At 35.4% G+C, this 118,739-nt stretch overlaps 4 protein-coding genes and 1 long non-coding RNA gene across 9 annotated transcripts; 2 read left to right on the top strand and 3 right to left on the bottom strand.

The window, feature by feature from the left end:
- Positions 1-3,171: 3,171 nt before the first annotated feature.
- Positions 3,172-30,844, bottom strand: Vps53 (vacuolar protein sorting 53). The gene is made up of 12 exons (XM_090117707.1): positions 30,627-30,844; positions 30,310-30,516; positions 29,176-29,394; positions 16,039-16,162; positions 11,668-11,786; positions 10,710-10,877; positions 9,555-9,678; positions 8,710-8,783; positions 8,047-8,187; positions 6,713-6,857; positions 4,387-4,543; positions 3,172-4,032 (listed from the first exon to the last, which is right to left on the bottom strand). Exons 1-12 carry the CDS (start codon positions 30,747-30,749, stop codon positions 3,243-3,245), a joined length of 2,391 nt encoding a protein of 796 aa, XP_089973833.1. The 5' UTR covers positions 30,750-30,844; the 3' UTR covers positions 3,172-3,242.
- A 333-nt stretch (positions 30,845-31,177) lies between these two features.
- LOC149896397 (uncharacterized) lies at positions 31,178-89,739 on the top strand. Of its 4 annotated transcripts, none has more exons than XM_090117442.1 (13): positions 31,178-31,384; positions 64,940-65,005; positions 76,319-76,486; positions 77,138-77,210; positions 79,570-79,635; positions 80,005-80,100; positions 81,268-81,330; positions 81,811-81,894; positions 82,397-82,462; positions 82,849-82,922; positions 85,615-85,783; positions 86,208-86,290; positions 86,623-89,739. In XM_090117442.1, exons 1-13 carry the CDS (start codon positions 31,305-31,307, stop codon positions 86,654-86,656), a joined length of 1,122 nt encoding a protein of 373 aa, XP_089973568.1. In that variant the 5' UTR covers positions 31,178-31,304; the 3' UTR covers positions 86,657-89,739. The 4 variants fall into 4 exon arrangements, with proteins under 4 accessions (XP_089973568.1, XP_089973567.1, XP_089973565.1 ...); XM_090117441.1 differs by having other exon boundaries at positions 85,603-85,783; XM_090117439.1 differs by having other exon boundaries at positions 85,594-85,783.
- A 2,241-nt stretch (positions 89,740-91,980) lies between these two features.
- Positions 91,981-101,770, top strand: LOC149896396 (uncharacterized). Its single transcript, XM_090117415.1, has 11 exons — positions 91,981-92,093; positions 92,839-93,009; positions 93,338-93,517; positions 97,067-97,154; positions 97,379-97,456; positions 97,667-97,789; positions 98,139-98,242; positions 98,435-98,516; positions 99,392-99,548; positions 100,866-100,939; positions 101,639-101,770. Exons 1-11 carry the CDS (start codon positions 91,981-91,983, stop codon positions 101,768-101,770), a joined length of 1,302 nt encoding a protein of 433 aa, XP_089973541.1.
- Positions 101,771-102,418: 648 nt separating this feature from the next.
- Positions 102,419-112,198, bottom strand: RpS21 (ribosomal protein S21). 2 transcript variants are annotated; one of them, XM_090117386.1, is made up of 4 exons: positions 112,119-112,198; positions 111,978-112,036; positions 103,583-103,774; positions 102,419-102,510 (listed from the first exon to the last, which is right to left on the bottom strand). In XM_090117386.1, exons 2-4 carry the CDS (start codon positions 112,025-112,027, stop codon positions 102,501-102,503), a joined length of 252 nt encoding a protein of 83 aa, XP_089973512.1. In that variant the 5' UTR covers positions 112,028-112,036; positions 112,119-112,198; the 3' UTR covers positions 102,419-102,500. The 2 variants fall into 2 exon arrangements, with proteins under 2 accessions (XP_089973512.1, XP_089973513.1); XM_090117387.1 differs by lacking the exon at positions 102,419-102,510 and having other exon boundaries at positions 103,579-103,774.
- A 1,027-nt stretch (positions 112,199-113,225) lies between these two features.
- LOC149896394 (uncharacterized) lies at positions 113,226-113,902 on the bottom strand. The gene is made up of 2 exons (XR_016458318.1): positions 113,720-113,902; positions 113,226-113,466 (listed from the first exon to the last, which is right to left on the bottom strand). It is a non-coding gene; the product is annotated as an uncharacterized LOC149896394 (long non-coding RNA).
- Between the last annotated feature and the right edge of the window lie 4,837 nt (positions 113,903-118,739).

The following is a 118,739-nucleotide window of genomic DNA, read 5'->3' as shown; positions in this document are numbered from 1 at the left end:
CGTCTGTGTGTGTAAACGACCCTGTATGCAATGACAGATGTTAAAACGCATAATTTTACCGAATTGGGTGGATTTTAAGGCAATGATATAACATATTTCAATAAAATATAATATTCAGTAACCGCCATGACTATTCCTAGGTTTGATGACTATTCCAATTACGCAAAAACTCAAATAAACTAGAAATGTAGAATTCAGCGCCATCTAGCGGGATATTGGCTGGGAACAGATCGTTGCAATCACCTTAACTAAAAAGAACTTAAATTATTATGTTCATGTATTATAATGGAGAAATACAACTTATACTCATATTTTCTGTTTGTCTATACAACTTAATAATTAGTTATTATTATTCAACTAATGTTGTCTATATCTTATTTAATTTAGCATTCTAATAAATGAGAAAATTTAAAAGAATAAAATTGGCAATAAAAGCCCCGGCAAGGCAAAAGACGTGGGTTCGAATCCCGCCTCGTGAATTTTTCAATTCTTTAAAAATTTCCCTTTTATTAGGTGGCTTTTTTTTCAGTATTATTTAACGTAATCGTATCCGTCCTATAAATATTAAATAGTAATTCTTATACTCTAATATAATACTTAGATAATAATCATGTATAGGTACCATAGAAAACGTGTGTTTTTTTTACATAATTATTACGTAAAAATTTAAATTTGAGGCCCTTAATACATACATAATTTAGACAACTCAATAAAAACTTACATATCTAAAACGGCTTAACATAATATCAAAAAACAAATTAAAATTATAGTTACAATAAAACTTTTTATCAAAAACTTTTTTGATTTTGTTTTAGATTTTACGAATATGGGATTGAAGACACGCTTTTTGAGCTATAACACTTCCTTTTTACGTAATATTTTATTACTAAAGAAACGATTTTTGCATAATATGACAAAAATGTGATATACTTAATGTTATTATTATAAAAATAAATCATTGTAACTTTCTTACATTTGTCTGCACATAATGTGTGTAATTAATGTGAAAATTAAACACGTGAATATATTTTGCTTGTAGTTATATTAGTGCTAAAAATAATGTATTTTTATGGCTATAAAAGCTCGTGTATTTCTATAAATCGAATCTGTATTTATATTGAAATGTATTTAAATGTATTTATATTGTTGTTTGTTTTTATATATTTTGTGTGAAATTTTCTAATTCATTAGTAAATGTTAATAAATGTATGAAGACTGATTTTGACTTTTATTTTGATACCTTCCTCTCATTACCTAGTACATATTTAAATACCTTTTTCTTTTTGGTTTTCTACAACTGAGTTTGGTTACTTATTAATATGATTAGCTGTACCGCGCGGTTTCAACCGCGGACAGAACCGCGTGCAAGATCAAGTATTGCTATTGCTATAGCTCATGTGTTATTCTGATTTATAACCTATACTCATGTAAAGTTTTATCCAAATCCGTCCACCAGTAAAAGAGAAACAAACATCCATCCATACTTACAAATTTTCACGTTTAAAATATTAGTACTAGTGTAGATATTATTATCTGTGATATTAGTATTATAATTTTGGGTAAACTAAACTGATTAAGTACCAAAATTCAACCCAAAATCTTCAGTTTTTCATTAATAAGGAAAAAGTATAAATAGTTTTAAAAATGGAATATTCATAACAAAACCACGATGATGTTTCTTGTCTGGGCGTCTGGCTGAATAAATAAATATATAGTAACTTAGGTTTACAGATAGTGATGACATGATTTCCAACTCGTATTCTGTTTGACATTATGACCGTCCAACGTAATGACGGTGGCCGTTATTATGCAGATTTATCTTTAAACAAAACTAACTACCAATATTTCCACTATGGGGTACTCAGCTACGGTCAAAATAAATTAGATGTGAGAGCGCCATCTACCGAAATTTATAAAAAATAAAAATATTTTCACAAATTGTCTCATTTGCCTTGTATCTTGTTGGATTTTAGAAGAATGATTTTTTTCCCCGCAGTAAACAATAGCATTTATATTATATCACAGTTATATCTTAAATATCAATTTATCTAAAAAAAAGCGCTCAAGTATAGAAGTAAACTTCTTTGGCAAACTTATACTCAAACATTTATTTATTCAATTAGACTACTTTTAGAAGTACTTTTGAATCGTCATAATACCATATTTTTAACATTTACCACCACCACCTTTAACACTTACTGCATGACGTGACGGTATTGCCATGACGCGAAAATCATACAAACACGTATTTGGCTGCACCATGTTTTAGTTAAAGTTAAAATTAATGTCAAATTCAACATTAACAATAACGATGACTTTTAAAGTGACTGCGAAATGTTATGCTGTACTATGCTTGGTACTATGTGACTTCTGACAGTTTATATTTAACGTTAACGTTAACCGGTGAAACGCGCGGTTATAGTTAGTGTTAAAATTATGACGTGCTCTATAAAATTGTTAAATGGCGCAACTTATAATTTCCTTAACTTGTTTGTTATTGCTAAAGTAACATGGTGCAACCCAAAGCAAACACACATTTATTAAGTTTCTGTCAATCATTTAAACGACAACCACGAACTGAAATTATGTTTGCATTCTTTATGTGAAATACATAAACCTACATCTATCGGCATTTGGTACCAAATGTTCAATGAAATGGCTTCAAAATTTTTCATTAAATTTTTTATCTAAGTAGCTTAACTTAATATGTGTTGTAACATAACGTGGTAATAGGAATTCCACAAAACCCTAATAATTATTACGATAGCTCTTAGTACTCTTTTTTGCAAAATAAATATTATATTCAGCTTGCTCGGCTTCATATTAAAATACCGACACGATACATATTGCCATTTAGTAAACTGCTTTAAAACTCTCTAAAGTGTCCTATTCTTATTTTATACGTATTCTTATCTATTTACCTTAAAATTATAAAAGTTAACTTAGAAAAGAACCTTGTGGGATACCTATTTGCATAACGGTGCCCGGTGAGGTTTGAAAATAATTGAGAGACTATCAAATCTTGACCATTATTTTTGATAAAAAAAAGTTTTCTCAATAATTAATTATGTTCGAACAGTCAAAAGCTTTTTTAAAGATCACATAAAATACTTATAGCATTTTATACTCATGTTTGAAAGGCAAAAAAAGTGTTAAATAAAACGAATAAAATAATATAATAAACTGATTTATTTCATAATTAATACAACAATACATAAATAAGTCTTTTTGCTTATATACAACTATTTACTAATCTCATTATTCGATTTCGAGGTTTCTTTAAACAGTGCGTCCAACGCACTTAATTGTGTTTTTGATAATTTCGCTCCCTTCATATCCAGAACTTTGTGAAATTCTGCGATCGTACTCTCCGGCAATAATTGTAGAAACTGTCCCACAAAGCCTTCCAAATTATTGTCTAGAGGCGCCATTACTAGTTTTAAAATCATTTCAGCTTTCGTCATCAGTTTTATAACAACTTTTGTGTACGTGGTCGGCGCTTGTCTCTTAACTTCCGAGCCAATAGACGGCAGTTCTAACAACGCAGTTTTCAACATATGCGTATCTAATAACAACTGTTCAGACCCAACCGTAGAAATCGGCTTACACTTGTAGATATTCTGAATAAATTTGGGGATAAAGGAATTCGCGAATCGTATACAGAATTGCGTGAAATACTTTCTGGAGGACGCCAAATTGTCTCGTAATACTGGGACTGTGTTTTTTAGGTGCATGATTATTTGTGTTATGTATGAGCTTTGATCTCCGACAGTGTCGAAGTGAAGCCAGGATATTTTGGTCATAGCTTGTAGCGCGGGCTCACAGGCCATCTCTAGATCTTGAACAAGAAGCTGGATACACGTGCTGATCATCTTGTGGAATAGATCCTGTTCTGGGCCGAGATCTATTTTATTAGCAAGTGCGGGGGAAACTTTCTCTTTGAGTTTTTCCTCCAAATGTACTGTTGTCTCGAGACAGTACTCCGATGTTGTGATCACGCTCGTGATTTTGGCGATCTCCTGTTTTGTGTACCTGCGGATGAGAAATTTTATTAGGATACTTAAAAAATATATTTTTTTAAATTTTGGTTTGTAGTAGACGATGTATTGTCATAGAAAAGTTAGTCACACAACTCACAAGTATAATCCTAATTCCTAGAATGGCTAGTCTAGAAAATTTTTAATGATTTTAATTGTGAATTTTATATACTACATATTATGTTTGTTTCTTTATATTAAACTTTGTCATTAAAATAAATGTTTTTGACGTAAAACTTTGCATTGAGAGTAAGTTCAAGGTCGCATCATGGCAATACCGTCACGTCATAGATTTTGATAGGGTTTTTTGAATCTAGCCAAAGAAGTTTCACTTCTGACACATATGTACCTGTGCGCCGCGTCGTTCAGGAAGGTGTGCAGGTTGGTGACCAATGCGGGCACGGTGAGCGTGTGTGTGTGCGTGTGCGCGTGTGTGTGCGGCACACAACTGTGCAGCACACTGCGGGCGTATTCACGCAGGTACTTCTGGAACACGCCGGCGAGCTCTAAGGAATAGATAATACATTGTTAGGTACATAGAAATTTAGATGGTGTCCGATTGTAGGCATAGATACATTTTATACGCAAATAATAACGATGTTATAGACAAATTTGAACTTCCGAAATTAGATAGTATAAGGTTTAGCGACGAAATGTTGGTTTATCTAGGTGGTTGGGTGATCAAAGATTTTTCGTCATAAAATTGACAAATTTGATTTATTTATTTATATTTATATTTGGGAAACAAACAATACAATATATCATATAAACAAGAGATAACAAACCATACACATATCAGCAAAGTTTCCACTAAAAATTTAAATTCTTAAAAACAAATACACATTCAGTCACAAACAGTCTACTTGTGGATACAAACAAATATAGAAATAACAAGCATGAATACAATTTATATATCTCAGTTAGTTACTATTGCATTTATTTTGAACTTTGGTTTTGTACGATTTGAATTTTTCGTTAAATAAATCAAGGTCCCTAAAGTTATTATTATAATTATGACAAACACGGTATAAATATGTATTTCTAGCAAATTTGGATTTAAATTTAGGTAATGCAAATAGGGCTTTGTCACGAGATCATAAACGGGGACATCGTAAAAGTAAATCGTTCAAAAGAAAGGAAGAATCTACGTCATTATTAAATATCTTGTATAAGTATACCTGATCTCGTTCATGTCGACAGTTTATTAAAGGAATAATCTCGGGAGTGGAACCTCTCTGATTAGCACTTTTATAATTTAAATGTTTGATAAATTTATTTTGGACATATTCAATATTATTTATATATTGTATTGCGGATTCCAGACTGTAGATGCATACTCCAATATAGACCAGAGGCGGCTCGTGACAAAATTTTATGGGTGTTCACTTGAAATAAAACACTGAAAATACATGGTGTAAATCAGTACAATTTATTAAAAAAAATATATATAGATTCCGGGATTCAGGGATTCCGAAGACTCATCATGCCCCCATAAAGCAATTTGAAATGCACCACAAAATACGACACAATCTATTAACCTTCGTAAAATATGTCTGTTTTCATCGACACGGTCATTGAACTCGCGTATTGACTTTCGGTACGCGGAATCTAGTGCTTTACGAATGTCTTGTCGTCCGATAGACGCCAATTGCAGTTCATTCAACAAATGGTACCGAGATTGTGAATGTTTTTTCATCTTGATTGAAAGATGAGCTAAGTCGTCAACGCCCGTTTCAGTCCAAGCACTCTCACCTCCGCCGGCCGCGCCCGCTTTAAATAAAAGACACGGAAAACAAAATAGTTTGTTGCTTTCATCACAACCACACAACCACGGTGTTTTCACATATTGTTCAGATTTAAACACACGCGTATATGTTTTCGTTTTTGTCGTACATTTTTGCGTAAGATCAAGTTCAGGCCGTGGCGGTCCCTTATTAGCTTTACATTCAAGCCGAATTTGTAACGTTTTAACACACTTTTTAATGAACGCCACATTATAATTATTGTACATTTTAACACTCACAAGTAATACTGATAACTACAGGCTATTTCAACACGTATTTTATAATTTTAATTAGAAAATTGCATGAATCGCGCGCGTGCATTGAAGTTGACTCGAGTGTTTGTTTATATTATAGAAGTGGTAACTGGCAACGTCGCGCGCAATCGCTGTCCTGCCTGGCGGTAAAAACGAACCGGCAACGTTTGCGGGTGCGGCACTCTGAATTTTGCTACTTTTCCATAGAAAATCTTTTGTTTCACGCGCAGGGCTCTGGCAAAACCCTCTCTTTCACTCCTATTGGATTTCGTATTAGGAAATGTACTAAATCTTTTTTCATTGGAGCGCAATCGTGAGCGCACCGCTTCGCGCGTTACATAATACAGTAGGTATTATACAGGTGTATGGGATGATGGAATGATGGATATATTCATTGGTATTAACAGTAGTTTTAAAGATTACGATTGATTTTAAATAGTGATAATTAATGTTAATAATTAAATTAAGGAGTGTGATTTTATTATAATTATTTATGGGAGTTCACTGCACCAGCGCTCCTTAGGGCGAGCCGCCTCTGATATAGACTTGATCATCAGAAAATGCAAGAATTGTCATCTTCAAATAAAACAAATAATAAAACGCTTCACTTCACACCCCCCCCCCCCCCCCCACTCACCAATCATGGGCTCCCCAGTGGACAACCTGGCACACTGCGCCAGGCACTTCTTATAGAACAGGAACAGATCAGCACAACTGGCGAGCACTCCGCCCGCTCCGCTACCGGTCTCCGATACTTCGCTCAGTTCCATCGTCTTTGCTTCCTTTATTCAATAAATATTACATTACTTTTGGATTATGTAATAAAAATACGTTTGAATTTAATTATAAACGACATTTTTTTAAAGAATAAAAAAAATTCTAGGGAAGCGCGTACCATCTTAGACCACATCTCAGCTCAACATCAGGCGAGATTGTGGTCAAACGCTTCCCTATTCGCAATAATAAAACAATTCTATCACGATGCGGGATTCGATCCCGTGTCCTTTTTTGTGTGAATTTTTCAAACGAGCATTTATTGATAAAAAAATTACGTTGATTTAATTTTTCTAAAGCATGTTTTAAAGCATATTATGCAAAATCTCATCTAATAATTTCACAGGCATCTATTTGAGGACTTCCAAACATACGAATTGCACATTTTAGTGAAGAACTCATCTTTAGAAGTAAGGAATAGCATAGGACCAAAAGAAGCTCCCTGGGACACTCCATTTTGTATATAACAATGCGAAAACTGTTATTTTGCACGCCTTATAAGCGAAGCGTTGAGGTGGGTACTACTGTCACTTCGCGCAAAACATCTGATTTTTCAAACTTAAAATGTCTTTATGTATCATACATTGCACTTGTAAGATAATACATACACACACATATTAAGAAAAAACACTATTTTTAACGTTCATGATATTTTTGATGTCATTTTTGTTATTTAAACTAGTTAAAAAACAGTTTAAAAAAGTTCTGTCTTGGACGTCCGTGTGTCTGTATGTGCGGATCCTTTTTCTTGTTAACACGATAGCGACCGAAATACTTTACTAATCGAGTCTTTTTTTTCTCTTACGCTTGAGTATGCTCAGGAATAGAACCCTTTCATTTTTCAGGGTCTGATTCGATGTGGTTTAATTGTTATTAAATAAACAAAAATAATAATTAATAAATATTTATTAAAAAAAAATTATGAGGCGTGCACTTTTGGATTTTCCAAATTATTTTTATTATTCAAGTTATTTAAATAATATTCACATACTTTCTATCAATACATTTCGAATTCTGCAAGTTTTTATATATATGTATATAGATATGGGAACCTTATCAAAGGCTTCAGCAAGATAATTGAATTTTTCCAATCCATACGAATATCAAGTTTATCCCAGATTTCTTATAACAAATTACCAGTATTCAACAGAAATATATTTTAAATAGATAAAACTCCACAGATAATAAACAACTTACCTGTATAAACCTATCCATGAGAGATCGCAGGTTAGTATCGAGACTCTGTATGTAGAGAGAGAGGTGCGGCTCGAAGCAGCTGCCGATTAGTCCGAGCCACGGGGAGCTGTTCGTGTTTTGTCCTTCTGTTGGTTCTGGTGTCTGTTTGTTTGTTTATTTATTGCATTATGTTACAAATTAAAAATACAATGACATTACATCTATAAAACGTAAGGCCATGGCAATATATCTTACATTTTGACAGATTTTAGGACACACAAATAACAATATTTTGATAACAATTTAATTTGGACCGATAGATAGAAGTCATATTTTATTTCAATACAAATTGGTATGTAGATTACTAATGATACATTATAATATCTTCAAAATTTGCTAAGAGTTGTAATGCTTGCATCAAATTAAATATTCGTGTTCGTCAAGTAACTTTTATTCTTAAAAGAGATGGTAAATGTTGAAGTCTTTGTTAAAGTCTGTGTAAAACACCGACAACAATTTAGAATATAGAAAACCAGGATTGAGAGATAGTTAAGAAAGGTTTTATTTATTAGTTTTATAGACTATTCTTATGGTCATTAAGATTGTTAAAATCCTTATAGAAATTTGAAAAAAAAATATAAATAGTAGTATAGGATGGAAACTAAATAGCATTTACGAACTTACGTCGTTTTCATCATCAAACGATATTTCTTTAACACCACCACTCGCTTCCAGAGTTTCAGTGTTCGGCTCTGTACCTGTAATATTTTGTTATTATCCAATGATTATTAAAAAAAAAAATCATATCTAAGGGTGTTTTTAAACCAAAAATGTACAAGGATGTGAAGCTAGGAATGCGTTTGTAGATGACCAATAGTATCGCTTCAAACTAAATGAAGCGATATGATTGGTTATTCGCAAACACATTCCTCGCAACACATCCTCGCACATTATTGTGTAGAAAAGCACCCTAATGCAAAGCATTTTGGAACGAAGTTCCTTATCGTGCATGATGAAAGCAGGCTAGACGGAAAAAATTAAGACGAACTATGACACTTTTTTCTATAGTTGTGAGCCGTGACGCGCGCAGTGTTTGTCTGTCTATCCCTATCATAGAAAGAAAGCTAGTTATTTTAGTAACTCCGTTCCATATGGATATACTCCTTGAACTTGAACCGCAAGCCAATGTGGCAAATTAATGTATGAATTCAAATAAAAATTTTATTTATTTATTAATTATTATACTCACCGAGGAAGCGCTTGTGCAGCAGCAGCTCGAAGTTGTGCGTCTGCTGTATGGCGTACAGCAGCAGCTTGCAGTCCAGCTCGCTGCGTCGAGCCGCCATCAGTGACGTCAGACTGTCGCCATACTATGTAGTGTTTACTCACCGAGGAAGCGCTTGTGCAGCAGCAGCTCGAAGTTGTGCGTCTGCTGTATGGCGTACAGCAGCAGCTTGCAGTCCAGCTCGCTGCGTCGAGCCGCCATCAGTGACGTCAGACTGTCGCCATACTATGTAGTGTTTACTCACCGAGGAAGCGCTTGTGCAGCAGCAGCTCGAAGTTGTGCGTCTGCTGTATGGCGTACAGCAGCAGCTTGCAGTCCAGCTCGCTGCGTCGAGCCGCCATCAGTGACGTCAGACTGTCGCGGGTCACCTGCAGTTATGGGTACCGGCTTGTATTATTGAAGTGAAACTTCTTTATCGGGGTTGGACAAAAATTTAGTGTAACATTTTTGCGTTACGCCGTACGCGTGACATTTTTGCGTTACGCCATACTCGTGACATTTTTAAGGTCATAAAGAAGTTTCACTTCTTACGTGTGTACTCTAGTTCACGCATACATTTTTTTATTTATTTACTCTTTATTGTACTTACAACATACTAAAATAAAAGTACATAAAACAAAACCATTTTAAATGTACAAATGGCGGCCTTATGGCTCAAAACCATCTCTGCCAGGCAACCTTCAGTTAAATGAAACACAACCGTTCTATTATAGCTTGTATTCGAGACTGCAGTACTACGAACATTACATTTCAATCTTAATGTATATGTAATATAACACAATAATATAAAAATATAAAAATTAAAATTACTTGTATTGGTCATTATTATTATAAATATGTAATTGTATAGTATAGTAATTGAAAAAAGTTAAGCAAATGTGCAGTTCTAACAAAACGAAATATCATGTTATTCTATGTCGTCGTTACTAGGTTACGTTTTTGAATTTTGTTGAACTGTCAAATGTTGCCTATTAAAATGGCTCTACTATAATAAAAATAATATTTTATTTTGTTTCAAATAATTGCATAAGTTGGTAAAATTTAATTCTAATTATGTTACTAGACTTTGTATAATTTTATCACAAAATTTGATTCATTCTATTCGTTTCAGCTGACTCACTTAAATGATAATATCAAGTTCTTAAAATATTCTGAAAGTTTTAAATATTTGATATGATCTGGCCAAATGTGGATGACAAAATCGTGAAACATTGACGATTTAACAATCTGGTCAAACTAAGTTTGCCACATTATGAGATGCGACCAAGAAGTGAGCAAATCTACGGTATGGCCACGACACATACATACACTAGAAAAACAACGATATTATGTAATAATAATAAATAAATAAATAAATTATAGAGTATATTAACCATCACTACTTTTCCCCACCACTAACCTTACAAAACTGATACGCGATCCTCTCACTCAGCCTCCAATGCGGTGGGAACACATTAGCCAGCGTCTGTTCGAACGAAAGCAAGTGTTTCTTGAGCCACGCGTAACGACGTGACACGTGCGATAACCACGCTTGTTCTTGTTCCGCGGAGAACAGGTGCTCGTACTCCTGGGATAAGAGATATTCTTCAAGAGCTTGAAGCTTTTCAAAAAAAGACTGACGAACTGGTTAATGGTGAAACAATTTTATGATATTTAAGAATTTATGACTTTGAAGCATTAATGTAAACTGAATTGTGTGTGATATAATCATGTAAATTGTAGTGTTGTGTGTTGAAAATTGAATAAATGGAAATTTATTAATGGAAAATTATGCCCATAAAATTATTGCCCATATTACTTTTAAAGAAAATGCTTCAAATTTGACGAAAACATGTTCATTTAACAAAAAGTGTGTCATTTCACACCAGTAATATAACAACTTTAATTTATATGGCGTGAGTTTTCTTTCTATTTGACGCAAATCGGGTCTGTATGGCATTTGGAACTGTTGAAGTAAATTTATTTATTATATTTGTTTATTTTAAATTGCGTGCCTTTCATTTGCTGTGTATAATTTATGGTCTCTACCCTGTGGAACATCGAAGTGATTATAATAAATTAATATTATAGGGCATTATTACACAAATCGAGCTAGTCCCACAGTAAGTTCAATTAAGGCTTGTGTTGTGGGTACTAGGCGACGATAAATATAATATTTAATAAATACATATATAGATAATAACACTCAGACCCAAGAACAAATAATTGAGTTCATCACACAAATATTTGCCCTGACCGGGGTTCAAACCCGGGACCGTCGGCTCAGTAGGCAGTTACTTTACCACTGCGCCAACCGCGTCGTCAAACAAAGAATTTTATGTGCCACTCTGCAAGGAACCTATGATATTGTCACGCACCTGCAGCTGCAGCCGCACGAGCCAGGCGAGCAGGTCGGTGCGCGCACGCGGCTGCAGCGCGTCCAGCGCGCAACACGCGTCACCCAGCGTGCGCGCCGACACTGTGCCCTTGTTTGTGCCTGCCCACAACAATACAACAAAAAAAAATTAAAAAAAAATACCAATACTGTTGTAAAAACTATAGAGTTTTATAAAATACATACTAATATTATAAATGCGAAAGTAACTCTGTCTGTCTGTCTGTTACTCAATCACGCCTAAACTACTGAACTAATTTTCATGAAATTTGGTATGGAGATATTTTGATACCCGAGAAAGGACATAGGCTACCTTTTATTGCGAAATATGTACCACGGGCGAAGCCGGGGCGGACCTCTAGTAGTATATAAACGCTCAAACTTGTAAGCCCTTCTGGGTAACATTGAGAAACACCACACAAAAAAAAAAATCAAACTTGTAAGAATGATTAGCAAAAACAGCCAAAATGACAACAAACACGACAAAAGACTATGTATACGTCGTGGCCATGTCGTAGATTCGCATGTCGTAAGACGCATTTCGAAGTGGTCGCATTTAATGAAATGGTCGCATTTCATAAAATGTTTGAACGTCTATTGGCCACATCATGATGTGGTTTGAGCATATCAAAGATAAGAAATCGTTTCTTGATATGGGCAACTAAACGCGCGAATTTTTCATGAAATGGTCAAAATTATTTGATCATATCGTAAAGTAGTTACAGTAATTATTGATAGAGGCGCTGCAAGCGCTGTGTTTATGTGTGAAGATGGCGGCCGCAGGCGAAAATTTTATTTTCCGTAATTTTTTTTTTCAAAAAACAGGTCTTCATACGGCATACCGCAGTAAGACATTGGTATTAGATTTTAAGTAAGAAGAACCGATATTCTTGGAAAAATAATGCAAATATAAAATTAGATTTTCGAAAAATATTTTTATTTTGCATTAAAGACCATAAAATCACTACATAGTATAAAACAAAGTCGCATTCTCTGTCCCTATTTCCCTATGTCCCTATGTCCCTTTGTACGCTTAAATCTTTGAAACTACGCAACGGATTTTGATGCGGTTTTTTTTAATACATAGAGTGATTCAAGAGGATGGTTTATATGTATAATAACATCCATTAAATAGTGGAGAAGTACTGTTATTTTTGAGGTTTCTAATGTGATGTCGTAAATAATTACATTTTATCCGCTTACATTGCAAACGTAGGCTGAACCCTACGAGTTTTATCAAAATAATGTACTAAGTATTGTACACGTTGAAAAGGTCTACAGAAAAGTCCGCGATGGCATATGTCTATCTCTTATGGATAACCCACAATAACTTTTTTTTGTCATTTACTTTTTACGACAAATAATGGCTAATTTTCGAAGCGATTTTAACCAATACAGCATTAATCCTTAACCAATTAAATACCTTGAATACATTGTTCATTTAATATAGATCTATATGGCTCTTTACACCGTATGATTTAAGTGAATATTTTCGAAGATATTACAGATTTAAAAATTGCGGGGCGTACCGTTTGCGGCGGTACCGGCCGGCCGGGCCGCTATGTTTTTATATACAACGTTAAAAGTTATTCTGTAGTGTATTTAGTATCAGCATTGCACCCGTGCGAAGCCGGGGCGGGTCGCTAGTTATCTATAATTCTTCCATTTACAATACGACAAAATTCTTCATAGATTCGTACGAATATCTAAAAATATATACTCGTAATCATTGAGTTACATGTATGTACTACGTACTAGAGAGGACATCGCTACTACACTATTTGTAACACGAGTTAGAGTCAATCGTCTCAAACTCAATTTTTTTTTGTTACGTTAATTGGTTTTAATTGATAAGTTTATTCATATTTTTTTAATAAGATAAACAATATTTATTTGTTACATTGATTGGTTTTAATTTATAAGTATGTAATAAGAGGCAGAATATCTACAAAGTAGTAGCCTAGTACTAGCCGCCCCGTGCCGCCGCGGCCGCGCTTGTTGCACAGATTTTGTTCTTGGTGCCCTCTCTAGTAATAATACCTCAATGACTCGTAATACATAATATTAGACTTTGTTGATGTGTGTATTCCGGACGAGGTTGATTAAACTAGCTAATTACAAAGCAATTTTTTTTTCATAAAATAGATGACGTGTAACTTGATCTGGTCAAACTATGTTGGCCACATCATGAAGTGCGACCATTTCATGAAATGATCAAATCTACGATATTGCCACGACATATACATGAAATATAGAAATAAAACACATATCGGTGAAGTTATACATACAGTGGTGGACGTATAATTAGAAACACCTAACATGATTAATTACTCATCATAACATTTGATACCTAATTACCAACTCTAAATACACTCTAAATGATTTGCAATTTTCCTGTAACTCCAGTTTTTGTCAAAATAATGTAAACTTAAAATTATTTTTCTTGTTGATGGGTCACAACTCTTACTTTTATCCGTTTTTACTGCGAAGTTAATTAATTTTCAAAAACTGTTGATAGAACGTTTAAAAAACGGTGCAAATATTTGTAGAAGAAAAAAATATTGGCGGCATTTCAACAGGTTTTGACTTTAGAACACTCGAACCATGCTGTTTCTAATTTGTTGTCCAGACTGACAACACTCGGAAATCAAACTTCACTTAAAGTTGATTAATTTTATTAATTTAAGCTTACGTTTGATTAAAATTAAGCAATTTCTTATGAAACTCGAAAAACAGGTGTTCTATTACATATGAAATAATGCTTAATCTTCGATATGTTCTTACACAAATGTTTAATAAAGATGACTAATCCATCGTGTTAGGAGTTTCTAATTATTCGTCCACCACTGTATACTTTGTATAATCTTATTACAAAAACTTGATTAATTCTTTTTGTTTCAGCCGACTGATTTAAATGACAATAAACATGTTTTTAAAATATTCTGAAATATTTTAATATTTTATGGCCTCCCTATATTTTATACGATCTGGACAAATGTGGATTACAAAATCGTGAAACATTGACAATCTAATGATCTGGTCAAACTATGTTGGCCACATCATGAAATGCGATCATTTTTATTTATTTATTTATTTATTTATTTATTAAAAAGGTTCATCACCAGTTGTTACATATGTATCATTCACTTAAAACAGTAACATAGGATTTACACGTTATTATGCACAACTATTACAGATGAACACTACATTCACAGAAAATAATAATAAATTAGGCGATATCTATACACAATATATCTATACAATTAAACAAAAAAGAAATGTGTGTGCTCTTATCATTATAGAGTTCTGATCAACTACAACAGACAATATTAAAAAAAGTTATTACATTAAATATTTCATCTATATATTACGGACATAAGGACAATAATATGTGAATTTGAAAAAGAATTAAGTATTAAGCATTGCTTTCCGAAACTTATAGAGGGAGTCTGAGAAAATATCCACTGAGTTGCTATATTTATTGTGTAAGGAGCATAGTCTAGGAATGGGGGAGTTGCGACCCAGAACAGTTCTGTTTTGACGTGCAAATAGCAAGTTCGTAATTTGTTTCCTTGGATAATGCTTAGGGATATTGAATTTAAATTGACTAAGTAGCTTCTCACAGTCAATTGCATTATGAAAGACTTTGTACAGGAAAACCATATCCAACAGATCTCTGCGTTGTTCCAACGATGTCATATTAAACTTTTTCAGTCGGCTTTCATACGATTTCAGCTTTTTTGATTCGCCTGCGCAGAACACTAAATGGTTTGTAAACCTGCGTTGAATACGCTCTAATCTGAGGATATGTGTTGCATAGTGTGGGCGCCAGACAACAGAACCGTATTCTACTATACTTCTTACTATAGAGTTGTATAAGATAATTTTTGTTTGGGCATTTTTAAACATTTTTGTATTGCGAGTAACAAAGCCTAAAGTTTTTGAAGCTCTTTTTACAATGTCATCTATCTGCGGTAAAAAAGTTAACTTTTTGTCCACCAATATACCCAAATCTCTTATAGTGTCGACTTCATTAATAGCGGTGTTGTTAATAACATAGTCGTGCGAGATAAGACCACTGACCATTCATCATTTCATGAAATGATCAATCATTTCATATAATGAGCTAATCTACGATATGGCCACGACATATACAGGCTATTTAGAAAAAGACCACATATCGGTGAAGTTATACATACAGTGGTGGACGTATAATTAGAAACACCTATTTCTTTTTATACGTCCTATTCTAATTATACGTCCAGCACTGTATATTAAAGACACAGAACTCGTACCATAAAATATAGAAATAGAACACAATATGTAAGTAATATATTAACTAAACGACACATACCGGTGAAGGCCTGCTTGAAGTCGTGCAGTATCTGCGCGGCGAGGTCGGCGCGTATCGCGTGCACCTCCTCGCGCAGCGCGTTCAGCTCGCGGATCTCGCGGTAGCACTCCAGGTGCTCCAACACCTGGGTATTGTTTATCTTAATATACAGGGTGTAATCGTTAAGTGTGCACAGGCGATTTTTCCGTAAGTATTACAGATAACAAGAAACTTTAAACTGATATCGAAAGTACTTAACCTAATGAGTAAAATGGCCGTAATAAATTTTTAAAAATAAATCGAGAAATATCAAAAAAATTATCTTTAAACCCTCCCATACATAAAGTATGAAAATATATGAATATCCCATATACATTTAATATGAAAGATTTTAGCTTTCTTTTTCTTTTTGGGTATCATTTAAACTATCACCAATTTAATTAGTTTTGTGTTTCTTAAATAATAGGGTTTGTCCTCAAAATAGTAGATCTGTCACCAAAATGTAGTCACCAAACAATGCAAAATCTGTTCCACAATAAATCACCTAAAATCCTGAGATATAAGGTCTAGAACCAAATAAATGTTTTTGTATGTAATATAATAGGTGTGTCGTAATAAGTATTTAAGCAAACTAATTTAAAGAGATCACCAATAAATCATATTATGTTACTAGAAAATTGCATTAAGTTCAAATAAAAAATTAGGGTTGTCATCATCGTTTCAACGAAAAGATTCTGCTACTTAACTAGACTCCCAAGGTTCTAAATTTCCACTGGTAGTATAAATTATGTATATTTAAATAAAATTTTTAGCAGAGTAGTAAATAAAACAATTAAAGTCAAAATAATCGATATTTGAAAGAAAGAAAGAAAGAAAGAAAAGTTTATTCAACACCACACACATAATAAAAAGAAAAAAAAAATATACAAACTAAACAAAAGCAAAAAAATAAAAATAGTGACTTATTCCTAATCAGTGTGGTGCTAAAAAGGGTCGCTACTCAGCATGTGCTGCACTTGTTGTGAAGCGCTGATTTTCAGTAGCCCCTTGTTGGAGTGCCAGTCAATAGACTCAAGTTATAAAATATACATATTATAATTTCTTATGTATCTATATATTACATATAATAAAATCGTAGGAAAGTCAAAACTGTACATTGAATATTTTTTTAAAAGAATACATAATCCATGATCTATAATCGATATAGAAGCCAAAAACATAGTTTTTAGAATTTTTGTCTGTTTGTCTGTTTGTCTGTTTGTCTGTTTGTCTGTATGTTTGTCCAGGCTAATCTCGAAAAGTACTGCATAGATTGACTTCAAATTTTGCATGAATATTACTAACAGGTCGGGTGAGGCTTTTTTAAACATATTATCATGCTATCACCTCCGGGGGAGGAGCTGTGAACCTTTTTTTTTCTTACGTATTCCGTGTATTACGACAGCGTACAATCTAAAGACTCATGTTTAAATGTTGGTTTCGGGTAAGCCATGCTATTATCTAGCTTTACACAATAAAAACTATGTCATTTACGTAATTTGGGCAGAGAATCAGTTTAATGAATTTATTAGTATACAAATTTGAAACAGCGCCATCTATGAGATTTCGTAAAAATCAAATCAATTTACATGTTAACACTACTGAACACAATGTTAAAAATTAATAATTTAAATATAATTATGTTATTTATTTATTTAACTCTTTAACCCATATCTTCCCTTCCCTATAAGGTGCGCTTATAATTCGTAAATTGTGAATATACTACATTTTTAAAAGTGAGGGTAGATGTTTATTATTTTAAGTCAAACTAGACACCATTACAGTTAATCTAATATTGATTGTGTTCATTGGTTACATTTTTAAAAATCTTCGTGTTTTAAAAATTCGATAACGAGGCGGGACTCGAACCAGCATTCTTTAGTGGTCGAATTTTTTCTATTCTTTATAAATGTATTGTTTATGAATTTATATTTATAAACAATAATACAAAAAGGAGAGAGGGCGCTACTTTGACAGCGTAAACATTAGCTCCGTAAACAAAGTGTAATTATATTATTTAAAAGTAAAAATAAAGTGAAATCACAGTGTATTAGTGCTAAAAACTTTTAAATTCAGTGTTTCAAATAAAAGTTTGAACGATTATAAACACGAACAAAGTGATATAATTATCAATAACAACAAAGGAACTTTTTTGGTGCTATCATAATATTGTGCCGATCTTTACTTTTTGTGGTCTACGCGATTCCCCCCTGCATAGAAAAAACGGCTAATCGTATGAGACTGAGTTCAAATAGAGAAATTATAAACTTAATAACCTAAAATTATATCCATTGCTTAGTCATCTCCGAGCGAAAGAATTTATCATAAGCGCCATCTATCGGCTTGGTTTAATTGCCATCTATTAGAACTTTGAAGAACTACGTCGTAGGTCGTTATTGGCCTTCTCGAATAATTCGGCCATACACCAACAGAGGGCGTTAAAATAAAAATGGACGAAATTAAAGAGATGTTGCGAACTATGCAAGAGGAAATGAGACAACAAAAAGTCGATATGCTAGCCATGAAAGAAGACATCAAAGACACCATCAATAATAACATAAATGAGAAATTTAAGCATTTAGAAACCAAAAATGAACAACTCGAACAAAAATTAGAATCACAAAAACAGAAAATTGACAATTTTGAGAAATCATTGAGGAAAAAAAATATATTAATATTCGGAGTCGAAGAGCGAGAAACAAGCTATCAAGAGTTGGAGAAAAAAGTTTTAGATATCATAAACAACACACTTAACATCAAATGCGAAAAACACTACATTGAATCCGTGAGAAGACTTGGAATTAAAAGCGATAAAGTCAGACCCATTGTAATTACGTTACTTACTATGGGGATGAAAATACAAATCCTAAAAAATAAAAAGATGTTAGAAAACTCATCCTACTACATAAAAGAAGACTTTCCATTAGATGTGCTCAATAAACGAAAAGAATTACAAAGAGAAATAGCGATGTTAAGGGAACAAGGCAAAAATGCTATAATAAAATATGACAAAGTTGTTATATTAAAAAATAAAAATCAACATTCAGAATTTCACAAAACCCAAAATAAAAAAAGGAGCTTATCTGAATCCCCTGAAATGGCAACTTGCTCTAACAATTCAAATAAAATAACTCAAAAACAGCCTACAAAGATAAACAAGACTAATAATAATTTAAATAACTATATTTTAAAAAAGCCTACGCTTACAGTTGTAGAAAAAATCCCTTCACAAACATCTGGTTCAAAACAAAGTACAGAATAGCAATTAGTAACGCCGCCCCCTCTCGATCTCCCAACACGGCTTGTCACCGCGAGAGATCTAGACTATAACCCTCCAACATGTCACAAACTCTATATCTGCACATATAATGTGAAATCCCTAGTATCACCACAAAAAATGATACTGTTAAAATACTCCCTAGAAAAAATAAAATATGACATCATTGGTCTTGCTGAAGTCAGGAGAAATGGCAATAGCATTATTGAGGATGAAGACCATATATTTTGCTACACCGGAGAATCTAAAGGACTCCATGGAGTTGGCTTCTTAATTAAGAAAAAATACAAAAATAATATAGATAATTACATAGGCATATCTGAAAGAGTCTGTTTGCTAAATCTACGCTTTACGGCAATGAAAATCTCTATTATACAAATCTACGCACCCACCTCTGATGCAAACGAAGAAGAGATTGATGCCTTCTATGATGATATAGAAAAAGCCAGGAGTTTCACATCGGAAAAAGTTATCCTATTGGGAGACTTAAACGCGAAGATAGGACAAAGAAAGCCGGAAGAGAGTACAATACTAGGCCCATACTGCTACGGTAAAAGAAATTCCAGAGGCGAAAAACTTATTCAATACGCTCTAAAAAATAAATTTACAATAATTAATTCAATATTTAAAAAAAATACAAAACACCTTTGGACATGGATTACGCCAGATAAAAAGACAAGAAACCAAATAGACTATATTTTGAGTAATCATCCAAAACTATTTACCAACATAGAAATCATCAATAAACTCTCGTTTCCGAGCGACCACAGACTCTTAAGAGGAACAATATCTCTAGATATACAAAAGAAAAGCAGAGCTAACTTTGACTCAACCCCAACAATCACCCTATCAAATGAGAAATCACAAGAAACATATCTCTCTGCATTAAGAAATCAAGTAGAAAAAATCAACTGGGAAATTAACGATAACATTGAATCATACTACCAAAAAATAGAGTCATCCATACAAGAAAGTTTAAAAACCATTACATCAATAAAAAATAAGAAAGAAATAATATCAGAAGAAACTAAAAAACTAATTAAAAAACGCATAGAACTACAACACAAACCTTCAAAAACTAAGAAAGATAAAAAGGAACTTTCATCACTCTACAAAATTACAAATAAACTACTTAAAAAAGATTATGAAAATTACAGACTGGATATTATCGAAAGCCACCTACTAGCCTCAGGAAGCCAAAAGAAAGCATACAAACAGTTAAACTCAGAAAAAAATTGGATCCCGACATTAAATACGCAAAAAGCCACAAAGAAACTGCAAACTAGACAGGACCTTGTAAAAATTGCCTCCGACTTCTACACAAACCTATACGATGATAAATCTGTCACAAACAACAGCTACGAAAAGTGTCTAGAAACAAAGGAAAAAATATCATCAATACAACCATTCAATGAAGAAGAAATAATGTCTAAAATCAAAAAATTAAAAAAAGATAAAAGCCCGGGTGTTGACAATATCCCGAACGAAGCCCTGCTACTTGGAAAACATCTGTTGATAGGTCCACTCGTTATTCTCTTCACAAAAATACTGGAACAACAAGAAATTCCTACCAAATGGGCAAAATCAAGGATAATCCTTATATACAAAAAGGGAGACCCAGCTAATATAAATAACTACAGACCTATTAGCCTACTACCAACACTGTATAAGCTATTTGCAATGTGCCTGGTGAAAAGAATAGAGCCAACTATAGAAGAGCACCAACCAATCGAACAAGCAGGTTTTCGTCAAGGATACTCAACGACTGACCACATACACACCTTAGAACAAGTGATAGAAAAATATATTGAATTTAAACAAAACCTATATATAGCATATGTCGATTACGCAAAAGCGTTCGATTCCATTTCGCATATGAGTATCTGGGACGCATTAGAGCATCAGAACCTCCCACACGTATACATTAACATCCTCAAAGATATATACAGAAAAAGTACAAGCCGCGTCAAATTAGATCGGTTAGGCGCTGAATTTAATATCCGCAGAGGTGTGAAGCAAGGGGACCCGCTATCACCAAAAATCTTCATAGCTGTCTTGCAAAACCTAATGAAAGACCTAGACTGGAACAAAAAAGGAAAAGGAATAAGCATAGAAGGAAAAAACCTCAGCAACCTTAGATTTGCGGACGATATAGTTCTTTTCGCTAAAACATCAAACCAACTAGAGGAAATGCTAACAGAACTAAGTGCTGCTAGTGCAAGTGTAGGCCTACAACTGAATACCTCAAAAACAAAAGTAGCAACCAATGGCATAAGGAAACCTATACGGATAAACAAAACACCTATAGAATACGTAGAGAGCTATATTTACCTTGGAAAACAAATATCATTTAAACGGACAAGACATCAAGATGAAATAGACCGGAGAATAAAGTTGACGTGGAATAAATACTGGAGTAACAAGGAAATATTAAAATCAAAACTCTCAATGAAGCTAAAGAAAAAAGTAATGGATTCAAGCCTGTTGCCCTGTCTATCATACGGTGCCCAAACCTGGATCTTTAACAAAAATACCATGTCGAAAATACGCACGTGTCAACGGGCAATGGAGAGGAGTATCCTTGGCATCAAGACCATAGACAAAGTAAACAGCAAAATAATCAGGAAAAAAACCAGAGTATTAGACGCTTTACAACATGCACAGCGCCTAAAATGGAAATGGGCTGGACATATCGCCCGTTACTCTGATGAAAGATGGCCAAAAAGGGTCACGAAGTGGATAGGTCCAGGAGCCAAGCGGAAGAAAGGCAGACCAAAGGCTCGCTGGGTCGATGATATCCTGAAATTGACGGGAAGAGACTGGATGAAGGTAGCTGGCAACAGGAAGAAATGGGGACAATTGGAGGAGGCCTATACCCGAAAGGGGCCAGGACATTAATCCAAATTACATGATAAATATTAATATTATCTTCTTAAGTGTACTTTGCTGTAATTTGTGTTGAAATGTCATGGATTTATAAAGGCTAAATAAAAAAAAAAAATACAAAAAGGTTAGTTCGTTGATAATTATTATTCCTTCATCATTTACATGTTGTAAGTAAAAATATACTTTGACTGTTAATACTTTTGTTCAGTATTTACCTGTATGATTATTGCTTGGTAATTAATATATTTTCATGTCGTATACCTAATTAAAAACATAAGTTTGATGTGAAACTAGCTGGATTTATTTTTACACACTCACAGTCTTATATTTTGTGTTAATGTTAAAATAGTATTAATAGTGTAAATCATAATATTTTTTCACAATTAAAAATATTTCCTTTTTTCTGATGGTATTGGCATCGAATTAAACCGCGCTGTCGTTTCGTTCACAAAAAGTGAAGTTATGAGGACCGAATATGTAGCCGCCTCAACTTACGGAAACGAGAGTAACCTGCGTTGTCTGTTAGTTATTGTATAGTCGAATTTAACGTTACATGGAAATTGGCATCTAATTATATGAATAATACTTATATTAAATCTGTAGAGGTCAATTCTGTACATGAAATATATTTCCTAAATAACTATCACGAGGTGATTAGGGATCGACACTGACGCCAAAAATTTTTGTCCGTCTGTCTGTCTGTATAACCGTTATAGAAACAAAAACTACTCGACGGATTTAAACGAAACTTGGTACAATTATTAGTATGAAAGAAATGTTCTCCATATTATATAAAAAATATCTCCCGACATCATAATTAATGTCTATCTTTTATGGTTGAGCTTAGGAGTTCAAAGCTTTCTGATTATATTTGTCTACTAGCTGTGCCCGCGACTTCGTCCGCGTGGAATAGTGACTATGGGACCTATGACCATGGGCTCAGGGTGGGGCAACAATAATTGTTTTTATTTTCATGCTTCCACTCCCACGCCCCCTCCCAGGCCCACGCCAACGCCCACGCCCACTCCCCTTCACAATTGGTACCTACCAGATCAAAGCCAGGGTAAGCGCCCCACCCAGCCCCACCGTAGCTACGCCCATGCTGAATTACTACTTAACATACAATTATTGAGTAAATACGTACTACCATAAATAATTAAAAGAATTGTTATTAAAATTTCTTACTAAACTGAGCTAAAAAACTTACGTACCAACTTATTAAAGAAAATCAAGAAATGAAATGCCTAACCTATACCAAATAGTTACTACATAATATTGTAATTAAAAATTATGATTAGTATATAATATCGAAAATCAAAAAAGAAATGCCTAACTAATTCTACGTAAAATTTCTTTTAAATTATGTTATATTATTTTTTAGGAACCAGGGGGGGGGAGGAGCAAATTCTATTTCCTTCCTTTCTTAAATGGATGTTTTTAATAATGTATGGTGTAGCCACTGATCAGCTTAATCGATACTCAATTTTTATCAAATCCAGCAACAAATCCAAATTAGATGTTTCCTGTCTCACGCACGTAACTAAAGGCTGAAGAGAGAGAGAGGGAGCACGTAACTTAACCGTTTAGACGAAGAAAAGTGTATAGAAAAAGGAATAAATAATTTCATAAACTTCCCAAAATAAATTATTATATCATTTTTTTCATTCCCACTTTTACCCCTATGTAGGTATAATAAGTGGATGAACCGATTTCGATACAATTTATCTAAGAACCAGCGCGGCGTCGGAAAATATGCTGCCTAACAAAAAAAAGCCGCATCTAATTCGGTTTACCTGTTAGCCAGCTACGGTGCCATAGACAGACACACACACACACACACAGAAATACATAGCAGTCAAACACATAACACCCGTCTTTTTGCGTCGGGGGTTAAAAATATAATACGACATAATTTAAAGGACATTTTGTGTGGAAAATTTACCTATTAGAAGTAGCCATAATGTTAATTTGACCCCGCCCCCCCTACTACCTCAGCTTACCCCCAAACCCTTGGGGAATTTTGATATGATCATCTGGACATGTAAAGGAATAACTGTAGCGTATAACAGATAAATTACGTTTTATCGTACACTGTACACTGTACAGTGTACAATAGAATGCCTTAGCAAATGTTCGCCGTGATTACTTATAAATTGTCATAACTTTTTTATTTATGAACCGATTGACATGAAATAAACACTAACTGTTAAATGAAGATTACCACAATACATTAGTGAAAACCGCATTTAAATCGGATAAGCCGTTTCTGAGATTAGCGTGCACAAACATACAGACAAACAGACAAAAAATTTTTTAACTACAGTTTTGGGTTCAAGATCGATTTAATAATAACACCTGCTAATTTTTTTCTACATATTTTCATTGTACAGACATCGCTTTTCCACAATTTTATTATATGTATTGATGATGATGATGATTGATGATTATAACACTCTCAGTCCGTTTTAACTTAATTTTTATTTACTCGCATCAGTGCCACCTAAAAAATCTTTATATCTAAGAAAATGAGAGATAAGAGTTATCAAGGATCGTTAGAGGTAAGAGGCTTACTATTGACCGAAAACAACGAGAATTGCGGCTCACAACGACTCACAACGGCTCACAGCAGCTGACCGCGAACGGCATGTACTATCCTGTGAGACCGAAACCTTCACTGAGAGGGTATAACGTCTCACAGCTGATCGCAAATGGCATATTTTATCTCGATAATCTGAAACTTTTACTCAATATGAAGACCGATTGACAAATGATAGGGTGCACCATAATATTATTCGATCTCTTGAAGATGAACATGAGCATAAGCAATGACTAGAGTAGGGACGCGAATATTACCATTATTTGAGACAAGATTATTTGAGACAAGTACGATTAATAAGTTTGTTTAATGAAAGATTAAGAATTGAAACTATTTGGTCTCTTGAAACGGACGAATAGCGAGAGGCCCGTCTTACTGTAGACAGATTTCGACAGTCTTAATGACTTAAGAGGTAAACATAGAAGATCAATCTACGAATTCGGTGGTGTGGTCCGACAAATATAAAAGTGGGTTTGCTTATAACCTCACAATTGATTACAGATCATCTTCCGTATAGGCGATATTAACGTAGTATGTTCTTTTTGTAATGCTTTAAAGAGGAGTAAGGAGTCGGCTTTCGTTTGAAGATACACCAGAACCTTTGAAATCACTACTTTTAGAGGAACATGTGCAATCTAAACAGTTCTTAGACAATATTCGCTCTTATAGTAGTGCGTTTTAAATGATCCTTTGGTGCTCAACAATTATCAGAGGATCCTTTCATGCTTACTTTTAAGATACAAGTTCAAGTTTATCATTTGATAGGATCCCTTTTGCCTGAAGGCCAACCTAAGTTTCTTCAAATATATTTTGTATTCGACTACAACGAATAGTCGAATACAAGAAATCAATATTTCTCGAATTTAAAATATTACAATTTTTCCTACAGTAGGGCGACGAATGTATTTTCGCATAGTAACGGAGGGGAACTCGCGGGGGGTCAAGTGACGCGGGCCACGTACCACAAACATGCTTAGTTTGTTGTACCGAGCGCGAAAGAAAGTCATCGTGTTTTTAGTAAAATTACTATGTAAACTAACGTAATTTAATACTTAGGTACATATCATATAATGATGCGCTCAAACGGTTAATCTACATTTAATTTAGATTATTATTTGAATTACTAAGTAATGTAGAATTTAAATCAAATTCATGTTTTCCTCAGATTTTCTATGTCCTCCGATTTTAAGATTTTCTTATCAGAGTATTCAATTTTAATGTAGTTTATTTTTATAAGAGACAATTAAGAACATTCAAAAATAAAGTGTCACGTATTTTTTTTAAACGACGAATGACGAAAAACGACGTAATCGCGGACGAAGTCGCGGGCAACAGCTAGTACTTAAATATAGATAATAATATATAAATATATAACAATTAATAAAATACACAACACAAGTACAAATTAATAATAATAGTAATATAAACAAAACACAATAACATAATTTTTCACATATAATATAGATATGAAATATAGCACAATAAACAATGAACACAATTATTGTTTAAAATAATTACCACTGAACAATCAGCGCTGGTTTAAAATAGCTGGCTTATGGCTAGCAGAATAGTAGATAAAACACTTAATTAAAGATAGAAATTAGATAATTAGAAAGACAGAATAGTAAATTGATCATTTTTTCATTAAAATTATAAATTGATGTATTAAATTGGTAACGAATACTATTAATTTAAAATCTGAACGAAATAAAATGTTACTACTGTATTGGTGACAAAATATCAAATAAAAAGGAGTCGCAGTCAGGGATCGATAATCGATTTATTTGGTGACAGATCTACCATTCTGAGCACAGAGCTATTATTTAAGTAACAAAACTGTTATTATAAGAACGAAGTTTATATTCATGTAATGCAATATAATTTCATTGGTTATCGATCTCTTATTTTACACATATATTAACATTAATTTGATAATTGATACCTGGGAACAATTTTTGTTTATCTGAGAACGAAAATATTTCGTGGTGATAGATCTATTTATTAGGTGATACAACTTGATGACAAATATAAATTTTGGTGATAGAAAATATAGTTCCCTTTCTTTTTTTGGTTTTCTGCTTTAATTACTTCGCAAATTTGAAGTGGCATTTTCCACGCTTTTCCCGGACATTTTCACGCATTTTCCGGATATTTTCCGGGATTTTTCCGGGCATTTTCCAGGCATTTTCCACGCTTTTTCCGGACATTTTCACGCATTTTCCGGATATTTTCCAGGCATTTTCCACGCTTTTTCCGGACATTTTCACACATTTTCCGGACATTTTCCCGCATTTTCCGGATATTTTCCGGGAATTTTCCGGGCATTTCTCAAATATTTTCCGGGAATTTCCCAGGCATTTTCCGGGGATTTTCCAAGCATTTCCCAGGCATTTCCCGAATATTTTCCACGCATTTCCCAGACATTTTCCGGGGTTTTCCAGACATTTTCCGGGGATTTTCCAGACATTTTCCACGCTTGTCCCGGACATTTTCACGCAATTTCCGGATATTTTCCGGGACTTTTCCGGGCATTTCCCAGGCTTTTCCGGGGATTTTCTGAATATTTTACAGGCATTTTCCGGATATCCCCGGAAAATGCCCCGGATTTCCGGAAAATAGCCGGGAAATGCGTGAAAATGTCCGGGAAAAGCATGGGGAAATGCCCGGAAAATTCCCGGAAAATGCTTGGGGAATGCCTGGGAAATGCTTGGGAAATGCCCGGGAGAAAACCCGGAAAATATCCGGAAAATGTCTTGAAAACACCTGGAAAATTCCCGAATAATGCCAGGAATTTTCCTGGCATTATTCGGAAAATGTCTGGGAATTGCCTGGAAAATATCCGGAAATGTCTTGGAAATGCTTGGAAAATCCCCGGAAAATGCCTGGGAAATTCCCGGAAAATGTCAGGAAAATGCCTGGAAAATGCCTGGTAAATGTCTGGAAAATATCCGGAAAATGTCCGGAAAATGCCTGGAAAATATCTGGAAAATGCGTGAAAATGTCCGGAAAAAGCGTGGAAAATGTCAGGAAAATGCCTGGAAAATGCCTGGTAAATGTCTGGAAAATATCCGGAAAATGCGTGGAACTGTCCGGAAAAAGCATAGAAAATGCCTGGAAAATCCCCGGGAAATGTCCGGAAAATGCCTGGAAAATATCTGGAAAATGCGTGAAAATGTCCGGAAAAAGCGTGGAAAATGTCTGGAAAATCCCCGGAAAATGCCTGGGAAATGCCCGGAAAATTCCCGGAAAATATCCGGAAAATGTCCGGAAAAAGCGTGGAAAATGCCATTTCAAATTTGCGAAGTAATTAAAGCAGAAAACCATAAAAAGAAAAAGAAAGCTAAAATCTTTCATATTAAATGTATATGGGATATTCATATTTCATACTTAATGTATGGGAGGGTTTAAAGATAATTTTTTTGATATTTCTCGATTTATTTTTTAAAATTTATTACGGCCATTTTACTCATTAGGTTAAGTACTTTCGATATCAGTTTAAAGTTTTTTGTTATCTGTAATACTTACGGAAAAATCGCCTGTGCACACTTAACGATTACACCCTGTATATAAACCTCGTGTCACAACTCACAATGTTTGTCCTCAATTGACTCCTAAACCCAATTACATATAAAAAATGTTGTGTGGTTTTATGAAACCACGGTAAAAGTGAAACTGTTCAAACGGTTCCGAACACTGCTTTGTGTAGGGCATGTCGCGTGTCGGTCGGCTGCCGAGTAGGTATACCTACTCGGCAGCCGCGATACACGCGACATGCGCTACACAGACCAAAAAGTTTGAGACGATGTAATAAAAGTTTCACTTTAATAAAATTCGCACACCATGTGCAGTTCGATCCAACTTGAGAGATAGGATAGTTTAAACATGTAGGTACCACGGGCGAAGCCAGAGCGGACCACTAGTTATTTAATAATATTCGAAATAAAAAATGTGTGCGTGTACTAGTGTACACACGTAAGAAGTGAAACTTCTTTATGACCTTATTTTTCAAAAAATAATTTACTATATACAACTTTACAGAAATACGTCGAATCACGCGTGGTAGGGATAAGAAAAAGATGGCGCGTAACAGAAAAATGTCCGAAACAATGTTACACTAAATTTTTTTTCAAACCCCGATAAAGAAGTTTCACTTCAATAAAAAGGAATGATTTTTTTTAAGGAATAGAAAAAAAAACAATCTCGAGGCGGGATTGCAACGTGTTTCACATGCTTGGGAAGTTCGAATCCGGTGTTATCGATTTTTTTCCGATTTATGATGATGATGAATTTGAAGAAAGTTTAGTTTTTTGTTATTTTTTTATATTATCTCTGCATATCAGTAACTATATTCTCCCCCTACCTCCATGATAGCCTGCAGCGGCAACACCAGCTCCTTATACTGCCTGCTGGTAGCGAGCGCCCGCAGCGAGGCAGCTCCCCCCGCCAGCATGTGCAGGTGGTTGAGCGCCGTGATGGCCGCCGTGAGGTTCCACTTGGCACAGTCCAGCTGCTTGATCTCGGAGGTTATCTCGCGGACCATGCTCTCGCTGCGTTCCGCTTTCTTGTTAATGTCTGTTACCTGCGTGGAAATAAAATAATTGCATACTATTCAGTGTAATCCATTTATACGACACCAAAGAGTTATCAAGCATGTCATACGTCATACAAAGCATTTTGTAGAAAAAAAACAATCTCTTGTTTTTGTTAGTTTTCAATACAGAGAAAAAAAGATACCTACACATTGAGACACAAATCACACAAAACAAACGAAAAAGGCGTATGCGCCGTACATCGTCGGATATCACATAATTCTCCCAAGCACAGTCAAAAATATTAGAAATCATTTCGGTCAGTATAACCATACAAGTTATTAAAAATTGGTCACTAATAATAACATTTCACTATAAACAGTCATTTTATTGGACTTTTTATTAAGGATTTTTTATGAAAACCAAACCTTGCCATGTAATATGTCAAAATAAGCAGTTGGTCAATATAACCGGAGTCATAATAAAATTATTTTACTGTATTTATTTCGTTTTAATCTTGCTGCAGAGAGACTTTCTTAAATTATTTTACACATGAACATAGAACATAGAACACATTATCGTTACTGATATAGGTTCATTTGCAGGTTAACGCACAACTCAGCTTGGATGTCACTATTTTCCTGTAAGATTAATACTATAATCCTATTGGGCCCTGATTTCTGTTATTGACATGCAAAAAATTGGAATGAAAATTTAAAACTAATACCAATAAGCAGTAGCGTAGCGTGCCTTGGCGGGGCCCCGTATAAAAATTTGTTTGGGGGCCCTTAGGAAGGGTAAAGATTTCTCACAAAAGCACACGTTGGGGGCCCCCTTGGCGCGGGGGCCCCGTATAATTGATACGGCAGATACGGCGGTAGCTACGCCCCTGCCAATAAGACTAACCTACATGGTTATAAATTTCGAATATCTTACAATCTGTATTTATTTAAAAAAAAACCTACTTGTAAAGCCAATTCAGCGATACACTTCTGCGCTTCCAGCAGCGCCTCATGGCCGGCTATCCTCTGGTCGTGCTGCGCTCTCACCAGCCGCCGTATGTCATGCTGCACCGCTGCGAGTCGGAACTCGCATCGCGCCGCCGCCGTCTCTACTCCCGATAGCGATTGCTCCGTTGGGAACACTCTGTTTATGTAGGACACTGCATCAAACTGAAAGTAAGGGTATAAAACTAGTAAATAAGTCGTACAGATGTGTATAAACGTATCTATTTGTCGAGAATAAGCTCGTTTGTAAGGAAAAAAAGCAAAAACAGGCTTACTTCATCACTATCGAACTGTTCAGTGCCTCCCATTAACTCTTCGATTCTACTCATCACAGAGGCCGGGAAGTTCAATTGAACTTCAGGACCGCTGTCCTTGTCGTCAACGTCGTTTGAATCCATGTTTAGATTAAATTCATTTGATTTTATTCAAGTAATAAAATAGAACACAACAAATCAACAAAACGAGTGACAAATTCACAATTACATTTTTTTTAATGACAATTGACATTTGACAAATGACAATGTCACTACTCAATTGAAAACTAGATCTGTGATTGAAAAATTGCCACACAACAACACCAATATATATTTTTTACTTCTTTTAATTACATATATAAGATTTATTACGAATATATCCTTTTCTTACATTTTTTTAAATGCAAAAGTTGTAATCTCCGATCTAGGAAATATTTTTTACCTGTGCCAAAGTATTTGACAAATGACACTTGATCAAAGTGAAGTGATCGTTCTATTGTTTTTCGTGTAGGATTCTTTGTTCTGAGGTGATTCCTCATTATTTCCGTCACTTCACTTTGACTTCAGACTTCAGTTTTTTCTAGGATTTTGTAATGTATTGATGTGTTTACGCTATGATGAGCGGCCGCAACCTCTCTCCGATTTGAACAAGTGTTTTATTGTTTGTATATAACAAAGTGCTGTGTTGTGTAGTGCAGAATGGCGAGGTTAACGGAGGAGATGGTGATCGCTAGATCAAAGCAGTCGGACTTATCTGCTATTAAGAAATTGAATTGTTGGTAAGTACGGAAGACTGAGTCAGGGTAGGAGATAGGGCCTGCGTGGTTTCGTTCCGCATCTGACCTCGCGTTCGTTCACCCTTCTTTTCTGTGAGAATCAGAACCTAAGAATCAGATTTCCAAGTTCGAACAGCTGATTTCCATTGTTGTATTTCCTAACTGTAAACTTTGTCTCAAGTTTAGTAATTTAATTATCGCATTATCTTTTATCAAGACTATGTCGAAATATGGATTATATACGTTATATTGCGTGGAATTAGGTAAATAATAATCTGTAAAGTTGATTCTTATAAGCATTTGATTGCAAGGTAAGTAAATTATAGACAATAATTGTTTTAATTGGATATGGATGTTATATTTGCTTATTATATTAATTACACGATTGATAGACCTTCCACTGGTACAAACAATTGTTTATTACTTTACTCCAATCAGATATGCTATTCAAAGTTGAATTTATTTATAAATCTCAGTAAATTATATAATTTTATAGCACTGAAGATAAATATTTTTTATTTTATATGATTGTTGGGAACTAGAGAAAACAATCAAGATCTATTAAAAAGTAATTTTATGATTATTTATTTTGTTTTTTAGAAAGCCATTTCAACATTTTATATAAACAAGGCTATTAAAATTGTTTCTACTTTAAGCCACATAATGTTTGGTCACCCTACCCATTATTATCAATACCATTGATAAAGTTGCATTTAAAAGCAGGTATTTAAATAAGAAACAAATTTTAAATGAACACAATCCCATATACAGTAACATCAAAACCATATAAGCTGGATTTACGGCACAAGTACCAAATATGGAGACACAAAGCCTTCCCACTCAGGGTACGGAGTGAATAACAAGTTTTGACTTAACAATGTTACATTCTACTATTGATTATACTATATATTTATATAATATAGTCATTAAATCCAATATTGTCATTCAATGAACACGCTAGTCATTTAATCAAATAGCAGATTAAATTAGATTACTACAACTTATACATTATATTTATAAAGATGTTTGTTTGTTTGAGCATAATTTGAGGTTAGATTTGAAAAATTATGTTTTTGTTAATTATAGGTCATTTATCAAGGAAGGCTAAATGTTATATACCATTATACTTAGACCAAAAGAGTGTTTCTCCACTTGCTAATAAAATCACTGATTGAATTATTGAAACATAACATATCCAGAAGTTGTGTATCTGATGATTAGAATAAACAAATTTATAATAAAAGAGACAATAATATTTTAACGTGATGTCCACGATGATGTGCCGTCATCGACGCATTTTACGTATGACTGCATTTTGTATGAAAATGACTCAATATAAACTTCGTATAATTTTGTAAAAATAGACGTTAATATATGATGACCTTATAATATGCTCATATATTTATTATTGGTATAAGCACACACAATTGTATACTCTTGTCACCTCATACTTAAATATTCCCACAATAGAATGAACATACAGAATGATGGCTGTACATATTACTCTGATCAATTTCCTTTACAATGTTGCGACTAGCGTTTACATGATAACCTTGTTCTTTGTTAATTCATTTATCAATGCACATGCTTATCAGTTACTAAATAAATCAGGAGGTCAGTTTTCTTAGCTAAATCGACAGTACCTTGAGAGAGATATTTACATGAGTTTTCTTATTATTAACATTAAAATTAAAGTTTCCCTGTGTCCCGGCAATTTTCTTCTGCCAGGATAATATTTATACGACAATGTAAAGCATAATATATGACCAATTTTTCGGAAAAATGTCCATCAAAATTTGTCAATTTGTTTTGGAGTTTGGTTACAAAAACTATGACACAAAATTTAATATAACTACCTATAGATTGATTATGGTTAAGTTTCCATACAATGCAACCTTCGCATTCTTTATACAGTTATCATAATGTGTGGGAAGGAACAACCTCTGTGAAATGGGGCTTTGATGTGAACGCTTTTTGTAATTAACTTTTAATTCTTTATTCATTAATTAGGTGCGGTTGGTGGTTTGTGTGGATGTATGGGATTAGAAAATATGTGCATTTCGTAAAATTAACTTTTTTGTGACAATTTTTATGAGAATATTCTGCTGAAAAAGCATTTAAATATAAATATTTTTTTATTAAATAGATTAAGGTTCATTTCTATTTTAGATTTACATGATCTTGACCTTGCATTTTATATCAATACTAGCGGTCCGCCCCGGCTTCGCCCGTGGTACATGTTTACGTTTTCTCTACATAAGAACCATCCTCGTACTTCAAGGAATATAATGAGTATGGCCGCCAAATATTGTACAATAACAGTCGTGAAATCGTAACACACCGTAACATACGTGACTGATAGTAACATACGTGATTTTGTTAAGCCTAGTGTACATTACAACTAATAATGCAGGAGATTTTTTTTACATTTCTGTTTTATATTGTTAATTAAATTATTTGATTAAATTACTTTAAAACTCTATAAAACAAATTTAAATATTAAAGAAAAAGTTTTATTTCTCAAATTTTGTATTTCTATAATACTTACAAATGCAAGAATCATTCACAACTTATGATATTAATTACGAATACGAATTATTATAGTAAAAAAGTTACTAACTTCCGAAACATGATAGTTTTTGAAGTGGGTTCTCTTTATGTAAAAAAGTAAATTTTTAACTTTAGATTCTCTAGTGAGTACTCCCCATAAGAGCCGCTCACGGATGTTACGTAACACAATAGTAACACATGGTATCATTCGTGAATAAAAATATGGTTGGACATAACCTAAAAAGCCTTTATTCGCCAAAGTATTGTAGTAATAAGACGCCGCATAGTTTGATTTGTTACTAGAACACTAAAGCTACACAGTACACACATAATTTAAATAATATAGTAAATTTGTATTCTTACCTTGCATAATTCTCACTCAAAATTATTAAAATGTTCTGGGACAAAAATGCCGACTACCTTTCGATCAACTTTTACAGTAACAAAATGGCGATTTTTTTTTCTAAAGGTAGGCCAACATGTAAATCGGTGTTGCCCCTACTTAAAAATATTTTTGTGGCTTGGATATCTAGTTATTTAGGGTGTTATTTTATGGTAACCGTGCGTGAAGTATCATTCGTGAAAAAAAGTGAGACATAGTTTTAAGTGAGTTTTATATTAATTTCTTTTATGTTATTTTTATTAGAACTTGTTAAAACTATCCACAAGTTTACAGAATAATTTAGAAATACCAAAATTTTACAGGTATCAATAGATTTTTGCATAATTTTGTGACTTCAAAGTGTGAGATGACTAAGTGGGACACATGATTTTAGTATGGAAAGGAAAATAAGCATTTCAAAAAAAAAAAATATTGAGCTTGTTAAAGGCACTCAAAATTAATTTAAATTATTAATATAATGATAAATATAACATAGTGAAGCTGAAACTATTTAAAAACTACCATAATTACTATATAAAAAAATCTGGTGCTATATAAAATGACAAGGACATTTTTTTTTTCTTGAATGTACAATTTTTGGCGGCCATACTCTAATAAAAAAAGAATTATCGAAATCGGTTCAGCCGTTCTCGAGTTATGCGCTTACCAACACATTTTGCGATTCATTTTTATATATAACTAGCGGTCCGCCCCGGCTTCGCCCGTGGTACATAATATTAACGTTTTCTCTACATAAGAACCATCCTCGTTCTTTAAGGAATATAATAAAAAAAGAATTATCGAAATCGGTTCAGCCGTTCTCGAGTTATGCGCTTACCAACACATTTTGCGATTCATTTTTATATATAAGAAGAAGATCCTATGGTACGCTATGGTATGCTATGGTATAGACCTATGGTATATGTTTTATCACATATTTATTTTAATAAAGCATATCTTATCTTATTATCTTTTACCTTTTTATGAATTTATAATGAATCTGACAGAAGATTCATTATAAACCTTCCACTCCATATACAATAGTAAACTTGCACCCCATTCAGTAGATTTCGCTATGACACCCTTCACTAACAATGGATCTCTCGGCTCTTGCAACATCTCTGAAACTGAAATCTACAAATCACTTCAAGGAATAGACATTAACAAGGGACCAGGCCCAGACGGAATCGCTCCCCTGTTCTTAAAAACTTGTTCTGCGCAACTCACAAAGCCTCTGTACCACATCTACAATAAATCTATGTCCCTCGGCCATTTTCCGACTAAATGGAAAATTGCCCACATCACTCCAATACACAAAAAAGGTGATCAGAGTGATGTTAAGAATTATAGGCCGATATCAATACTGTCAGCCATGGGTAAACTTTTCGAATCCATAATTTACAACAGATTTTATTTTCATCTGAAACCTCTGTTTGACCCCTGTCAACACGGTTTTCTTCCGGGGCGTTCAACCATGTCTAATCTTTTGGAATACGTCAGCGACATCAATGAAGAGCTCGAAAAACAAAATGAAATTCATGCTATCTACACCGATTTCTCCAAGGCATTTGACATGGTTGATCATAGCCTTCTTGTCCAAAAATTGTACCACGCAGGTATTTGCGGCTCTCTGCTCAGATGGTGCGAATCATATCTTCGTAATAGGTCCCAATTAGTTGTACTCAGAGGTTACAAGTCAGTCGCTCGACCAGTACCCTCAGGTGTACCTCAAGGCTCTCACCTCGGTCCACTCTTTTTTCTACTATACGTTAACGACCTAGGTGCCAACATTACGTCTAAGTACCAAATGTTCGCCGACGATCTCAAATTGTATAGGGTAATAAAAAACCATGAAGATACTTTAGCATTACAAAATGATATCAACAGCATTACATTATGGTGCGCAAAAAATAACATGTTCCTTAACGTATCTAAGTGTTATCATATGAAATTCACAAGGAAACGTAATCCACTTCATGTAACTTACTCTATTGATAACATTCAAATCGGTGAAGTCACGAACATTCGCGATCTCGGTGTTGTGGTGGACACAAAAGTCGACTTTCGCGAGCACATAGACTCGGTAGCAACAAGGGCCGCACGCCTTTCTGGATTCATCATTAGACAGAGCAAATTCTTTAATGACTCTGAAGTACCAGTATTGCTTTTTAATTGCTACGTACGATCTCTCCTCGAATACTGTAGCCCTGTGTGGAATCCTACTTATGCCGTACACATACAGCGGTTGGAACGGATACAGAAACAATTCCTGTACCACCTAACTTTCACTCACAATCTTTGCCGTAACCTAACTAGGGAATGCAATCCCGACTCGAGATTGCAAATTCGGGATCCCGCGGGATTAGAAATATCAATCCCGCGGGATCCCGGAATTTTCGGGATCCCGGCTAATTAAAAAAAAAAGTTGAATTCAGATGACTGAAAAAGCTAATAACTGCTTGTTTGTGATAGGGGGCCATCCATAAATTACGTCACGCGAATTTTAGAACTTTTCAACCCCTCCTTGTCACAGGTTGTCACATTTTTAGTACCCCGTCCCCCATTTTTCAATCTTATGCATGTATCTAAAAAATGTTGTGTGGTTTTATGAAACCACGGTAAAAGTGAAACTGTTCGAACGGTTCCGAACCGAGTAGATACCTACTCGGCAGCCGCGATACGTACGCGACATGCGCTACACAGACCAAAAAGTTTGAGACGATGTAATAAAAGTTTCACTTTAAAAATAATCAAAAGAAAACAGTTATTTTCATTTTTTTACTTATTTTTACTTATTAAATAATCTTAAATATCGAATATTTAAAAAATCGAAAAATTTTAGTTTCCCACTTGCATTACAACATGACTCTAGGAATTAAATGTTTTTGCGTAAAAGATAATCTTATAGCGAGAGCGCGAAATTATTAATAAATACATATGGGTAGGTAGATTAAAAATTTTCTGTTCAAAGTTTTTTGCTCACGTACAAATTTCGTTTCGTTTTATTATGTCACGTACTCACGTCACAAAGCTTTTGACCCCCCCCCCCTGCCCCTTGTCACATGTCACATAAAGATGATACCCTCCCCCCTATTAATGTGTGACGTAATTTATGGATGGCCTCTAGTGAGGTTAACTAAAATAACATATTACTCGAAGAAAATAAAAACCTTTATTCTTTAATCTTACCAACTAAATAATAATCAGGTTGTAAGGAAATTAACGTACCTAGGTAAATTAGGTATTCAAAACAATAAGCTTATTTATAATAGCTTTTTAGCTCTTAAATTTTTTCTTTTTTTTTTTTTATCCCTGTTTATTTTCTATAGTCTTTAAGAGTGCTCTTGTTATTGTTTTTTTATGTGGTGGTGGTACTTTGGAGATCCTAATAAATGTATTTTATTCTTCTTCTTCTTATTCTTATTTCAAGGGAATTAGGAAAAATTGAAAAGCTTGCGCCCCGAGTGGTTGTGTGTTGCGTCGCTGACCACTGCCGCCCAATCCCGTCAATCTCGAACGGGATCTCGTCATATGATGCGTCGGGATTGATCCCGAAAAATTACACGAGATCTCGCGAGATCGGGATCCCGCGGGATCGGGATTGCATTCCCTAAACCTAACGTCTTATTCTTCTAGACTTATGCACTTTAAAATGAAATCGCTTGAAAGCAGACGGACCCTTTCTGATATCGTGTTTCTATACAAAATTATAAATGGTAAAATAGATAACTCTCAATTATTAGGAAAAATTAGCATACATGTACCAAGGCCATTCAGCCGTCCCACTAACATGAAAACGTTTAGTCTTCCCTTTTGTCGTACAAACTACGCTCAACACTCGTCATTGCACCGCATGTGTTCAGCTTACAACGAAAAAGTATGTAATAACGTCGATATATTTAGCGCATCCCTAAATTCATTTAAAAAATTAGTTTCCAAAATTGCATAAATATTGTATTTAAATTGATCCATAATGTTATTTTTCTAAATTATGTTAATATTGTAATAATGTAAATATGTATTCGCGTACTTATTATTGCAGGCTGTGTTCACCTCTAGAAGGTCTAGCACCTATTACTTGTGATGTATCATAGAATAACCATATCTATTTTTGTAGTGCTATGTCCAGTTTGGTGAACCTAATAAAAAAAAAAAAAAAAAAAAAAAAACATTGACCAACGAACATAATGTTTTATACTGAAACCAAATAAAGGTTTTTTTTTTATTCTTTGCAGTATTTTACATATTTTTAGCCAATTCAAAACCTTCAACAAGTAGGTATTTGTACGAAAGATAATGTACTTAATCTTTAAATCTTTAAAAATGAATAATATTTTAATAGACCAAGAATAGATGCACATATTTTTTAGACGAAATTTTATGTAGAATGTCTGATATGAAATATTTTCTTATATAAGTAAATGGCTTTTTGAATAGAAATGCAAGATTTGAATTTTGAATTTTAATCCGTACTGGGTGTTTCGTCCAAATGGCGCGACTAAATTAGCTCTAATAATAAAACGAAAGGCGATTAACGTCCGAGCCATTTTGAGTTAGAAAGTCTGTGAATGTACATAATTATATAATTTTTATTACTTGCTGATTAGTGATTCTCGAGCATAATGCATTTAATTTTTTATTAGAATCATTTTTATTGCTGTTTTGTAGCGAATTTTGTGCGTCGTTTTTGCACTAACTAGTACTGAAAATTTTTACGTTCTTAAAAAGTTGTAAGTAACTCAATTGACAACGGATTTGATGTAAATGTAGGATTGTAAACAAACAAGTGCTTGTTACACGTTTACTTCTTTCATTATTTAGCTCTGTGCGAGGAAAAATTGTCGATGAAATTTTCTGAAAAATTAAGCAATTAGGTACATACTACATTACTTTCATAAAGACTTTCAGTAACGTATCAAATGTTTTTTTGTCTAGTTTCGTTTTTTACTTATCTATATGCGCACGCGTCATTTCTTACATGTTATGATGTTAGTGAACTTAGCAGATCATTTTTAGCAGATCAAAAAAAAAAATGTGAGTTCTTATCGCGTGCAGTTGAGTTCTACAGTTCCTGATACTTTTTAGAAATAGTTCTGGCGTTTTTACCTTAAAAAACGACATTTGAAAAAATGATCTGCCAACTTCCCGTAGCAGATCATTTTTAGCAGATCAAAAAAAAAAATGTGAGTTCTTATCGCGTGCAGTTGAGTTCTACAGTTCCTGATACTTTTTAGAAATAGTTCTGGCGTTTTTACCTTAACAAACGACATTTGAAAAAACCCGACCTGGACCCGGCTTAACGTGATGCTAAGACATAATGCTACGACGTGATGCTACGACGTGATGCTACGGCGTGATGCTACGCTGTGATGCTACGGCGTGATGCTACGGCGTAATGCTACGGCATGTGTTACGGCGTGATGCTACGGCGTGATGCTACGGTGTGATGCTACGGCATGATGCTACGGCGTGATGCTACGGCATGATGCTACGGCATGATGCTACGGCATGATGCTACGGCGTGATGCTACGGCATGATGCTACGGCATGATGCTACGGCATGATGCTACGGCATGATACTACGGCGTGATGCTACGGCATGATGCTACGGCATGGTGCTACGGCGTGATGAAATATGACATAAATAAATTTTCTAGTATTTCATTTTACGCGAGTATTTCTAAAAAGTATCAGGAACTGTAGAACTCAACTGCACGCGATAAGAACTCACATTTTTTTTTTGATCTGCTAAAAATGATCTGCTACGGGAAGTTGGCAGATTATTTTTTCAAATATCGTTTTTTAAGGTAAAAACGCCAGAACTATTTCTAAAAAGTATCAGGAACTGTAGAACTCAACTGCACGCGATAAGAACTCACATTTTTTTTTTGATCTGCTAAAAATGATCTGCTAAGAACACTAACATCATGTTATGGTTGTTATGTTATGGTGAATATCGTTAATCAATGTTATAAATAATTATGATTCATATATGTATAATATCTTCCATGCATTTAGAGCAAACAGAACTAATATCCTACAATCGTAAGCTACTAAGACATGATGTAACCGCAAGATTCGGAATTTTAAAGCCTCTAATATAATTAGTGCACATATTCGGTAAAATTCCATATTATTGTGCATCGGCCATTACATAATAGTTATGTAAACATACGATGCGACGTATCGCACATACTAATTGGGTCTCTGTATGGTGTTGTTGGTGACTCATTTATCAGCAAACGATGATAGATTTATGGGCTAGTTGATGGCGCTAGTTGTTTGGTTTTGAAATAGGAATGTTTACATTTGGTGGAGTAGCTAGCCTGCGGCGTGCGGGCTTGAATTTCATGTTTGAAGTGAAACTTCTTTAGTAGTAACTAGTTGAGGGTAAAATTTCAAGGTATTCGCGTCATGGCAAAACCGTCACGTGCGTCATGGAGTAAGGCGACGATTTTGATATTCTGTGAATCTTGCGAAAGAAGTTTTACTTTTTTATTTTTCATACATATTTTCATCCATTATTGTTTGTTTTTCTTTGTCTTTTGCAATCGACAGATATAGTTCCTTCGCCTGTATGTATAACCACGATGACCTACCAGAAAATTTCATTCCACTAAGTTTGGGAATCAAGTTTGGAAGACAATCTAACTTATGCCACCCTATGATCTCAGATGAGGCTATTCTATCCGAAATATTATAAAGAGGAATGATTAGGTAACATATTTGTTTCTTTGTCAATTTTGCCTAGACCACAATAGACTGATTGTAAAAACTATTTTTTCACGTAGGCTATATATTCTTTAAGCTAAGCCATGTCCGCCGCAAAGCCGAGATGAACAGCTAATATTATAGAAGCTGGAAACTATAAAATATTCTCTCGTTTCTATTCTTCAGTTTATACAGGGTGTCCCACTGTTGGTATACTAAGCTCAAAGGAGGTTATAGTTTTGCATACGCGGAGTACGTAAAAAATAATTAAAAAATTCCAGATTCATTTTTTCTTCAAATAGATGAATTCTTAAAACTCTATGTGTATACCCATAACAAGCGAGCCGCCCAACTTTGCCACCAGCACGTGAGCTATCGTTTAAGATTATGTTTTCATAGATAAAATGCTCATATAAGAGAAGCGGTATATGCCGGCTGCGCGAAGCTAGAGAAGAAAACATGGATTTTCAGGAAAAATTTAGCAAAAAAATTTGGACGTAATTTTTTTTTTAAGTGTTTTTTACGTGATCAGTGTATGCAAAACTACAAGTTCCTTCGCGCTTAGTATACCAATAGTGGGACACCCTGTATAACTGCAAGCCTAACATACTTCACTCTGGTCGATAAGTTTGCTCAGCACCGCTAGTTGTAACCGAGATCACTTGATGTTGGAATGGTGCTCTTGTTAGCATTGCAAATAAATTGGGAGAAATGCACTTCTTGGAAAGGTACAAAAGATGGATATTATTTATAGATGAATTATTAGTGAAGAAATTGATTTGATTGTAGAAATGGATATTAGATACAATTTAAGACAAAACTTGAAGGGGGAGAAAAAAGTGCGATTATATAAAATAGAGAACGACTAAATTACGATTTCTTCAAAACCGGTAAAGTAGTTTTTGAGATATCTCTTACAAACACGAATTTTTCTTTTTTTGTAATATTAATGCAATAACGTGCAGATTACGCATAATTCAGTACGTAAATGTACGTTTGTCGCATTGCAATCTGATTGTAGATTCTAAGATAAAAATTGAATGCCCATAAAGGGACTACCGTCTGAGTTCTGACGTCATACGTCTTGATAATATACCTTTATATGGGTTTCATACGTTCAAACGATTTCATGGTTGATACAATTAAATAATACGGACAAAGAACATGCATAAATTAGGTATATGTACCTAGTTACTTATAAATTTTACTCTAATAGTGCCTTGCGGTTTTTCCCGCATTGCTCTGCAGTCCGCTTCTATTGGTCTAAGCGTGATGATAAAACCTTCCCAAAAAAATGGACTAGGTATGAAACAGTGAAATAATTCATAAAATCGAACCCGTGGTTCCTGAGATTAGCGCGTTCAACCAAAATAACAAACTCTTCAGCTTTATAATATCAATATAGATTATATGAATGTATGTATGTTATTTATTTAGCCAGTTTAGCCTTTCCAAAGATAAACAAATTCAAAAATAAAGGCAATAAACGTGCCTTGCAGAATTAACATCTAAATAGTTGGTCGTTGACTATGTAACCACAAACATACAGATAATTAAATGCTAAATAGCAATACCGTGTAGTTGTAATGGAATAATCAGATACCTATCGTTTATGTGAGCGAAATAATTATCCTTTAATACCTATACTAGCTGACCCTGCCAGATTAAGAGACTGCCAGAACAGACTCAATATTTATTAGGGCTATAAAACTTAGATGAATTGTTTTAGATCTAGCGAATACACAAAAAAATGAATTCTGGCGTTTCAGAACAGTTTGGTTGAAAACACTGACACGAGAATTTTAATACGTATCCCAATATTATAAAGCTGAATAGTTTTATCGTTTCTTAGTTTGGTTAAACCCGCTAATCTCAGGAACTATGTGTCATATCTGAACAATCATGGAAGGCTATAGGCTATATATCATCACGCTAAGACCAACAGGAGCGGAGAGATCAGTGAAACTGCGGAACACAGCTAGTAAGTAATATAATATTATGTACGCATATGTATTTAAAATATATGTACGTTATTATGTAGGTACTGCGCTTTGTGGCAGTATGGAATCCAGTAACTAAACAAAGCCGGCCTTCAGACTTCACGACGCGTTAGCGATGTAAATTCTTGGGGATTGGTGTGGGTATTTCATTTTATTATTTCTACCGTAGTATATGCTTTTTTTCTCGACAAAATTATGCGCCTAACGTTGACAATGAATATCTGATAATAGAAGCTGATTTGCATTTTTCTTCGTTAAGTTTTGTTTAAAGAGTATGATCTGTTTTTTTTTGGTTTTGACGTCCGTGGTGTGTCATTAATCGTAATTTATCCATCTTAAATTGTTTGACTCACTCAGCAAACTTCTATAATTAACACAATAAAGAAACGACACTGATACTAATCACAGATACTAATGATACTATTGATTAGTACATTCCAATTAAATTGGGATGCAATGAAAATTAACGTCGAGCACGCTTCGGCAGGAATTGGGCCAGCTCGCACCGGGGAAGGTACCACACCCCCACAGAAAACCGGCGTGAAATAGTAGCTACTACTGTGTTTCGTACGGTGAGTGGGGGGGCCGGAGGCCCGTATCCCTTCCTTATCCCTCTCCCCATCCTTCTTACTCCTCTCCTTTCTTCCCGTCAATATTCCCTTCTTTATCCCTCCCATCCCAATAATTCCACCCCATCCCTACCCCCTTCAAACAAACAAAATGGCAGCGGGATTAAATATAGAACTACCCCAGGAGGGTACTAGCATCACCGATGCTGGAGAATCCCTCTCTGAGTGTCATCGCTCAGGCTGCCCCGCGTACTCTGGGGGGGGCAAAATTCCGCTTTTCAATACAGCCACAGGCATAAAAGGTAAGCCTTTATCGGCGACCCCTTCCACATTACTATCTGTGGACTTCTGCAACATTAGGGGACTTCATTCAAATCTAAATGCCGTTCATCAACATCTCGAGACGGCTAAGCCGGCTTTACTCTTTTTGACGGAAACGCAGATTTCCTCTCCTGCTGATACATCTTACTTAAACTACCCGGGCTACACGCTGGAACATTTATTTTTACCGCGTGCCGGAGTTTGCGTCTACGCTCGAGAGGATATCTGTTGCCGTCGCCTTGGCATTCTTGGAGACAACCTGTCTATACTATGGCTTCGCGTAGACTGCGGCGATCACCCCCGTATTTACGCATGCCTTTACAGGAGTCATAGCGGAAATGCCGAAACCGATCGCCTCACCGAACACATGCAAGATACGATCGATGATATACTGCAGAAGTTTCCCTCCGCTGAAATAGTGGTCCTCGGCGATTTCAATGCCCACCATTCCGATTGGTTAAGATCAAGAACCACAGATCATGCGGGTAGAACTTTCCATGACTTTGTGTTGTCCTACGGCCTATCTCAGCTCGTATCTGTACCCACGAGGATTCCCGACGTGGAGGACCAAACACCATCTCCTTTAGACCTTTTACTCACCTCTCATCCAGACGACTACCATGTCTCAGTTGAAGCTCCACTTGGGTCTTCCGATCACTGCCTGGTGCGGTGTACCGTGCCTGTCATACGCAAATCTCGGTCAAGACCAGCAAGTTTCCGTCGTGTCTGGCACTATAGATCTGCAGATTGGGACAGCATGCGTACATTCTTTGCGTCCTACCCATGGTGTCAGATTTGCTTTGTGTCCGAGGATGCTGACGCTTGCGCTGACTCTGTCGCTGATGTGGTCACACAGGGTATGGAACTCTATATTCCTTACTCTGTGGTACCCGTTGGCGGCAGGTCTCAGCCCTGGTTTGGACAGCCCTGTAAAACGGCATCCCGTTTTAAACAGGAATGTTTTCAGGCCTGGGCAGAAGCCATAGCAAAAAAGGACCACAACGCAAAGGATTTAAAAAAAAGGTTTAATGCTGCCTCCCGACAATACAAGAAGAGCATTCAAAAGGCCAAGGCAGAGTTCATCAAGAGAACTGGCGAGAGACTAGCACGCTACCCTTCAGGTACACGTGCCTTTTGGTCACTTGCCAAGGCTATCCAGGGGAACTTTTGCAACTCATCCTTCCCATCTTTACGTAGGGATGACGATACCCTGGCCCACACCGCAAACGAGAAAGCCGATACGTTGGCCTCACTCTTTGCGTCGAATTCGACTTTGGATGATGAAGGAAAATCACCACCTACCATCCCATACTGCAGCACCAAGATGGCTGACGTGAAGTTCACGCAACGTGCTGTGCGTAGAGCCCTTCTATCACTTGACATTCATAAGTCGAATGGGCCAGACGGAATCCCTGCAATAGTTCTGAAAACCTGTGCTCCAGAATTGGCTCCAGTTCTTACGCGTTTGTTTCGATGCTCGTACAACTCCAGTATAGTCCCAAGCACTTGGAAAACCGCCCTGGTACACCCTATACCCAAGAAAGGTACGCGCTCAGACCCCAAAAACTATAGGCCGATCGCGGTTACCTCCTTGCTCTCAAAAGTGATGGAATCCATCATAAATTCCCAGGTGTTACGGTATCTAGAGGATCACCAGTTGTTAAGTGACCATCAGTACGGTTTCCGTCACAGTCGTTCGGCTGGTGATCTTCTGGTGTATCTGACCCATCGATGGGCATCAGCAATTGAGAGTAAGGGGGAAGCCATGGCAGTTAGTTTAGACGTGGCCAAAGCTTTTGACCGGGTGTGGCACAAGGGGCTCCTCTCCAAATTGCCTTCATACGGACTCCCTGAGAGACTTTGCACATGGATCGCCAGCTTTCTCAAGGCACGAAGCATTAAGGTCGTTGTCGACGGATCATGCTCAGAGCCCTTGCCTGTGAATGCTGGTGTTCCACAGGGCTGCGTGCTGTCGCCTACGCTATTCCTTTTACATATCAATGATATGTTACAAATACGTGACATTCATTGTTATGCCGACGATAGCACGGGCGACGCCGCATATACCGGTCTTGCAAATCTCTCTCAGGAGCAAGTGGACGAGCATCGAAAAAAACTTGTGTCTAAAATTGAGAAATCCCTTGAAGAAGTCTCAATATGGGGCCAAAACAATCTTGTACAGTTTAACCCCTCAAAGACACAAGTTTGCGCATTTTCAGCTAAGAAGAAGCCTTTTGCAGTGTTCCCTAAGTTCCAGAATACTCCGCTCAAAGCCACGCCTAGCATCGGAATTCTCGGTGTCGACATTGCGAGCGACGTACAATTTCGCGGTCATTTGGAAGACAAGGCTAAATTAGCCTCAAAGAAACTCGGGGTGCTCGCAAGAGCGAGACAGTACTTCACGCCAGCTCATCGCCTGCTACTTTACAAGGCACAAGTTCGGCCACACATGGAGTACTGTTCTCACTTGTGGGCTGGAGCACCCGAGTATCAATTACTTCCTTTTGACCGCCTTCAGCGTCGTGCCTGCCGCATTGTCGACCTTCCTGAGCTCACCGATCGGCTCGATCCACTGGCTTTGAGGCGTAATGTTGCGTCTCTATGTGTGTTTTATCGCATTTACAACGGTGAGTGTTCTGAAGAACTATTTGCACTGATGCCACCTGCAGAGTTCCATCACCGCACTGCTCGGCACAAACAAAAATATCATCGTCACCATCTCGATGCATGGCGTTCGACAACTGTGCGTTTTGCACGGCATTTCCTGCCTAGAACCACACTCTTGTGGAACAAACTACCACCTTCCGTGTTCCCCAACCAATATGACATGGGAAGCTTCAAGAAAAAAGCCTACACCCACCTTAAAAGCCTTCTTCCACCTCAAAACCGGCAATACGTTCCCTAATGCTGTGAAACGTCATGGGCGGCGACTATCACCTACCATCAAGTGGGTCGCCTGCTCCATTGCCGGGGTTGCAATAAAAAAAAAAAAAAAAAAAAAAAACAAAGTCGTTCAGGATTCAAAAATAATGTAGACTTCTGCGGATGAAACAATTCCAAATCGGTCAAGTAGTTTCGGAGCTTATTTTATTTTTATACAAACAAATATTTCTTCTTCATACTGGTAGTTGGTACCTAGTACAGAAGAAAAAAGTTTCTGCGTTTACGATCTTAAAACGTACCATCCTTATCACATCGTATGAACTTCAGGCCTCTTTATTAAATGATCAGTCATAACACAATGGGTGGAAGACAATGACCGTATCGGCAAATGGGCCGTGCGGGACCTCGCGACTGTCACGGTCAAGGGATCATTGTGTTCCTGGTTATGTGTTGAACTGTATTTATGTATGTATGGGATGGATTCTGCTTAACAATTATTTAATAATCCTTGGTTTTAGGTAGCAAATGATTAATATAAATAAATTTTAGGTAGCAAAGGTGGATAGAGGCCATAGAGGAACTTAATCCCCGAATATGAAACCTAAAATTAGTCGCGTGTGAGCTTGCATATTGTCTCTTTTTCTGTGTAAGAAAAGATGGTTTTAGGAATTTAGATGAAATTCGGTAAGAATACAGCTCATAGCGTAATTCAATATTAAGACTTGTCACAAAAATACGGTATTCTGATGTAAATAAATTGAAACAAAATTTAAGCATAAGAAAATTCAAATTTCTAAAACAACTTAGTTATTAGAAGTAAATGCGTCTGCGTCTGGATTAAGTCTGAACGGGATTATAATTTAACGTCTACACTTGCTAAATGACGGAGTATGACAATAGCTGTCCTGTAACCTCAATCCCAGTATCAAATTTCACAGGAAGTTGTGAATTACATGCGTCGTCAAGTTGTTCACAAATCACGAGACGAGCGCAATGAGGTCAGCTGCTGCTGACTCGATTACTGTGATGATGTTCCGTTAGATATTGTTAACTGTCTTGGGTTTGTAATAATGGTGATAGGGGTTATGAATGTATATTTTATGTTTAGATACAATATCGATGTATTTATAGAATTTAACGAAATTTGATTTTTAAGAAAAAATTTTGAAGCTGTCGATTTTCTTTGTTTATATTTCCTATTGTAGATTGTTAATTTATTTTCAATAGAATCTAACATTTTTTTATTGCCATACATTTTCAATGTAAGTTCATACCATAAAAATGCATAGAAAAAAAATACCGTGATCTACATAAACAATGGTAACTCTTTATTGAAATGTATTATCTCTATTCGACACAGATGAAGCCTTACATTAGCGGCGCCTTACTGACCCGTATCCACTTCGGTGGGCGCCAAACAATATTTTATTGATTTAGCTTCGAAACCTATTGCAGAATCATCCCCTCGTTTACGAAAATTAGCAAGCAGCAAGGTATGTTAGCAAGTTAGTTCTTTTTGAAGTGAAAACTTATTTAGTCGCCTAGAGCAAGTTTTGATAGGAAAAAATCTTGTGATCACGTTAATGATATGCTTATGTTTAAAATTTGAATACACTTTAAGTTATAATTTTTCACTTCTATCGACTGTCCCTATGGCAGCTGCAATTGCACAAAAAGACGGGTGTTGAGTGTGTTTCGTGGGTTTGTTTGTTTTGTGGGTTTCCATTTTCGTAGTTCTCAAACTGATGGACCGATTTCGATGCATTTTTTTCATTTAAATGCCAGTTTCTTTGGTTTGGTTATCTCTCAATTTTAAGTTATACATTTTTGTTATCTTTAGATACATAAAAGCAAATAACGCACTAAGGTCACACACACACACACACACGTGTAAACGGGTATCGAGTGACATAGCGGAAAGGCTGCGCCTGCGCGCGTGAGGCGCTTGCACAAAAACAAACAATGCTGTGTGATTGTATTGTACCTCTATATTGTCTAATTATTATGTTGACGAGGGGAGATGGAAAAAGGTTTTTGTTTGTAATTGGTTAAAGTTTTGTAAATTGATTTTAAATATGTGTTGTGATGTAAATTCGACTTACCTATTTTAAGTGGTTTTGTACGTAAAGTAGTTGCTATTTCAAAAAAAGATTTGTTAACTTCATAAAAATTATTGCCATTGTTATTTTGTTAACCCTAAACTAATTAAAAATTATATATAAAATTTATTTATTGCAATGTTGACGAAAAACATTTTTTCTTTTAAGTCGGTTGGCATGAGATCGTGAATTTTCAATAGTCATTTATTACGTTTCTTAAGTACATTAATTTTTCTTTTTTTCTTTCATGAATGCTTTCATATTAACTCGACAGTATCAAGGGCTCTTAACTTGACCTCTAAGGATCGATCAGAGCCATGGAATGAAGACTAAGCTGTTCTTTATTCTGTGTATTGAGTTATTAATTATCTATACTTAATATTAGAAAGCTGAAGAGTTTGTTTGTTTGAACTCGCTTATCTCAGGAACTACTGGTCTGATTTGAAAAATTCTTAGATAGCCCGGTGTTAGATACATCGAGTAAGGATATAGGCTATATATCATCACGTTAGGACCAACAAGTGTTGGGTTGTGGAATAAAACGCCTTCTTCACAATTGATATTTTAATATTCCTCCTTGTTACATTCACTTTTTACTATAATATTCGCAATCTTTCACAATCTTAAATAATAGATTTAAATAACCCTAAAACAAGCATGAGGCACGGCTAAGGCACTGACTTGTTGACCGCACTGGTCGGCTGTTCAGGATCAATTGCTAGCTGATCGTTTCTTCAAAAAATGTGAGCGATCGACTGACAACTAACCGACTGGAGGGGAGGTTAAGTTGTCAGGCGGTAGATTATAAATAACAGAAAACCTTGTCTATGGAAAATAATGTACTATGTATGATTTTAAGATTTGTAACAGCTCGGCCATCCGATCTTCAACGAGTGCCTTCGTTGGCTTAAATTAAATTTAAACAAAAATAAAATGTTAAAATATGGAAAACAAAATGCAACCATACTTACATGAAATTGAAACAAATACTTATAATAATATGTATTTACAACTAGTTCCCGAAGTTTGAATTGGTATGATTAGCTTTTACAAATAATCAAAATTACACAAGGAAACAAGCCTAGAATAAGATTTACAAATTTCGAAAAAAAAAAAAAAAGAAAATAAATAAATATATATATCTCTATTGGAACTACTTCGACAATCGCTACAAACATTTGTATAACAAAAACTCACTTCTCTATCCGTTTGATTAGGACTAATTCAAATTCAAATAATTTATTGCTCACCAATACATTTTTACATATTAGTGACCTTATGAAGGTATTGCAATACAATCATAATGTTATATTTAAATTACATAATACTATCTCATACATTTAAATTTGACAATAATTAGATCACAAAAATAACAATGTACAATAATAATTGTTGCTTTCTTATGGGCGGCACACCATTGTACCCAGCATGCCCTCAACAGTAATCAAAATCACTCAGAACTCACTGCTTGCACATAGACTGCATATTATTACTCTTTGGGCGGCACATCATTGTACCCAGCATGCCCTCAACAGTAATAAAAATCACTCAGTACTCATTGCTTGCACATAGACTGCATATTGTTACTCTTTGGGCGGCACATCATGCCCGGCATGCCCACAGTATGTAAGCTATTCGTTTTGGGCGGCACATCATTGTGCCCGGCATACCCATAATAATCATACAAAATCACTCGGTACTCACTGTTCACACATATACTGCATTTTGGTTCTCGTTGGGCGGCATATTGTGCCCGGCATGCCCACAATATGCAAGCTATTTCAAATTCCATGTGTTTGTTATAAACGTCGATCATTCTTCGTTCATAACAAACACGTAGACTTGACTCGTCATTTATAGAAGGATGTGTATTACAACATACATAAAGAACTTTAAACTACCTAATGTGTATGTATAAAATTTAATTATTTTGATTCTCAATGGCATCAGAACAACTATCATCACCGTCATTATCGCTATCAGACATCGATTTAAAATTTAACCAAGGGTGCATTTTGTCGGCTGCCACGACAGCTTCGTACCGCCTACCTTTTCGAGATAAAGGGGTATCCTCTACCACATAACGGTCGTTTGGTAAAACTTTAATTACGCGGTACGGTCCCTGTAGTTTGGGTTCCAACTTTTTAGACTGCCCGCTACCAGATGCAACTGCTCTCAAAATTCGCACTAGATCACCTACTTTATATACTTTTGCCGCTTTTCTTTTTCTATTATACCGTTCTTCACTGACCTTCGCTTGCTGTTGCATCAGGCAGCGTGCATCTAATCTAATATCGTCAATCTTACCGTCTACTATTCCATGTCCTACATCCGAAATTACTTCACTTAATATACCTTGCGAGCAAGTCCTTCACCATTTGTTTTTCTAATTCGCTAAGATTATCCCCTATAACAGGCTCAGATATATCATTCCTGTCAGTGAAATTAACGTTATTTACATATTTACAATCATTACTCATTACCATACTGCGTATCAGCAACTGTTCACGTTCTAGAATTAAACCCTTAGTTCTAGGATTTAAGATAAGAAGACAGCCTAATCCATCTTTTAATTCATATTCTCCCGGAAACAAATAGAATTCAGAACCATTTTGTCCCCGCATACCACCTCTAACATATACAGTACAAGAAAGTTCAGGTTTTGCTAATACTGCGACAGTTTGTATTGCCTCAGGGTTAATATAAGTTTGCTCCCTACATAACAAGTGTATTTTAGCGTTTTGGGTCTTACAAATCTCCAGTTTATCTACGGTTTTAGTAATTTTAATACCCGGCCGTTCTGAAAATGAATGCCCTAGAAGCACTGGATAGTTAATGAGGTTATCATTAATAACTAATATTTCTATATCCTTTTCAGTAATTCCTTGTACCTCAATATTAACTAACGACTTACCGATAGGCTGGTACGGTATATTGCCTAGGCCTTTTAGTAAGGGTAAATCATTTGTGGTCCAATTGAACCCTAGATTTAGGGCGTCCGTCAACCGAATTAGAGTACATTCGCTTCCTAAATCTAAATGACATTGGACATTTACCCCGTTAATACGTATAGGAAAAGTGTAAATACTCGCCGATTGTTGACTAGAGATTTTCAACACGGTTTTTTCCTTATCTAGCTTTTGAGCGGGTTCCATTTTAGAACACGCATTAGACAAATGACCTAATAAATTACAACGACTACACTTTAATAACGGTTTATTGCATTTATAGCTGGGGTGACCTACTTCGTTACAATTGAAACAAGTTATCCGACCCGGTTCGAATCTATTCGGCTTATTCAAGACCCTATTTGAATTATTTGGTACCGGCCGTTTATCCCTATCTCGAATTGATCTTTCGGTATCCCTAGAAACGCCTGGTTTAACAGTTTTAAAAAATTTGAGTAACTGTTCAGGTTCAGAAAATTGTGCCGCTTGAGCTCCTAGTCTAATACCCCTATCTTCAATTCCATAAATTAGACAATCAACTGCATTTTTGCCATATATGTTGCAACGGTTTAGTAAGTTAATTTTAGTGTAATAATATAATTCGGGAGATTCACTAAACCGTAGTTTTTTTATTCAACATTTCAGTTAATAATTCACCATAATTCTGGGTAGATGGAAAAGTTTCAATTAATTTAACTTTCCATTCCTCCCAAGAATACAGCAAAGTGGGGAGACTTTGGTACCACGTTTTAGCTATTCCCGAGAGTTTAGGCAGAGCGTAGTGCACGACTTGTTTTTCTGACCATTCGTAAATTAATTTACATTCCTCAACCTTCGATAACCACGCATTAACAGTCTGTTCTTTTGCCATTGGATCAAAATCAGGTATTACATTGTGAATAGACGAAAATTTATCACTAGAACTAGATTTCATCGATTTAATCGCATCAACAAATGAATCTATTAAAGTACTAGTTACATCGCTTTTATCACCTTTTTGGGGTCTTGTAATAGAACAGTCCTTACTACGTTTCCTACTTCTACGGTCCCGATCAATATTCATAATTCTGCTATCGTGGCGATTTCGTAGCTGACTGCGGCTACGACTTCGATGTTCACCTGATCGTTGGCTGCGACGTTCAATACTACGCCTAGAACGTCGCTCACCGGGACTCCTTTGGTGGTGCTCAGTGTTAGGGCGGCTCCGGTGACTGGCACTTCGGTTCGGGCTTGGGCGCTGACTGCGGCGGTCTGAGCGCTTTTCACTGCGGCGCTCTCTACTACGCCGGCTTCGCTGTTCATTGCCCTCACGACTGCCGTCTCGGCTGCGTGAAGGAGTCCTTGACCAATCACGGCCCATCACCAATCTTGTTATCGTTATCCCACTTCTGAAGCTGTTGGGTTGTGGAATAAAACGCCTTCTTCACAATTGATATTTTAATATTCCTCCTTGTTACATTCACTTTTTACTATAATATTCGCAATCTTTCACAATCTTAAATAATAGATTTAAATAACCCTAAAACAAGCATGAGGCACGGCTAAGGCACTGACTTGTTGACCGCACTGGTCGGCTGTTCAGGATCAATTGCTAGCTGATCGTTTCTTCAAAAAATGTGAGCGATCGACTGACAACTAACCGACTGGAGGGGAGGTTAAGTTGTCAGGCGGTAGATTATAAATAACAGAAAACCTTGTCTATGGAAAATAATGTACTATGTATGATTTTAAGATTTGTAACACAAGAGCGGAGCAATGCGGGTGACACAGCTAGTTTTTACACAAACAATTGTTGACAAACAATACTCTGGGATTTACTCTTATAAGGATCAATTCGCAAAACAAATATCACCAAATTATTCTCGCCTTATGTAACTGCAATCCTTTACGGTTATACCAACCGTCATTATTATACAACAATAAGCTAACTTTAGTTAACTTGTGAGTCGAATAGATTGAATATATTTTCGCTTGGCTCGCTTCCAGGCCAGCCCGCTTGGCGCCGTGTACTCGTCAATCATTGATAGAATATAGGGCAAGATTGATCATCTATATTTAGTGGAGATTATCGTGAAGGTTATAAAGTGGTGTTAATGACCTTTTGAGGGCCTTGTTATCAATGTTGGTGATGGGTATGGGTAGTTGCTACGTGTGTGTGGTAGTAATGTAATAATTAATACAAATATGTATAGTAAACTAGCTGCAGTGCCCTGGTTTTACCTGCACTGCTCCGCTCCTGTTGATCTAAGCGTGATATTATTGTATTGCCTTCTTTGATAAATGTGCCATCCAACTCTGAAAGATTCAGCTTTATAATGTTGGTATAGATGAGAAAGTCAAAAGAAGGTCTGTTCTCTGCTCTGCTCTCTATTCGCACCGACGCGGGTTTCTTTTGAGTTTAAAATGAATCAATAATAACGTGGCATTAATATTTTATGAATAATGAAAATAAAAAATCATTTCATAATCAGAAAGTTGTTAGCTAACTAAAATTTGAAAACTGACAAGTGTGGATTGGTGTTACATGAAAGAATTATTAAGTCGTTATATTAGTTTTTGCATTTTGGTATAATAGCTTGAATCTTCACGCAATTTTTTTGTCCAATATGCAATTGACTAGTCACTAGTATATTTTTTCCATTTGTTTCTTTTTGTAGCATTTTTCTGTCTTATTAAATACTAGGTAGTAAATCCGCATTGTAAAGACCTAATTTGTATCTCGGTGACGCAGCGCAGGTCACAAACGGCTCTGGCGCATGTCCAGAGGGAATGCGGAGGTGTGTGTATAAATAGGTCGTCTAAATCCTGTCTAAGTGACTCACTTCACTACTACAGTAATAATGTGTGTATATGAATATATTTTGTTGCTAAACATGTAAATAAGAATACTACCTTCTCTATAAAACATGATTCGGAACGCGTCAAAAATTGTATAAGTTTATTTATTTGTAGATAGATGTGTAATCAAATGAAATAATATATAAATACCGTCATTTATTAACATTTTCTTCCACAAAAATCTTACGGGAACAACGAAAAATAACAATTTGATCAAAAATTAAATTCCGATAAATAAAATTTTCTTAGACATTTTTCATAATCTTAGCAATTATTTAAAAGATAAATCATGAGATCAATTTAAACTGTTTACTTTTATCGATGAGTCAGAATCAGCTAAATTTATAAAATTTTAAACTGACATTGTAGACTGTATAATCTTCTAACCATCCCACACACACAACACCACACAAATTATTCATACAAGTAACTAAATTTTCCAGCTAAATAACATTGTTATTATCAGCCATAATAGGGTTGCCACCTTCTTTGAAGATAAAATAGTATTTTTACTTGTTTGTTATAAGATTTAGCTTCATTTATCAAAGCCTTCTTCTCTATATCTATTGAAAAAACCTCATCAAGATCCGTTAAGATTTAAGATTTAAGCATACATAGAGACGGACGAACTCAAAACTTCATTTACTCAAGTATACTTCGTTTAGAAGCGCTTTTGAATCGTCAAAAATGCTTCGCCGACTGACAGGTAGCGGCATCGACTTTATTTTATACTAGCTGTGCTCCGCGGTTTTACCTGTTGCTTCGCTCCTGTTGGTCTAAGCGAGATGATATATAGCCTATAGCCTTCATCGATAAATGGGCTATCTAACACCGAAATATTTTTTTCAAATCGGACCAGTAGTTCCCGAGATTAGAGCGTTCAAACAAACAAACAAAAGCTTTATAATATTAGTATAGATTATAAATAATAAGTATTATAGTACAGGTGGCAACCCTATCTTTTGTTAGGGTGACCTTGTTAATATTGGTGAGTCGCTTGTAAAACTTGCAAGTGGATGACCACACTGGGGCATCGATTTTGTTTGCTAATACATAGGTCCAACCTGAGTCACGACTCACGGCTAGCTCTGCATGTGTTTGGTTGAATTGTCTTTTTAAATATTTTGAATTTTATTTTCTTTTCAAGAGACATCAAGACTTGAGACGTTCTCAACTCTGTATTTTTTTGGGTTTGTTATCACAGAACGGCTGGTTCGATTTTGATGATGTTTTTTTATTTGTCTGATTCTGAAAAGAGAGTTTAGTGTTTTTAGGTAAAAGATAATAATCATTAGGTCTATTGGAATTGTTCTTTATCTATCAAATGTTTTATTTGAATTGTCTTTTCTTTTTCCACTGTTTCAATGGGCTTTGTCACGCTTTGTTAGAAGCGGTACATAGAAATGAAATTGGATTTTTTGTTGGCAGGTTGTTTGTAGGTTAACCTAATTTATAATTTTAGACGGTGTTGTGTATTCATCAGTGGCGTGCATTCCATAAAGACATAAAGACACTGCCTACCCTACCATTTACATCAATATACCAATATGATCAATATTTAATAATTAATATCCATAAATGAAATTCACAGCGTTATTATATTTTATTAATTACCTACGCCATGTAGTATGAAACAAAATATTTCAAATATATTTCAGATCCATCTATCGGTATTTTGGTGGCATTATTATGAATTATCTAATTTCTATAACACCGCTCGCTCGCTCAAGTCACTATGCATGCGCTGCACTAGCGCCGCCACAGGACTCAGTACGTCACGGGACGGCAAAGACACAAACTATTCATGTCTAAGTTTTTATATGTGTGCTTTGCGTGTCTACGCATATTTTATATGTGTGCGTGCCTATAAACACGGCACACTGACGCTTTAAAACAACGCACACAAACATACAAGGTAGGCAGTGTCTTTTTACGAAGATACACGAACCGAATCCGAATCTAACGTCTAAACTGAAGTTGAATATACGATGTTGGTTATGCGACCAAATTATAAAGCGTGATAATTCGTATAAATTTTTATAGTGCCTAAAGGTTTACGTAAATAGTAGTATTATCTTGTCGTATTTAGCCGCGTAAAATTTTTTTCATATCGAGTTTCGAAGTGCAATTATTCGTTTGTTTTGTTTTGATTTTTGTAAGTGAATATCAATAAAACAATGAATAGTTTTAATTGTGAAACTTGTGAAGTGTGTTTGGAGAAATTGAAAGCTGGTGTGTTTTCGAAATTATCGTTCAACGAAAAACGAGATTTGATTGAAAAAGGCCGTCCTACACCAGAATTAATTAATTTGGTGCAAAAAGGTAAAGTCAGTCGTAAATTTAATTCTAAACAGTATATTTCCTATCCTTGGCTTACAGGCTGCATACACAGCAATCGTTTATTTTGTTTCCCTTGTTTTTTGTTTTCGAGTGGAAAATCTGTATGGAACAATGCCGGCTACATTGATCTTCACAATTTTCCTACGGCGGCAAAAAAACACCAAGAATCTGAAAAACATTTAGAATCCTGTCTTAAATATCACACATTTGGTAAAAACCGAATAGAGACCTGTATTAATTCACAAATGAAAATAGATATTGATAGGCATAATGCAAAGGTTGATAGAAATAGAAATATATTCCAACGGTTAATTGATGTTGTTTGTTTTTTGGGAAAACAAGAGCTCCCTTTTCGTGGGCACGACGAATGTGCGTCCTCTTTGAATAAGGGTAATTATTTAGAGATGGTTGATTTGCTCGCAAAATATGACGGAGTGTTAGACAATCATTTACAGAATTGCACAAGCTCTTTCACAGGTTTATCCAATAGAATACAAAATGATTTGATTTCCAGTGTAGGTTCTGCTATTACTGAACAAATAAAACGACAACTAGATGCCTCCGATTTTGTTGCTGTTATGGTCGACGAAACACCAGACGCAAGTGGAAAAGAGCAGCTTGTGTTAATGTTGCGCTATTTTCATGAGTCGGAAGTGTGTGATAGATTCATTAAATACATTGACGTAAGTGCCGATCGTAGCGCTAAAACAATAAGTACAATTATATTGCAAAATTTATCGGACTTTAACTGTATGTCGAAATTGGTTGCTCAGACATATGATGGTGCTGCTGTGTTGTCATCTGAACTGAACGGCGTACAGTCTTTAGTACGCCAGCAATGTCCTCTTGCTACCTATGTGTGGTGCTCCGCTCATGTTTTAAATTTAGTTCTTTCTAAGTCCTGTGAACGTATTCCGGAAACTAAACGCTTTTTCCATCTCATCAAAACATTAGCAAACTTTTTTCACAATAGTACAAAGAGACAAAATCACTATAATCAAATAGCTGATATGAAAAAATTACCTCGCGTTGCTGACACTCGTTGGACTTACAATTCACGAACTGTGAATGTAATTTTCAATTCTTTTTCTCAATTAGTTCTTTTGTTTGAGGATATGGCAGAAAACGAAAGCTCATGGGATGGTGAGACGTTAACTCAAGTTTCTTATCTTTTAAATAATTTAAAAGAATTTGACTTTCAGTTCTTACTGACAATTTTTAACGAAATATTTACACAAACCGATGTTCTTTATGAGATAATGCAAAAAAAGACATCGGATGTGACATATTGCGTAAAAAAAATTAACGAATTTGAAAAATTTTTGCAATCTTATAGATCTAGGTTTGATTCCATCTTTGAAGGGGTTAAAAGAATTGCGGGTCCACCAAAGAGGAAGCGTAATGTGATGGACCCGAAACTGCATTTTAAGCGAATTTTTATTGAAATTATAGATAACATATCCCAGGAATGCCGCGACCGTTTTAAAAATTTAAAAGAACTAAAATATTTTTCTCTTTTATCATGCGAGAATTTTAATAACTTCAGTAATAATTTTCCGTTAGAGTTAGTAGCGCAATTTGTACAAATTTACAAAATATATAATTTTCAAATAGACCGTCTTGTTAATGAGTTAAAATGTATTTATAAATCAGCAGATTTTCAAACTCTCAGCATTTACAAAATAATAGAACATCTCTACAATAATAATTTGAATACCGTTTTTCCAGAAGTACTACGATTAGCTAAATTAATAGTTACAGTTCCTGCAAGCAGTGCCTCGACCGAAAGATCTTTCTCTTCATTAAAACGCATACACACGTATTTAAGAAATACCCAAGGTCAGGATCGCCTCACTAATTTATCGATGATTTCTATAGAAAAAGACCTTCTCACTGAAATGAAACGCCTTCCCAATTTCTATGATTCCATACTACAAACATTTTTACAGAAAGATAGACGAGTAGATTTAATATATAAATAGTTCTGTCGAATTAAGAACCTTCTTCATTCTAATGTCGGCTGAATAAATAATTAAATATATTTTAAGGTAAATATGTTCATGTTTTTCTTTGTCAAATGATATTACATATGTAATTTGTAAAATTGTAAAACTGACATGATTAAAAAGAGCAACTATGGAGTTTCTTGTCGATTCTTCTCCGTAGATACTGCTTTCCGAATCGGTGGTAAATGTTAAAAATATGTACCTAATGACGTTTCAAAAGTGCTTCTAGAAGAAGTCTAATTGAATAAATAAATGTTTGAGTTTGAGTTTGAGTTTGACACTCGACAGGCGACAGCCTCTGTAGCGCAGTGGATGTACGCTGTTTGCGTTGCGGGTTCAATTCCCATATTTTCTTTACAATCTCTGTGGGATTAATTGACTTTTCTTTGTTTGATTTTTCATGCATTATTTAATAGTATTTAGTGTTAAGCAACTAAAATCATGATTTGAGAAAATCTATAAAGTTAGGTATAATATTAAAAAAAACTGCGATAGAGGTGAATTCATTTCCTATTTTAAAAGTGTCGGGTCTTCGGTCTAGCGTGTGTTTGTTTCTCTGTGAATGAACGGTGAACCGATATTCATTCAATATTCATATAGCAAAACGTAATAAACACAGCAGGTTTTATTATTGTGAAAATTTTGTAATGGTTCAACCATTACAAAATTTTTGCCTACCCTGTCGAAAAACTCTGTGCACGCCCCTGGTATTCATAGGTATATTTTAAGTAGGTCGGAAGTATATTTGGAATCTTGTAGTATGTAGTAGTGTATCTAGTTTTAATTTATGACCAAGCTGTTCAAATTAATAAATAATGTATTTTAAATATTCTTAGAATTTTAATAAACATATTTTAAATGAAGTTGCAGCAATTACTCAAGATTTCCTTACTGTATGAACTAGTATAATGCTCAACCGCGTAAAGTAAACCAAGAAATGTCGTACGCTTTTCCCAGTATTTGATTAATGAATCCGTATTAATATTAAATGTGTTTTACCGCGAACTAAGCGAAATTGCATTAGCAAAGGTCAATCCGGGCTCCGCTAACAAGATGTGAGCGTGTCAAGGTGACTGCACCAGCGAGTACTGCGGGTTCGCCACGTGGCGGGAAAGAGTTCGTGACGTCACTGGCTCATGTAACTTGACGTCTAGTGGAGTAGCTAAGGATGCTTTTCCACCAAGATGTGCTATGCAGCTATGTGACTGTTTCCACTGATACTAAGCTTTATAGTGGGTATAAGATGTGCTACGACATGTAATAGCTATGCTGTGAAACCTGTACCTTTCTGTATCACATGAGTATTGAGTACATTCAAACGCAGCGTCAAATCTGAAACCGGCACTGTAAAGGAGAAGAACTTACTATGTGTCCGTACAGAAATAGTCAAATGTTGCCAGTATACCTAAACATAATCGCTCCTCTTTCTGTTTCTATTTTTTTGCCCAAAAATTATGTATTTTTTTCTGTCATTAAGTTACGCTCGTATATTATCTGAAATATAACTCAAACGCATTCATTGAGCAACTTTGAACAGAGAGCACGTGCGTGTAGCCTAGGCGAGGATATTTGATATAGATAGGTAATTTGTCTATTTAACATGTTCACGATGACCCTGATTCAAAGTATTCGTTATATCTTGTCTTAATTTCTTTCTTTCGGAAGGATTGATTTTATTTTTCTGAAAGCAATGCTATTTCTTTGATGTTGATATAAATGGATAGATTCACTGCGAACGTAGACAATATGGAATCACTGATCAGTACAAATGATTAATACAGGCAATAGTAAACAATATTTGTCAGAATTAATCATCAAGTACCAAATTCATAAGCACAGTGGTCTAGTCTGTATTCTGTAATTGGTCACATTCAGTTAAAAGAATGTGTCGATGAATCACGTTTGAATGTTGCGTGCGGCGCCCACGTGCTCGCTTATTGTGTACCATTAACCGTGGTGTGGTCCTTAGGAATTATACGGAATAAATAGGGATAGATACGAAGCAATTGGTACGTATTGTAGAAATAACGTTATTGAGATGGTTGGTGGATTGTAAAAGTCGTGTGGAGAGTAGACTGGAAGGATAGTAGGAAGGATTTGCCAGGTTACAAAGGTTAGAAATATCATCAAAACATCGTCATCATAATATTTGTTAGCTACAAAGACCTTGATCAGTATATTGCTGATCCTTTGCCGATTCCAGAAATAGTCTGTGTATATGCCAATTTGCCCTTTTCTTTGTGCGTTCCTCTTCTGTCTTATATTCCTTCGCCGTCGCAATTTTTTATTTAAAACGAAATCGTTGATTTACAGAGTCTCATGTGAATAACGATTTAATACAAAATTTGAGAAATTGCATTTATAGTAAGTTATTTTTTATATTTATTGTTTCCTCTTGCTGTTCTCCGTGAGTTTCCTTCCAATAAAATTAGAATGGACGCTGCAATCTTAAATATCAGAGTTGAACGAACTCACTTGGCATTATACTTCGTTAATTATATTATTAGATTGATATATGCAATTCTAGTGATGTGTTTGCTGCATCTAATTATAATATTCTTCACAGCCAAGTTATTGATGCTTATAAGTGAGAAAACTATGCCTATAAGAAGCTTATTAGAAGCTCAATCGATCATACTAGTGATAGTTTTTTCACTATGATGGTTATTGTTACCTAGAACTGTAATTGCTGCAAAACTGTCCTTTTTATTAATTCTCCCGTGTTTTATAGGTATTGAAGGCTGTACTGATTGTATATTCGCGACCGTCCCAGCTTTTTACGCATGCAATGCACGTTATATGCCTATAATTCTTCATTTTACATCACTCCATCATTAAAAAGCACATAGGAAAGGCATCGCAAGCCACTCTGTACTAACTATATGTTTCTCTTTATGCTATGTAGTGATTATTTTCAATAGACGCCACAAGCATAATTACCTATAGGCATACTTAAGCCACAAAACTAACTTTCATCCAAATGACAAACAGTGCCACAGGTCACGATGTCGTCACGCTCGTTAGACGAATCTCGTCAATTCGGCTGGACCGGTTCGCAGAAATGGAAAGTGATTGGCGGATCTAACTGATTCGTTGCGTCAGATGGTGGCTCTGTTCAGATTAGGCGTGAATATGTAAATATTGTTGAAGGTATGGATTGCTTGATAGGTGCGGAAATGGTGTCGCAACTTCGCTTGGGTTTGGGACAATTTTGTTGAGCATGGCCTAGTTTCTAAAGGTATTTTTTGTCCAAATAAAGATAAGATTTCCTGTTTGGAGAAGGTAAGGCATAATGATTAACCCAATGCCTTTTTTAATGTTGAAATAATTTTAACCAAAGACGTTTAGGTGTTGCTAATTTCATTAAATCAGGAAATCATCGTCATCCCGTGATTGAATTTTTTCTATTCTTTATAAATTTACATTTATAAAGCATTTAAATGCCATAAAACAAAAAATATCAAATTCAACAGGAAGACATCTTTAGAAATTTGAATATTTTGAAAATATTTATTTTTAAAATTGGAATTAAATACGCTTCTAGGGAGCAAAACAAGCACCTAGAAAAATAAAAGGTGGGGTGCACGTTTCATTAGGTACAATTGCTTTTACTAAACGATGGTAATGTGGTAAGGCGTGTCACGCGGTGCCGTCACCGACTTTTGAAGTACTATAGCGGCTACGTAATTATCATGAGTGCATTGAGGGTGGGTTCTGTTTGAAGTAACTTCTTTGGGTGTGAAGTTTCTTGGGTTGGGTTAAAATGTTTATGGTTATTGAAGTATGCGGTCTTTTGGTTGTTGTTTATCGACACTATGATTACCTTTTGGTGCAGCATGGTAGAAAATTGTTTGTTTTAACTTTACGAGAGATATCTCGTGATTTAATATACAAGTGAGTTGGTTAAGTGGATATATAAATAATTAAATACAAATATGGGATGTTCTCTTGATGTCTCTTGCAAATTTATGTTTCAAATCTATTTTAATATGCATTGCTGATTGCTGTTGTTTGCCATACAAGAATTACCTACAGAGATTCCCATAGGAAAATATTTTTTAAGGTCTTTCTTTTTGATTATACATATTGATTTAAACTATTTTCAGATGTATTATAGTAATACAGTTATTGCTATAACAATGTACACCTCTTAAAACATCAAATGTTCAAATTATCATTCCAGAAGTGCACCTTAGAACCAGCTTTATGACGCATATCATACGAAATATTTTCCTTTGAGTTTATGAAGGTGCGTTGTTTGGATCGTAACAATTATTTTTAGCAAATTCCAGTGTTATCGAATACTCTTGTTTTCAAATACAAGATGACGTCTCATCACGCGATTCTGAGTGTTTTGATACAATAACAGAGAATTATATCGAATCGTGGTAGGGCTGCCATTATGAAATTTTAAAATTGGTAATTTTTGGAAGTAGTATATTTAAATGATGATGATGTAATAATATTTGCCTTTCACACTACTAGAATATATCCTAGTAGATTATATAGATTCTATTATAGTTGTAAATTTCATAACGTTAAAAACTTGAGGTATTAGATCTACATGTACCAGTGAGCTGGCATCCTTCTGTATCCTATTTAAATTACTTAACTATTTATTGGACCAAAAGTGATCAAATTTATTTTAGTAAGCATATTCACTCAAACATTACGCCACAGCCGATCACAATATGACAATTGACAATACACATTTATTTCCTCGTGGAATTATTTATCATGCGACATTGCTTTGCGTGCGAGTTGGACAATTCGTTATACTTTGCGTTTGTATACTTTTGTTTGAGTGAAATGTCCAAAGTATCGGCTATATAGCTACGTAACTCGAAAGATCAGTCATCGTCACGCGATACTCAAGTGTAGTTCAGTTGATATAATAATAATGAATTGTATAGTTTTGTGTTAGGGTTACCATTCATGAGTTATTTTTTGTTGATAGTAGTAGACTGTAGGAAATAATATTTCCTAATTTTTTGAAATATTTTTCAGGCAAGGTAATTTTTCAGTCATCAACTTTCAAATCTAACATTTACCTGTAATGTAATTTTAATAGTATATTCTAAAACTTTAGTTTTATTGATCAATATGAATATATACTTAATATATTGTAATAATTATGTATGTACTTTTGATCAGTCGGATTCTTCTATTTAAATTTGCATGTTTTTGTATTTGTAGACGTGGCTATTAGTTCTTTAGTTTAAAATGATCATATCTGGTTGAGCGCTTATATTCAGTTATTCTCTTTATTATTATTTATTTAATCAATAAAATTGTAAAGTAACAACCCTACACAGTAAGAGTCGCGTGCGCGCGTTATGTCGTCGCACGTAACTCGTGAGGAGTCGTCTTGTTTGTTTGTTTGTTTTAGCGCTACTCGATACGAATACGTAATAGCTTCTATCTGATGTTTGTGTGAACGCGATCGTGTAGTTAAAATTTTTTGTTATTGATTAGTTTTCTTATTGGAAACGAATTTTCGTGTGTGCTTGTGTCTTAAGCACGAGAGTATATGAATGTGTTGTTTGTGTTTTAGAAGGTAATCGATCAACCGTATATTGAGGTATTATTGAAACTTTTGAACATTTAATACACACTTATACACTGCACTTGCGCAATCCTAATTAATAAAAAATGCGAAAGTTGTTGCTGTTTGTCTGTCTCTTCTTCAAATCTCAACCGCTGAACCGCTTTGGATGAAATTTAGTGCAAAAACAACTTAGACCTGAGAAAGAACATAGGATAAGTTTTATCCCTAGGTAAAACTAGTAGGAACTGTATAATAAATCCCTTTAACTGTTGTAAATTAAGTTCTAATGCTTCATGGAACATCTTATTGCAAAATTCTAGGAGATTATAAGTTTTGATATTAAAATGTTATGAATTGTTCCAGGGGTGCAGAGCTCGGCGACGTCAGTCTGCTGAGGAGGATGCCCAACGTGGAGGTGCTTGCATTTAGGTACGTATCATAATTTGCTAATTAAGTTCAGTCTGTCCTAGAACTTATGGAAATTGTTAAAAGTGATACTGGTACTGTAGTTCCTACTTATGAGTTGGGCTCGATGTTAGGTTATAGAATTTTGCTCAAATAACTGAGAGTTATTTGGAAATTTAAATAAGGTATGCATAGTTATATTTTGTGTCCTCATATCTGACGGCACTGCACAATACACGATACCTTTATCAGTAAAGGGTTCTTTATTCTTAGTTCAACGACTAGCCAAAGATTTTTTTCGATTAAGACGCCAACGATGCATTTACTGACGTCTTTTATATATTTTCTGCTTTCCATCGATCAACATACAGACAGTCTCGAATCTCGATACATACCTTCAAGTGCCCGTAACGTTCGGCAGGTGGATACATATCTTCAAATGTGTACAACGGTATAACGGTGCAAGGGTACGGTCGCGACCCGTCTGCCGTCTAGACGATATAGACTTGATGCACCGAGTCTATGTAGCTGTAATCTTTGATGCTATTGATTTTGGAACCGGCGTGGTGTATGCTAATAAGTATAGTTTGTATAAGCAATTATTTCATGTAAAACGGAATTTCAATACAAATAAATATTTCAATCCGGCTGTTGCGTTGCGTTGACTCAATAAATGCCAGAATTAAGTTTCTTCAAAAAGTGTCACAGAGTTTTGTTAGCAGGTCATAGTTATTTTAAAAAATGTGTATAATTAGTAAATAATCTTTGTGTAAATAATGAAAAATAAAACATTTCTTTAGTTCAGCACTTTCAGCAGTACACAATGGTACACAGTTAAATAAACATATAATCAACGTCAAATTAAATACATGTTTCATAATGTTTTGTTGTTTTAAAGTAAACAAATTAAGGCTTTCTTCCGAATAGGGAATGCAAATCCGTTTACTTTACAAAATCCGGATTTTGAAAAACGGATTTATACAATAATCCGGAGAATCCGGATTTAGCGGATTTTTAATGAAAAATTTAACTTTTCCGTTTGAAACGTTTATTATTATGTAAAATCAATAAAAAACATGAATCTTAGTTAAATCAAATGTATTTATATTTTTCAATACCTAGAAATTAACTAGACAAACTCTAAAATTCTAATAAAATAAAAACTTTTACACTTTGGTAATGAAAAAACATAAAGCAGACTCCTTGTCACATCCATCAGACATAAACATTATAACAAAACATTTAATATTTTCTTAGATAATAGAAACAACATAAATTGCAAACAGAGTTTTCATCATATACAAACATATAAAACGAAACAGCTTCAATTTTCTAAATCAGTAAGCAAAATCCTATTTTGCTTTTTCATTCTTTATTAGTAATGATGACAGTCTTTCCATCAGAGATCTTATTTTTATCAAAATCAGTAATAACAAAATTCAAATTTTCATGAACACAACGAGCAAACAGATTATTACTAAGAGCTAGCGCGCACGAGCAACTTTGTCTCCGCAACTATTTTGTCTCTCCCAACAATTGTATGGGGAGTTGCGTTCCTACGTGCGCGCACTTTCATACTAGCCCATGGGTGGAGAGACAATATAGTTGCGGAGACAAAATAGTTGCGGAGACAAAGTTGCTCGTGCGCGCTAGCTCTAAAATATAATCTAAAATTACTTTTGTTTTTGAGACATAAAATGAGACCTCAAAAATGACAATGCGTCTAATGTAGTGTCATTTAACCGGCTGCGAATTCGGTTACAGATGATTCCTGCTGCGGAAAAAGCTCGCTCTGATTCAACGCTTGTTGGTGGGATGCATAAAAGATGTTTGTAGGCGGCCTCCAAGTATCGGCCTCGCGAACCACTTTCCTCAAATAATGCCATTTCTACCCGCACTAAGCTGAGTATGTCAGTTTCTGGCTGCCTTCTGGGCACATTTTCTTCCCCAACTCCAATCATTTTTATTTTTGTTAATTCCAGATCCAATTTGTCTCTATAACTAAGATGCTGAGATTCAGTCAATTCGCGTTGTCTCGATGTTGTTGTCGACGATTCGACTGTATTAGCCTCAGACTCAGACACTTGAAGATTATTTCGGCTTTCCAAGTCCACAGTTTTACAAATTACTTCTTCTATTTCTCAGCGTAAGCTGAAATACGTTCCAGTCGACGCTTCAAATGGTGATAAATTGTTGTAAACAAAAGTCAACAGTATTGCAATGTGATAAGATCTAAATTCAAACGTATTATTTCTAGGCCCGCTTCGCGACGTGTCGCGATTCGCGCCAAATTCGACTGCTTGCGCGGGAACGGGATGCACTTACAGTGCCATCTATCGTCTAACGCAAGAAACATTAGAACCTATAAATATTGTAATACTGTGCTAATATGTTCGAAAAATCCGGATTCCATTCTTTAAATCCGGATTTAAAAGCCTATTTAAATTCGAGCAAAATCCGGATTTATCGGATTTCGGGTAATCCGGATTGCATTCCCTACTTCCGAACATTACCTGTTAATATATTTTAGGAAGCGTATACACGGGCGGCTTACATGTAGTATTGTCTTAAAATAAACAATTAAGTTTTTAACCGACTTCAAAAAAAAGAGGAGGTTCTTCATTAACCGACTTAAAAAAAGGACCGGTATATATTTTTTTATGTATGTGCACCGATTACGCCGAGGTTTCTGAACCGATTTACGTGATTCTTATTTTGATTGTTGTGTTTGTTTAGTTTGTTATATTGTTTGCGTTACATTTGATTGTTAATTATTTTTTTAAGTTTTTGTTACAAACTTTAAAAACAAATGGATGAACCAAAAATACGATGTTAGAGAACTGAATTTGCCAACCCTACCATAAGTACCCGTCGCCATCTTCAGATCTATTCTCTATCTGCTCGGGTTATACATGCTTTCTGAAACCGCGCAGCTCAGCTGCTACTGTTTGTTAAAGTAAACATTCGTTCGTGATCGCCCTATCCCAATTCAAAGTGGAAAACAGTAAACGGTCGATCGGTCGCGAATAGCTGGGTCCACACCGGCCGATCCACCGCGATCCGATCGCGCGCGGCAGGCGCGCGATCCAAAGATGCGGGCGGTGTGGACGTGCCGCGCGCGATCCATGCACGCGTTTTGCCGCGCGCGATCCCTACCTCGTGCGATCCGTTAGCGGGCGGTTTTTGTACCCGCTTCAAAGGTGCCTCAGTTGCGTGATGCGTGCGGTGTGGACGGTTGTGTTGGATCGCGCGATCCACCTCACCATGGACATCTCAGAAAGTCGAATATCTCAAATTGAATAGCATTCATTATTGCAAAATTGTGTTCCACTTCATCTGAAACTAACTCTGCGTACAGCTGAGTCCCAGATTCCAATCGATTTTTGTAAAGTTGTTTCACCCAAAACCGTCGATTTCTTTTTTTTTATTTTTTGCGCAAACATTTCAGTATAATAAAAGTTACTGCTGCAACGGCAAGACGCCGCCGTTGTACGTGTGACTCCATATCGTACAAGAGTTAGACTGGCTGAATCACGGATCGCCTTAGGATCACTTGGAGCGCATATTTTGGATCGCAAGTTTTTAAAGTGGATCGGCCTAACATGATCCACGATCCATGCTCCGCGATCCTGGATCGCGGATCGCGGGATCACTGGATCGGCCGGTGTGGACCCAGCTATTGGGCAATCCGTAACGCGGCTGCTCGCTGATTGGGCAATTATCGCGCGCCACGCTCTGATTGGTGGAGACCTTGCACGTCTAAGGAAACGCCGCGTTAATATCGTGCGTGCGCGTGCGTGCGCGATTACAAGTGACTTGGTGTGGATAATTGAATTATAGTATTGGTTTGTTATGGGAATGGAGATGTTTTTAAATGATGATAAATATTGTATTGTTATTTTTTTGTGAAGATTTTGTTAGACACATGTGAATGTATTATATTTTATTATTCGTATAAATACTTTTTAATGCTGATGATGATTAATGTTTGCGTATTTTAATGTTTAATTAATAAATACATATATTCTTAAATAAAAAAATATTATGGACTTATACGCCCTTCATTTACAGGATGTTCATAGAACTGTTCCTTGTCAACAACAAATATTTGTATTTTGAATGTGCATTAAAAAAATATGGTATTGACCACAGAGTATCCGCAAACGCTTTCACCTGTGGTTGTGGAAAGTGCTAACTTGCAAATCATGCCTATCATTAGTTCGTATCCGTACAATATGATTTTGCTCATATTGTGTTGTTGGTTTTGGTAAGAACCTATTGATAAAATCATATGTTTGTAACTGTGACAAGGCTTTTGTTGAATGCAATTTGGCAAATTGTAAAACAGTTAGGTATTAGGTTTGGAGGGTAGATATATTTATAATGTTATACTATATTGAGGTCCCTTATATTATAACAGGATTGTTGAACGTATTACGTAATTAATACGAATAATGTTATACCACCAAACGATTAGAATTACTCAAAATAGTTTTCATAATGCAAAGTGTAGGACAGGCCAGATCGTCAATTGGAAGAAGAAAATATATGTAGGCGTATTGCTGGCTGGTAGAAGTATTACTGGCTGATGAGAATTACATCGGAACGAGATTTGACAACTGTCTATCTAGCGGAGCGTCGCGTCGATGGTCGGCTGAAGACGTTGCTTGGTTACAAACGAAGAACGGCTAGAGCACCATGTTTGCGACGAATCGCTATTGTTCCGAGTAATCTTGTGCATTGTTGTTTCAAAACTAATTAAAAGCGATTGATTTAGTGATTTCCTAGTTACTAGCGCATAGATTTGTGCGATTAAATAACTATTGTATGTGACTTTCATGATTCATTTGTTTTCCTTCAACATTATAATTTACTGAAGATATGGGTGATTCTGATGATTGTGGCCATCCGCCCATATCAGAAGTGGGATGCCACGCGCTACCGACCGAGGAAAACCAAACACCTGATGACAATAATGCCATGAAGTTGTTAAGCAATATGGAAGTCTTACTTACTCGGATGTTAGCAACGACGCAACCTTCGGTGGCAAGTGATAGTGACCAGTCTAAAGCAGTGAAACTTATAGAGTTTAATCCGGAAGATATAGACATGGATGTAGAAGGTTGGTGTAAGATTACAGAGCTTATAATACTGGATAAAAATTTAGAGGGCGTAGATTTACTTATGGCTCTTACCAATGCACTTAAAGGGCGTGCAGCTTCTTGCTTGACCAAATTAAATTTGAATGAGTTGACATGGGAGACTGTCAAACAAAGTTTAATGGCCAGATTTTGTAAACCAAAATTATTTCAAGACTATTTTGATGAAATATTGCGTTTCCAAATTGGAATAAAGGAAACTGCAGCGGATGCTGCCCTGCGCTTATGGAATATGATCGAAAGTATACCGAAAACCCGATTGCCAGAAGATGTTATAACTGGATTTGTGATGTCGGTCTTATGTAAGAAGGATGGTTTTATACGCCGTGAGCTAAACGCATTTACTGCCACTACCAAATCTCAGTTGTTTAGAATATTAAGAGGTATTTCTTTGAAGCGAAGATTGGAGGTTACTGAAATCCAAGAGCCTGATTTCAAGCGACCTAGAATTGCAGATGCAAGATTTCCTGGTAAATGTCATTTTTGTGGAATCTCCGGACACCGTCAAGCCGATTGTAGAAAGCGTCTTCGAGAAGATGGGTTGACTAAACAGCAAATCCCGTCAACTGCAACACGTGCCCCCGAGAAAATTTCGACCGTAACCTGCTACATATGCGGTCAAGCTGGACATATAGCAACAAATTGTAGAGAAAAAGGAAGAGTTGGTGGAGCTACAACAAAAAAAGAGGTCAATGTCTGCGAACAACGGCTGTCGAGGGGCACCCTGAAGACGTCGTCCGGTGAGTCAGTCCCCTTTTTGTTTGATAGCGGATCGTCTTGCTCGTTGATAAAAGAAAGCTATTCTAGTAAATTGTCAGGTACTGTGCGCAATGATCTTGTGTATCTTACGGGCATTGGTGGTGATGAAATAAAATCTACGTCACAGATTTCGAGTGAGGTCAATCTTGGAAACTTTATAAAACTCTTGACATTTCATGTTGTACCAGACTCATGTCTTACAGAACCTGTTATAATAGGTAGGGACGTTTTAGAAAACGGTGTCAACGTCAAAATTAATAGCGATAATTTGATTTTTCATTTTGAGGAACAAGTTAATGTTTGTGAGTCATTTGCTACCCAGCCAGACTTTACTCGGATAGAAACGGATTTGACAGGTGATGATAGAGATGCCCTTATAAGACTATTGAACAAATATGCTAGCAGCTTCGTCACTAGTATTCCTCGTAGACGCGTTAACACAGGAGAGTTAGAAATCGATTTAGTAGACCCACATAAAACCGTTCAACGACGTCCATATAGATTAGCCCCAATTGAAAAGAAAATAGTAAGAGAAAAAGTCCAAGAGCTCCTCGATGCAGGTGTAATTCAAGAAAGCTCATCCCCATTCGCGAGTCCAATTCTCTTGGTGAAGAAAAAAGATAACACCGAGAGAATGTGTGTTGATTACCGGGAGCTTAACTCCAATACACGACCCGAACACTATCCCCTTCCTCGTATTGAGGAACAAATAGATCAGCTCAGTGGTGCTCATTATTTCTCATCCCTGGATATGGCATCAGGGTTTCACCAGATCCCTATTCATCATGACTCAGTAGAAAAGACAGCGTTTGTGACACCAGAAGGGCAGTATGAATATCTTGCAATGCCCTTCGGTTTACGTAATGCTCCTTCAGTGTATCAACGTTGTATCACAAAGGCTGTCCATCAGTTACAAAATAAGCCTTTGATTTACATGGATGACGTATTATGCTATTCTGTTGATATACCAGAGGGTCTTAAACGTCTAGATGAGGTCTTGTCTGCTCTCTGTTCCGCTGGTTTCTCTTTAAACTTTAAAAAATGTCAATTTATGAAAAAAAAAATTGATTTCTTAGGTTATTCTATTCAGTGTGGACAGGTGGGACCAAACTCACGCAAGATACAGGCGTTACAAAACTCTCCCCAGCCGAAAACTGCGACACAAGTGCGTCAATTTCTAGGCCTTGCGTCGTATTTCCGAAAATTTATCCCAGGTTTTACAAACATTGTTGGCCCGTTGTATCCCTTAACAAAGTTGAAAGGCCCTATAAAATGGGAAGAAAAACATGAAAGTATCCGTAATACCATTATACAGATACTTACCTCCGAACCAGTTCTGATGATCTTTGACCCGGACTTACCCGTCGAATTACATTGCGACGCTAGCTCCGAGGGATATGGGGCGATCTTAATACAAAAAAAGAAAGACTTGCCTCATGTTGTAGAATACTTTAGCCGACGAACCTCTGAAGTAGAGTCCCGTTACCACTCGTACGAACTGGAAACGCTTGCAGTTGTACGAGCGGTAGAACACTTCCGGCATTATTTATACGGCCGACGTTTCAAGGTTTTTACGGACTGTAACTCACTAAAGGCATCGAAATCTAAAACTGACCTAACTCCACGTGTTCATCGCTGGTGGGCATTTTTACAAGCCTACGATTTCGATATCATATATCGCGAAGGTCGTGGTATGGGACACGCAGATTATCTCTCTAGAAATCCCCTGTCAGACCCCAATAGCTTAGTTCCTGAGTCACAAGTTTCTTCAAAACCTATAATTCAGACAGTAAATTTTGTAGAATTACATCAGGGCTGGCTTTCTGTAGAACAGAAACGTGATGCTGAGATCCAAGACTTGATCATCAAGCACAATAATAACTCTTTTCCTGAAACGGTTGGTCATACATATGACGTCAGGGATGGCATTCTTTATAGGAAAGTTGTAAGAAACAAGATTATATCGTGGCTGCCAGTCGTTCCTCGTTCCCTTATATGGACTCTAATCAGTCACGTTCATAACGAGTTACAACATCTGGGTAGTGAAAAAACGTTGGACAAACTGTACGAACAGTACTGGTTTCCTCAGATGTCCAAGTGTGTTAGAAAATTCATTGACTCTTGCATTGTTTGCAAGGCATCAAAAGGTTCCTCAGGTGCTCAGTCTGTCCAGCTACACTCAATTCCAAAGGTTCCGGTACCGTGGCACACGATCCACATAGACTTCACTGGAAAACTAAGTGGAAAAAGTGACCGTAAAGAATATTGTTCAGTAATTATTGACGCGTTCACTAAATACGTGTTATTAGAGCATACTTGTTCATTAGACGCAACTAGTGCGATTCGAGCTGTTAAAAATGCCGTTTGCCTTTTTGGGGCGCCTAAGCGCATAATAGCCGATCAAGGCAGGTGTTACATTAGCCAGTCTTTTAAAAAGTTTTGTTTAGAACATAACATTAAGCTTCATTCTATAGCAACCGGCTCCAGCAGGGCAAACGGGCAAGTAGAGCGTGTGATGCGCACTTTGAAAAGTTTGCTAACGATTATAGAAAACGATCCCAATAAAGCGTGGCGTGACGAGTTAGGAAATGTGCAATTAGCGCTTAATAGTACTAGGTCTACAGTCACCAAATTTACGCCAACAGAACTTATGTTCGGTATTCGTTCTCAATCTCTAGGTATGTCGAGAATTAGGTGTTCAAGTCCAGATTCGGAACAAGAACAACGAATACATGTAGAGTCAGTTAGGCAAGATGCATCTCTTAACATACAAAGGGCAGCCGCATCCGATACTTTTCGATTTAACCAAGGTCGAGCTACTATCCATCCATTTTCTAAAGGCGATTTTGTATTTATCAAAAATTGCGAACGCAACCAAACCAAGCTAGATAGAAAGTTTAGGGGTCCTTATGTAATAATCGCAGTATTAGATAATGACCGTTACGAGTTGAAAAGCATAACCGGTTCGCATCGTACTTTTAAATATGCTCACGAGAACTTGCGTCCAGTACCTCGGGGTCATGACGGGTTAGTTGAAATATCTACTAGTTTGATGACTGAAGAAGAGGCCATGACGCCGCCGGAAGACGTTGAACTCGATAGTAGTCACCTCGACAGACCGAATAGCTCTGATACATTGATTGCAAGCTCCAATAAACTGTCCACAGGATCAGACACACTTATAGCAGAGTCTGATACCCTGGGTAACATCTCAGCTCGCGAAATCTTTGAGCATGAGGTCCAAATTCACGCAGAGCAAGACAGTCCGTAACTTATAGGTACGTGTAATCTGAAAGCATTGTTTGCATGAAGTCTACTTAATTATGTTGGCACGTTGAGTGAGAACAGATATTGAGTTATGTGATGTGTGGAAGGTAGTTGAAGGGAATGTCGTCCGGGCCATGCAGCTGATAGCGGCTGGTCGAAGGGACACATTCATCTAGTCCAACCTTAAGTGTTCTTTGGTCGAAGGGACAGTTTCATCCGGTCCATGAATGTAGCGCTGGTCAACAAGACACACCCGTTCGGTTCAAATAATACTGTGTAAAGAATTGATACTAAGAATAGGATAGACATTAGACATGTCAATAAAGAGTGCAGTGTTTGTTGTGTGAGTAGAAAAAGGTGCCGTCCGGTCCATGAGTGGTCGAAAGGACACAGGCTTTTAGTTGTCTGAATTACAGTAACATTACATAGCAGACGTAATAGCTTGTCAGGTTGGACGAGCGGATAGGTTGACAGATACCTGTCCGATGGATTGTGTTGTTGTTACAGGTCTGCAATCAGATGCGCCCGAGGACGGTCGATAGTCAGTCTGGCCGTGTAGGCGTATTGCTGGCTGGTAGAAGTATTACTGGCTGATGAGAATTACATCGGAACGAGATTTGACAACTGTCTATCTAGCGGAGCGTCGCGTCGATGGTCGGCTGAAGACGTTGCTTGGTTACAAACGAAGAACGGCTAGAGCACCATGTTTGCGACGAATCGCTATTGTTCCGAGTAATCTTGTGCATTGTTGTTTCAAAACTAATTAAAAGCGATTGATTTAGTGATTTCCTAGTTACTAGCGCATAGATTTGTGCGATTAAATAACTATTGTATGTGACTTTCATGATTCATTTGTTTTCCTTCAACATTATAATTTACTGAAGATATGGGTGATTCTGATGATTGTGGCCATCCGCCCATATATATATATATAATTTATTACCTGTTCCGTAAAATTTATATACCAAATACTAAATTTAATAGAGCCTATGTCATCATCAATAAATATTACAAAGATACTCATAATCCACTCTAGCTATGTTAAATAAACACGGAACACTCCTTTGAACACAAATGACGGATATCGAACGACGCCATTGAATAAAAGATTGTATTAATACACTATCGATACACCAAAGGTCGTATTTAATGAGTGGTGACGTCAGCACTTCCCACGCGGTCACCGTGATGGTAGAAAAGCTCTTTGTGACGTTTTCAAGGATGCGTGGTTTCTTTGAGAGGATTTAAATGGTAATAAGCTTAGAGAAAAGTTTAAAATATGTAGGAAATATGAAAAGAAGAATGGAATGAACCTATGATGAAACAAATGATCCCTATCCAGCTGGCCCTATGATTACTACTACTAGCTTTACGTCATCTATTCGCTTTTCTATTATTATATGAATATTTCAATCGCTTTTTCAATTGCCAATCCAGGTTAATATACCAGGTGTATATTATGTAATCTAGGTAATTTATTAATGTATTTAAATAGAACAACTTACAAAACACTAAGCAGACACCAATACATGATTACAGGCAGTCGAGTGTTGATATTTACAACTTGTTACGGCATGGTAACGGACAATAGAAATTATTTTATTTCCTTTAGAATTTACCAAAATCCTTGCTCCATGTTACTTTAGCAATAACAAATATATGTTAAAGTGACAGTTAGGGTAAATATGAGTTGCACCAGTTGATGATAATTTTATGGAGGACGTCATAACTTTAACAATAACTATAAACGCTCGTGTTTCACCGGTTAAAGCTATGGATAATGTTAAATAAGTGTCATCAGCATAAAAAAAATGTTAATTGATTTGCGAATTTGATAACTTGAACAGCAGTCACTGTAAAAATCACTGTTATTGTAAAATTTGACATTAATCTTAATTATAAAGCCGGCTACTCACGTACCTGCCGCAGGGGCAACATTGAAACAATCTCGGTTGGACGGCGATTGGAGCAATTTTTATGTTTTCTAAATCACCCCTGCTTGCCTATACACATTATAATTAAGTAGCCAATTAAGGGTGCAATTCCAAAATTTCCCCTGCTCTAGAACGTGAGTAGCCGGTCTAACTTGAACAGCAGTCACTGTAGAAATCACTGTTATTGTAAAATTTGACATTTATCTTAACAATTTCAGTATAAACAAGATACGCACGCTGGGCGACTTCGCGGCGTGCCGGCGGCTGCGCGAGCTGTACGTGCGCAAGAACGAGATCCGCGACCTGGCGGAGATCAGACACCTGCGGCACTTGCCCGACCTCACCAGCCTGTGGCTGGACGAGAACCCGTGTACCCTGCATCCCGAGTGAGTAGAGATGTAGGAAATTATCTTTGACTCACTAGCCATACAGCATATACAGAGTATAAGGGCCTGTTCAGTGCGACGCGGATGACCTACGCGGACGTCCGCGACGGACGGTAAAATGTATGAAACCTTACAGCGTGTTCAGAGCGACGCGGAGCTGTCCGCGTCGCGGAGAGCTATCCGCGCGCGGTCGAAATCGCTCCGCGCCGCTCCTCCGCGCCGCGGATGTCCGCGGGCGGACGGTGCCTGGTTCTAATGTATTTGTTCAGTGCTCGGCGGACAACAGTCACGCGGAGCGGATGTAAAGTACTATAGTTGTCATGGCGGCTGCGTCAAATGTGCAAACCGAGAGGGTTACAGTCGATCCCGATCCGCATCGCACTGAACGACAAAATCATCCGCGACGGACGCAAAACCTAGTCCGCGTGCGGACGGTCCGCGTCGCACTGAATCGGGCCTAAGAATTAAGAACACATTTATACTAATAGATAAAACAAACAATTTATTTTATTTTTATTTAAACAATTTATTTATATTCAGAATTTTAATCACAGCACCTATATTTGTAACTGCATTCTTGCAAATAAATGTAATTTGAATTTATCAAAATATGCTCGATCAATGTTTTAAAAACTATAATTACAATTGCAGGTACAGGATGACAGTGCTAAGGAATCTGCCAAATCTCGAAAAGTTGGATAATGTGGCTGTACATCCTGAAGAGGTTGGTTTATCTTAATTACTAGAGAAAACTCTAGTAACTACAAAAAATTCTACTAATATTATAAATGCATTAGTTTGTGAGGATGTGTTGTGTGTGTGTGTGTGTTTGTTACTTTTTCACGTACTTTACAGGTAAATTAGCTTGGAGAAATTTTTGCATATGTAGTGGTGTGTATATTACTCAGATCTTAGAGCGCGTTTCCACTATATCGTTCTGGCCTATACAAAAATGTTTCGATATCCTAACATTACTATTTAATTTTATACTTATTCCTAGCAACACTTTTGTTTTCAATAAAAACAAGTTTTTATTTGAAAGAAAATGGTTTTGACTTTATAAAAAAAATATATCATTCAATTTTACGTCCTTGAGCAAACGACAAGGCGACTACCGTGAAACAATAAAATATCGTGTCCATAATAATTTGTTTCATAATTAATATTTGACCATAATAATTACGAAACAAAACAAATAAATAAATCGTCACTTGATAGTGGAAAGTGGAAACACGCACAAAACCAGAATAAACCAGTTTACGCTGTCCGCAGGTGCCACGTGCAGTCGTTTGGTACCGTTAGAACATAAAGCACATTTCATTCAAAAATTATAATTATTATGTACGTAGTTTAATTGATAAATTTTGTATTTGTTGATTGTTGTTATTATTTGTTATTATTGTTATAATATTTGTTGAAGTGAATTACATGTCCCGCAGCCGGAGGCCCCAAATGAAAACTCAGATGTACTTAAAAACTACATTTAATAGCTAAAATGAGACTTTTACACCCATGTCTGCACGATGCAGACCGGAGTTAAAGAATGAATTTATACAGTTTAATAATTATAAAGACGTAAGCTTGGATGCTAACTAAGGGAAATCGCATCCACATTCTATTCCCGTGCGAACGGCGTATTCAGCAGTTTTGTATGAAGGCAGGGCCATAACTAGTGTTTAATTTGTGTGTAAGTGTACTTAACTAACGTAACTTTATATTGTTAATTCAATATGGCTCCAGTGTTAAAACATGGTCGAGGCAAGCCTTTGACTTCTCAAACTAAAGAATTAAACTTTAAATGTCGTTTCTTTTTCAGGTTAGTAAATTTTTCATTTACTTTATATTGTTAATTCAATATGGCTCCAGTGTTAAAACATGGTCGAGGCAAGCCTTTGACTTCTCAAACTAAAGAATTAAACTTTAAATGTCGTTTCTTTTTCAGGTTAGTAAATTTTTCATTTTAGTAACATTGTTAATGTAAAAGTTATATGTATGTTAAATGTGCAAATATTAAAATAAAGTCTCATCTTTTTCAGAGGAGAAACACATATAGTTTAATTTAAAATCCCTTATATATACAGGGTTACTTGTAAAACACCGGCAACCTCGCAGGACAAGATAGCTAACATCATAAGTAACAACATTTCGACTTTTGATAATTTGTTAGATTTTATTTTCATACAAAAATAAATATTCATTTAATTTTCCGTCTGAATATTATAAACTCTACGCCTCCCAAAAATTACGTAAACAAAAAGCGAACGAGAGGGGGAAGGGGGCGTCGCTTCGTCCATCCGATAATTAATAGAACATAGACTTACAAATGTAAGAGCCTATACGCACTATGCGGGTAGCCGCATTGCGGGTAGCCGTCCGGCTGACCGCAAGCACAATTATGTACGTAACCGCAGACCGCACAGTGCGCATAGAAATGAATATTACGTACATAATTGTGCTTGCGGTCAGCCGGACGGCTACCCGCAATGCGGCTACCCGCATAGTGCGTATACGCTCTAAGGAGAGTACAATAAAAGTTTAAAAAATCATTTAAAAATAATTTATTGCGTTATGCCAAAAGTCGTAGAACAAATGTTGTTACTTATGATGTTAGCTATCTTGTCCTGCAAGGTTGCTGGTGTTTTACAAGTAACCCTGTATAAAATAAAAACTAAAAATAAAATGTTGTTTTATTTTATTTGCTGACCATACACTACTACAAACGCAAAAATTTCTCCAAGCTAATTTACCTGTACTTTTCTTTAATTTAGCACACATATAGAGGGTAACTTGGATTAACACATAGGATAGGTTTCATCTCGGAAATCCCACGGGAACGGGAACTATGCGGGTTTTTGATTGATCGATTTTCTTTAGAGACAAATAGGTGATTAGCCTTCTGTGTCCTGCCAGACCGAGACATTTTATTTTTTCTTCGTCTCCACCTGGAATCGAACCCAGGACCCCTCGGTGACGCGTGAGCTTACGCTCATGCGTCAACAACTGTACCAAGTAAGCAGTTAATATTATTGGAAATAATATTATAACAAAACTCAAAAGTGCTTATAAGTTTTGTATATTTTTAGGTACAAGAGGCGATGCGTCGCGGCGTGCACATACCGGACTCTGATGATGAAGGGTATCCCCAGCAGGTCCGTAATTGGCATAGCATTTAGAAAACGTTACTTAAAACGATTTTTTTTTAGTCTTTAAAAATGTTTTTGTATTGTTATATACTTTATTGTGAATTTCTCATCACCATAAATAAGTGAGTTTAACCTTTTTTCAATAACTTGGTCAACATTATGATTTATTATATTAGCTCGGATTCGATTTAATATAATCATTAAAAATAAGTACTAGTTTATTTTATGTACCTGCGAATTCATTCGCGTTTGAATCAAAAACACAAAAATTTCATTCATTTCGATCCAGTCATGTAGAAGTAGTTCCGTGATAAACACACGCATAGAAGGAATAACATTAATATATGATAGTAACAAATAAACACTATCTTGCAGCACGACACATACAGCCAGTGCCGGAGCCAGCGCTCGTGCGAGTCGAGCCCCGAGCGCGAGCCCGACCAGTTCTACAGGAACCAGCGGCTCGAACAGGTATACAAACATACATACACACACACACACACGTAGACTTGAACAGAATACATATACTCATACACACACACGAAAACAATTATTATACTTTGCGTACAAAAATACACGCACTCGAATACATTTACACAGCACGTATACATTTCCATACACATGCAAACACTTTGAGCTTCACTTAACACAGTAGTCCCCAAACTTATTTTTCTCGTGGACCACTTTCAAAATTTTACTGGTTTCGGTGGACCCCCTGCTGCTACATTTCTACCACATTCTTAAAGTCGCCAAAAAATAAAAATTGTGTCACTTTTGAGTTCTGTCTCTATATTCCGATAGGTAAAATAAAAACGAAAAATGGTACTTTTATAACACTTTATTTATTAAAAGAATAGAATTACAAGAAAAAATTATTAAGGTAATATAGGTTCAGGTCATAATTTTAATTAATGGGAAGGATGTATCTGATGGAGTGTCAGCAAACGATCAATGTTTGGCTTTATTTTTGTGAGCAATAACCGCAAATCCCCCCAGCATTGTCGGGCGGATAGCGCTTTGCAAGTCTGTACACGAAATTGTACGTAATATCGAATACGCAAGTTTGGAAGAGTAACAGTCGCTTGCCTTATTAAAATATTATCTGCTTAGTTAGGTACTTAAAACAATGTAGGTAGGCCCTTATAAAAACTATGCTTACATTTTTGCTCTTTACTATCAAAAGCAGATAAATTTTCTTGGACCCCCATTTTTTGTTCACGCCTACGTAGACCCCCAGCAAGTCTCCCGTGGACCCCTGGGGGTCCACCTGGACCACTTTGGGAATCACTGACTTAACACAAACAGCATTCATCTATACAAACATACGTATAAGATACTATATCAAAATAATATACGAATAAATGTTTCGTTATCGTTTTTATTTTTATATTAATGATAATAACTTGTGCATAACCATTTTGCTATTAAAACTTACGATTGATTTTTTGTTTTGTGTTTCGTGGCTTGTCTGTTTGTTTTATTACTAAAAAAACGAGCTATTAAACTTGCTATGAGGAAGATACCTTAAAATACTCAAAAATATATAATATTGTCTTAGCGATCTTTCTGGAATGTTCAATATTAGTGCCGTAACCATAGCAACCGCAATGTGACTAACACGTGTGTGTGTGTAACAAGGTGCACAACAGCGACGGGTCTGTGGAAGAGGTGCCCGAGCCGCGGTCGCCGACCGCAGTGCAGGTGAGCGGGACGGGTAGAGCGGGGGGTGGGGTTGTGTGAGCGAAAGGGCATGTGCTTAGAGGGGTATGATTTTGTTTGACAAAATCGTACCTTACGTATTGGAAATTTAGAATTTGTGTGTGGTATAGCTTCTTTTTGTCGTATTTTGACTTTAAATAATTGATAGCTTTACTTGTAACAAAAGCATATAACACAATAATTCGTAAAATAAGTGTGGTGTAATTAAACTGCATGTTTCCGAAATCCATGAATTATTTACTAGTGTGATTGATAAAAGACAGTCGCTTATTTATTTTTAATACACATTTTTTTTTACAAATTGTTATTAGTATTTAGTATTCTTTAAGATTTTACAACATTTTGTGGCATTATTACACAAATTGAGTCTGCATATTTTTTGAAGTTTTTAATGAAGAAGCTACTTTACTTTTTAAGTGACTCCTGTATAATATCTATAAATAACTATATGTATGTATATAGTGTCCGCTGTCGCCGCTAGGACGGGCCGCGTCGCCGGACGACGAGCGGTACGAACATCCCGCCATGACTTCCTCGCACTATGAGGTGATTATATAATAATTAAAATTAAATTAATAAATATTTGAAATATTGTGTATAAATTGTATTTAAATAGATGAAAGTTAAAATTAAAAAGTTCGTGTTTAACTCAGGTTTGAATTTTGATTCTTTTAGATTTTTTTCAACCCTAAAAAAAATTCAAATACTCGTGAGTAAAAAACACAAAAAATGTTTGAATTTGTATTCGCGTTTCAACATACATATTATATCGTCTTAAGTACGACACACCAATGCATGTAACACGATGTGCTACATGCATTGGTCCTTCGATCCGGATCTATAGTGTTCTGTTTTGTATTCTTATCTCAATACGTAGCGAACAAAATATTACTTTTAAGAAAAAAATAAATGTAATGGTCCTTCCAGCCAGATATAAAATGTATCCAGAAACAGGAATAAAACCTCACATGCATTTTAATTACTAGGTAGCCAATACTACCCTGAGTAATAAAATATGTAGTATTATAATATATTAATATGTTTACAGCCCCGAGGGCCCCGCTCGCCCGACGCGGCGTCTCTACGACATTCTGTGTCCGCGCATAGTGTTAAGGTGCGCATCATTTATTTATAAAAATTATATATGTACATGCTGTTTGTTTTTAAAATAATATTTGTTACGTTTTGAACATTATGTACTATTGAAATTGCATATAACAGTATCATGTATTTTGCTGTTTCTAATATTTTTCTAATCATTGCTTCGTTATGTTTTACATTTGTGACATGTTTATAATTGGATATGCTACTTATTCACAAAAAAAACGGGGCTTATTGCTATGTATTCTACACTTTTTAAAATTGACTATGTACCCGATCTGTCAGAATTTTAATAACCTATGCTTTATTGTTTTATGACCAAGATCAACAAAAAAAATCTCTCGTACATAAAGCTATCTCTATCAAATGCACTTAAAATGATATGTTATTATATTATAGGACTACGCGTACTCGAACAGCAACGGCGAGTGGCGGCAGTTCGCGTCGCACGAGCCCAACGAGCGGCCCGAACGGTGAGATATACATGTTAGCGCGTTTAATTTAAAGATAAAATTATATTTTAAAAGTAAATCAATTGATGAACTTTATTAATTATTTTAATAATAATCAAATGGATAAAAGTATTAATAATCATTTAATTATCAAATAATAATAATATTACATGTCATATTCAAAATAACGATCAAAACAACACAAATAACACCTGCGCTGACTCACACAGTCACGCCACTCGAATAATCGTCTTATAAATAACGGTCGTCTGCAGTTGCGAGTCATTCTTGTACCGACTTTGGTCGAGTGAAGATGTCTAAGAAATATTACATCAGTATTTAATTACGTAATACAAGCACGCTTTAACATACATACATACAAACTGACATAAACATAATATACAGACACACGATAAAACTACAACTAACACATTTATGCTCCACTACGTACACAAACACTTGACACAAATAAATATGTGTAGGAATATTGCCTGGATACAATATTTGTCTCATAATGCAGGTACATAAGACTCCCTCTTATAAAATACAGATTATACTTCAATAATAATGTTTGAATTTTTTTTATCGAATTATTTAAAACTTTGATTTTCTAGAATATGCGAGCCATAATTTTACAAATATTTTTAGTGGTACTTTTGAAGTAAAACTTCTTTAGGCGCGACTAGGGAGTAACTCAGATTTTTTTTCTGACGGAAGTAACGCTTACTATAGTCTGTGTAGTTTCCGCCATTTAAAAATAATAATTCTGATTGGTTGTAAGTATATGTCATATACAACACGCTTCTTGACTTATACGCCAGCTAGTGGCAAATATCATAATCAATTAGGATTATTTATTTTCAAATTTTCAAACGGATCAATTGTGAATAGCAAAGTGAATGAAAAATTCAACAGTTTTAAAAACATTATTTTAAATTGCAAAATTTTTTGAAAATCTCTAAATATACTTGTTTATTTATTACTTTTAAAATAAGTAAATTAAAAATAAAAATAAACATGTTGCGGATTATAATCAATCTATTTTAAATATTGCTGAAGACAAAGTAGTATCCATAGCAACAGATATGTATATAGGTTGTCATTCAGTTGAACAAGAAGCATATGTACGCCAACAATTTCATAAAATGTCAGTTATTGATACAGGAGGATCGCCTTATGAAATCATATTAGTTCTTAACAAATTTTACATTATTACAACCAATATTGATGTATCTGATGGCTTAGCCAACGGTTGTGTTGGAAAGTTAGTGTATATTGAACGTGATGACAGTGATAACATCATACGCTTATGGCTTGAGTTTCCTGGTAAGATAGGAGAGAAAATTAGGAAAAAAGCTGCCCATCATATTCAAACTCTAAACATTAGTAGAACAGCAGTCCCAATTTTATGAAGATCGTCATCTGTACCAATGAATAGAAATAAGACAATATTTGCAAAGAGAAATCACTTTCCATTAGTATCTGCTTGTGCGCTTACAATACATAAGTCTCAAGGTGGTACTTTTGATCAAATCGTTTATGAATACAATAAAAGTCACAGTCAGCAGCTGTTATATGTAGCTGATATAAATGGATTGTTCATTGTCTCAAACACCGATGACAACAAATTTTATCATGGAAGAAAGCGTCCAGGGGGAATAGTTGATTTACAGTGTGAATTTGAAAGACTTTCAAATTCTCGCCTAATAACACAACAGGAAGAATTATATAACCTTGTAAATGAGAGTAACATTACACTATTTTCCTTCAACTGCCAAAGTTTACGTGCTCATGTTTCTGATCTGAATGATAAAGTATTAAAAAGGTCCACATTGCTGTTATTTTCCGAAACTTGGATGAAAAATGACGAACAAATTCTTATTGAAAATTTTTATTGCGTTACCCAATACAAACGACCCAACTCAACTGCTGGTGGAGTAGCTGTATATCATTCATCTACAGATACACTGAACAATGTAACACCAATTCAAAATATTTCACAAACGATATTATCACAAATTTCCGATGAGGTTTCACAAATTGGTGACATCGCCTTGGTTCGATGTGTTAATACGAATGACCAACCTGTGATTATCGTTGTTATTTATATTTCTACAAATACTAGCCTGACAAATATCATAAAATTTATTCATCAGCAATTACTTCACTTCACAATTGAAGGTTCTCGACTTTTAAATAGTAATTATCATGAATTACCGATGATTCTAACTGGAGATTTTAATGTTAATTTTCGCTCTCAGGAATCTCAGCCGTTAATTGATTTTTTAGAAGAAAAATTTGATTTATCTATGAATACTTCTCGACTTCATTCAACAACGCGTTTCGGTACAACGATAGATGCTGTATTTTCAAGAAAAGTAGCAAATTTAGAGAGTAAAATTTATGTTTCACATTATAGTTACCACAAACCTATAATTTCGTTCGTAAGAAATTATTATGACATTCAATTACCTGTTTCGAATGAATAATATTAATATAACATTTAAATAATCTTTGTAAAGCACATGAATAATAAATATAATTAAATTATAATATAATATTTATTTATTTAAGTTAATATTTAATCATTTCAGTGATATATGTCGTCAACGCCAAAGAAGTTTTACTTCAATCGCGCGTAAAGGTTACACGCACACACTTTTTTTTTTTATATATTAATATAACCGAATAGCAATAACAGCGTTACCTCCAGAAGCGACACGCACTCTGTCCGCGAGTGGGAGCGCTCCGGCAATGAGCGCGCGGAGCGAAGCGAGCGAAGCGAAGCGAGGCGGAGTGACCGAAGCGAACGAAGCGAACGCGAATATCCGTCTGCCGTCATGGGGGAGAGGAGGGGGTTTACTAGGAGACCGGTTGCTAGGGTGAGCATCTTATTATTATTATTTTTAATGCATAAATAGGTATGGATTCTGCTGGTAGATAAAAAGACCGTGTACGCCGAGCACATGTGTCAAAAGTCATTCAAAGATACCAAAATCGTCACCTTACTCCATGACGTGACGGTATTGCCATGACGCGATATTGAAATTTTACTCTCAACGCGCGTAATTGATTCTCACATACTTGAATTAAAACTTTTTTTTTTTAAATATAAGAAATAGAAAATAAAATATAATAAGATAAAGTTACTACTTTGCACGTAGTGCGTGCAATACTTCTTAGTTAATAAAAAAACCTTGCAGTTGATTTTAAGCCAGTATATTTTCACATTTTGAAATTACAGTAATTGTGACTTATAAGTTAATTAAATCGTTTAAATTCTAAATGTATGTGTTTGTGTTTCAGAATTCGAACCTGCTCTCCGCAGTGCTGTGTCTGGTGAAAGAATTGGACTATCCCAGTTTGGAAGTCGCTGAAATGGCCGTCAGGTAAAAAGCTTTAATTTTTTATATAAATAATATTGATGCATATTGTTTTCAGTCTTATTTTTTATTTAATTGAACTTATTAATGAAAGCATTTCTTAATTATTACTGACTAGCGGTCCGCCCGAATATGAATTCCGGCTTAGCCCGTGTTACATATTTACGTTTTCTCTACATAAGAACCATCCACGTACTTCAAGGATTATAATTAAAAAAAAGAATTATCGAAATCGGTTCAGCCGTTCACACTCGATGCCGTGACAACGCGAAACGGGTTTCATTTTTATAAATATAGATAACATTTTTTTATAAATTGTATAAATATTGTTGTTTCAGATGTCGTATGGACGAGTTAGCGAACAGCCAGTGACATACGGCCACTACTGACTAAAGTTGGCTAAAATATTGCTAAAGCTGACTTTAGCCGGCTAACCTTAGCTGTAACTGGCTAAAAGTTCGTCAATTGTGACAAGAGAGTTAGAAAATACTCACTTAAGTTGGCTAAATGTTAGCTAATTCCCACTTAAGTTGGCTAAAACCGGCTAATAATTGTCTTTAGTTGGCTAAAATGGACTAAAGTGACAGCGTCTAAAGGAATGTGATAGTGCTATTTGTGACCTTATGGACGAGTGTATAAAGTCGAAATTTGTGTGAATAGTGACTATGTGATAGCGATCGCTTTAGGTGGCTAATTATTAGCCAGTTTCACGACTTGTAGATATTTTCTGATTAGCTTATCTGTCAGATTAAAAATTAATGACAATATAAGATATACTTTGTCTAATTGCATCTTTATTTAAGCGCGAAGAATATAAAACTCGAAAATTATAATGTGAAAAGTGTTGAATAGGCTATCAGTAAGTTTATCAGCAAGTCGTGAAACTGACAGTTAATGTTCAAATATGTACACATGTGTAAATTAGATTATTTTTACTGGCTTTGCACTAATCAATTTTGACTCGTAATGTGATTTTGACGATCAATCAATTTATTGATTTAACAATATTAGGTGAGAGAATTATTAGAAAACATGTAATATTTGATGTTTTTTTTGGTACAATCATTAATTTGATGTACAATTTTGTTGTTTAAATAGATGATGATATGAAATATCTATGTTTAAAACAAATTTTTTCATGGGATTATTACGTTAATGAAATAATGAGGAACTAAACCCATCAAATTGTTTAAAAATTTATCTTACATAAATTTGTTATATTACTTTTTTTACTACTTCATTATTTTAACAGCACTTTATTATGATTAATGAATTATTTTTATTGTTCGTTTTTCTTTAACATTCTTTAAAATGATGGCATATAGCAGGAAGGAATTTAAACTGTTATTATTAAAATATGGCCCGAATTTTCTGCCCCATTTAGAGACATAGAGCTTCAATATATAATATAAAATTTTCTAAAAATATGTATAAGTAGTGCTCGAACGAATATTGCAAGTAAAAATAAATAATTAAAGACTAAGGGCTGATTTTTCAATCCTTGGTTAAAACTTATTCGTAGAATAATGTATAAAACTACCATTTTAAAAACGTATTCTAATTGCCCGTATTTAACAGTTTACGTGACATTTTAATATTATCGTGTAATACTTTATTGGACGGATATGTTTTATCCAAGCACTGAAAAATCGGCCCTAAAAAGAATTTACATATAAGCTAGTCATGAGTTAAATACTCATGTTCTATTTAATATAATCGTACCCATGATATTATAAGTAACAAGCTTTGCGCCCGCGGTTTCTCCCACGTTGTATAAAACCTAACAAATTATATACTAAAACCTTCTTCGAGAACCAATCTATCGAATAAAAAAAACGTATCGAAATCGGTTGCGTAGTTTTAAAGATCTATACATATAGACACACACGTAGTTTTATACTATGTAGTGAAAAGGTTACCAATACAACATTCGATCTTCAAACACGGCACACTAACGCACGCACGATTAGACGTTACAGTGTGATGGCATGATTCAACTATCGTGAGTGAAAGAGACAACTGAAGTCAAATGTGGCTAATTAGCAACTTTTCGCTTATAATTTATCTACACTTTTAACTTATAATATCATTGGGCTTACCTTCAGACTGGCGGAATTTAGACTCGGGGTAAAGTAATAATAACTAAATTTGATGTCATTTTGTAGTTTAGTAATAATTACTAAATTTTATCTAAATTCTGTCTTTTTTGTGGCTATTCAGCGTATTTAGGTATCTGAAGCAGATCTTTAGATTTTTCTAGGCGTTAGATTACATCTAGGATAGATCCCGCTCAAAATTTTATCGGCCATTGTACCTCTTAAATATAGAAAGAAAGAAAAAAAACATTTCAGTCAAGGATTTTTTTTAATTAAAAGTGAAAAATCACAAAAAATAATGTAATATGCCTTTGTTAGGCCATTGTCGTGCTATCTCCCTCGCACACATTACATTCAAGTAAGACAGTTAGAGTGAGATGACTATTCGATACATCACATTTATGTATAATTGTAAATGAGGCTTCGTGTAAATACAAATATGTATTTTTATAAATAATAACAATATTAAAATAAAAATAATAATAAAATAAAAGCAGCTTTTCACTAGTTCCTAATAAATTGCGAAAATTAAATAAAAAATTAGCTCACCGCCTAGTTAATGTTAGTTTTAAAAAATAATGTTTTTTCTATATAAGTGTGAGTCCATCCTGATGTACAGTTTTGATTTTTAGTGCAATATGGTTGTAAGCCAAATAGGGGTGATTACGGTAAAAATTAATTGTATTAGATTGTTACTTTATTAGATTTTTCATATTTTCTGTTATTAATTAAAGTGCTTTGGAGTAAAAACTACCTTTTAAAAATTCTAATTGTGCTCTTTAAAGTTTTTACAGGTTTTTCTTATAAGGGAAATAATAGAATGACAAAAACCTATAATTACTCCAAAGCACTGTATAGTACTTTTCGCATTTCTTTACAAAAATTTTTGAATATACCCTCATCATAATAAAATGTATCACTATTGTTTATTTTCTAAAAAAAATGTCCTTACAGCTGAAATGTGACGTCAACAAAGTTTTACTACACTGCATGCGATCTTTTAGATATGCCATCTTGCTGGTACTTTTTTTATTCTATGCGTGCATCTCTTTCTTGCACATGGCTTAGAAAATTAAGCCCAAAACAAATAATTGACAAGCTAGGTAAATGAAACGATTTTAAAACATAATTTTATCTCTTTCAATCTTATAGCAAAAAACTTGATGCTAATAAATCTATCCGCTCTAGCAAAGCATATATGTATTATCTGTATGAGAGAAAGAGACAAGGTTATGGAAAATATTGATTGAGGCTAAATACTCGGAAAGTACACATTGTATAAATATTATGTATAGCTATGAACAAATTAATTGTATGTAATGTTAATATTATCGAGAATAATACAAATAACTTGCCAAACGACTTTTATTTTTTATCCTTATGCCTTACCCTTATTAATATGTCACCGTTAGATTGTGAAAACTGTTAAATTACAATCTTGACTCACGAGATTGTAAACTGTCAAAAATTGTAAGCAAACGCATTCTATCATCAATCCCGCAAGATTTAAATCTAACGGTGTTTACAATTTTACGGTAACCTGCATAATTCGAACATCTGATTGATGCACGATTGATACAATGTTTGTGATCGTAGAACCAAACTACCCTGGGTTCGAATCCCATTACGATTGATAGTATATGTCTTGATAGGCATGACACAAAATGCAGATCAACTACTTATTATAAAAGAAAATCCTGTGAGAAAATCAGTAAAATATGTAGGCATAATCACATGTAGTGTATCTACTATCTACATACGACACACCGGTCTTAAATTATTAATGTTTAAGGCTTGTAAAATGGAGAAGAATGTAGCTATACCATACACTGGAAAACAATAAATATTTAGGTCTACTGCTGCATTAATTTTTCGCTTTGAAAGATATAATAGCAGATTGATAAATACGATCGCGCAAATTGTCTAAATACACTTTCAAATTTGCACAAAATCTTTACATAAATTAGGTAGTTATAAACATTAAAAGTTTGTTTGTTTGTACGCACCAATCTCAGGAACTACTGCGACTAATTTGAAAAAGTTCTTTCAGGGTTAGATAGCCCATTTATCGAGGAAAGCTTTATATTATTATCATCATGCTAAGAGCAATAAGAGCAGAGCAATGCGGGTAAAACCCCGGGGCACAGCTAGTTCTAATCACAGATATAAATCTTAATCCATACTATAATATTATAAATGCGAAAGTAACTCTGTCTGTCTGTCTGTTACTCAATCACGCCTAAACTAATGAACCAATTTGCATGAAATTTGGTATGGAGATATTTTGATACCCGAGAAAGGACATAGGCTACTTTTTATTGCGAAATATGTACCACGGGCGAAGCCGGGGCGGACCACTAGTATACAATAAATCTCGTGTCACAATGTTTGTCCTCAATGGACTCCTAAACCACTTAACCGATTATAATAAAATTCGCACACCATGTGCAGTTCGATCCAACTTGAGAGATAGGATAGTTTAAACATGTAGGTACCACGGGCGAAGCCGGGGCGGACCGCTAGTAGTATTATATATTGTTTCTAGACCTAAGTTTCTAGACATATTATGATCTCTCTTAACTCTATACCATAAATATTTAAATCTTTTTTAAGTTCATTACTTTGATTGACATAAAACACATGTGACAGTCACATAGCGGGAATGATGCAGTCAGGAGAGTAACGCTTTCCTTCCGTGGTTCTCCACCACCAATATCAGGTAACCTTCTAAATAAAGCAGAAAAGCTTATCGAAGCAACTAGTGGTTCAAGCGAAAAATATAATGTATTTAGGTATTGTCCATTTATCGCGAAAGGCCTTATAGGTATTTACACAGATCGAAGTGCAGTATCTAACCGTAGCGGAAATATTCAAAATCTTTAGGAGTATCAGTTAAAATATTTCAAAACTGAAATAATGCATAGTTTTATTAGTGGACGAAATTTCATAAGTTAGCTTGTAGATAAATTACCAATATTCGTTGGAGTTTCAATACTGAGAAAATTATATAGTTAGAGCTGTGTAATGTGTGCGAAATAATATTGTATTTTATAGTAAGAGATTATGTTCATTTTCAATATACTGTTTTGTTTAGTATACTGCAATTTAGTCGAATTTATTATCTACATGCATTTGAAAAAAACCTGTACCTAACATGATTATGCTCTTCTCTCGGTGTATTTACATCAAACGAACCTAAAGCTAGAGCTAGAGAATAGAGCAAAAGCTTCGTGATCTTTTAGTGTAAACGAAAACTCGTATTGAGTGTTGTTCAGTATTAGAACATTACATGGAATCTTTTTTAATGATCTACGTCTGTTTACATAAAAATAATTTATATGAGAATGGGCTGTGTGAATGAGCATTCGCTCGTTTGATGTAAATGCACCGGCTCATTTAGTAGAAGTAATCGCTCTTCCTTTCTGTGACGATTTTATTTGATTATACTATAATATTACTATATTATTGTAGGAGTGCATTAAATAATCTGATATAATGTTGTATGGTACTTTTTGTGTTGATGATAGAGTACCTACGGCCTACGGGTCGTACAAATCAGTATAAAAGCTTTACATCAGTCTCAGCAGTGTCTGCCCGCAGATGTCAGTGACGTCATCAGTGTCGGGCGGTGCGGGCGCGGAAGGCGCGGCCACCGACATCATAGACCTGGACCGCTACATGCGCGCTGCTGTACGGCCTTCCGTCGGACGCAGGTTATAGTAAAAATAACTAAAAGGTAGAGATTAGAATAGAACTTGTGCCAGTGACACAAATTCCTATACACTTACTATAAATAGACTGATAGTAAATGAATAGTAGAGCGCTATCTATTTTTGGGATGGCTAAAGTAAGCATCAAAAATATCTTCATAGGAATAGGTATGATGAAATAGCCGGTATAACTTACTTTTTATCTAAAAATTATCGCTTCGTTAGTTCGTTCTGACGTGCAAGAAAAATAAACACACTCGCAATTAAATGTATAATTTTTGTATCTATATTCTATCTAATTTTGTATTAAGTACATTATATTTTGGTGAAACACCTCATTCTCATGTGAATTTTCTGACCTTACGAAGCTACGAATAAAATTTAGTAGCTAATAATTGAGTTAAGCAATGTACGGGCTAGCCGTACATCCTGGAAGTTGAAAGATTGATAGTTTAATATTGATAGAAAACTAGTTATTGCTTTTGATCACTTTATTTGTTGAATACTACAAACTAATGATAATATTATGATATGATGATTTGATTATAATATGTAGGTATTTCATAGTTGATAATGATATTATAGCGCATACACCCCGAGCGCTTTAGAGCGAACGCAGACTGACTCGGTAAATATTATGTTGTTTTTACCGTAATGAAATAGGATCGTGTAAAGCGCTGAGTCAGGATGTACGGCTAGCCCGTACAAGCAATATGGCATATCTCATTAAACATGTAAGTGACAACAGAAGCGAGCGGCTAGTGGTGGACGCTGGGCGGGGTGCTGTGGGTGCGGGGATTGCGGCGGGCAGCAGCAGCGGCTCGGACGCGCCGCTCCGCCCGCGCGCGCACAAGCGCTTCTCGCACGACAGCGGCGTGTCCGACGGCAGCTATGTGCGCCGCAAGCAACGGCTTAGTAGGTGTGTATGTTTGTATACCATAGGTGTAATAAGCGGGATAATAATATTGTACAATGGAATTATATTACATGGAGTATAAGAAAGTATTATCCAGTGTCCCAGTAATGAGATATCTTTTTATAAACACACGTTTGTGCTGTTAGATGTACTTTAGTTGATAGCTTTCAGAAATGCACATTTTAGATTCGATTGAAAGCCCACTAAGACTGCATTGCTATATGTTTTGTGGTTTATATTGTTTCATAATCATATAAAACATGATAAAGGCTTATTTTCTTCTTATATTTTAAGAACTACTACTATTCGCATTTTTAACCCTTTACTATAGACGTCCCGAGTTACGGCCTCGTGAATCAAGCCGCCTCTCATCATCATCCATACGCGAGTTCAAAGCGGTCTGCGAGCGCGCGCTCCGTGAGCAACAGGAACAGATCTCGCGCGTGGCGCAGCTGTGTGAGCGGCTCGCTCAGCCGGAGCGACTCGCTCAGTCGGAGCGGGAGCGCTCTGAGCGAACGGAACAGACTGAGCGGGGACGTGAAAGGCCTACTGAGCGCGAGCGAGCAAAGCGTCCGGGTATAGGTATATTAAGAAGAGCTGGAACGTCAACACATTTACACATTGCACATGTTAGGCCGGGAGATACTGACACAAAATTTCGGGTCATTTGTAACAGTATGGCGGTCTAGAGGGGTCTTAGTACGCAATGACAAAAAGAAAAATGATGGTCAGAACGCTGGTACCGGCAGACTAGTCGCGTGGGCGTTAGTCACACTCGTCGGATAAATAGCGAAAGTCCAACGATTTGTAACACAAAAATTTTAGAATTTAACGATAGCCCTTAAAAAAGATGTAGGCGGTAGTGTCATGCCATAGAGTTACGATGTGACTTACAGTCCGCCATACCGACGTGAATGCGTTGATTTAAAAAAAACAATTCAACCATTTGTACCGGGCTCACTTTTGCACAGGTAACCATCGTCGTGCAGCCATTTACTAAAATCGCCATGCCATACTTTTCGGACGATTCCAAATGGTCGCCATACCGCGGAAAATCTGCAAATTTTTGAATTTTTTTTTCTCGCCAAACGATTTGTACCACCCTACATTTTTTTTTTCAACAACTCCTGAATGATTATAAATAGAAGTGTGATAATGCCATACCTGTGGGAGGTGGCGAATGTGTATAAGATTTTTTTCTTATTGTAAGATTTTATTCGTAGTTTGAACGATTTGTAGCAGTATGGCACTAATTTTTCCCTCTATTAAAAGTATGGCAAATATAATAATGGTCACGTTGCATCATATACTTTCCAAAAATGCCGTACTGGTACAAATCGCCAATTCTTTTCATTTTTTTTTACGTCTTACAATCATCCGCCCCATGTTTGCAATCTGCGATATTTTTTTCTAGGTAGAATTGTATACAAACAAACAGAATATAATGATCCCATACTGTAAAAAATTATTTTACGTATTGTACAGTCGTATTTTTGAAACGTGACGAAAAATTAATTTTCAAGTATAGCAGCACTTTTTCCCCCTACTAGAAGTATGGCAAATATAATAATGGTCAAATTTTATCAAATACTCTCCAAAAATCCAAATGCAATACTGGTACAAATTGTTTGGCGAAAAAAATTTTTTTTTTGCAGATTTTCGGCGGTTTGGCCATTTGGAATCGTCCGAAAAGTATGGCATGGCGATTTTCGTAAATGTCTGCACGATGATGATTACCTGTGCAAAAGTTAGCCTGGTACAAATGTTTGAATTGTTTTTTTTTTTAATCAACGCATCGCGTCGGTATGGGGGGCTGTAAGTTACACCGGAAAAGTATGGCATGACACTACCGCCTACATCTTTTTTATGGGCTATCGGTGAATTCTAAAATTTTTGTGTTACAAATCGTTTGACTTTCGCTATTCATCCGACGAGTTCGACTAACGCCCACGCGACTAGTCCGCCGGCACCAGCGTTCTGAGTTCTGACCATCATTTTTCTTTTAGTCATTGCGTAATAAGACCTCTGTAGAACCGCCATTCTGTTACAAATGACCCGAAATTTTGTGTCAGTATCTCCCGGCCTATGTATGTGTCATATTTTGCAATTGTTTATAAATACAGGGTGATGTAATTGGTGTAGTACGAATATCTAAAAATCTATGAAGAATTTTGTGATACAGTAAATGGAAGAATTATAGACTATTTTACAGTATTTAATAAAATCATTTAATTTTTTGTTCATTTTCATTAGAAATGTCAATTTTTCTCACCAAGGTGGAAATTTGGATGATAAGGATCTTGTTAGAAAAATATAAATTTTGACTAAAATCGGCATTTTTTTTTTTCAAAAATCAAATTACTAATTAATAATCAGAGTTATCACATTATTAAAAAAAATAAGCCAAACTATACACAATTTTTACCTACTTGATGCAATCCTCAAAGATCATGGACATAGTGTATTGCGCCTTCCACCATACCATCCAGAACTCAACCCAATAGAGGTACTATGGGGCATAATTAAAGGGAAAGTATTATACACAAAATGTGAACTTTAACTTGAAAACTGTGGAAGAATTATTTAGAAAGGAAGCAAATGCTTCTTCTATTAGTCTGGATATGTTTAGTAACGTTTGGAGAAAGACGCGAGAACATGAGGAAAAATATATTCAATTAGAACCAAAAGTAGATAATTACACTGACTCATTTATAATAACATTAAGAAATTCCGACAACGAAACATCGAGTTCTTCGAGCGATGAAAGTTAGAGTGAAGTAGAAGATTACGATTATGATTAAATAGATTCTTCTTCTTCTCTATAGATACTGCTTTCTGAATTGGTGGTAAATGTTAAAACTGTTAAACTGTTATGACGATTCAAAAGTGCTTCTAGAAGAAGTCTAATTGTATAAATGTTTGAGTTTGAGTTTAAAACCAATAATGCGAAAATTATACAATAAACATGTAACACATATTTGTGTTACAGGTATTACGTACTTACTACAAATATAATATTTCTTAGATATCTTTACTCGACCAAAGTCAGGAATTTAATTATTATTTGATAATTGAATGATTATTAATACTTTTATCCAATTGATTATTATTAGAATAAATAATTAACTTCATCAATTGATTTACTTTTAAATTATAATTTTACAGGTAAATTATGAGAGCTTTCATAAGTAATTATATTTGCATATATATATATATATATACATGCAGATGGGTGCGTTGTAGATATATATATATATATATCTACAACGCATCCATTTTACAATTCAAGTCTAAAATGAAACTAGAGTCGCATTTATTTTTGAACATACTGTAAGTGAAATTGCATAAGTGTGAGTACTGTGAACATGCCAGCTTTCCCTAATTGACCGATAATAGTTGCGAAAATATAAAAATAATCCGACTCTTTTATTAGGTATTTTAAGTCAAAATCATTACACCGTCTTTAATAAACTGTACAAGTTAACACACAAACATCATTTGTTATAGTTGTAACTTTGGTTGTTGTAATTAGTTTATACATAATAAGTTCTGTTTAGTGGACCATACATAAAAATAATTATGCCACTGTATGACAACTTTCGAGCGTTTTCAAATTCAAATTCAAATTCAAATTCAAAATTTATTTATTGTGTCACAGGTATTATGGGTTATTAGTTTTAGTTTTCATTGTAGTTTTCATTGCAGCCATAAGACAAATTTCGCGATGTAGAGCTTTTACTGTAACTGTTTCTGAGCAATGTTTTCTCTCAATGAGTGTTTACAGTCTACAAACATGAAGAAATACACCATTCACTAATTATAGTAATAATAATTAGTGTATGGTGTGTGCCAAATGTGTAACAAAATGAATTAAAAGCCGGAACAATTATTATTGTTCAGGCTTTTACACCGGAACAATTATTGTTCCGGCTTTTAATTCTTTTTCATAAGGTTTTTATTAAAGTTTTATAAAATAAAAGTCAATTGTGCTTTTCTTTAAAATTCTAATCCGTAACATATTATGATGTGTTTATTCAACTTTTATGGTGTTAGTTCGCAGCGGGCGATCCCGGGTGCGAAGCGAGTCGAGCGAAGTGTCCAGCACCAGTCAGAGCTCTCACGACCATCGGAGGAAGGAGAAGTTTAGTGTAGGATATTGTTTTTCAGATTAAATGTAGCGCCACGTTCCTTAATTTTTAAAAACGAAGATAATAAGACAAAAATGGGTTCCTAACTTCCATAAAGCAGTAGGCCTTTTAAAATAATTTACTAAGAGCTAAAGTATGTTTGTCATTATAATAATTGGTAAATAATATCCATTAATTAATTAAATCGGTAATTATTTTACTTGTCTAAAAGCTCAATCTTTCAGTCAGACTCGTGCAGAACATACAAGATCATTATGACAAAGCTGGATGAACTGGGTCGCGCATTCGCAGCGCGCCGGCAGGTAAGTACGATAAATATTATCTATTAATTAATTATTTTTAAAATTTTAATAACGTTTTGTATGATTTGATTTCACATAGGTCATACATACATGATTTATATATGATGCATAACATACCTACCTATTTTGGCTATGATCTTTAAAAGATAACCTTCGTACAATGAAACATTTACTTTGATTTTACTGGTATTTCAATAACTGTTGTATTAGTTGTCCCCTGCAACCCCCCTCGCTCGCCGCCCGCCCTCATCCGCGTCCGTGTCGGTGTGCGACAAATTCGTCGCAACTGACCCCGACACAAAAGTCGCAAGGAGTTTATCCCCAACGATACAAGTAAGTTGTTTGTGGGAAAACAATGTATAATTACCTACTATAACAATTAAGCCTTGTACTATTCCATGTCATTCCTCAATAATAATATGCCAAAGATGAGCCATGTTTATTCGTTTTTAAATCTGTTATTTTCTATAATTCAGATTATACATATTCTATATTTTGTTAGTAAAGTCTATAACTATGCTAGTAACTAGTTGTGCTGTTATGCGCAAACCACCCAAGAGCAGTGTATTTCCATTTTCTTAACGCCCTCACTTTCCCATACTGGAAAAAATACTACTATAAGACTATGGTTCCCGTTCAGATTTTAAAATAATGTACCTACCAAATTTGATTTGTCTGTCAGACAGTGTACACGACTGCGGTGTCGGAGCGGCGGCGGCTGCAGACCGCGCGCGGCGCCGCACTTGACATCGCGCCTCACAATCGGAATAATGTCGTTATACACAGGTTTGTATAACGTCATAAATCGTGGCAAAAAATCTACTTACTACAATATACGAAATTGATTTTCAGCTCTACTTGGCTATAATTTAATACGTAAAAAGTACATTGGTAGATACTTAGATAGACAATTTTTGTTGAAGTTTGTAGCCAGTAATTTTGCAGGTACAACTTTAATGATAATGTGATTATTTCTAGCGTAGTGAAAAGCGACTGTACGTCAGTGTGCTCGGCCACAGACCTAAACCATTGTGGGTTTGACCTCGACGACCCTGTGCATGTTAGTTTTAACAATTTTTTTAAATGAAAAATAAATTAAAGAAGCACTCAACATTTCATTTATACACGCAATGTATAAATGAAATGTTGAGTGCTAATGCCTTCAAATATGGTTAGGGAGCCAGGTGCAAATTTGGTTAACTATTTCCTCTCAAAAGATAATTCGTCAGACGCATGAGAGTATAGTATTATAAAGCCTCGTGAACGTCAGCTGGCGCTCGGTTGGGGGGGTGAACGGTTGTAGCCTCCCACGCACATAGGAAAAAAATACATTCATTCATTCATTTCCTCTCAGCTAAAAATTTGTCAAATTGTAGCTAACTCAATATCTCAACGAAAAAAAATAGTCAGCTGGTTACAACATGGTGTATTATACGTCAGCTGGTGTCTCGAACATGAAAGTTAAATTTAAAGAAAAATTTATTTTCCGTTATTTCCTCTCAAACAAAAATTTACCTGATGATAGCTTATATGTAACTGTGGATAAATATATATGTCAGCTGGCTGTATCTTGGTGGAAAAACCGTCAGCTGATACGGGAGGCTACAACCGCTCTTCCCCCCAACCGAGCTCCAGCTGACGTTCACGAGGCTTCATAATACTATACTTTGATGCATTTTACTAATTACCGCTTGAGAGGAACTTGGTCATAAAATCTGCTGCTGGCTCCCGGACCAATACTGTTATAAAAGAGAATTTTTTAGGCTAAAGACGCGAGTTCGAATCCAGCCTAGTGATCGGTTTTTTTCTGTTATACACAGGACACAATACCTCAAAACATTACAGCTATAGGCTCAACACTACCTCTAAATACTGCAGTAAGGAGTACTATAAGACGTGTTCTGTGCTGCAGTAATTCCATACACATTATTGCAGCTATACGCTCAAGCGAAGCGTCTCAACCCGCTGTCAGCGCGCGTCCCGTTCGGTCGCCCGAGCGGCCCGGCCCCGCCCGCGCCGCGCGCCCGCTCGCTGTGCGCGCTCTGCCGCGGCTTCTGGCGCGCGCTCTGCCAGCGTCTGCCCGCTTACATCAGTAGGGACTCGTAGTTGTGATATTAAATTGTTTATTTGTGAATAGGTGTTTTATTTTTTTCAACCATGTAATTCTAATTTAAGTATTAACGGTCTTACTTATAAAATGTTACCCATTCGCTAAGCAATGGATTAGTTATTGCAATAACCTGTCTTGTTTTTATGAATGACGTTTCATGTGAGCAAGAGCAGGACACAGCTATGGTAGGAAATGGTTGAAATTTATCCATTGTTTAACTTTTTATAAGTAAGGCCGCTAATGATCTATGTACGGACGTACTCTTAAGAATTTACTAAATGACTTTTCGAATTTGAACTTTTGGTGATGTAAAGCACAGAATCACGATACAGTTTATAAATGCTGAAAACCAAATTTCCCAAAGTCGTAACTAGTCATTAATTAAATTATTTTGACGGTCCACTAGGACCGTCTCCTGAGGTTTTGATATAGAAGGGATTAGGGTTCGATAATCGATTCTCTGTTGAAATCAAATGGGAAAGAGTGATGATCTAAATTCTAGCATATAAAATTACTAACAATGAATTTATTTGGAAACAAAAGTACACATACAGTCGGCTTATAAATAAAAATATTAGGTACTTAACTAGCTATGTTACCCAGTCACTTATACTTTCAAATATGGGAAACACCCAGAGACACCTCGTCCTCTGCCCACCCTGATGACCCTGAAGGCTGAAACCCTATAAGTACACAAGAAAACCAAGAAGGATAATTAATGTAACCTGTAATGTTCGAAGGAGTTCTATTATAAGATCTGACAGAAAGTTGAAATGCTGGCGACAATTAAGAACAATAATATGTCGAGCTTCTGACGTGACAGAAGAACAAAAGAAAATTCCATCATGTTGCAAAATTTACTGTAAATACCTAAAAATAAATATGAAATAACAATATGCAGGCTGAGGACTATACACAAATAATCAACTCCTGAATAAATATGAAGAAAGAACACTTTGGAATATTTTGCTTATTGTATTTTCTATTTCAGGTTTGTTCTTTGCTTTATTCATTGGTCATTAATTTAAGTGGACGTTACCTACGTATTTACTTAACTGTAGGTCCCGTATGCAAAAGAAATTTATAGAAGTCCCAATTTTTAATCAGTGAGTGAAATGTAGGTACCTACAAAAGCTTCACAAGTAGGAATAGTTCTGTTTTATTTTCTTTCGTTTCACATACTGCTAAAGAAATAATAATACCAATCGGAACTAACATGTCCAACATACTTAATCACCAACACAGAATAAAAAGTCATTTGATGATGATGACCTATTTTTAAACTTGTGAATTATTTAGGTGGTGGGCACGCTCGCTTGCAAGCGCAAGCCGTCGTGTCGCCCGCCGCGCTGCCCCGGCGGCTGCAAGCCCAAGTACTGGTGAACAAGCTCTGAACTTTATACTCGCTTCTACGTTGACGATATCCAACAAATATGGTAAGTTGAAGAACATCGATGATTTTGAAGTTATAGCATGTAGTACACTATGTTATAATTTTTTGGAAAGTTTTGTATTAGGAGTAGGATGAAGTCTTACTACGTGTATGTAAGTATGTTACACTTTGCTCTTATTCTGAAGATGATATTATTTGGTATACTTTTACTTCAATTCAACGAACACGCGAATACATTAATTTATTAGCACACTAGCTGTAACCCGGGGCTAGGCCCGCGTGGTGAAAGTAAATTAGTACCAACAGCGCCATCTATGGGAATTTATAAAAATTGAATTGCATTCATCCTGTGATCCTGAAGTCGCTGCGACATAGAAAGAAAACACACTTTTGTATTGATTATATTAGTAGGATAAGCCGTATGCGCAGGATACACATAGTGAATTCCTATGGACAGAATGATTTTATATTTTATCAATCGACTTCAAACAACTTGGGTTACAAGTCGACTGTATTTTTTTTCCTTTTTTGTTATCTCCAAAATTGTACGATGTATGAACCGATTTTGGTGATTTTTTTGGCTTTCGTATTTATCCTGTTCCAACCATTAATTGATGGCGGTTTAATATTTGTTAAATAATTTTGTAGGAATTATTGATTCGAGTTGTTTATTCTACAGTTGGTGGCAGGCAACCTGTGCTGGTGGATCGCCTGGTGTCTTCTCAGCATCCTAACTCTGACGCAAGCGTGTAAGAAGCGAACCATTTGCCGCCCGCCGCCGGACGGCCGGCCCGGCTGTGGCGGGAGATGATATGCCACAGATTATACACGATCAGTGTTGCTATATAAAATAAATCTTTTTTTTTTTTGGTTTCTTGTGAATAGATTACCATACTTTGTTCCGATTATTCATGATAAATAATGTGATAGCTTAGCCATCAGTTGGGAAAAATTAAATGTTACTTAGCTCTTGGTTACTCAAAATAAATCATGTTACTCTACTCGTTGTTATATGTTATTTTGTGAATGAAAGCTTATCACCTCAGATCTAACGGCGGCCGTACACGGACCGATTCAAGCAGTGGAGACCGACGGCTTGAACTATACATTCATTCACTGCCGTACACGGACTGCTCGAGCAGTCGCGACCGCTTCCATCCGTCAACTAAGCGATTTGTAGCGACTGCTCGAGCAGTCCGTGTACGTTACTCAGCCGTTAACTGCTCGAGCTGCCCGTGTACGGCCGCTCTAAGTGTTAATAATCCTATCAAATCTGTTCAATCAAATTAAATCAAAAATGTTTTAACAACAAAATATGCATTGTTATATCAAAACTATGAATCTTCAAAAAAGTACATCATAGGATTCAAAATTTGCAAGAAATATAATAATGTTTTTGAAATATTAACATATCAGTGTAAAATTACTTGATGTTATATGTTGAATGTGTGGACTATTTCAGAAATATACAAAGAAATAAAAGAATGTAATTTTTTAACTTTTTTTTATTTTTCCTTAAATAATACCCTTATGACAGTACATCAGTAGTTCCTGAAACAAAGAAAAAGACATTTAGTAACAAACACAGCTTTTTTTTCTTTCAAAAGTTAAATAAAATTTTGTCAAATCAATTTTATTTAAATTATGGATAAGCCTTAAGCGTATATAATATGCACTAAGGATGTAATAGCTTTTATCCTCTTATTATAATATTGTATTAGTATTTACTCTTTGCAAATTAAATACAGTATTAACTATTAACGTATAAAAATGGTTACTACCAATATAATAAAAGTAAAATTAGTAAGCAGCAAAACCTATTTCTTATTCCGTTTAACCTTGTTCTCATTTAGGTTGTGCATGCACTATACATGTACATGCTGCATAATAAAAACTAAATAAAGACTATGATACTTGGTACAGATATAGGTTTCTAATCTTTAAAATAATTTAAGTTGGTTAAATTATTTTAGAGACATCAGACATAAAATCTTCCTATGTAAAATGTATGATCAGTACCCATATACATTTCATAATAATTATTTCAGTTGTAGGCAGAACGATGAAAACATTGTTCACTAGTTTTTGCAGTGAAAAAACAACATACATCTATCCTCATAAACATTCTCATTCATAATATTAGTCACATTTAAATCTATACCAATACTAATAAATTAATAATATAAATTGGAGATTGTATTTGCTTGTTACTGGACCAATATAAAATATTCATTTTTTTTGGTTATGTATAATACAGTCAGTGAGTGTTTTTTATTACAACAGTATCTATGGGATACTATCTTCTTATATATAAAAATGAATCGCAAAATGTGTTGGTAAGCGCATAACTCGAGAACGGCTGAACCGATTTCGATAATTCTTTTTTTATTATATTCCTTGAAGTACGAGGATGGTTATTATGTAGAGAAAACGTAAATATGTACCACGGGCGAAGCCGGGGCGGACCGCTAGTTTATAATAAATAATAATCCCGCTATTTCTATCCCAAACATACAAACTTTCACATTTATAATATTAGTAGGATTCAATGTATCACACCAATTTAAAAATACAAGTATACAATAAACATACTATCCACTATAATTTGCATAATCGTACTCACTTGACCAAAATGCCGTCCTTCTTAGTGAGCCGCACTATACAGTCGTCGGACTCCCCCATCCTGCGGATGGCCCCACAGATGACGTACATCTTGGCGGAGTCGGCCGCGCGGCCCGTGGCCGGGTCCACGTCCGCGATCACCAGCTGCACCGACGCGTGGTCCTTAGCGTGGATCAGACGGTTGCTGGCCGAGCTGCCGATAACGAAATATTTTATACTCAACACATCAAATCAAGCCTAATTTCGAGAGTATTGTAAAAATTTCAGTATGCATATTTGCGTGACCTATAGTCTGTCCACTATAAGAATTGCTTTTTGACAGCTCGATGGGTGATACCAGAAGTGATGTTCAAAAGATTATCGATCGCATAATATTTCAATTAAAAATTCAAAATATTATCATAAATCAAATTAGGTACGTAAATAATAATTAAAACGTAAACGTACTAATAAGATATGTAATAATAAGACCACATATCTTATGTTAAAACTAAACTAAACTAATATTTTATTATTTATTGGTTTCTATCTTACAATTTGGTTGTCTTTACGTTTAAATTATGTAACATAATAGAAGTAGAGAAGAGTTTTTCTGTATCGGATATATTTAACAGAGTATTTCTATCGATTATTATCACAGACATGTATCAAGATAGACTAAGCGAGTGTATGTACTTCCCGTGTCCAAACTAAGATTATGAAACTTACTTGACGCTGGCCTACACTCAGTCCGCGCTTGCAGTTCGCCAAGGAAAGACGTGAAGCTGAATAAAGTAAAATGCCGAATTACGCCGTTATAAACTGTAGAAACTCCACAGCTGTGAGTGGCCGAGTTAGCAGAGATGTTTCCTTCCACCGGTAAGTAATTTTCTAATCAGAATATGCACTATTTATTTTAAAATCAAATAAAGAATATCTGTGGAAAACGATCGTGACAAACACGGATACCAAATCATACGAAATGATTCGGAATACATTGCGGCTTTTACTTGGCACGGTAAAGATCGAGTCGTATGATAACAAGCAATGAATAGCGTCTTCTCATTTTTCTGTTCTCATTTTTCTGTCCAATTTTGTGGTTAGTGATGTTCATTTGATGCAACAGTTCTCGATTCTAATCGATTTTATAATCGAACAGAAAAATGATAATTTGAAGGAGCAATTTTTCAGAAAAAATAGGCATAGATTTTTTTTGTCAAAACTCCTTATTGCTTAGACTATGTTTGTTTTTTCAGTTTTCCAAGTAACCCGAACATAAAAGAAAAATGGATTGATGCAACGGGACATAAAGATTGATTGATTGACAGTTTCATTACTTTCTTTCGATGGCCTCTCTAGTACGTAGTACACGGTAACTCAATGGGCATATGTAAGAAAAAGCTAAAACACATTAGTTTACTTGTTAGAATATTAAAAGGTTTATAAATTTATTTTATCATTCCTCTGTCTATGGTAATTATCATTTTTCTGTCTTGAATCGATTTAGTAATCGATTACGATTCATTTATTTAATTACCTCTTAGACATAGATCTAGTTTGATCTGATTTCTTTCGATTTACTTCGATGGGATAGGACGATACTAGAATCGCCGCGCGAGTGGCGTCCTAATCGATTTAGCGTAAAATGAAATTACCATCACTAAAAAGCGCTCGTGACGTCATAACGCGTCAAGGTCAGTACAAAAAATATGACACGCTTGGTTTTCATACAGATCGCGGTACTTGCGTAGTCTATCTATGTCTGTGATTATTATAATCTATCGACCCATCATTGAATAATTCTGTGTAGACATCACTAAGTGGGCGAGGCCTGTCCATGAAGTACAATAATTATTTGTATGACATTTTAACATAGACAATACAATCCTTCATAGGCGTGAAGCTGAAAAAAGCAAATAATATAATGGACAGAGTATAAAAGGCAAGATCTCTGGTCCTGTTGTTCTTTATAGAAAAAATTATTTCTCTCTAAACATTTTTTTTTTTTCATTAATCATTTTTACTATAGTAAGCTGTTTGAACAACAATCTAGATTTTTTCCTTAAGTTCAAATTTAGCAACTAAGACCACAACATAATATTCATTCAATTAGACTTCTTGCTGAAGTGCTTTTGAATTGTGGAAATACATAATACATAATCTTCTTCTTATATATAAAAATGAATCGCAAAATGTGTTGGTAAGCGCATAACTCGAGAACGGCTGAACCGATTTCGATAATTCTTTTTTTGTTATATTCCTTGAAGTACAAGGATGGTTTTTATGAAAAGAAAACGTAAATATGTACCACGGGCGAAGCCGGGGCGGACCGCTAGTTTAATATAAACCACTGATTTGAAAAGAGATTTCTGCAGAGAAGAACCGGCAAGAAAGTGTAGTCGTTCTTGTATATCATTTAATTCTCAATCTTAATCTTAATACTATTATAAAGGCGAAAGTTTGTAAGGATGTATGGATGTATGGATGTTTGTTACTCTTTCACGTAAAAACTACTGAACCGATTACAATGAAATTTAGCACACATATAGAGGGTAACTTGGATTAACACATAGGATAGGTTTTATCCCGGAAATCCTACGGGAACGGGAACTATGCGGGTTTTCCTTTGAAAACGCGGGCGAAGCCGCGGGCGGAAATCTAGTAAATAATAATCATACCGAAAGAACTGTTTTGTGGTTATTAAGCAACAACATTCTTATTAGTAAATACTTAAAACCTAGGATTCTACCAAAAAAACACCCCAAATATAGTTTTTAATGAGGAAGTTATCAATATTATATCTATACTAATATTATAAAGCTGAAGAGTTTGTTTGTTTGAACGCGCTAATCTCGGGAACTACTGGTCCGATTTAAAAAATTCTTTCAGTGTTAGAAAGCTCATTTATCGAGGAAGGTTATAGGCTATATATCATCACGCTACGACCAACAGGAGCGGAGCCACGGGGGTGAAACCGCGGGGAGCTTTTTTTTTTTTTTGTGGTGTCTCTCAATGTTAGCCAGAAGGGCTTCTACATTTTAACGCGGACGCGGGGGTGAACTGAAGGTTCACCCTGGTAGCGACATGCACAAGGGCGTCCCCCCTTGACGGGGACCACGAACCTCGGCTTGAGCTGTCGCTTGAGTGGAGGAGGCCAGAAGGGCCCTAATCGGACGGGACCGCGGGGAGCAGCTAGTTATGTATATTTATTTAAATAATTAATCACTCCGTGCCGATTTCGGCTACAGCGACTGCTATGTGTCGTCATTACGGTGGGTCAACAATGCCCTGTCGTGCGCTCAGAGATGGCTAATATAGCCAATTTTGGCGAGGAATGTGCGGTCACATTTTGGGCAGGTCAAAACACCTCCTTGATAATTATAATAAATTGCCACAGGTGGTCGGGCTATGAGCTCATCGTGTTTGGCATCCAGGTCACTGCAACGATCTTCCTCGAAAGCATTGATGTTCTGCTTTAACAGGTGTCTCCATTTTGAGCGATCATCAGCCAGAGACTCCCATCTGGAGGAATCGATGCCACATTTTTTCATGTGCCACTTTAACACATCCTTGTACCGTAGCAGTTGCCCTCCGTGTTTATGTTTGCTTTCCTGTAGCTCACAGTAGAAGATACGCTTAGCTATCCTTTCTTCAGGCATCCAGAGTACATGGCCACACCAACGTAGATTTAAATAATAGATAATCCATGAAGTTCATTTGGTCATTGTAAATACCTACTGTGAAATAAGTCACATATTTTATAGGATTATTATTAAATGTACTCAAACTCAAACTCAAACTCAAACATTTATTTATTCAATTAGACTTCTTCTAGAAGCACTTTTGAAACGTCATTAGGTACATATTTTTAACATTTACCACCGATTCGGAAAGCAGTATCTACGGAGAAGAATCGGCAAGAAACTCCATAGTTGCTCTTTTTAATCATATCAGTTTTACAATTTTACAAATTACATATGTAACATCATAATAATTATATTAACATAATATGCCAAAGAACTGTCCTGTGGTTTTTACGCGACAACCCTCCATGGGTTTTTATCGTCCATATATTCCTTAATACTGTAATAGGCTCTCTGAACTAGTACATTTTTTATATAAGTTTTAAATTTAGAACAACTAAACTCTTTAATATTATGAGGAATTCTGTTGTAAAAGCGTATACCTTGACCCATAAATGAATTTTTAACTTTAGCTAGCCGGAAAAATGGCATTTCAATTTTATTTCTGTTTCTTGTGTCATAACAATGTCTATCTCCGACTTTTGTGTGTAAGTAAGCGTTATTGTGTACATATAAAATATTATTAAATATATACTGCGACGGTACAGTAAGGATACCAGTATTCTTAAAGAGATCTCTTAGTGAGTCTCGAGCACGCAAATTATATATAGAGCGTATGGCTCTTTTCTGTAATATAAATATAGTTTCTATATCTGCAGCCCTGCCCCATAGCAGAATTCCATAGGACATTATGCTATGAAAGTAGCTAAAGTAAACCAATCTAGCCGTTTCTTCATCGGTGAGATGCCTTATTCTTCTAACTGCATATGCAGCTGAGCTGAGCTTAGCAGCGGTGGTGGTAACATGGGCCCCCCATTGAAGCTTCTCATCTAATGTCAAACCAAGAAAAACAGTCGATTCCACAGGGTATAATACCTCCCCGTTTAAAATAATATTCCATTTCACCTTTTTTACATTTGGGAGGATAAATTCTACACAATTTGTTTTTTTTTGTATTTAATAGTAAATTATTAGTATTAAACCAATTGGATATGCGTAAAAGAGCAGAGTTTACTTCGTCAACATTTGTGTCATGTCTATCCACATTAAAAATTAATGAGGTGTCATCTGCAAACAGTACTATTTCACACATATCCTCCAAATAATAAGGTAGGTCATTAATATACACTAAGAACAAAAACGGTCCTAAGATAGATCCCTGCGGAACACCTATGTTAATCGGCGCACCGCGAGATTTCTCTCCATTAACGACAACGGTTTGTACCCTGTTCTGAAGATATGAAGCTATGAGATCCTGAGCTAAACCTTTGATACCATAAAAATTTAGTTTCCGTAATAGAGTGGAATGTTCTACACAGTCAAAAGCCTTAGAAAGGTCACAGAATATCCCCAAAGCATTCTTTGAATTTTCCCATGCTTTGTATATATGTGACAAAAGAGCTACTCCGGCATCAGTGGTAGAGCGCCCCTTTGTGAAACCATACTGTTTGGCGTGCAGTAAACCATTTGATGCAAAATGACTACTTAATTGGTTTAAAATTAGTTTCTCGAAGACTTTGCTCAAAGTTGGTAATATGGAAATTGGCCTATAGTTATTACTGTCTTCTTGGTCACCACTTTTAAATAAAGGAATAACTTTGCTAAATTTTAGTAAATCAGGGAATATACCACAGTCACAACACTGATTAAATATAAACGCCAGTTGATTGGCAATGTTTTCTATGATATTATTTACTAAATTTACAGACATACCCCAGAGATCACATGTTTTTTTTAAATTTAATGTTTTAAAAGTTTTAACAATTTCATCAGCAGTCACGTGTCGCAATTCAAATAATTTGTTACACTCAGCAACATGATCCCTCAATAAAGACTCTGCAAGCGCTGAAGACGAATTTAAATTCTTAGTTATACTAGCAGGGATATTACTAAAGAAATCTTCAAAAGCAAGCGCAACATCAGCACTTTTGTCAATGACCCTACCAGAATTGACAAGTTTTATGGTACTATCATTCGATTGGCTTTTGCCCAATTCACCATTAATAATTGTCCAAACCGTTTTAACTTTATTGTCAGAGTTGCGTATTTTATCTCTGACATACAAACTCTTGGCAGTGAGACAAACTTTTTTAAATGTTTTTGAATAATTTCTAACATAACTAAGAAATGACAAGTCTTTGTTATATTGTTTCATACCATATAACTCGTAAAGAACGTTCCTGCATCTGTGTATACTAGGAGTTGCCCATTGGCTGAATGGTAAATCCTTGGTAATAGTTAAAGATTTAATTTTAAATATTTTTTCATATTCACTATGAATGAACTTAAAAAGATTTGTAAACATTTCACAAGGATTTTTATGAAAGGATTGATCATTCAGGTCAGGCAGTTTATTATCAATATTATTTCTGAATGTATGAATGCCTTTCCTAGTTATAGGCCTAACATTAATTCTTTTAATTGTAGGTATGCAATCCCATTCAAAAACTACTTTCTGGCCACAGTGATCCGAAGTTAGCGTGTTGAGAATATATTTTTCTAAACATTTGCAATCACAGTATATATTATCAATACAAGTTGCAGAAGTAGGTGTTATTCGTGTGGGTTCATCAAAAAGTTTATACAGATTAAATGAATGAAACAAATTAACTATTTGTGTTGCCGTTTGTGTGTGTGAAAGTAAATCAATATTAAAATCACCACATACTATTACCTTCTTTTTACTCCTGCCTAAACGCTTTAATATTTCTTCCATGACTGTCTCAAACAAATTATAGTCACTGGAAGGAGGTCTGTATACGCAAACAATAATGTAACGCTCAAGCTCAACACAGGACAGTTCAATGGTGCGTTCTACAGAAAGGCTAACAATGTCAGTTCGTTCCTTGCATTTTAAACTATTGTGTACAAAAATAAGAGAACCTCCATGAATAGCATTTGTCCTAAAGTATATACTTTTTAATTTATAATTATCAATATTTATTAACAACTGACATTGTTTAAGCCAATGTTCTGTTACACAAAATATTTTAATTTTATTATGATTTAAAAATAATTCTATTTCTAATAATTTGCTAGCCAAGCCTTGAATATTTTGATGTACAATGGAAAAAGGCTGCTTAGCTGTTGTCTTACATACTAGTTTAAATCTAGCTTAGGGCTAGTTTGTCTATTAACACTTAACCTAGGTTGATGTATATAATTACTACTACATAAAATTATAGTAGATCGATGGTCTGCTACTGAACATGTATCAGACTGGTTAATAATTTTATATGCTATTAACATAGCAAGTTCTCTCTTATATCTAGATGGCAGATACACTGTATTCCTTGTCAAACAAAAAGATTTTGTACAAGAATTTATGTCAAAATATATAAATGCATCACTATGATGATTTGTTAAGTTATATAATTTTAAGTTAATATTATAGATAAATCTATTTTGATTTTGTGTCAAACCAGGCAAATATGGTAATGTACACAACATAAATTTGCATTTTGTTTCACTACTAATTTTCAACATTTTTTGAAATCCTATATCAATGTCATGTTTTTTTAAATTAAAACTATCTCCGTATAATATAACAACAATACTATTTTCTTTAAAACTAAAATTATCTAATGAATTCATGATATATGTAAATGAACTATTAGGAGTGCAAAAATTGGTTACTTTATGCCCTAAGTTGTTAAGCAAAGCGCCAAATCCCTGACCTATATTATCTGACAACACAATAATTTCCTGCGTGGAAAGATGTTTTGTTTTACAAGATGAAATTGTTGCCATTGGTTGAATACTATGTATGTCAGTGCAGTCAATGGGCTTATGGGGCGACGGTTGCTCATTGTCACTTATGGAACACTGACATACATAGTTATTGGTCATGGACTCGAAGCGATCCATATTTTCATTGCTTAACTTTATTAAGTAATCTGCCTCTTTTATGTGTTCAGTAATTTGTAACTGGGCAGCAGAATATTCTTGTTTGAGGTCATGTAATGTATCATTTAATGAGTCTATTTTCTCCTGAAGTTCAGTAGTTTCTACTTCATATATCATTTTATAATGTTCTAAGTCCCTATGATATCTATCTAACTCTTTCAAAAGGCTTTTATTTTTATTTTGCAATTGTGCTACATTTTTTAATGAAAACCTATTTCTAATAACTGATTTAGTGCGTTTAATAAACCTACTTAATTTGAGAATTTTTTTTAATTTGTTGTGTGAATTCAACTTGATTTTTCTATTGTTTTCAAAGCCACTTAACTGTCCACATTCTGTACAATTGCCATAACCTTGTACTGCGTACACCAGCTTGATTAAATTCCAATTTGTTTGTAAACACTATTCTTCTTACTATTTTGGATAGAATGGAGACTTTGTTATGTTAAGTTTTGTATATATCCAAATTAGTGACTATCACTGTTGTAACAATGGAAAAAGAAATGATTTGGCCACATTCTGAACAAAAGCATTGTTTTTAAAACATGTTAGTAAAAATACACTTCATATTGCTCTGTTATTGGCGATTAATTCTCTCTATTATCGAATTTTCTTTGAAAAAATAAAATAAATCTATTATTTTAAATAAAATACTTCAAAAATATTGATGACTTCTAATATAACCTAAAAACTGTAACATGCACTCACCATTTCCTGGGGCAGTACAAGTCAACGAATTCTCCAGCGTCGTTCTGCATTTTGTGTATCTGAAATATCAAATTTCCGATAATTTTAACCACAATCACATTAAACAATATGGATTTATAAGAATTTATCAAGAAAGTTTACCGAAACAAGCACGCGAGGCACTCAAACGTCAAGAGCGAAAAGAACTTTTTTAATTTTTTGACAAGTATCAAGGGTTGCCAGTTGTCAACTCTCCGTATTCATTTAAACTTAAATAAAAATTAAATTAAATTAAATATTTTTTAAATAATTATCTGCATTTATTATTTATTATTTATAATTCCGATTAATAAATATTCTATAGAATCTTATTTTTCCCTAATAATTATTTAGATTGAATGAGTCATAAATTTTTATAATAATAAATGTATACTAAAGCGTCTTATTCACGGTCAATCCCCGACGTACGTCGGCTCAAGGCCGCGGTGCTGGATGTATCCTACTGACGATCGTGCGCGCATCAAGCATGGCAAGGGTTGCCAACGTAGACAGAGAATCCAATAGACACCGGCAATGCGTGTCGCAGAAAGAGATAAAAAAGAATACGTCACAATATTTAGGGTTACCATGTGAGGGAAAATTTACCCCGCAATTTGTAGGATACAAATCTCTCAATATCATTATTCACATAAGTGGATAATAATGAGATATCCACATTACATACTTACATGTTTATACTAATATTATAAAGAGAAAATGTTTGTAATTATGTATGTACATATGTATGTATGGTTTTCGGAGCGCAGCTAGTATATAATAAACATATTACTTTTAGATGGGTAATACATATTATGTATATACACATACCTATATATTATATAATCCATACTATATATAATATTATAAATGCGAAAGTAACTCTGTCTGTCTGTCTGTTACTCAATCACGCCTAAACTACTAAAACAATTTGCATGAAATTTGGTATGTAGATATTTTGATACCTGAGAAAGGACATAGGCTACCTTTTATTGCGAAATATGTACCACGGGCGAAGCCGGGGTGGACCACTAGTATGTATAATATATATCATTATCATAATCCCATATAAAAAATATGTGTATGTAATGATAATGTAGATGAAAACTCGATTGTTCATTATTTTTTATAAAATAAAATAAAAAAAATAAAAGAATGTTTATTTTCGTAAGTATTAACAGATACACACGTTAATTATATTGACCGACCCGCGAACGCGCAAAAAAAACGAAATTTACTTAATAATAATTTATTGTAATAAAAAAATTACATTTAAATTATCTCTAACTTAATTAACTACGTCCCTCCGGTTCAATGTTGGAAGTTGGAACCAAGAGTGTCCATTGTCTTCGGCGGGGCAGCGTCGCGGTGGTGGTGATTGCCGTAATACTTTCTAACCTTCGGTTTTGGTTTCCAATCTGTTCATCCTGTAGCTACAATCCAAATTTGTCGTAAATTATCCGGTTCAGGAAAACTGGAACAAGCCATTGAATATTTCAGATATTTAATTAAATACACACTGCAGAATATATATTATTATTTCCCATAATAGTGGGTAACAATTTGTAGAAAAGTTGGCAACACAAAATTTTTTAGGTTAAAATTTATAATTGTTATTTTTGTGGTTTTTAAACAATGTATTCAAGTCAACAGCACGTGATACACAATATATTAACACGCTGAAATATCATGAAGGCCTATAAACTGATAAAGAGTTGTATACTTACGAGTGAAAAGACAATCCAGGCATTTTCGTTCCACTATCACTTTAACACCCTTTAACGCTACACCGCACCATGGTATTATTTTATAAGGTATTAACAGTAAGTCTAAATCATTAAAAACCAAACATACCATGAATTACGTAACTTAGAACATGTAAAAACTATATTTTTAGGGAAGACGATAGTTAGCTGTTAAACTTTGTTTAGCAAAGTAGGTTTCTTTTCTTGAAAAAAGTGGCACGCTGGGTGAAACAAAAAATTTTAACGTTCTCTCTCATTTCTTTACACAACACCGGCATAAGTTGCTCTTTGTCTTGTGTGAATGCGACATAAACTATCAATTTGTCTATTGGTTTCTCTGTCTACGGTTGCCAACTTTTATTTGAAGAAATAGAGTATATCTGATTTTAAAGGAGGTAAATAAAGAGTAAATAAATATTTTTAAAAATGTATTTTTTTGTACTTTTTGCAGTAACTAAGAATTTTTCATTATTTTTAAATGAATTATATTAATCCAAACATTCCAAATCTAAATTTATATATTTCAAGAGCTCATTTTTAATTAATTTTTAATGAAGCTCGGTTTCTCTCTTCCCGCCACTTCACATTCATGACCGAAAAGACTCTTTCAGTAAATGCTGAAGTGGCGGGAACAGAGAGTATATAGCTAATCATTTTTTTTTAAACAAACAAATTCGTCAAGATGTTTTTTTTAAATAAATTGCCATTTTTCTGCAGTGGACTTTTGCATAAAATCTGTGTTATTCAACAATTCGCCTTGGAGTTCTTTTAAAATAATAACTTCTGAATATAAACTGTACATGTGTACAAGGTTGATCCAAAAGTAATGATAATTGGGATTTCCTGTGTACATAAAAATCAAAAATAACCGTTTCTTGCTTGCTCATGTACTCACTAAGTTATCACAAAAAAATCATATCAATAGGCCACGTTTCCAAGTATTTACATTAATTTCTGTTGGCAACACTAATCTGCTGTACGTCCGCGCTATTCACTGTCCATCTGCACGACGTTCGCGGTGGTGGGGGTGCTTGCTGGATGAAAAGTTGGTCGTGCACATCCAGCAAGATAATAATAATAATTATTGACGTACGTCAACGCTATTCACTGTCGTTTTGCGTCGTGCATCGTGTATGACCTTGGCGGGACGTACGTCAAGATGGACCGTAAATAAGACGCTTAATAAAGGTAAACTCTAATAAAACCGCGTTCATTTAATGCACAGATCTAGTAATTGAATGTATATGTTACGGCTAAAGGTAGGTGAGAACATAAACTTAAGATTAGCCGGCTAAACTTAGGTTTATTTTCGACGAGGTGTTAATGTTAGTTTGTTCTATCTTTAGCCGGCTAAACTTAAGTGTAACCGCAGGCCCGTGGCTAAAAATGTCGGGGTGGGTAGATTTGGTTACTATAATACATGTAAGGAACAGGGCGAGTGTTTTCTGGCACTTCGCCGGCTGCTGCCGCAGCACGCTCGCTGCGCTCGCTCGGCTCGTGCGGGTCTTAAGAGTTCTAACCTAACCTAACCTAGCCACCAGCTTTCTGTTAGAATTAATATCAAAATATCTAGTACATTTATAATCTGTATTTTGTTGTATCTGTATCTGCTCTGTGGTTTAATATGAATAAAAAAGTCTTAAGTCTTTGAACCGCCATCCGTGTGTTTTAATAGGTTATGGGCCCAGTCCCTTAGATTCTCGTTTAAAAAGTGTATTTTCGCCATAGAAGTTCGTAAAAAAGACAAAGACACGCTCAGTATTGTGTTTGATTGGATTCGTGATAAAAAACTATCGTGGAACTGTATTATACGTCGTTGTGAAGATCGGGTGTGGCTTGTGCTACGCAACAAAATGGCCGGTAGCTATTTGGTCAACGTACCGAAGCTCAAGGGTCGCGAAAACTATGACGAGTGGGCTTTCGCCGCGGAGCATTTTCTCTTATTGGAAGGCACGGACATTACAAAGAATCCGGCTGCAGATGCATCGGATGCAGACAACAAAAAGACAAAAGCGAAATTAATCATGACGATCGATTCAAGCTTGTATGTCCATATCAAAGATGAGAAAACTGCTCAGGATGTGTGGAAACGTCTAAAAATACTCTTCGATGACTCCGGTTTTCAAAGAAAAATTAATTTGTTAAGGCACCTAATATCAATACGACTAGAAGATAGTGAATCCATGACAAGTTATGTAACCCAGATTGTGGATACAGCGCAAAAATTGCAAGGCACAGGGTTTCACATTACAGATGAGTGGGTTGGCTGCTTATTATTGGCGGGATTGACTGAGAAATTTTCCCCAATGATAATGGCAATCGAACATTCCGGCATGGCAGTTAGTACCGACGTGATTAAATCTAAATTATTGGATATGAGTTCTGAAGTAGATAGTAATGGAAATGACAGTGCTTTTTTATCGAGAGGTTGGCAGCAGCGCAATAAGAAATATAGCAACACTACAGAAACGTCAGCGACGCCACCTTCGAAAGCTGTCAAAACAAAAACAATTCGCTGTTATAAGTGCAAAAAGATTGGCCATTATAAAAACCAATGTAAATTAGATAAAACAAAAGAAAGTGCAGTATTCAGCGTATTCTTCATGAACTCGAGTTACAAAAATACAGATTGGTACATTGATTCTGGTGCCAGTGCTCATATGATTACCGATGAAATACGTTTGCAAGATGTGTCATATAACAATGCTATGAAAAACATTGTTGTGGCTAATAAGACGACAGTACCGGTACTATGTTCTGGAAATACACAGATAACAACGGTGGTGGACGGTTCAGAATTCAATATTACTGTTAAAAACGTCTTGTGCATTCCTAAACTTACTACAAATCTCTTATCAGTGAGTGAACTTATAAGAAATGGAAATCAAGTTATTTTCCAAGGAGATATTTGTAAAATATTAAATCACAACAAAGTGGTTGTTGCAATAGCGCGTCTCGTGAATGGAGTGTACAGATTAGACACAAAACAGGATTGTCTGTTAGCAGGAAAAGCAGAAACAGCAACCAGCATGTTATGGCACAGGCGGTTAGGCCATATAAACAGTAAGGATTTGAACAGTATGAAAAATGGCGCTGTGGAGGGGGTCTCTTTCCCAGAAAAGGCTGAAATTGACAAGTCCCAGTGTATCACATGTTGTGAAGGGAAGTTAGCGAGATTGCCATTTACACACAGTGGTTCCAGATGTGACAGTGTGTTGGAGGTGGTGCACGCAGATGTGTGCGGTCCAATGGAGACAATTTCAGAAGGAAAGTCAAGGTATTTTCTCCTTTTTGTAGATGACTACAGCAGAATGGCCTTTGTATATTTTCTAAAAGCGAAAAATGAAGCCTTTAAATACTTCAAGGCTTACAAAGCTTTAGTAGAGAAACAGACACAGAAAAGCATTAAGATACTAAGAACTGACAATGGTGGGGAGTTTTGTTCCACAGAATTTGAAAGTTTCTTGGATAAAGAAGGAATAGTGCATCAAAAAACTAACCCTCATACACCAGAACAGAACGGGTTATGTGAGCGGTTAAATAGGACCGTAGTAGAAAGAGCTCGATGTCTTCTATTTGATGCAAAGATGGAAAAGAAATTTTGGGCAGAGGCAGTCAACACTGCTGTATATTTGCGAAATAGAACATTAGCCTCCGGTTTGCAAAAAACTCCATACGAGCTATGGTGTGGAAGAAAACCAAATCTTGACCATATCAGAGTGTTTGGAAGCCCTGCAATGGTTCATGTTCCCAAAATAAATAGAACAAAATGGGACAAGAAAGCTGAGAAATATATTCTTCTCGGATTTGCAGAAAATACCAAAGGATATAGGTTATATAACCCGAGGACGAAGAAAATAACGACCAGCAGAGATGTTATCATAATGGAGACTAGTAGAAAGCAGGACACCGTAGATGCTTTGGTAGAAGAGAAAAAGGAAGAAGAAGATAGCCAGAGTGAAATAGATGACAACAGTAGCTCAACAACCAGTCTAGAGACCATTGTAGATCCAATGGATACCACATACGTACCAGATCATACCTTGGATTCATCAACTTCAGAAGAATTCTGCGACAGCCTGTCAAATGAGGAAACTTTTGAAGCAGAAAGATCGAACTCTGAAAGAAGGAGCCAGCGTGAGAGAAAGCCAACAGTGAGGTATGGGTACAGTAATGCATGTGTTACAGAATGTTTGGATATGCATGATGACAGTCTTACATATGAAGAAGCGATGTCCGGTCCAGAAAAGGAAGAATGGTGCAAGGCTATGAAGGAAGAGTTGCAGTCTTTCGACGATAATAAAGCATGGACATTTGTAGACAGGAGTGAAGCTGATAGAATAGTGCAGTGTAAGTGGGTGTTCAAAAGAAAGTATAAAAGTGATAATAGTGTGCGCTATAGAGCAAGACTAGTTGCGAAAGGTTTCACCCAAAGAGAGGGTGTGGACTATTATGAAACATACTCACCAGTGCTTCGTTACTCTACATTAAGACTCTTATTCGCTTTAAGTGTTAAACTTAACTTTCAAATTACTCACTTAGATGTAATAACAGCATTCCTAAATGGTTATTTACATGAAAATGTATACATGCAAGCTCCACCCAATTTGGATTGTAAAGAAAATTGTGTTCTCAAACACTATAGATAGGAAATCCTATACAGGTTTTTACTTTAAATTCTCTGGAACTGTTATATCATATGAATGTAAAAAACAATGTACTGTAGCCTTATCAAGTACTGAGGCAGAATATATGGCGATAGCAGAAGCCTGTAAAGAGGCGATTTATTTAAAAAACTTGTTTTCTGAAATTGTAAATGGTTTTGACTATGTCATCACATTATATAACGATAACCAAGGCGCTCAGAAGTTGACTGAGAACCCATTGTTTCATAAAAGAACAAAGCACATTGATGTGCGGCATCATTTTGTCAGAGAGGCTGTTGCTGGTAATCTCATTAAGATAGTTTACATTCCAACAAGTGAAATGCCAGCGGACCTTC

Source organism: Colias eurytheme, chromosome 28, assembly GCF_061535395.1.
Source record: "Colias eurytheme isolate Ceu_HAF_F1 chromosome 28, ilColEury1 Martin Lab GWU primary, whole genome shotgun sequence".
NCBI lineage: Eukaryota > Metazoa > Arthropoda > Insecta > Lepidoptera > Pieridae > Colias > Colias eurytheme.
The sequence above is the reverse complement of the archived record's forward strand: the minus strand, read 5'-3'. Positions and strand labels throughout refer to the sequence as shown.

Coding starts and splice junctions, on each gene's coding strand:
- Vps53 (XM_090117707.1), bottom strand. CDS start 30,749: ATGGATTCAAACGACGTTGACGACAAGGACAGCGGTCCTGAAGTTCAA. Junction 30,517..30,626: donor AACAGTTCGATAGTGATGAA/GTAAGCCTGTTT, acceptor CCTTACTTTCAG/TTTGATGCAGTGTCCTACAT. Junction 11,787..16,038: donor CTTCAAGCAGGCCTTCACCG/GTATGTGTCGTT, acceptor TGTTGTGGGCAG/GCACAAACAAGGGCACAGTG.
- LOC149896397 (XM_090117439.1), top strand. CDS start 31,305: ATGGCGAGGTTAACGGAGGAGATGGTGATCGCTAGATCAAAGCAGTCG. Junction 82,463..82,848: donor TGTCCGCGCATAGTGTTAAG/GTGCGCATCATT, acceptor ATTATATTATAG/GACTACGCGTACTCGAACAG. Junction 85,784..86,207: donor CTAGGAGACCGGTTGCTAGG/GTGAGCATCTTA, acceptor TTTGTGTTTCAG/AATTCGAACCTGCTCTCCGC.
- LOC149896396 (XM_090117415.1), top strand. CDS start 91,981: ATGTCAGTGACGTCATCAGTGTCGGGCGGTGCGGGCGCGGAAGGCGCG. Junction 92,094..92,838: donor CGGCCTTCCGTCGGACGCAG/GTTATAGTAAAA, acceptor AAGTGACAACAG/AAGCGAGCGGCTAGTGGTGG. Junction 93,010..93,337: donor CGCAAGCAACGGCTTAGTAG/GTGTGTATGTTT, acceptor CCTTTACTATAG/ACGTCCCGAGTTACGGCCTC.
- RpS21 (XM_090117386.1), bottom strand. CDS start 112,027: ATGCAGAACGACGCTGGAGAATTCGTTGACTTGTACTGCCCCAGGAAA. Junction 103,775..111,977: donor TTGTACTGCCCCAGGAAATG/GTGAGTGCATGT, acceptor CGTTATCGGCAG/CTCGGCCAGCAACCGTCTGA.